The 144179-nt window shown below is 39.2% G+C and overlaps 1 protein-coding gene and 1 pseudogene across 1 annotated transcript; one reads left to right on the top strand and one right to left on the bottom strand.

Moving 5' to 3' along the window:
- Window positions 1-5945: 5945 nt before the first annotated feature.
- LOC130026225 (uncharacterized) lies at window positions 5946-6020 on the bottom strand (annotated as a pseudogene).
- Window positions 6021-7828: 1808 nt separating this feature from the next.
- Window positions 7829-106417, top strand: TINAG (tubulointerstitial nephritis antigen). The gene is made up of 11 exons (XM_056116886.1): window positions 7829-8183; window positions 15883-15946; window positions 17210-17299; window positions 26572-26686; window positions 46690-46813; window positions 51914-52064; window positions 55202-55382; window positions 56358-56403; window positions 59772-59895; window positions 96668-96713; window positions 106283-106417. Exons 1-11 carry the CDS (start codon window positions 7829-7831, stop codon window positions 106415-106417), a joined length of 1431 nt encoding a protein of 476 aa, XP_055972861.1.
- Window positions 106418-144179: the final 37762 nt, after the last annotated feature.

Below are 144179 nucleotides of genomic sequence, written 5' to 3' on the forward strand. Positions count from 1 at the left end.
TAAGGTTGTAAAAGCAAGTGCTTTTAAGCAGGAGGAATGTCCAGGTGATGTAAATTTGGGATGATTGCCTCAAGCTGGTAAATGATTCCACAGGCTTAAAATGCCTTCGAATTTGCATAGTAAAAGCAGTTCGGAGGAGATGTCCCAGTTTAAATCCGTGGAGTAGAAAGATCCTGAACTCATCTCCTGGGACACATGGAATGTATAGTCATGCAGGGAACAAGAGCCTTTGAAAAGAACCTATACTAGAGGGAATTACTTTCTCATATCCAGGTAATCAGGCAAAATGAAAACAAAATAAAAACTGGGAAGAAGTAGGTAAGTCTTAGACACAACCTTGTAACTCCCATGCTCCAGCTCAGGGATCCAGAATTGGGAGATCACTAAAACCAGAGCTCTTTCCTGAGGAGGAAAGGGGTCAGAGTCTACCGGATGTACCCCACTGTTGGAAGGTAATTGAGCCCCCCTTAGGACTTACTCCTGTCCTTGTGCTCAGGGAGCCATAAGCAGTCCTGGGGATCAAACTGACTTGGGCGATGTACAAGGGAAGCCTTTTAACCATCTCTTCTGCCCTTAAGACCTGCATCTTAGAGCAGAGTCTCTAAAATACTTAACTTTGAAGACTTAACTGGGACTCCTGCCTGCCATTCTCCTGGTTATGTGGCAAATTGAGAAAAGGCTCTTAAAGACTGCTTCTGGGAATTAGTGGTTCAAGCTCTGGGTTCTGAAACAGTTTTTCAAAAACCATGTTTGTGGGGCTGGAAAGATAGTACAGCAGGTAGACTGCCAACCTGGGTTTGATTCCAAGCACCAACCCAAAGGGTCCCCCTGAATCCTCCAGGAGTGCTCCTTGGGCACAGAGACAGGATAAGCCCTGGGCACCACTAGGTGTGTCCCCCAAATTAAACAAAACAGAACAAAACAAAAAAAACAGGTCTGAAAAGCCCTCAGACTTTAAAGAGTGCTAATTTTATTTGTTTTAATTTCATTTTATTACAATAGCACAGCAGGTAGGGCATTTGCCTTGCACATGGCCGACCAAGTTTCCACTCCTCTGCCCCGCTCAGAGAGCCCACCTCTCAGAAAGCCCGGCAAACTTTGGAGAGTATCTCGCCCACACAGCAGAGCCTGGCAAGCTCCCTGTGGTGTATTCGATATGCCAAAAACAGTAACAAGAAGTCCCACAATGGAGACATTACTGGTGCCCGCTCGAGCAAATCAATGAACAACAGGAGGACAGTGCTACAGTGGTACAGTGCTACTTTTATTCTTGTTTGGGGGCCACACCTGATGGTGCTCAGAGCTTACTCCTTTATCTGCACAGGCTCACTCTGGGTAGTGCTTGTGGGAAAAACTGGGGTGCCAGGAATCGAACCCAGGTCAACTTTGTGCAAGGCAAGCAAATCTATCTTCTGTTACTATCACTCAGGCCTGCTAATTATTTTTCCAGTACTTTCCACACTTTCTGTCTGTGTCTTATTAAAGTTTCTTCCATTTCCTCTCTCTTTTGTAAAGATTTAATATTGTCACACTCTCCTCAGAGCCTTTCCACAGCACCCATATACCTCCCGAAGGTGAGCACTGTACACCTGAATTGCTAATTTTGGAGTTGTTTCCTAGAGAACACCCAGGATTGCCCAACTCTGGAGACCTCAGGGGCTTGTGGAGGTGTCCTGAGGGCGCAGCTGACTGAGTCCTACCACCATTATCTACTTCCAGGTAGAGCGGAGGCACACACCAGGAAACTCAATATTTTTTGAAAGGAGCCTATTTGCTGGTCTTCCTAGCTGTGGCAGAATTCTAATTAAGCCCTCTAAGAGCTCACTTTCTAGAGACTTTGGGGAGCCAGTGCTCTTTGAGTGATCACTGCAGCGCCAGGACTCATCTCTGAAGGGGAGCCCTTAGGGACACTGGGGATCCTGCATTGCGCTCTCTCTCTCTCCCTCTCCCTCACTGTCTCTGTCTCTCCCACTCTCTCTCTCTCTTCCTCTCCTCTTCACCCCCTCCCCCTCTCTCTCCCAACCCCTTACTCCTCTCTCTGCCTCCTTACAGATCACTGCTCTCTCCAGGAATGAAGAGCTGAGTTTTGTGACCACTGCCTTTGGATCATCTGGTTGGAGTGGTCAGCAGAACTTATGCTTGGAGTACCATATTATTAAATGCATGAGCACATTTTCAAAGCTGAAGTCCTGGTAGAAAGAAAGGAAGGAAGGAAGGAAGGAAGGAAGGGAGGGAGGGAGGGAGGGAGGGAGGGAGGGAGGGAGGGAGGGAGAGAGGAAGAAAGAAAAAGGAAGAGAAAGAGAAAGCAAGAAAGAAAGAAAGAGAAAGAAAGAAAAAGAGAGAAATAGAAAGAAAGAGAAAAAGAGAAAGAAAGAGAGAAAGAAAGAAAAATGAGAAGGAAAAGGAAAAGAAAGAAAAAGAAAAAGAAAGGGAAATTTGCCAAGTTGCAGAGTATGAAGTCAGTAAAAAAAATTTGTGACTTTTCTATAGGCTAATAACATCATAAAGAGCACTGCAGCACTGTCCTCCCATTGTTCATCGATTTGCTCCAGCGGGCACCAGTAATGTCTCCATTGTGAGACTTGTTACTGTGTTTGGCATATGGAATAGGTCACGGGTAGCTTGCCTGGCTTTGCCTTGTGGGAGGGATGCTTTTGGTAGCTAGCCGGGTTCTCCAAGAGGGGCGGAGGAATCAGACCTGGGTCTGCCCACAAGCAAGGCAAATGCCCTCCCCACTGTGCTATCACTCCAGCCCATCATAAAGAGAAATTAGGAAAATCGTCCCATTAAATAGTAACCATTCAATGTACCCAAATCTGTCCACTACCATTGCCATTTTCAAAACTGTTGTGTGCTGTATTCTTGTTTCTCACTTCACATGTTCTGCGCACTTTACATGGGAAGTGTTCTCCTTCTAAGCCTGAACTGAAAACTTGTTTTGTTAGTAGAGTCTTTCCCAATATCATTAGGAGATATTAAGTAATACCTCCTTTGCACTCTCATAAATCCCTCTACATGGCCCTGTAACAATAATTATTCAGTCTTAACATGATTTCTTTACAAGTGGGCTTCCCTGACTATACCAGGATTTTTTTTTCCGGGATTAGGATTTATTAATCTGTGCGTTACCAGAATATAGTCATTCCTGGGATTTATTTGGAATCGAATCTGTGGTTGCACAAATTTGATGGGCTAGTAGATTATTTCCAGCAGTGCTTGGTAGATAAGGCAAATGGAAAGAAAATGGAAATTGTAGAATTCATTTGTCACATAAATATTTATTGAGTGTGTCATATGTGCCAGGCATTTGTCTGAGCACTGGAGATAGTTAACACACTACAAACAGGTCCGATTGGCAATCTGGTAGCCTCCTATCCCTAAGACATCAACATCGATGCTGTTGCAAATAGCATCGATGATACCTCAATGTGGAAAAAAAACAAATAAACAAAGTTCATTTTGGGCAGTGAGCTGAGGGCCTGATGAACAGGGTTTGGGATACAATCCGTGGAGTTCACACTTCCTTCCGGCTGTGTGCTGGTGTGGTGCTGGGCCTGGACTATGGTTGGCTGAATGGGAGTAGGTGCTTTTCCTGCTTTACTGTCTCTCCAACCCTAGAGACAGTTCTATATTTTATAAAAATTATAATTTGAAGATGTGGAGGTGTCCTGAGGGCAACATCTTATTATCTCATTCCCACTTTGGACAAACTGGCAGGCTACAGAATGTAACCTGCCCACACGCAGAGTCTGGCAAACTCCCCGTGGCGTACCCAATATGCCCAATACCAGTAACAATGATGGGTCTCACTCTCCTAACCCTGAAAGAGCCTTGAATATGGCACTTTTTAAAAAATCTCAGGGCTAGGACGAAGGAGACGTTACTGGTGCCTGCTCGAGGCAATCGACGAACAACAGGATGGTCGTGACTGTGATCATGATAATTTGAAGAGAAGATGCAGAAGCAAAATAACAAAGTTGCAGAATATCAGAAAACAGAGCTAGGGCTGGACAGGAGTTGCCATTTTATTTTCATTTATTTTTCACTTTGAGGTCAACCCTGTGGTGCTCAGTGGTTAATCCTGTCTCAGTGCTCAGGGGACATATTGAAATATGTTCAGTGGGCCATGTGGAATTGGTGCTATAACCTGGAGTTCCCGCATGCAAAGCACATTCCTTTTGACTCATCTCCTTGACCTAGGGACTGCGATTTTCAAAATGGGGAGATGTAGGCAGTGTTTTCCTGAGAAGCATTTAATAATCTGAAAAAGTTGGAAAATTATACTGTGTGGCTATCTGAGGGTGTATGTTTCAGGCTGAGGGGATAGTAACTGCAAAGATCCCCAAACTCCAGTGTACCTGGCGTGTCTGCGGAATTGTCTGTTCATTGCAGCACTGTTTACAATAGCCAGAATCTGGAAAAAACCTGAGTGCCCAAGAAAAGATGACTGGTTAAAGAAGCTTTGGTACATCTACACAATGGAATACTATGTAGCAGTCAGAAAGGATGAAGTCATGAAATTTACATACAAGGGGTACTACATGGAAAGTATCATGCTAAGTGAAATGAGTCAGAAAGAGAGGGATAGACATAGAAAGATTGCATTCGTCTGGGGAACATAAAGTAACAAAATAGGAGACTAACACCCACGAATAGCCGAGATAAATACCAGGAGGATTACTCCATGGCCCTGAGGACAGCTGCACACACTAGGGGAAAAGGCAGCTCAGGTAGAGAAGGGAGAACCAAATAAAGGGTGTTGGGAGGTTCCTCTCAGGATGGGAAATGCGTGATGAGAGTAGACTATAGACTGAACAAGATTGCCACTCAGTGCCTCTTTTGCAAACCACAGCACCCAAAAGGACAGAGAGAACAAAAGGGAATGCCCTGCCATAGTGGTAAGGTGGGATGGGGGGATGGGGGTGGGAGGGATACTGGGACTAGTGGTGGTGGAGAATGGGCACTGGTGGAGGGATGGGTACTCGATCATTGTATAACTGAAACCCAAGCACAAAAATTTGTAAGTCTACAACTGTACCTCATGGTGTTTCACCAATAAAAATTAAAAAAAAAAGAAGCCGGGGAGGGGATGGCTGATCAGAGTGGGGAGAGTAACAGCTGATGCACAGAGGCGATAAGTTTCACTTTATGTAAGTCTCAAAGTTTTAGATTGGTTCCGAGCTGAAAGTTTAGAGGGAAAAGGAGGTGAGAAGGTGAGGGAAGTGAAAGGATGAAAATATTGGTGGAAAAAAGCATTTTAAATGACTGCTGAGAAAGCAAGTGGATCTAAGTGTAAGCAGATACTTTTATTTTTTTAAAGAATTAGGAGAGAAGTGGAAGAGAAGAAAATACAGAAATCAGAGCAAGAATTTCTAGGTGGAGAGGATGCCTGCTAATGGTATCTAACACAGATTTAGCCTATTCGATGGGTGATTACTTTGAGTATTATTCCCTTTAAATTTCCTCCACTCTTGATGTGGTAATAGATGTTCTAATGGGATAATTGAGGTTATTATCCAAATTATGAGCATGAGGAAATGGAGGCATAAGTGGGTCTCTTTCCCAATGTCCTGCTCTCTGGCAGCGATGAGACTAGGATTTGAACTCCATTAGATTTTAGATTAGACTTAGATTCCTGTTTCTAACCAGTTTGCCATACAGCTAAATGCTTCAGAAAATTGTACCAAGATGGCCACTAGTCTATGAGACTTGAACGCTTGGAAGTTTTGACAGAGTAGATAGGACAAAAGAACCGTATCTTGTTGTTTGTGTTGGGGCCACACAAGCGATGCTCAGAGCTTACTCCTGGCCCTGCATGCAGGGATCATTACTTGTCGGGTTTGAGGGACCAGATGGGATGCTGGAGATGGAATCCACTTTCCTATCTCTTTGGTATATACTTAGTGGCAGCAGAAAATTTTTGGACTAGAGAGAAAGATGATTATGGAGAATGGCAGCAAGATGATGTAATATTAAGCATGATACTACACTTGATCTTAGCCAAAAGGCCGAGAAGCGAAAACTTAAAAAGACTTTTTAAATTAATTTTTTTAATATAAAAAAAAGCTGCGGGGCTGGAGAGATAGCACAGCGGGTAGGGCGTTTGCCTTGCACGCGGCCAACCCGGGTTCAATTCCCAGCATCCCGTATGGTCCCCTGAACACCGCCAGGAGTAACTCCTGAGTGCAGAGCCAGGAGTAACCCCTGTGCATCGCTGGGTGTGACCCAAAAAAGCAAAAAAAAAAAAATCAGTGCTTTGACAGGCAGTAGGCGCTCATTCCACGCTAGGCACGATTGTAATATTATACTTAATATCATTTCCCGGTTCCAGGATCTGGATTTTATAGTCTCTGAGTCGCGGCCGCGCGACATCTTATCAGAACTTTTTTTTATGACATCTTATTGTCTCATTCCTACTTTGGACAAACTTGCAGGCTATCGAATGTAGCCTGCCCACAGGGCAGAGTCTGGCAAACTCCCCGTGGCGTACCAAATATGCCAAATACCAGTAACAATGATGGGTCTCATTCTCCTAAATAGCCTTGAATATAATCTCAGGGCTAGGATGAAAGAGACGTTACTGGGGCCTGCTCGAGGCAATCGACGAATAACAGGATGATGAAATGAAAATGAAATGAAAGCATGATAGACTTCACGCTGGTTTATAGACTGAGCAAAAGATGCCACAGAAGTAAAAAAGATACTGAATATAAAAGCCCATCATAAATACAGAGCAAAGTCCAGAAAAAAATGTAAAGGGTTGAATTATAAAGTATTCCTAGAGAGAATGACCTTCTTTTTCAAAGAAAAGAGCTGATGACTAAAGAAGGAATTGTGAGCTCAGGTCATCAAGGGGACTGAGCAGTCACTGAGGAACCAGAGTCCAGGTTTTCAGGTTGTTAAGAAGAGCCTTTACGACCAGGTACCTCAGCCACTTTTGCTGAATCACCGTCTGCTGGTTATTCATTTCAAGCCAAAGGGAGTTATTGTAGTTAATGAATAAATGTGGTGCAAGAAAATCCAATGTAAACACACAGCTCTACAGACACAGGGAAGACGTCTTGACCTTTGAGTTTCCTTCACAATTCCACTCACCTCCCTCCCATTCCCCTCCTAAGCACAGAGCTATGACTTCAGCTGCCTTTCTGATGAGGCAGTTCGCACACCGAGGCCAAACAGGGACCCAGATAAAAAGAACTAAGGTCCCCCTCAGGGAATTTCTAGCCAAACTAAGTCCCACTAAGCCTTGAAATCAAAATGCTTCTGGAAGGTAAATGGGGTACAGATGGAAAATCAAGCCAGAGTGTGACCGGGCATGATTTAAAGCAAGTGTCATAGATGTAACATACAAGCAGACAGTTTCACAAGAGCTTGGATTTCAGCTGCAGAGATGTACGTGAATAACTGTGACTTTGACTTTTGAATTGCCTATACCTGCCAATGCCTACTGAAGCCATAATTTGGGCTATGTGTATTAAAGTGAGATTTTTTTAATTTAAGAATATGGATTTTGTAAAGGCAAGCAATATTCAATATGCTTTCTTTGCATAATATTTTCTGAGTTTATGGTGATGACATTTTTATATGACATTGAAATATACATTTTTAACTTTGGTGGAATGATAATGGTGTATTTCTAGCACTTATCTTGGGCAAACATTGAAATTCTTGATTAATGTTTAACTGCTTGAAGTATACTCTGTTCAGGTAAAGAATCATGATTCAGGCTTGCTTGTCTTCTGATTAGAATTCAGTCTCAAAGAGAAGCCCTTGAGGCCAAGCATACTGCATATAACAGCAAGTGGAAGCCACACTAGATCTTTAGAAAATGTGGTCTGGATATAAGATCGTAATCTTTTATTACCTGACCATGGGGATTTGTACAGAGAAGCGCCATTTATCTGGAAGAGCCGCAGACCTAGGAGCTGATTTCACTAGGAATGGCACCGTTTCGGAAGGTACACGATTCAAAAGAGCCATTTTCAGAGGTCAATACTGTAGAAGTTTTGGTTGTTGTGAAGACAGAGATGATGGCTGTGCCACTCAGTTCTATGAGATGAATGCAGTGTGTTACTGTGATAAATTCTGTGAGAGGGAAAATTCTGATTGCTGTCCTGATTACAAGTCCTTTTGTCATGAAGAGAAAGAATGGCCTCCTCATACAAATCCTGGGTACCCAGAAGGTACGATTTGGGGATATGTTCAGCTTATCCTTGTTCATAACAAGGTCTTTTTTTCCTACTGTTCCTTCCTGCCTCCCTTCCTTCCTTCCTTTTCCTCTTTCTATCCCTCTCTCTCTCTCTCTCTCTCTCACACTTTCTCTCTCTCTCTCAAGAGATGAATATTATAATTGCAGATTGATTTCTTTGGATTGCTAAAGTGTTGGTTTAGATGCATTATATGAAAACCATCAAGAAATTTCTTATCTGATAACCATGGATATTAGGCTGTAGATACTGTTCGAAACAATCACATAAGAAATATTTTAAGTTATTCTCTATTTCCTTTGCAAAAGTGCAAGAATATCAGGAGGTTCAAGCTGGTTTTATTTTTATTTATTTATTTATTTGCTTTTTGGGTCACACCTGGCGATGCACAGGGGTTACTCCTGGCTCTGCACTCAGGAGTTACTCTGGCAGTGCTCAGGAGACCATATGGGATGCTGGGAATCAAACCCGGGTCGGCCGCGTGCCAAGGCAAACACCCTACCTGCTGTGCTATCTCTCCAGCCCCTCAAGCTGGTTTTAAATGGAACCTCCCTGATCAGTGGATTTCAACCTTCCTACATCTGTGCAGTGGCAGGAGTCCATGACCAAGGCAGCTGAAACAACTGTCTTTAAGAATCTGATGACAGTCCTTTTTGTGATAATATTTAAATTCATGTGACATTTTATTTATTTCATGGGCTGAAGTGCATTTTAGAATCTGTGGCATAGAAATAACTACAAAGATACAACAGAAACAAAATTAAGTCAGTCTCCTTTATTGTTCATTATTAAAAGAATTATTGTTTTTTTGCTTTATTTTGTCAATTTGTTTTTTTTAATAGTAAGTGTTGAAGAAAGGATTATATATAGTAATTTTTAAAGTCTAAGCTAGTAGATGCATACAAATTAAAACAATTTTGGTGCTGGGGATCAATCCCAGGGCCTCACATGTGCAAGATGAATAGAGTTTTCACTCTATTATCAGAACTGATCTAGAGAAGTTGGAATAGAGTTGACATTATGGTGTTGAGTTATCCTTTTATAAAATCTGCTCTGCTTTGATGTGCTAAAATGTAATTGGACTTTTCTTTTGAGATAGTCCATTAAGGAAAGTACTGTTTCTTCAATGTCCATTTTTGCTTGAAAAATAGAATTTTTTGAAGTCTTTAATGTAGGGTCATCTTTTAGGTAGAACTTATGTTCCAGGTATAATTTTTATTATATTAATTATGGGGGCATGCAAGTCACCATTTTATTTAATAGTCAAAGTCACATTAGACTACAAGTACTCTAAATAAATATTTTTACCTGCTTATGATAGTAACTAGTTTAAAAAATTGTTTTTATTATTTTAAAGATTTACAAAATTGAGTAACAAAAGATTATCATGAGGATGTGAAGAGAAATAAATAGCGATTTATACTATTTCTTTGCGTGCATTAGACAGCATTCCTCTGAGATGCTGTACTATTCATTCATTGGCCTGTTAAATATTTTAAGATATCTAGTTCCATGGTAATTTGTACTTCCTTTTAACTGCATCTACCAAGGAGCTATTTTAAGCCATTGCCTCTGTGTATTATATTTATTTTTTAAGCCCTAATGGTCTTGTATAAACTGAAGTAGAACATTGGCAAATCTCTGCCTTTTATCTTCCTTCCATCCCGATTTAACTTCTGGTGATTAAAGAATGTCCAGAGTCATATGTATAGGACAGAGTCTGAAACAGAATTAGCGTGGATTTTCTAGACAGAATCTTTTGGCTTAGCAGATCTTAGTGTAGAGTATAGTACACCATCTGTTGTCAACAAACCTAAGCTAATTTGATTATTCTTATGTTTGCGTTGATTAAAAAATGTCTGTAAATGACTGACATAATTGAATTGGATGGGGCTTATTCCTTTAGAACCTCCTTAACTCCATTATAATGAAGATACATCACCATCCAAATTCTGCCGTACATACTGATAGTTACAAAAATAGGTATTTCAGTAAGGTGATTCAAACCAATTCATCCAACCTCTAGATTCTTGAAGTCTCAAGTCCCTGTTCTTTTAGATGTATCAAAATCCCCCTTGTATAAAAGATTCATTGGAAGTTCTACAAAGCTAGAATTATGTTACCCTTCCAATAGATCACAGAGAATGAGAAACTCTAGCTAGTCTCTGTACATGGGCCTGTTTGTTCATTAACTTATTTATGTTTTGCTATATTTAAGGACCGCATCCAGTGGTTCTCAGAGTTGACTCCTGGATCCACACTCAGGGATCACTCCTGGTGGCCTTGCGGAAACCATAGATTGTGCCTGGGATTAAACCTGGGTCAGCCTCATGCCAGACAAACCGCCTACTTTCTGTACTAGTGCTCTGAATATGGTCCCTGTTAGAAAAGGCAAATTCTGGTACACAGGTCTAAGAGTAAAGACTTTTGCCTTGAAGAGAACATACAGTTATGGGGTTTAATAATGGGGATGTAACATTAAAATTTGTAGCCAATAACATTGAATACACAGTAATTAGATACACTATTTTATTTCGTTAGGAGTTTTTTTTTTTTTTTGAGGGGGCACACCTGGTCATGCTCAGGGCTTACTCTTGCTCTGTGGTAAGGGTTTTACCATGGTGATGCTCAGGGACCCTAGTGATCCTAGGATCATTTCAGAACTGCCTATATGAGAGACCTGAACCTGTGTACTATATCTATTATCCCATAAATAGACTATTTGAAGTTTTAATGCGAAGTGCACAGACTATTAATTTAACTAATAAGAATCGATCACATATTTATCCTGCTGATTATAAACCTACTAATTTTGCTGATTCCTTTTCATTTCTGACATTCGTTATACTGATATTGTAGTGGTTTTCAAAAGACAAATATCGTAAGCTCTGATAGCAGACAGCCTGGAGTCTGACCTTCGAAAGGGACTAGAACCAAACAGCTCTAGAAAGTACATTCCTGATGAGAGCAACCAGCTGCTTTCCCTAAAGTGAAGTTCAGACTAGCACAAGTATTTTTAACACATTAGGGCCAGAGAAAGAGGACAGAAAACATCCTTGCATGCAACTGATGGGCTTGAATTGCCACCACCATATATGTTTCCTTGAGCCCTTCCAGAAGAGATCCCTTAGCACAGAGCCAGAAGCAATGTCTGGAGCACTACCCAGGGAACCTGCAAACCAAAAATGAACAGAAGCAGCACATAGGTCAAGTTTTAGAGCACATGCCTTGCATGTATGAGGTCCCGGGCTTGATCCCGGAGCAGTGTGGCCCCCATGGCCCCAAGCTGAGCACCTCCAGCAGTGTCCCCACAGCAATGAACATAAATTAAAGACATATTTTCATTTTTGTAAACTAATCAGCCTACTAGCTTACTCTCTATCATTACCTTTATTTTCAGTCAAGATGATATATGTGTAACTTGACTGATTGCTCTGAGATTCTTCAGACATCACTAAGAAAATATTAAGCCACTAGGAATTCTGTATTCTCTTCACCATATGAGTTAATTCATCCACTTCATTCCATTTTCCTCCTCTTCTCCCTCCGCTCTTTGTCTCCTCATCTCTCTTCTTCACCTTATCTGTTTCTGTCTCACACTGTGTTTTGTAGTCCCCTTACTCTCAAAAAGTTCTCCATTGACTCCAAGTCTGTATCCATCGACTATATCATTTGCTTTTGCCTCCAAGGATAAAAGTCAGAAAAACACATTTTTGCTTTCTGTCTTACTATTCCTATAGGAAATATTTCTTAGCTGGATATTTGGTTTGGGGCACCAATTGCCATATTTATATGACCTTCTTTTCTTGATCTCTCAGTAGTGCTTTACAGTTGACCATTCCTAGTCTTCTGAAATATTCCTCTCTTGCCTTCCAAGACCCATCATTCCTGAATGCCCTTTCTCTTCAGAGCAGAGAGCACGCTTTCTCCATTCACCTTCTATATGAGCTCAGTTTTGAATGACTATGTCCTACCTAGGTATGCTCGCTCAAAAGGAATCAAGTCTCAAGGCTTGAAAATAAAAAAGTGTTTGCTACCTTCTCTCAAATTCATACGCCAGTCTTGACTTTGGAATTTTGCAAACTTAATTTGACATTCTTTTAAAGATGGTCTAATTTAGATTTAATCAAAAGTAGGTAAAGCAGAACTAATTCGAATTATTGCTACATGCTATTATTTAAAGAACAGCTTCTCCACCTATTTATTGTGCAAACCAAAATCCTTGTGAGACAACTTTGATTCTTCTTTTTCCTTACTCCCCAAATTCAGTCCCATCCCAATTCAGTCCATGGATGAAATAAAGGTGATTGGCTCTACTTACATATTTTCTCCTTTTACTTTGCTTTATCCTCAACACTATTATGCAGGTCTTCATTTTTCTGGGAACCCTGACAATCCCAATAACTGAATTTATACTGAAAGATTAGAGGAGTCCAACAAATTAACAGTGTGATAGCGAAAGGCCTTACAGTTGTGATAGGGCCTTAAAATAAATGTGCTTTTATTCTAAATTTTATGGGGATCAGTTTTTGAGGATTTGAAGCAGAAGACATGCAACATAGAGCTTAGACCTCTAAGAGCTGGTGGGGGTGAGGGAAGGTCTTTTGGGAGGGTCTGCAGGAGAGGGGTGGGTTCTGTTTTGTGAAGAAGCCCACAGACTGTGAGTCCTTTACCATGTGAGTATGGCTTTTGTTTCAGAGGTTAACTCTCAAGGGAGATTACAGAGACATGGTTTCTCATAGGGAACTTTGACCTGATATTATGGAAGGAAGTCCAATACATAAAACTGCTCTAAAAAGCATTTAACACTAGTGATAGGCTAGGTCTGATGATGGAATTCTCTTGACCAAAATTATTAACAGAAGGTTCTGTGGGAGAAGGTAGTCCTTCTTCCGTAGGGTCTACTAGATTGGTGTATTGGACAAATAAGATTCATTGTTTTGACTACAGTGGCTTTGATTACTGTCCCTCACTTTACCTTTAAAAATAGTCAGAGGAGGGGCTGAAGTGATAGCACAGCAGGTAGGGCATTTGCCTTGCATGCAGCTGACCCAGGTTTGATTCCCAGCATCCCATATGGTCCTCTGAGCACCGCCAGGAGTGATTCCTGAGTGCAGAGCCAGAAGTAACCCCTGTGCATCGCCGGGTATGACCCAAAAAGAAAAAAATATAAAGTCAGAGGAGTTCTTCCCTGGACTCCAAGTTGAATGAAAACTTAAATTTCATAAATTTTGTAGTGCTCTTAGGTAACAAAATTTTTAGATCTCTTTAAGTTACACATAAAGTGTAGATTCAGTTATTAAAGTTGTACAACTCTGGATAGTAAGTTTAACTCTGAGTTTGTTGAAAATTTAAGTCCTGAAACTGAGAGAGAGTACCATGCTCAGGTTCCATTCCAGCAACACCCAATTATCGGAGCATCACCTTATACTTGGCAGCACAGTGCCTGAGTAGCAGATTCCAGTCTCGTGTATTCAATAACTAGTGACCAGATTATCCAAGAATTACCAGTAGGGACTCTGTGCCTTCTGTTCACAACTTGGGCGCTCCCACCCCAAGCACACAACATAAATTCATTTCTCCCCTTGAATTTGCTCCATCAAAAACCTGTGACCTAGGACAAACTGTTTTTATTTTCTTTTCCATAATTGTGGAATGTCAAAAATACGTGGGAAAGAGGTGGATACATGCAGTCGAACAGATTTTAGATTTCATTCATCAGACTCCTAAACTGCAAAAATATAATTGTTTGCATCACGATCACGATCACGACCATCCTGTAGTTCGTTGATTGCCTCGAGCAGGCCCCAGTAATGTCTCCTTCGTCCTAGCCCTGAGAATTTTTTAAAAAGTGCCATATTCAAGGCTCTTTCAGGGTTAGGAGAATGAGACCCATCATTGTTACTGGTATTTGGCATATTGGGTACACCACGGGGGAGTTTGCCAGACTCTGCTGTGTGGGCAGGATACATTCAGTAGCCTCCCAGTTTGTCCAAAGTAAGAATGAGATAATAAGATGTCGCTTCCGGGAGCTGGGTTTTATAGTCTCTGAGTCTTGGTTGTTGATGGGATTACACGGCACCAGAGGGCCAGTTGGTGGGTGTGACCCCTGCCTACTGGAAGATGGAGGATCTGGGTGGAGGATGCTCAGCCCCGATCCGAGCAGGCTTGGAGATCTCAGCCCCAGGACCTGCATGCCTTTGTTCCTCTGCCGGTATCTTCATGCTGGAAGAGAGTGGTCTCAGCATGGTGGTGGCTGGTTCTGGAGGTCTTCGGCTGCTGGAGCCCTGGTCGGGGTGGGGAGGAAAACTCAACCTGCTCCCCTCCAAGGGGCCCCGGCAAGGACATGGTATTTTTTGCATGGAATTTTTAATATATTTTCTATGAGACCATTTATTTGGGGTGGGGTCTCCCTAAGAACTTCTCAGGCCTTTCCCAGGGATGCTTGGCCAATGGGTCAAGGTGCTTCAATGCTTGGCCCCTGGCAGGGGTCAGCAGCTCTATACCTGACAGTGCTGATTTCCAGTAGAGAGAGGGCCCTGTAGTTCTGGGTGTCAAATTTAAGTTCTTTTGCATGTGGACATATGCTCCTATGCTCCTAACCCCTGGATTTTGGCTCCTGTCCTTATTTAACAATCTTGTAAAAAATAAAAGATAGTGAATATCTTAAGTTGTTTTTTGACATTGTGGCTGGTAGTTAAACAGATATCTTGCAATATATCTTCTTGTATATATTTCCTCTTAGAATTTTGTGAGTAAAAGTTAGAATTCATTAGGCTTTATTGTGATATATGAACTATGTGTTTCTGTCGATAAAAGATTTTAACCTGATAAAGTAATAAAATTTTCCATTTTACTAATTCAGTATGAATTTCAAATTTGCATAAATGATATTCTGAAAGGGAGTTACATAGGATCTTACTAATGATTTTCATAATGATTCATTATTGAGTTCTAGAATAGTTAAATAGCCTGTTAGTTAGCAATTGGTTTATTAGTAGTTGAAAAACAGTTGATTGCAACACAAAGGTCTTATGAATTTTTCTCCTGATCCATTCTGAAGAAAAATTATAGCTTTCTAACGTGAATTCAATGAAAATGCTTAATGTTTTATTTCAAAACTTGAGCTATTTGTCCTAGTCAAATGTATTTATTTTTATTATTGGACTAGTTACTATAAAACATTTTTGAATGAGAAATGGCTTAAGTGGATGTATCATTTAATTGTTTATTTACATAAGGACTTTTTTCTATGTATTTTTGGGCCATACCTGGTGATTCTCAGGGTTTACTTATAGCTTTATGCTTAGGAAACACTCGTGGCAGTGCTTTGAGATCAGATGTGATTCTAGGGAGTAAACGAAGTTGGTTGTATTATCTCTCCAGCCCCTAAACACACTTTTAAGAGTCGTTAGTAATTAATTTCTTATTATTCTAATCTTAATGTGTTACTAATCCCCTGTGTTGGAATTTAATAAGGTATTTAAAAGCAAAAGTTCATGGAAAACACACAGAAGTATTTAACATATAAATTTTGAAACAAATGAGATTTTTAGTTGGATCAGAACCAATATTTATGCATAGTTGAAAAACTAAACACAGTTTTAGATTACTTGTTATGTAAATAGGTTATCTTAATTAAATGTTTTTATTTGTTTACTTTTTGTATTGACAGGTTGCCTTAGAAATGAACAACATTATAAAGAAGGATCGGTTATTAAAGAAAACTGCAATTCCTGGTAATGAATTTAAGTGACACCAAACTGAATTTTACTATGTTTTTTTCCAATAAAAAAGACTGTAAAACAAAGCTTGTATTTCAATATACAGATATAATCAGCAATCATATGATAGCATAAATCTGTAACTCTTTAACTGTTCATTGCAACTTCATTTTAGTAAATGTTGAAAAATACGATCATGGCTATCCATATCTTTAGTGACTGAGTTTAATGTTCACCACAGTGAAATTCATCACATAGCAGACATACATTACAGTTATCTCTAAATTCGGAACATTCTGTTCTACAGGCAAATTGTGTTTCTTCTTCTAAGAAGAATGTACATATATATATAAAAGTGGGTTATGAAGGAATTATCTTGCTGAAAATTTACAAAAATAAATAATCTAAATGATACTATGTTTTCAAACCTCAATAAATCTGGAGTCATTTTATTTGTCAATTGCTTGGATTAGAAAATAAGAGAATATAAAATGGTAGCTAGTATGATCACGATCACGACCGTCTTGTTCATCGATTGCCTCGAGCAGGCCCCAGTAACGTCTCCTTCATCCTAGCCCTGAAATTTTTAAAAAAGTGCCATATTCAAGGCTCTTTCAGTGTTAGGAGAATGAGACCCATCATTGTTACTGGTATTTGGCATATTGGGTACACCACGGGGAGTTTGCCAGACTCTGCCGTGTGGACAGGTTACATTCAGTAGCCTGCCAGTTTGTCCAAAGTAGGAATGAGATAGTAGGATGTTGCTTCAGGGAGCCGGGTTTTATAGTCTCTGAGTCTTGGTCGTTGATGGGATTACACAGCGCCAGGGGACCAGTTGGTGGGTGTGACCCCTGCCTACTGGAAGATGGAGGGTCTGGGTGGAGGATGCTCAGCCCTTATCCGAGCAGGCTTGGAGATCTCAGCCCTGGGACCCACATGCCTTTGTTCCTCTGCTGGAGTACTTCATGCTTGAGGAGAGTGGTGTCAGCATGGTGGTGGTTGGTTCTGGAGGTCTTCGGCTGCCAGAGCCCTGGTCAGGGCAGGGAGGGAAACTCAACCTGCTCCCCTCCAAGGGGCCCCGGCGAGGACAGCCAGGACCCCCCACGCCTGGTAGCTAGTACATGTCTCACAATTTACTTTGGTCAAAAATCAAATAGTTATATGGTAAATATCAATCAAAATATGTTTTATACCTTAATGGTGTGAAACTCTGGATAATAATTTTGGGAATGTGCTTCGTAAAAGCTGAATGTTTTTCTTACTTGTATATCTTTACAGCACGTGCTCAGGACAACAGTGGAGATGTTCCCAGAATGTATGCCTTGTTCGACCAGAATTAATTGAACATATCAATAAAGGAGACTATGGGTGAGAGAAATCTTGCTTTGTAGACTTCTTGTCATGCCCAGGTTTTAAATAACATATTTCCTACAGTTGCTTCTTAACATGGTCATAATATCAGAAGCGTGGGCAAGAAGTTAAGAGAGAAAAGGGCTGCAAAGGTGGGATACACAAAGATTCACAGTAAGTAACACATATTAAAATTCAAAAATCAGAAAGAAGAGATGTGGATTGTCTAGGAAGGATTTTGTCATAGTGGGAATGAATTGAGTAAAGGGAGCTTTTCTTCAGATAAGCATTCATGCAAAATTAGGAAGCATGCAAATTCATGGATTTGGTTTAACCAGGTTCCTTTTGCTGTTGCCCTGACCCAGTCAATCACAGGGTTTGCTATTCTGAGTAGAACCTGACCTTAAAAGGGTTATATTGATAATTTTTTTACTAACCAGTCCATCTAGGCAGTTTTCTTAAATTTACTGATTCCTACTCAATTTTATTTACAATTGAGTCAAAAGACAGGCTGAGTCACTTAATTTTCTAGTAAATTAAATATAGCAATGATTGACACTTAAATGCTGGAAATAACTCATGATCTTCAAGAGATTAAAGCATTGTGTAGTGCATTAATCACTATTCCAATTATGTAGAGGGGAATAGTGCTGTAGGTATATAGGGACATTGGCTTTCTTAACTAAGAAGAAGAGAGTTAGGTTGACTGGTATCTGTTCCAGAGTTTTTCTCTGCCCTTAATCAGATCGTCTTATCTTTTGGCGAACAGTTTGTGTGTTCTAGGAAACCTTTGTATGAGATGATCTGCTGCCAGCACTATAAAATTGAGGTAATCATGGGGCTGAAGCTATAGCACAGCAGGTAGGGCGATTGCCTTGCATGCGGTCAACCCGGGTTCAATTCTCAGCATCCCATATTGTCCCCTCAGTACTGCCAGGAGTAATTCCTGAGTGCAGAGCCAGGAGTGATCCCTGAGCATTGCTTGCTGTGACCCAAAAAGAAAAAAAAAACAAAAATAAAAGTGAGGTTATCATGAATGCATGTTTTTAAAAATTAGAAATATCATTTCTTCCTATACATGAGATGTATTTTTACTAGAACAATGAGGGCATCAAATGTTAATGAACCCATGGATTTTCTTAGATCAAATAAAATCTAGAAGTTACACTTGACAACAATATTTTAAAACTATTCTTAATTTTTGTATGATATTTAACCAGTATTTTAGATAACATGATAATAGTTTTAGCATTTCTTGGGAAAGCTATTTATAGTTTTCTGTGGGTAAGTGATATATAAATCACTAAAAGAAGATAAAAGTATGCATCATCATGAGAAATGATCTGAAACAGATTCCTAAAAGCATTCAAATGCTTGACCTAAAAAGCATACACTTTCAAAAAACCCTAATCAAGCTGTCTTTTGTATCATAAAATCTATAAGACACTGTAGTCTAAAAAAGTGTGGGAAGAATGAAAATCATATGAGTACAGAAGTTCTCAGAAATACTGGTTTACTTGAAAGAAAGAATTTTATTTTCAGAGAGGCGATACAACAGGTAGCGGACTTAATTTGTGCAACCAACCCAATACTGGCACCCCACATGGTCCTTTAGTCTCCACCGGAAGTGCTCTCTGAGCACAGATTCCGAGGAAGCCCTGAGCACAACCAGGTGTGGCCTAAAATCCAAACCGAAACAAAACAAAGTTTTCTTCTCAATGTTCATTTCCTTAGAGAGAACTCTGGGAGTACTTAAGAGGCAAAGGTTTTGCCCCAACAATCAAGCATTAGGTGGTAAAAACTAAAGTAGCAAACATTCAATGACTGAAATAAAAAGTGAAGTATACTTAGACAAAGGAAGCATCTACAGGCAAAAGAAATATTGAAGAAACAAACTATAAAAAAACATTTGCCTGAGGTGAGGTAAGACGACAGGGAATGTTCTCCAATGCAATTAGAATTCTGATTCTTACTTTCTGTTCCTAAGGTAAAATTGTGTGAAAACAGAATAATTAATACAATTATTATTAAAGCACTTTTCAAAATAACCTATCTATAAATATATATAACCTTTGCTTTATTTTTTTTCTCATATCTTGCTCCTATTTTAGATCCAAATTCCCATTCATTGTATGAAACCTACTCAGTACTCATTTATTCTCTGCATTATTTTGATGTGGGGCTGGAGAGATAGCACAGCAGTAGGGCGTTTGCCTTGCACACAGTCAACATGGCCGACCCGAGTTTGAGTACTCCACCCCTCTCGGAGAGCCTGGCAAGCTACTGAGAGTATCTCACCCACACGGCAGAGCCTGGCAAGCTACCCGTGGTGTATTCGATATGCCAAACACAGTAACAACAAAGTCTCCAATGGAGACGTTACTGGGCCCGCTCGAGCAAATCGATGAACAACGGGAGGACTGTGACCGTGATCAAATGCTAACAAAACATTCTTTCACTGTGGACTTGCTGACAACACAAATAATTAATTTCTGTCTTAAAATAGTCTACCATTTACCTATGTAGTGACCATCTGATCCTTGTAAAAATCCTTGTGAAAGATTTTTTAATAATATGAATATTTATACATGCACAAATATATATGGGCTAAATGATTATATATGCACGTATATATATGCATATGTATATATAAATCAACACATTAGAGGAACAAATAGATATATGTTTCTGTTATCTGCTATAGGTTCAGAATTCATCACCACGAGATTTTCATTTATTCACATCGACAGTTTGGGATGAGTTCGGCTGAAAGTACTCTAGAGTTGTTATACATCTGTAGACCTACGGAGCCACAGGCAGAGCTGACATGAGCTTCTTCTCATGTCTGGAGTTGGGTTGGGTTCTGGTAGGCTTACCTGCCTCTAGAAGGCTAGCCTAAGTTACTTTATGCAGTGAAAGGATACTAATGGGATTGGATGAAGTTCACAAAGCCTTTCTTGAGATTCCTGGTGGAAAGTGACATTTGCTCTCAACTGAGCAAAAGCAAGCTCTGAGGTCATTCAGAAAATTTATAAAACTGAACTCTTTTTGGTGGAACTTCTTCGGGGAGTGGGGCATATTTGATAGTGATCAGGGCTTACTCATGTCTTTTTGCTCCGAGATAATGCCTGGCGGGGTTTAATGGGCAATAATGAGCGCTGGAGAGTGAACCTGGACCACTTGTGCAGGTCAAACTTCCTATCTGCTCTAACACAAACTGACCTCATACAAATGATTCTTGATCATTTTTAATCCATCACATTTCTGAACTTTGTATCGCTTATGAATTCAAGGTATAGTTTACTATATCTGTTGCTCTTAATTTCTCATATTCTTCTCAAAATCAGCAATCCTCCCCATATAAAAAATTATATCTTTAATCCATTTTAGATTATTATTCTCCCCCTTCTACTTGTTATTCAAACTAGAAAATAAGATGTTAGCATAATCTTCTGTTCTCTATCATTAGGCTTTTAAAATGTTAAGACTCAAAGTTTCAAATATTTATTTATAATTGTTTTTAAGCTACATTCACTTTAATTTCTTTATCAGGTCGAGTTTGAAATAGCACGTTTTACTTTCTTTTTTCAATTTCACCCAGCTTCAGTTTTATCAGTTTTATCTTATGATTATTTTTCTAAAACAAAGCTGTGATTCTGCCACTCATGTTAAAATCCTTAATGATACTCTATTGTCTTGGCATATCCAACTATAGAATTTTATTTCTTACCATAAATAACCTCTACTACCCAGCTGCCACCACACTCCAGGCTGCTTTCCGGACGCTTGGGCCCAGCCTTACGCATGAGTGAAGCCCCACAGAACCAGGTAAAGTGGAACTTTGTGACTTTGGACTCCAGACTCAACAGGACCCAGAAACAGAGACCCTCTGATTGCTTCCACCGATCCCCGGTGACCCAGGGACCACGCCCAGAAGACCCACCCTGCTGGTACAAGATAAATAACTCATCGGCCGACCTCCACTACCTCCACTACCCAGCCGCCGCCATGTTCCAGGCCACTTTCTGGACCATATGGCTGCTTTGTGATCACACAACACTTAATACCTATTCTCCACATCATGGGGAATTTGATGGGGCTCAAATATGGTGTGAACCATGGGAACATCTGTAAAGGCGATTAGAGGCCACTCTAAAAGCCTCCATCCCTCTCGGAGAGCCTGGCAAGCTATCGAGAGTATCCCGCCCACACAGTAGAGTCTGGCAAGCCACCCATGGCATATTTGATATGCCAAAAACAGTAAGAACAATGAGCCTTATTCCCCCTGACCCTGAAAGAGTCCCCAATACAGCAACATTAAGAAGGATGAGCAAGGAGAGGCTGATAATATTTCAGGGCCGAAACGAAGGACTTAAATGACTGTCTCGACTTTCAATGTATGTACACTGGCATCGGAAGCATCCACTGAGGACCTTATGGTATAAGCGCAAAAGATCAAGTAAGACATCATTGGTCTGAGCGAGATGAGAAGGCATCGATCACATCATGCCATTTTTGACAGTGGAGAACTGTTCCTTGGAACATGAGACAATAGAGGCATCAGTAGTGTTGGTGTCCTTGTCAACACAAACTTGGCCATGAGCATTATTCATTCGAATGTCTAACAATGCAAATTGGAAGATTACACTTGAACAGATGTGGCTCACTGCCAGCAGTTTCTATGTTCGTCATCTATGCACCAACATGCATCTATGATGAAGAAGAAATTGAGAAATTCTACGTGGAGCTGGAGAAGTTCTATAAAGAAGACCACACCTTCTACAAGATGATTGTCAATGATTTTAATGCCAAGATAGGACCAAGAAGGTCGCCTGAAGAACTCCACATCGGGACTCATGGCCTTGAATGGAACTAACAAGGTGAGAGGCTGTCTGAGTTCATCATGTTAACCAAGACTGATTTTAATGTCAAGATAGGACCGAGAAGGTTGCCCTAAGAACTCCACATTGGGACCCATGGCCTAGAATGGAACTAACAGGGTGAGAGACTCTCTGAGTTCATCATGTTAAACAAGTTCATCATATTCAATCATTGGTTTTGCCTGATTGATGTTGCTATTGTCCCAAAATTCCAAACAGGATCAGATGACCATCTTCTTCATGGAAAATTCTACTTCATGGAGCAGGAAGAAAGGACTGCAAAGTTTACGAAGAGAACTCTCAGAATGACCACCAACTGGGAACTCTTTGGAACTCTTGTGGCAATGTGGGAAGATGCCATCGTTGACAACAGTGATGAGGAATAAGATAGACTGGTTCAGTACCTCCATTACTGTGCGAGAAATGCCGAGAATGGGAAAGCCACAAAAAGACATCTGTCTTTGGAAACTCTCGAGTTCATTTGCCAACGTGGTTTGACATGAGCCTCAGGCAATGACAAGATAACATTCGAGCTCAAATAACTGTGCATATAAGTGATAAAGGAAGACCTCAAAGAGAGAAGAGCAGCAGTGTTGGCTGATGTGGCAGAAGCTGGGAAAAGTATTCCTCTTTACTGATGAAATGGCATGTCAGATTTCAGAAGGGAGAACGTTTGTCTGTCCTTCACCAATATAAGACAAAGATGACTGCCCTTCCATGTCCTGATGGATCTGTCACATCTTTCAGAAGGCAGTGGAGAAGATTATCCAAGACTTCTACTCAGATATCTTCAATAGCCATGTCCAACTGCCCACATGCCAAATTCTGCAATATGGATATGTCATTCTCAATGTTCTCCTTTCTGAAATCCAACACGCCCTTTCGTCAGTAAAGAAGAATACAGAATCCAGTCCAGACAAGGTCAGACCTGAACACCTGAAGAATTTGCTGCCAGTACTCGTCAATATACTGGCTCAGTCTTCACATGCTACCTATCTGAATGCAAGGATTCGTCCCAATGGAAAACCAGCAGGACCGTTCCGCTGTACAAGAAGGGAGACATCTACAACATCAGCAACCTTTGCCCCTTCTGCCTGTCATCTGTTTTCTATAAGTTGTTCACTCAAGTATCCTGAATAGAATAGGCAGAACTCTAGAAGAAGGACAACCATGTGAGCAAAAGGTTCTCAAAAGGATTCAGCACGGTCGACCATATCCACATGGTGACCGAACTCACTGAGGTTTCGCGAGAGTTCAAGATGCCGCTCTGTCTAACATTCATCAATTTCAAGAAGACCTTTGATTCTGTTGAGACTGAAGCGGTTAACAAAGCCCCAGTAAAACAGGGCATTCAAACTCAGCACATCAGAATCCTCTGTTGAGCTGTATTACAGATTCACCACCAGGATCTCACCATCCTACAAGGAAGTGATCATTGATGCGAAAAGAGGGATTCAGCAGGGTGATACCATTTCACCGAAACTCTTCAGTGCCTCGCTTGAGAATGTCATGCAACAAGTGGAATGGGAAGAAATGGGAGTGATAATAGATGGTTGGCAACTACACTACCTTCGATTCACTGATGATATCATTCCAATAACACCAAACATTAGCCAAGTTGCACAAATACTGGATGACTTCAACTATGAGTGTGGAAAGGTCGAACTACAGCTGAATCTCACCAAGACAATGTTTATGAAAAATGAACTAGTCTATGACATTCCATTCTCTATCAACAGAATGAACATCTTTGAATGTAGCAGTGATGTGTACCTGAGTCAAGAACTCAACATGAGGAACGACTTGGCACCAGAACTGTGCAGGAGGAAGAGAGCAGCGTGGAATGCCTTTAAGAGAGTTGAAGAAGTGGTTAAGAGGACTAAGAACTTTAGCTCTGGGCACATCTTTTTGGCTCCATCATTCATCCTGCACTAACATATGCCTCAGAGACCTGGGCCCTATGAAAACAGGATGAGAATGCTATTCGGGTCTCCCAAAGAGGAATCGAAAGAGCTATGATTGGAACATCACATTTCACTCAAGTGAGGGAAGGAATCTAGAGTTCTGCCCTCCGTCGATGATCAAGAATCAGGGTCGCTGTCTTGTTTGCCAAGGTGTTGAAAATTAGATGGGCTGGATAAGTAATGCTATTTAGAGATGACCACTCGACGAGAGCTGTTACCAACTGGATTCAAAAGGACGCGTGGCCACCCACCTACAAGATGGTCAAACTTCTTCATCAAAACCCTGAACAAACGGTTGAGGCTCTTCACGTTCCTGGAGTGAGCAGATGCCACTGGGCTACACTAGCATGCTGCTGGGATGAACGGAGATGTCACTAGTGCCCGCTCGAGCAAATCAATGAATAACGTGATGACAAGTGATACAAGTGATACCATAAATAATGATCTAGTTTAAATGCTTCATTACTTGCTCATCTTTTACATTTTTTTAAATTCTATTGCCCACTTGTTCTTGTAGTAGAAACATATAACTTATATGCCCCTCTCAGAGAGCTCGGCAAGCTACACTTGATGTATTCAATATGCCAAACACAGTAACAACAAGTCTCAAAATGGAGACTTGCTCCAGCAAGTCGATGAACAATAGGAGGACGGTACTACCATGCTTCTTTCTAAATACGCTATCCTATTTCAAACCTGTAGGCTTTGCTCTAGAATTAGACTTATGTGAAATAAATGCTCTCTTTTTTCTATATCTGTCCATCAAACTCATTCTCAATCTTCTGGTCTGAGCACAAAAATCACTTTTTTTTTCACAAAACATATCAATTTCTTCTGGTAGGCTTATGTTTGATTTTTTTTCTACTCTTATTTACCATTAATGAAATTATACAAAATGAGGTCATTTCTATCATTCAGTCTTTTTAGTGTATATGTCTATAAATACAGAGGGATTTAATTTTTATGATCTTAGTGATGACATAAATAATACTTTAATATATATGTTTAAAGCTTTCCTAATTGAAATTCTTTAGGTTTTGGAGATTACACTTTCAGATTGTAGTTGAGAGCTGCCTAAGTTTTTATAAAAGAACAAATCTGTAGAAGATCATTGGCTTGCTAGACATATTATAGAAAATCATGCTATATAGTAAATAATTCATGTCTATAACATAAATAAACTTGGTAATAAATACAGCAGGAAAAACTTTATATTTAAGCACTGAAAGTATATGGGCTGGAGCGATAGCACAGAGGGTAGGGCATTTGCCTGCATTCAGCCCTCTGCCCCTCTCAGAGAGCCTGGCAAGCTACCGAGAGTATCTCAGTTGCACGGCAAAGCCTGGCAAGCTACCCGTGATGTATTCAATATGCCAAAAACAATAACAAGAGTCTCACAATTTGTTGTGAGATGTTACTGGTACCCACTGGAGCAAATTGATAAACAAGGGGAGTACAGTACAGTGCTACTGAAAGTATATTGCCCTTAAATTTTAGATAAATCTATTTATTATATTAAGATTAAGTAATATTAAGGTTATATTACTTTTATCTTTCTCATTTTTTTACCTCCCATCATCCCTAAGGAATTTTGTTTTATTTCTAATATGGAAATGTAATTTCTAATATGGAAAGACAAAAATTGTGCACTGTTTATTATCTAATTTCTATATATGTTTAGGGTGGTTGAGGCCAAATTTATTTGTGCTCAGGGTTTACTCCTGGCTTTGGACTTAGGGATCACTCCTGGCAGTGCTCAGGGGGCCATATGGGATGCCTAGGATCAAACCCTGTTGAACTTCATTCAAGGCAAATGCCCTGCCTGCTGTAGCATATCTCTCACCCCTATTTTGTAATATTATTCAGAAGAGATTATTGAGCATTAGCATAAATTACATCATTTAATATGATATAGTATTTCAGTATTTTAATAAAACACTTTAATAATATTGAATAAAATAAATTAGCACTGGTGTAATCTATTTTTTCATGAAGTCATCTTTTAACAAGGCTAACTTTTTTCAGATCAGATTTAAATGATAAATAAAACATTACCGACAATCTGAAAGCACATTTTTGTGCATTTAAACTTCCAAAATATATTTAATGACATTTTAAAGAAAGTGCATATAGTGACCTTATTACTACTAATTCCTTTATGTAGATTATGCTCTTAAATTTAGTCTATTTTGATATACTTTCAGATCTCTGCTGTGAGTCATTAACATAATTGAAATGGACCTAATTTAAGAAGAGTGTCTCATATTCTTCTCTATTAGAGTAATCCATAATGAATAAGATATTAAGGAATATCTGGTTCCCAGTCATGGTTTCCATTTTTGTGAAGAATGTATCTGCATAATTTCAGAAGTTAAAATGACCACATTTTTATAAAAGTGGTATTACATAGTCTATACATATTTTTTCTCTTTCATTTGTAAGGCAGATGGACAGCTCAAAACTACAGCCAATTCTGGGGAATGACTTTAGAAGAAGGTCTCAAAAATCGTCTTGGTACCTTCCCACCTAGTCCCAAGCTTCTAAGTATGAATGAAGTTACAGTAAGTGATTCTTTGACTTTATGTGTGTGTGTGTGTGTGTGTGTGTGTACGAGTGTTCATATATGCAAAAAACAATCATTTATCTTTTTCCATTATTTTGTGAATTCATTAGAATGAATATTTCTATCTTGTTGATTCATTATCGCACGGAATAAGTCACTGTCACTGTCACTCCCATTGTTCATCGATTTGCTGGAGCAGGTCCAGTAATGTCTCCATTGTGAGACTTGTTACTGTGTTTGGTATATAGAATATGTCAAGGATAGCTTGCCAGGCTTTGCCGTGCGGGTTAGATACTCTCAGTAGCTTGCTGGATTCTCCGAGAGGGGCAGAGGAATTGAACCCGAGTTGATCGGGTCTGCCACGTGCAAGGCAAATACCCTACCACTGTGCTCTTGCTCCAATTTCAGACTTATCTATAATGATCAGTGAAGTTTATCCTCCCATATTGTCAGAATTTCCATTAAAAGAATGTCTTCAAATTACCTAACAAATTCCTTGTCAAATTTTCCATTTTTCTTAATGTTCTTATGCCTTGTAATATTGTATTGATTTTTTTCCAAATAAATAAGAAGGGTTATATTGTGATGGCTGTGGCTGGTTCTGGAGGTCTTTGGCTGCCGGGGCTCTGCTCGGGGCAGGGAGGAAAACTCAACCCGTCCCCCTCCAAGGAGCTCCGGTGAGGACAGCCAGTCACAGGGGCAGGAGACTCTGCACTGTTCTCTTCTAGGAACAGGGTTTTATAGTCTCTGGGTCTTGGCCATTGATGGGATTACATGGAGCCAGGGGCAGTTGGTGGGTGAAACTGTCTAGCTACTGGAAGATGGGGGATCTGGGTGGAGGAGACCCAGTCCTGATCTGAGCAGGCTTGGAGATCTTAGTCCCTGGTCCCACACACCTGGGTTCCTCTGTCCGTTCCTTCATGCGTGAGGCTCGTCTGAACGTGTGGAGAGTGGTCTCAGCATGGCTGTGGTTAGTTCCAGAGGTCTTCAGCTACTGGGGCTCTGCTCAGGGCAGGAGGGAACCTCAACCCACCCCCCTTGAAGGGGTTCCCGTGAGGATAGCCAGGCGCAGGGTCAGGAGGCGCTGTGCTGTTCTCTTCCAGGATCTGGGTTTTAAAGTCTCTGGGTCTTGTTTGGATGAGCCTCATGCATGAAGGAACCAGCAGAGTAACCCAGGCATGTTGGAACCGGGGCTGAGATCTCCATGCCTGCTCAGATCGGGACTGGGCCTCCTCCACCCAGATCCTCCATCTCCCAGTAGGTAGGCGTTACACCCATCAACTGCCCCAGAGCCATGTAATCCCATCAATGGCCAAGACCCAGAGACTATAAAACCCAGATCCTGGAAGCAGAGCTTATTATCTAGCTCTTACTCTGGAGAACCCAGCAGACTACCGAGAGTATCCTGCCCTCACAGCAGAGTCTGACAAACTCCACGTGGGGTATTTGATCATGATCACTATCATCCTGTTGTTCATTGATTGCCTCAAGCAGGCCCCAGTAACGTCTTCTTCGTTTTAGCCTAGAGATTTTAAAAAGTGCCATAGTCAAGGCTCTTTCAGTGTTAGGAGAATGAGACCCATCATTGTTACTGGTATTTGGCATCTTGGGTTTGCCACGGGGAGTTTGCCAGACTCTGCCGTGTGGACAGGTTACATTTGGTAGCCTGCCAGGTTATCCAAAGTAAGAATGAGATAATAAGATGTCGCTTCTGGGAGCTGGGTTTTATAGTCTCTGGGTATTGGCCGTTGATGGGATTACACGGCACCAGGGGGCCAGTTGGTGAGTGTGGCCCCTGCCTACTGGAATTTGGAGGATCTGAGTGGAGGATACTCAGCCCCGATCTGAGCAGGCTTGGAGATCTCAGCCCCGGGACCCGCATGCCTTTGTTCCTCTGCCAGTACCTTCATGCATGTGGAGAGTGGTCTCAGCATGTTTGTGGCTGGTTCTGGACGTCTTTGGCTGCCAGAGCTCCGCTCAGGGTGGGGAAGAAAACTCAACCCATCCCCCTCCAAGGGGCCCTGACGAGGAGAGCCAGGCATGGGGGCAGGAGACTCTGCGCTGTTCTCTTCAGGAGCTTGGTTTTATATGGGTATTCAGTGTGCCAAAAACCAGTAACAATATTGGGTCTCATTTCCCTGACTCTGAAGGAGCGTCGAATGTGGCACTTTCTAAAATCTCAGGGCTAGGATAAAGGAGATGTTACTGGTGCCTGTTTGAGGAAATCGATGAACAACAGGATGACAGTGATACAGTGATACCTTGTGATAATAGAAATCTTGTTTAAAAAGACTTCTGACACTCTAGTCTTCTCAACAGCTGGCGGGGCACTTTTACCACCTGCCCCTCTGTTACCTTAAGCACTTAAATTTTCCAGTTGAGATGTAGATTGGATTCAACTGCCTGTTCTCAAAGGAGAGGCAGAGGAGCCTCACCAGGAATGGAGTGCTCCACCACAATGAAGACATCAGCCCACTGCCTGTGCTCTCAGCCTCAGGAGCAAGCAGGGCTGTTTGCTGGCGGATGAGTTAGAAACCCACAGGTTTGATGTTTAACGTTCTTTGCTTTAGAGAAATATAATTCCCACATTTATCATTCTAATTCAAAGTCCAGTAATAGAAACAGTCTAAATTTTAACTGGTCTGAAAAAGGATAATAATAGCGATCTACTGGTAGATGTGAGCTAAGTAAGTACTCTTCAAAGCATTTTCATGCTCATCTACCTCAGAGTGCTTGCCATTACTGCTCACTTTTTAAACACAAGCACACAAAGTTGAGACGGAGAGAAGTCACACTCTTTTGAGATCAAGAAATCTGAAAAACCACCACAGAATTCCTAAAATTGTGAAATCTGGACAATTCAAATGAACTGCCTTCCAAATGGTCCCTGATTTTCTGGAAGTCAGTTTTGACTGATCCAAGTTCAAAGGAAGAAAAGGCTCTCTCATTTTGTATGAGCATAAATTTTTGGAAAATCTAAACTTGACTATGGTTTTGAATCTTTCCTACAGTTAATAGAGCATAAAATCTTTAGAGGTATGGTTCAGATAAATGGTTGTTAGTGGCCCCACTCTAGACTCAACTAGCCAAAAAAGTAGTTATTGGTTTTTTTTTTTTTATCCCATCCTGTTTTCTTTTTCATTCTGTGTTCACCTGAGGGGAAAAAGGAGACAGGATCACTCAAGTAAAGAGAAATCAATTCTTCATAAGAATTGTGTTTCTCTTTGCTTCTATTGGAGTCTCAGTCGACCAAATTCTCTTTTGGGTGGAGAACATTAAATACATTATGTTAACATCTCAGTTTAAATTTCAATATTTTGCAATTTGTAATTTTATACATCTTTAGAAAATAACAAAGTCTATTTTTTTCCTTGAATTTGTATTTGCCATCACACAGAAAAGGAAATCTAGTTTTGAATCATTTACTGACTGATGAGGGTTTGTTTATTTATTTATTTTTGCATAAAATTTGCTGTGGTGGTATTTGTGCTGATGTCTGAATGAAGAATCATAATGATTAGTGTTTGGAGGTAATTGGATTACCTAGTGCTATGGATTAATGTAATATAACTGCCAAGTACTCCTGGGAAAATAATAAGGATTTTTCAACTAGCCTGTTAGGGTTCCAATTACCTGCTTATAACGCAAGGCCAGGAAATAGTTTATTTCCAGGGAATAGCAGCTTGGGAAATGGAGGGCCTTTCAAAACACTTCCGAGTTTTGTCTTGTTCTAAAATGAGAAAGTATGAGAAAATCAGAAATACCAGTACTTCTAGGAAGAAGATAAAGTCAACATGAACTGAGTTGAACTAGTAAATACAAAAAAGCTAAAATTAAGTTTCATCTTAGTCTGGTGACTACATAGAAAGGACCCCAATGTATCAAATTACTTCTGAGGACAGTGAAATGAATGTTCTTTTGTGGATAAGTTTCTGAATAGCATTTTTTCGCTATTTTTCTCCAATTTAAAAAACAATTTTAACACAGGATGGACTCCGTGTATAGTCAGGGCTGCTAGTGCCCAGTGTCCACAATGGTTTGCTGAGAGACATGACCGCCTCTCTCCTCCAAGACATCTCCCTTTCCTTCAGCACACACATGCAAATTAGAGTTGATTTTTTTTTATTGTGAATGGAAAGATGAGCCATGAGTCATTCTTGCTTTCTGGGAAAGCTCATCTCTTTCCTAGCTGGGTTCCTGGATTCATGCTTCAGCTGAAAGCACTCTTCCTAGAAGCGTCTGCTAAGCAGAAGTTAGAGAAATATTAGTTACTCCACAGTTTCATGATCGTATAAATATGAAAATATGTTTACTCAATGCAAATTAGGTCAATTCAAACAATTTTTCTTTTAAATAATGTGTGATCAGTAACAATGAAGAACAGGAATAATGATAGTGGGACATTGGGACAAAGCAGCTTAAGGGTTTTGGGGGCCTTTTCTGGTGGACAGTCCTAGTGAGAACAGAGAGAACAGAAAAGAGAAAGTGAGAATTTATTTTCTCTTTTCGTATTCAAGCAGAGTGGATGAAAGGAAAATTGAGGGTAAATTGCAGAATAGGGGTTGCCAGAGATCCCTAGACCATAGAGCTTCTTTTGTATGAAGACTCACTTCACCCACATCAGAATTATGTCATGTGCTGCCCAATCACTCAGTCCTAACTTTTGCCTGAAGCTGTTATTGTTCAAAGCTATGTTTTGGTTAGACAGTTTTGTTTCAAATTGTTCTATACTAAAATATTTTAGAGTGCTTAAATGAGTGAACCACTTCTGTTAGTCAACTAAAACTTTATGTTGTATGGACTTAGTTAAAAGCTGGCTTTTAAAAGGGTAATAATTCTACTCACAAACATAAATGCTGAAAACTGTGGTTTTGCCTCCTTATGGTCCAAAATAGGTCATTGCATCTTCTAAGACTTAATATATCAAATGTTTGTTCCATGAACCAGAAATTCTTTTTTTAAATCAGGTTTTTGGATCACCCCAGGGATGTTTAGGGGTTATCCTGGCTCTGTATTCAGAACTCAGTCCTGGGAAAGCTCTGGGGACCATATGGGATGCAAGGGATGGAACCCGGGTCAGTTATATGCAAGGCAAACTCCCTACTCTCTGTACTATCTCTCTGGTCTCCATGGATTAGAATCCTTATACTTGCAATAAAGATGTTCTAATGCTTTGTTCAGACCGGCACACTATAACTTTGGTCTTGTCATACCAATATTTGTAACAAAACAGCTCAGATACAGAATGGAAGCAGGACAGAAGCTTATTTTTTCATGATGTGCCCTAGTGACATGTCATGGAGCTCTAAACCATTTGACAGATGCTTCCAAAATTGAGTACACTGCAAGGGGTCAATTAAAATCCTGCAAGTTTAAAGTTTAACTACAATTTTTACTTATGTGTTTTTTTTTATCAAAATCAAAGTGATTTCCCCACATCCTAATGAGACATAAGGAAAATAAGGTGAAATCACATCCATACATCAAAAGAGAGAACAAGATGAATTACACATGGGAATAAATGATCCTCTACTCACTAAGGATCAGAACACACTTTCTTCCGATCTTTATCAGCACAGATGTTTATTGTCAATCTTACAGTCAGCACAGAAGGCTGCATTCAATTCATAGTTTGCTACTATTTCTCCTACTTACCAATGCAAATTTTTATGCGTTTTAATTGGAATTGTAAGTAATAAGTGAATATGCTATTTTCCCTATGATTAAAGAACATTTTATCTATTGAATGATAAATTTAAAAATCACCCATTATTGAGATGAGAAATAAAATGTATTTAGTTATCTAGATATTTGATCACCAGACATATGTAACTTAACTTTATATTACATGATATGTATAAATGTTATATAATATTTATGATATCAAATATGTATTTTGCATTTTATGATGATTCACAGTATGTGATTGGATTTTTCTGAGTTGTTATAAGTTGCATGTCTCATTACAAAAGTTTCTCAAAAGAGTGTTTCCTCTTTCAATATATTTCGGTAGCTTTTAATCTAAATAATGTTAATTATTGTGCAGCATAGATAGTTCAGAGGTCTAAGAGTATGTACTTTATATGCAGGACCCCTGGGTGCCATCTTGGCTCTACATGTCAACTGAATATTTCTAGAAACAAACCCAGTCCCAGTCTGGAAATAGTTCCTGAGCACCACCAGATAGGCCAACCCACTGCCTACCTCCATCATTCAAAATAAAACAAAAATGAAGTACCTTTGGTTAAAGGAAAAAAGGTTTAAATTTTTTAATTTGATTAGAAAAATGCCTTCTACTTGAATATGATAAACTATATTACCTTTGTAAATGGAAGTTTCTGTGGAAACAAGAGTAATAATTATAAAAGTGCACAAAAGGCTTACATAGTTATGTTTTTTAATAATGAACAAAAATAGCTTTATCTTTATAAAATTAATGTTTTACTTTCACACACATGAACTGGGATGAATGGCATTAGTCTCCCCAAATGATAGATTCTGGTGATGCAATGGCACAGAGACATAGTCAGTATGATGGAGTTTGCTTACGGATAGTTTTCCATCAGCTCATCTCGATCCTTCTCATCTGGAGGGGTTAAAAGCCCTCAGTATTCTTGCTATCTCTGAATCAAGAGTCTCAAAATTCAAAGACCATCAAAGCATTGCCATGTATGTCCTGAGGCCCTTGCAAACCCTTCAGTAGATTTGAGAAAATCTATACCCGGTTGCTTTCAGTGTTCAGCTATAAGACATTATAACAAAATGTCTTATCTCTCAAATTACTATTGGCACTTTTAGCTTTGTTTTCCTGAACTAGTCATAGTTGGATGCTCAGACTGTGACATAATTGAACATGACTTGAACAGCATGGTGGAACCTAACTGTTCACCTCAGGGAAAATCTCTAAAAATAAATGTGGTGTTTCTGACTTCTCAAAACCCAGTTCTGTCCATTCCAGATGGTTCTTCCAAAAGTATGTTCCAGGACATAGCAGTCCTTTGATGCCTCAGATAAAAATGATATGAAAAAAATGCTTTGCATTGAATCATCAATATTTAAAATTATGAACTTTATTTACATGTCTTAAGAGTCTTACAACACAGTTTATAAAATACATTTCAGTGAGTGAGGATAAAATCTATTGAATTTTCAAAACCAGTGTTTCTCACAACTACTTGATTAATCAACTCCTCTTGTAATTATCTATTATTATGCTGTAGAACTAGAATTCTGAGGAACTCATTTTAGAAAATTTCATGATTCATCAATTTCCAGATGCAAAATTTTTTATGTGTTACACCTCTGAAATTGCAGTGTTTCTTTTATTTGATGCTATGCTGTTCTTCAGTGAAATATTGTTTTGACTGAGTAGATTTAAAGGCAGTATTTTAATAGTAAGGATTTGGCTCAACTGAGAGTGATAACAATCAAAATATTATATGCTTAAATAGCATAAATTTTTGCCCTCTGCTAAATTAGGATTGGTTGGTTCTATAATCTAGGACTCATAGAAAGTATTAATGAAAAAAGTATGACGAAAGCTAGAGAGATAGTATAGTGCCTTGAACAAGACTGACCCAGGTTCGATCCCTGGCATCACATATGGTACCCTGACCCCACCAGGAGTGATCCCTGAGTGTTGAGTCAAGAGTAAGCCCTAAATACAATGGAGTTTGACCCAAAAGTGCAAAAATAAAGTATGGGTGTCTTTATTGGTGAAGAGGCAACTTCTCTGAATTGAGAGCATGAACCTGACATGGCTTAGAGGCAACCCGTTCCAAAAGAGGAAGAGGGGGTTGGTTCTATGTCAAGTAGAGCTAGATTGATATATGTCTATAACAATTTAGGAGCTTTTATGAAAGTCATGTCTGGTTATTAGGGGAAAGGTGCTCATGCATAGTTGGGCATACAGAGTCGTATACTGTATGTACAGAACATGGCAGCAAAATAGCTGTCTGTTTAGGATGACGATACGAAGAACGGGGACTGTAGGTCCATGACGGCTCCATTTCATAGTCTCTATGGACCAGCCCTATCCTTCTCAGTTTCAAGGTATGAATTTGTAAGGCTCTAATTTGATTCCGTTAAAACTGGAACTATCGTCAAATATTTTCCAGTGTAATTCTCCATTACATTTAGTTTTTTCATTTGCTCACAGTATCTTTTTGGTTTGTAGGCCACACCTGATGGTGCTCAAATTTTCTCCTTTCTTTGCACTCAGAAATCAATCCTGGCAGTGCTCAAGAGGACCCCTTGTTGTTTGGGGTGAAATCTGGGTTGGCTACGTGCAATACCTTCCCTCTTATATTCTCTCCAATCCTGCTCACAATATTTTTAAACACCACTTTTTTTTTAATGTAGGAGTACTGCTATTTATTCAGCCACTAATTAGCTGATTGAATCGGGCATGAACTCCACCTTACTTTTTTTTTTCATAATTTAATTAATTTATTTTTTTAAAATCAAATTAGCATAATGAAAACTATCTCAGTTTAAAAACACACTAATAAACTTGAATACATTATTCTGATCTAGAAGTTCATAGGTACACAATAACCACTTTTATTTTGACAAAAGATGTACCATTATTGTTTAGAATTCTCCCTCCAGCAATCAGAATTGCTGAAAAGGCATTGTGAAATACTTTTGTTTTCTATAGCTGGTTATGAGAATCATATAATGTCTTGTGGCCGCTATCGTGGCCACGCGATTTTGGATTTCTGCAAAGAGCCAGATAATTACGAGATTGGTTTCTGTGCATCTGTTGTTATGGCCATGGCGGAGAGCTGCTCAGAGAGGGCAAATCGTGACCTTGGTAGGGCGTGAAGGACAAGCTGGTACTGCCCCCCTTCCCATGAGACTGCAGTTGCCCCATCACCGCCAGCTCATACCTGGCTTTCCTATAAGCTCTGAGGTGGCGGCCACCTTGCTGCCAGGGGGAAAAAGGCGGAAGGGAGCAACACCCTTTCCTTCCCTGGAAGGCATGGTGCCATAGTTCAATGCATCGTCCATTCACTTTTCTGCTGCAAGCTGCCTTTTGCCTCTGGAGCCATGGCCATGCCAGAGACCCGCTGACCTCAGTAGGGCGTGAAGGACGAGCTGGTACTACCCCCCTTCTCATGAGACTGCATTTGTCCCATCACTGCCAGCTCATACCTGGCTTTCCAATAAACTCTGAGGTGGCGGCAACCTTGTATGCGGTTCAGATGCATTTCTGCCAAAAGCCGCTGGGTTTTGAGAATTTTTTCTGAGTCTCTGGGATCATGGCTGTTAATCAGCTTGATCAGGAGGCAGAGAGGCCATTTGTAGGTGGGGACTCAGGGTCTCGTTAGGTTGGGGATGAAAGGGCTGGATCCACCCCCACCTGGTGAGGCCCTGCGTGTCTCGTCACAGCAGTCCCAAACCTGACTGTCCAGTGGCCTCTGGAGGATGGCGGTCACCGGGCTGCCAGGGGCAACAGGCCAAGGCAAAAAACCTATTCCCACCTGGAGTGGCCCAGCGCCAGTAATCTACTGCAGGAACAGGATGCATTTCTGCCAATAGCCGTTGGATTCTGAGATTCATTTCTGAGTCTCTGGGATCATGGCTGTTAAGCAGTTCGATCAGGAACCAGAGAGGCCATGCCTCCAATTATATAGCTGAGCCGGAGGTGGTTTGTGGGTGTGTCTCCCACATACCTAACTTTTGGCTGTTTACTTTTTTGGTAAACTTTGTCCCAAGGTTTTGGGGTCTGGCCAAAGGCACAGCAGCAATTTTGGGGTATCTGAAAGTCTGACATTGCCATCAGGCTGCTGATACACTCACCTTAAAGGTACAGAATGACCTGCTGGTGGCACCATACCCCAATAATCACCACTTTTTAAATTAAAATATTTTAAAAGGAGACTCAAAAAATGTCCATAAATTTGACTTATGATAATTTAGAAATATTGAATCATAACTAAAATATTTTTTTTCTTTTTATTAGTGAAACACCATGAAGTACAGTTGTAGATTTACAATTTTTTGTGTTTGGGTTTCGATTATACAATGATCAAATACACATCCCTCGATCAGTGCCCACTTTCCACCACCATGGATAATATCCCTTCCACCCTCCCCCCCCCCATCCCACCCTGCCTCTGTGGCAGGGCATTCCCTTTTGTTTTCTCTCTCCTTTTGGGTGTTGTGGTCTGCAAAAGAGGCTTTGAGTGGCAAACATGATCAGTCCATAGTCTACTTTCGACATGCATCTCCCCTCCTGGGAGGATCCTCCAAACACCCTTTATTTGGTGCTCCCTTATCTAATCTGAGCTGTCCTTTCCCCTAGAATGCCCGGCTGGCCTCTAAGCTATGGAGTAATCGTCCTGGTGCTGATCTCAGCTATTCTTGGGTATTAATCTCATATTTTGTTACTTTATATCCCCCAGATGAATGCAATTTTTCTATGTCTATCCCTCTCTTTCTGACTCATTTCATTTAGCATGATACTTTCCATGTTGTACCACTTGTATGTAAATTTTATGATTTCATCTTTTCTAACAGCTACATAGTACTCCATTGTGTAGATGTACCAAAGTTTCTTTAACCAGTCATCTGTTCTTGGGCATTCAGGTTTCTTCCAGTTTCTGGCTATTGTAAAGAGTGCTGCAATGAACAAACAAGTGCAGATGTCACTTCAACTATACATTTTTGCCTCTCTGGGATATATTCCCAGGAGTGCTATTGCTGGGTCAAATGGGAGCTCAGTTTCTAATTTTTTGAGAATCATCCATACTGTTTTCCAGAAGGGCTGAACCGGTCGACATTCCCACAACAATGAAGGAGTGTCCCCTTCTCACCACATCCACGCCAGCATCGGTTGCTTTTGTTCTTTTGAATGTGGGCCAGTCTCTGAGGTGTGAGATGGTATCTCTTTGTGGTTTTGATCTGCATCTCCTTGATGATTAATGATGTAGAGCATTTTCTCATGTGCTTTTTTGCCATTCAGATTTCTTCTTTGAGAAAGTTTCTGTTAATTTCGTTGCCCCATTACTTGTTGGGGTTGGATGTTTTTTTCTTGTGGAGTTTAACCAGTGTTTTGTATATCCTTATTATCAACCCCTTATCAGATCAGTATTGGGTGAATATCCTTTCCCATTCTGTAGACTGTCTTTGTATTTTGGTCACTGTTTCTTTTGAGGTGCAGAAGCTTCTTAGTTTAACATAGTCCCATTTTTCTATCTCTGTTTTCACTTGCTCGGCCAGTGGCGTGACACCTTTGAAGATACCATTAGCTTCAATGTCATGGAGGGTTTTGCCAACTTTATCTTCAATGTACCTTATGGTTTCTGGTCTGATGTTGAGGTCTTTAATCCATTTTGATCATACTTTTGTACACGGTGTTAGGCAGAGTTCTGAGCCCATTTTTTTTTGCATGTAGCTGTTCAGTGATGCCAGCACAATTTGTTAAAGAGGCTTTCCTTACTCCACTTCACATTACTTGCAGCTTTATCAAAGATTAGATTATCATATGATTGAGGGGATATGTCAGTGTATTCAACCCTGTTCCATTGGTCTGCAGTTCTGCCTTTGTTCCAGTACCATGCTGTTTTAATTATTGCTGCTTTGTAGTAGAGTTTGAAGTTAGGGAGGTTGATTCCTACAATTTTCTTTTTCCCAAGAATTGCTTTAGCTATTCGTGGGGGCTTATTATCCATATAAATTTCAGGGGTGTTTGCTACATTTCTTTGAAGAATGTCATGGGTATCCTTATAGGGATTGCATTGAATTTATATAATGCTTTCGGTAGTGTTGCCATTTTGACAATGTTATGTCTCCCGACCCATGAGCAGGGGATATCTTTCCATTTCCTCATGTCCTCTTTTATTTCCTGAAGTAGCGTTTTGTTGTTTTCTTTGTACAGGTCCTTTAATTCCCTAGTTAAGCTGATTCCTAGGTACTTGATTTTCTGGGTCAAAATTGTGAACAGGATTGTTTTTTTCATGTCACTTTCTTCTCTCTCTCTGTTTGCGTATAGGAAAGCCATGGACTTTTGGGTATTGATTTTATAGCCTGTAACTTTACTATACAAGTCTATTGTTTCTAGGAGTTTTTTGGTGGAGGTTATTGGGTTCTCTAAGTAGAGTATCATATCATCTGCGAATAGTGAGAGCTTGATTTCTTCCTTTCCTACCTGAATGCCCTTAATATCTTTTTCTTGCCTAATCGCTATTGCAAGTACTTCCAGTACTATATTGAACAGCAATGGAGATAGTGGGCATCCTTGTCTCGTCCCTGATCTTAGAGGGAAGGCTCTCAGTTTTTCCCCATTGAGGATGATGCTTGCTGTAGGCTTGTGGTAGATGGCTTTAACTATGTTGAGGAAAGCCCCCTCTATACCGATTTTGGCTAGGGTTTTCATCATAAAGGGGTGCTGGATCTTGTCAAATGCTTTCTCTGCATCTATTGATATAATCATATGCTTTTTATCTTTTCTTTTCTTGATATGATGGATTATGTTGATTGATTTTCGAATGTTAAACCATCCTTGCATCCCTGGGATGAATCCTACTTGGTCATGGTGTATGATCTTTTTGATGAGTAGTTGGATTCTATTTGCTAGTAGTTTGTTGAGGATCTTTGCATCTGTGTTCATCAGGGATATCGGCCTGTAATTCTCTTTCTTTGTGGTATCTCTGTCTGCTTTTGGTATCAGTGTGATACTTGCTTCGTAGAAACTGTTCAGAAGTGTTTTTGATATTTCAATTTCGTGGAAAAGCTTAAAGATCATCGGGAGTAAGTCCTCTTTAAAGATTTGGAAGAATTCACTAGTGAATCCATCTGGGCCAGGACTTTTGTGCTTGGGGAGACTTTTCATTACCATTTCAATTTCCTTGATGGTGATAGGTCTGTTCAGGTATTCCAGGTCTTCTTGGTTCAGCCTTGGGAGTCTGTAGGAGTCTAGGAATTTATCCATTTCCTCGAGGTTTTAGATGTTCCGTGGCATAAAGCTTCTCAAAGTACTCCCTGAGGATCCTTTGAATTTCTGTAGTTTCTGTTGTAATGACCCCCTTTTCATTTCTGATTCGGTTTATTAGGGTTTTCTCTCTCCCTTTCTTTGTCAGTTTTGCTAGAGGCTTATCGATCTTGTTAATTTTCTCAAAGAACCAGCTCTTGGTTTCATTGATCTTTCGGATTGTTTTTTGGGTTTCCATCTCGTTAATCTCTGCTCAGTTTTATTATTTCCTTTCTCCTGTTCGGGTTGTGCTCCTTTTTTTGGTCCTTCTCCAAGCTCTTAAGCTGTGAGGTTAGGTTATTTATGTGTGCTCGCTCCTCCTTCCTGAGGAATGCTTGTAGAGCTATAAACTTTCCTCTTAACACAGCCTTTGCTGTGTCCCATAAGTTTTGGTAACTCGTGTCCTCATTTTCATTCATTTCTAGGAATCTTTGGATTTCCTCTTTGATTTCCTTTCTAAGGCACTCGTTGTTCAATAGCGCATTGTTTAATTTCCAGGTGTTTGATTTAGTTTTCTGTTTTTGTGTGTGATTTACTTCTAATTTCAGCGCATTGTGTTCTGAGAAGATTGTTGATACAATCTCTCTATCTTCTTAATTTTATGGAGGTATGTTTTGTTGCTCAGCATGTGGTCTATCTTGGAGAATGTTCCATGTACGCTTGAGAAGAATGTGTATTCTTCTTTTTGTGGATGAAGTGTCCTGTATATATCTACTAAGTCCCTTTCTTCCATTGTTTCCCTCAGGTGAAATATGTCCTTGCTAAGCTTGAGTCTGGTTGATCTATCAAGAGGTGACAAAGCGGTGTTGAAGTCTCCCACTAGTATTGTGTTGCTATTGATGTCTTTTTCCAAATCTATGAGTAGTTGTTTTAAGTACTTTGCTGGTCTCTCATTAGGTGCATATACATTTATTGTTGTAAGTTCTTCCTGTTGTACAGATACTCTGATCAATAAGAAATGGCCTTCACTGTCTCTTATGACCTTCTTCACTCTGAAATCGATGTGGCCTGATATTAGGATGGCTACCCCAGCTTTTTTATGGGAGCTGTTCGCCTGTAGGATTGTTTTCCAGCCTTTGACTCTGAGTCTGTGTTTGCTTTGACTATTGAGATGCGTTTTTTGCAGGCAGCAGAATGTTGGGTTCAATTTTCTAATCCATCCTGCCACTCTATGTCTTTTAATTGGTGCGTTTTGCCCATTGACATTGAGAGAGATTATTGTTATGGGATTTTGTCCCATTGTTCTGTTGAAATTTGGTGTATTTGAGGGGCCTCTCTTGCCTTAAAGTAGCCCATTTAGTTGTTCTTGTAACCAGGATTTTGAGTCTATGAAGTTCCTGAGCTGTTGTTTGTCTGTGAAACTGTGTGTTGTTCCTTCTATTATGAATTAGAGTCTCGGGCTGGTTAAAGTATTTTTGGAGAGGCATTTATTTCATTGAGATTTTTCACTATGTCCCACCACTGTTTTCAGGCCATGAGGGTTTCATCAGAAAAATCAGCTGTGAATTTTAAGGATGCTCCTTTGCAAGAGATTTCTGTCTTCGATCTTGCTGCTTTCAGAATTTTGTCTCTGTCTAAGGTTTTGGTCATTTTGATCAAAATGTGTCTTGGGGTATTTTTATTCGGATTTCCTCTAGCTGGTACCCTTCGGGCCTCCTGAATGTGGCCACAGGTTTTCTTCAGCTCTGGAAACTTTGTAGCAATGATGTCTTTGACAGTTTCTTCTTCATCAAGGTTTTCTTCCCATCCCTCTGGGACTCCAATAATTCTTATGTTACCCCTCTTGGCTTCATCACGGTCTTCTCTTGCTATCTGTTCCCGAATTGTGAGTCTCTTTTCCATTTTCTGCTCTTTTCTGGAGAGTCTCTGAACTTCATCTTCGAGCTCACTGATTCTGTTCTCAGCAGCTCTTACTCTGCTGCTGAGGCCTTCCACTGAGTTTTTCAATTCACCTCCCAGGTTTTTCAGGTCTGACATTTCCGATTGCATTTTCCTCATTTCTGCCTTCAAATCCTCTTGTCTTTTATTGGCATTGCTTTCCATTTTTTCTTTTAGTTCCCTAAGCATCCTAAGTAGCTCCCATCTGAATTCCTTGTCAGAAAGGTTGTCTAACACTACAGTACTGTTGGTGTCTTCTGGGCTAGACTCTTCAGTAAGAAAGTTTGGTGGGCTTTTTGGTTGCTTTACCATTGTGACCAGTGTGGTTTAGTATGTCACGTTCACTGTTACTACTCTGCTTGATATGCAGTGTGATTTGAGATAGGCTTACGAGTTATTGGCTACTGTGTTTCTAGTAGCTTCGCTAACCTAGAGAAGGTTCCATCTAAGAGGGTAGTTTATGGTTCCTATGCCATATGTAGTGGGAGAGTATTTCGCGGCTGCGTTAGTGGCTGCGGCTCCTGAAAAGGGCACAGATCAAGGGAGCAAAAACCCGGCTGTTCTAGGGGATCGAGCTAGCTGCGCATGCCCAGAGAGACTCCCAAGCCCTGGGCACCGGGCTGTACCTGGTTGAATAGGAGAGAGACCCGGAGACGTTCAACTAAAATATTTTTAAAATCACAATTAAATATCTCAGCAAATATATTTTACAATGAGTTTGTATGATCAAACCACTGTCATTTAGGATTTCTGTAATATAGATGAGAAGATACACTTTTGGTACTTTTTCTCTTGATTTTGGACCAGGCAGTATTCAGGAGCTTCTCCTGGTTCAGTGCTTGGGGATTTCTCCTGTGACATTTGTGGGGAGTACAGGAACACTGGGGATAGAACCAGGGCCTCCATGTGTCAGAATGTACTCTAGATCTTTGAACTGGCTCCTCAACCACATTTTGATTGTTTTGCTTTATTCAAGTCCTCTTGTTTTTAAAGAGCATACATATATATATAATACACATACATGTGTATATTTTATTATATATATATAATATATTCTTTACAGCACAGCGGATAGGGTGTTTGTCTTGCACACAGCCAACCCGGGTTTGATTCCTCTGTCCCTCTTGGAGTGCCTGGCGAGCAAGCCCGCACAGCAGAGCCTGGCAAGCTACTGTGGTGTATTTGATATGCCAAAAACAGTAACAAAAAGTCTAACAATGGAGAAGTTACTGGTGCTCGCTCGAGCAAATTAATGAACAATGGAAGGACAGTGCTGCAGTGCTTTATTCTTTATTTGACAACAAGGACAATGTATCATGGAAAACTGATGTCCGTCAGCAATTACAAAGAGATTATCATATGATACTCATTTTTACTTATATGCTATTTAAAATGCCCTAACTACAGACAGATATAATAATTATAGGATAATAGGGCATAGATTTACTCATCATTATTTCATACTGTATATTATCATAAAAAATAAAATTGCCTGGTAATATGTGCCTATTTGAATTCACATCTATGAGCCTAATTTTAGAAAAACAGATATTAAGTAAGTGGTAAAAAATTCAGAAGATCCAATAGATGAGCTTCAAGAATTGATCTGGTTTAATGGGTTAGTGAATATGTTTTCAATAAAAATGTAATTTGCTTGTAGTTTCTCTATTGTATTACTGAAAAAGATTAGTCATTTATTTATATTCTTTAAAAAACTAGTCTTTAAAGCTACAAATGCACACTGGTATTATAATTTGGTTTAATGTACCTCAAAGATAAACTTATTTTTTCGCAAGCGATGAAATGTACTGATAGATATATATCTCTTCATTCTAATGAGATTTATTGAATAGCTCCCCTGTGAAAAATATTCTGATAGACTTTGGAATGTGGAGAACAAATTCTAAATAACTTGAGCCTGCAGAAATGTGTTTGAAGTAATAGCTATGTATTTGTTGCTTCAACAGAGCAGAAGAGAAATATCCTGACTATGTCATTACATTAGAATTATAAAGTGATCCAAAGTCACATTTTTTGAAAGTTTGCATTATGTCACTTTGCTCCTATAAGATACCTACGGTTTATGTGTATTTCTGTTAATTGAAAGAAATCTGAAAGAATTTTCACTTTTTGAGGTGGTGGGGCACACCCAGTGACGCTAAGGGGTTACTCCTGGCTCTGCACTCAGGAATCATTCCTGGCGGTGCTCCGGTGACCATATAGGATGCTGGGGATAGAACCCAGGTCAGTCACATACAAAGAAAGTGCTTTATGTGCTATGTCCCCAAGGATTTTCACATTTACAAGAAAAGGTGAAAAGTGAAAAAGCATGAGTCTTTTTTTTAAAAAAAATTTTTTTATTAGTGAAACACCATGAGGTACAGTTATAGATTTACAAATTTTTGTGCTTGGGTTTCAGTTATACAATGATCAAGTACCCATCCATCCACCAGTGCCCATCCTCCACCACCACGGGTCCCAGCATCCCTCCCACCCCCCATCCTCCCCCATCCCACCCTGCCTCTGTGTACTACATGGAAAGTATCATGTTAAGCGAAATGAGTCAGAAAGAGCGAAATAGACACAGAAAGATTGCATTCATCTGGGAAACATAAAGCAAAAAAACGGGAGACTAACACCCAGGAATGGCTGAGATTAGTACCAGAAATTTTTTTCTTTTTAACTTTTGTTTTGAATCTCATTCTCTTGTTCTTGGGAACATTCTTCAGTGTCAGGGACTGAACTGGGTTCGGCTCCTTGCAAGGCAAATACCTTCACCTCTTTCTGGCCCATGTGTTGTTGATTTTGCAGCCACAATTACTAGGACTGTTGGCACCCAGTAGTGACTCCAAACTCACCCATGCGTGACTCCAAGCTCTCTGCAGCAACTATACAGAATATTTACTATACAGACTGTTTGCTATGCAGAACTATCAAGACTGTTTACTCATAATATTCAACTTGCTTTTACTCTTTATTAGTGTAGTCTTAGTTTATATATTGCTTGATATGATTTTGGTATGTTGTTTTTGAGATCAAGAACGACTCAGAATTGTGCGCAGATAAATGAATAGTAACTCCTTTAGTGTTATGCCCTTATAAGAGCTCTCCTGGAAGTGCTCTGCTTTTGAATATCAAAGGTAACTTGCAAGTTAAAAGAACAATTGACACTCCATCTGTTTTTTGCACGCTTGAAGGCATGTAACATTTAAAGCATTCTCTTATCCCAATATAATAACACTGGGAACTATGGATAATGTACATATACATTCTTGTTAGAGAGAATCCGTGGTGAGTTTATAGGTCTCTGACTACCTACTCAGAGCAGCTATTTATTCTATTCCATTCTTAATTTTCTGCAGTTTGATCACTTTAAGGGCATAGGAGTTTAAAATCGCAGCTCTCCACATGATCATACAGGCACTCACTGGTGATCTGCTTGATGCTTGGAGTACGGGTCTTTCTTCATTTAAATAGTAGTAGTTTTAGAAATGGAAAGGGTTTAATAACGTTCTTGTCAAGTTATATATTTTAAAATCAAAAGTGAACTCTTCCATAACTTTGAAATTTCAAATGCTTTGGAATTTTGAAAATTCCTTTTCAAGTAGCACGGTAGCACTGTCCTCCCATTGTTCATCGTCAAGTAGACATGTAAATTCTAAGTCTTTCCTTTTGTTTTAAACCCCTGTTATATGTCACAAGTAATTATCTTTTGCAAGCTACTCAGTAGCCTAATGTTTAGGCTAAATGTAGCACAGTAGCACTGTCTTCCCTTTGTCTATCCATTTGCTGGAGAGGGCACCAGTAACGTCTCCATTGTGAGACTTGTTGTTACTGTTTTTGGCAGATCGAATGCACCACAGACAGTTTGCCAGGCTCTGCCATGCAGGCGGGATACTCTTAGTAGCTTGCTGGGCTCTCTGAGAGGGACGGAGGAATTGAACCCGGGTTGTCGAAGGCAAGGCAAATGCCCTACCTGCTGTGATATCACTCCAGCCCCTAAATGTAAGACTTTGACATAGGTAAAATGCTAGATTTTGCAGATATCTATTTTCTTGAAAACTATCCAAGCTATTTTTTTTGATACAATATAGAAATGACAAAAGGAGGATAGTGTTAAGAAATCTAAAACCTGGATCTATTTTTCAGGGCCACCTCATGTAACCAAGAGACTTGGCATATTGTTAAACTGGTAGAAGTTTCTTTCCTCATTCATAAAATAGGGTGTTCTTATTTCATCATACTATAGAACTATTAAAAAGATACAGCACAGAAAACTTCAAAGCACTCAAAAACGTTGTTTCAAAAATGATATTAGTGTGTAGAAGCATAAATCATAAAGGAAGGAAAGAACGGTGCAAGGAAGGAAGAAAAATTTTTTGAAACCTATTATTTATGAAAGTGAAATTATTGAACTTTCAAAAACTTGGGAAGCTAAAAAAACATAGGGTGTTATGTTTTAGATCTTTATTGAGTGTCATCGACAGAGCAAAGTCCATAACATTTAATTTGCCTTCTTAGAAAGATGACAGCTGAAAAGGATTTAGAATTCTAACATGTTTTTTAAGACCTCATGCTATTGTATATTTGGCATATTTCCTGAAGTTCTTTTTTTGTCTTCAAGGGTTTTAAAAATATTGAACAATTCTTCCCAATTTTATTTCCCAGTAGTTTTTTGAAAGTTGGTGTGCCTTAGAGTTCCAAGTATGTTACTATAGATGGGTCACAGTAAAATTAATTCATATTAGAATCAAATATGACATTAAAGTAGGCATTATTTGTGGATGTAAATTTAAATAATATCATGTGATCTTTCACAAATGAGCCAATCTCTGATCCAAGATGACAGAAATGTTGCCTAAAATTGTTACACTGTAGAGAAATTCAGAAAAAGCACCCAAATGTATTCTTATTACTTAGCACGATATTAAAGATTTTTCATATTGAACTGTCATTTTTACATATAGTGAAATTAAAATCTTCTATGGCTCATGATTTTTTCGAGGAATGTCATTCAGATCATTTGAATATACAGAGTAATTCAATAATAATGTGAATGTTATAAAATTCACACGATATTTTATTCTAATAGTTATTGGGACACATTTGAATGTATCTGACACATTTACTTTTTCTTTCTTATTTAGGCTTCTCTACCTGCAACAACTGTTCTTCCAGAGTTTTTTGTTGCTTCTTATAAGTGGCCTGGATGGACACACGGCCCACTAGATCAGAGAGACTGTGCTGCATCATGGGCATTTTCTACTGCAAGTAATAAAGTCATTAAAATTATTTTCTTATTCCATCTTCATTTTACTCTAGTGTCTGGTACAGTAAGTAAAAGATTTTTATGTCTTAGAACATTTAAATATTTAATAATTTTATAATTAAACTTTGTATTCTGACTACAGAGAGCAATCTGAAAAAAATTGAAAATATTTGAAGTTATTTTCAAATATTTCAAATATTTTAAATTATTTGAAAATGTTTATTGGAAAATAATCTTTATTTTTGGGTCTCATTTTAAATATAGAGTGAATAAATAGAGCAACAAAGAAAAAAAAGGTGCCAAATTTGTTCTGTGACTAATACCAAATATTATAAAGAGTGAAAGATTTATCTTCATAAATATTCTCTACAAAATTGCTATATATAGAATATACACATATAATTCTTCAACTACTTTTCTAAGATTTTTACAAGTAAGTCTAATAAACTAAAATAAAGTAATACTGAAGCTCCAAATAATAATGGGTTTATTGGGTTTTGTCTCTTTTATGTAAAAGTTCAGTATATAGATTCTGACTTAAAATCAAAAATCACTCTTACCTTTTAGTAGGATGTTTCCAATTTGTGTGGCCATTACATCAAAATTATGAAACCTCTGATAACTGATTTTATTTAACTTCATAAGACCAATAAATAAGTGTTCATGGTAAGGTCAGTTTAACCTCTAAATTCTCAACCTCTAATTCTCAAAAATCATGTCTAAATATTCCAAAGTCCATAAATTAAATAAAACCTTAACATAATGTTGGTTGGTTGATACGAAAGAATTTTTGGAAAACACACTCTAGACTTGAGGGTAATTAAAAAGTATCCTCAAACTTTTTCGATCCCTCAGTCCCTCTCGGAGTGCCTGGCAAGGTACTGAGAGTATCCTGCCTGCACAGCAGAGCCTGGCAAGTTCCTTGTAGGGTATTCGATATGCCAAAAACAGTAACAACGTGTCTCACAATGGAGATGTTACTGGTGCCCGCTCACGCAAATCAATGAACAGCAGGACAACAATCCTGTAGCTACAGAGCTACATCGTCAAACTATTGAAACATAAAATAAGTACAGAGGATCTTAGAGATGCCAACCATGACGAGGCCTATTTTGGAGAGAAAAATGCTTCTATCTCCATCCAAATAATCATCATATCAGACCCAGCGAGGTACAGTGGGTAGGGTGTGTGCCTGGCTCCATCCCCAGTACTCGGATGGTCCAGAGTACCACCAGGAGTGGTCCCTAAGCACAGAGCCAAGAGAAAACCCTGAGTACCACAGGGGATGGTCCCCAAATCAAACTAAACAAAATAATAAATATCAGTTCATAAGATAGCTAGTTTGTTCTTGGAAGGAGATGCCTTTGATAGGACAATAATGGTGGCCAAATTCACTTCTGTTGGGGATTCCTTCCTCGTCTCTCCCTTGGTCCCTCCCCCAGTGTCAGTGCTCTTTGACTGGTATTTGTTTTGACAGTGTTAGAGCTTGGCATGCAAACTTCTTTCAGCCTTGCTCAGATGTATGGGAAAATATATAGTAAGATACAACATTTATTATCTGGTGTTCTAGTCATTAGTGAGTTACACCTTGTTGGTGGGATTTTAAATTTTCGCTTTCAGGCTGGGGAGGTCACTCGCAGGTCTGGAGTCCAGGCACTGCAGGCTGGATCTCTGTGTTTGATCTTTGGCGCCCCAGGACTTCCTGATCACCACCAGGAGAAAACTCCCAACTACACCATTGTGGCCTCAAAACCAAAATGGGAGAAGTGGAGAAACAGTGAAGTTTGTTTTAAATTCAAGTTTAACCAATATTTCTGAAATTGTCTTAGGAAAAACAGTGAAATGTTGAGAACTTGCTAGCCTGATTTTAGTGGCATAGTATTTTTGTTTGTTTTGTTTTGGGGCCACATCTGGCTGTTCTCAAGGCTCCCTCTTGACTCTGTGTTCAGGAAGAATTCCTGGCAGTGCTCAGTGGACCATATCGGGTGCCGGGTCTTGAACCTAGGTCAGCTGTGTTAAAGGCAAGCACTCTAGAGGCTGGACTCTCACCCTGGGTCTCTCCTGGGGATCCTCAATTGTGCACTGGCCTCAGCGTGGGACTAAGCCTGGCTTTCTTCCCTTCCCTAATTCATCAAAAGACTAGATAGAGCTTTCAACACTTTCTCCATTTTAGAAAACTCAGTTTTTTTACCTTGTATATTCAACACTGCAACTAAGCTTTATGATTCACATTTTAAGTTTGTTATGCAAATAAAAGAGAATATAGATTTTCTGAAAAATTACGTTAGGAAATGATCGGTAAAATAGGAAAATATGTTTCAGAAAGAAGCTAAACTCTATAAAATGACATTTGTAAATCCTTAAAGAACACAAAACAAATAGTTGGGCAGCCAAATCAATTTAAGCAAGATGTCAGAAGCTGAAAGGTGCCAAAGGTTGGAATGGTGGGGGTGTGATAAACTCATTTGAAATAGACCAGAACAAGCAGGGAAAATAATAGAGTATATCTCAGAGGTAAAGCCCAGTAAATGTTTTCAAGGAGAAACTGGAAAACTGAACTAAATTATTCTTAACTCTTTGACCTTTTCTTAGTATTTCAAGTGAATTGGATTAAACCTTCGCTGAGATTCAGAACTGTCTTTACAAGAACAAAATATTTCCAACTATTCAAATCTGAAACACCAAGTCATAGTTAAAGTCTGCAGACTCACAGGGATGGAAGGAACATAGAGGTCAAGGGTTTGCTTTTACTGAAGAGGCATAGCTAGTTGTCGTGACTTACCCCATACCAAAATTTGAGCTACTTTAGAAATAATTCTGAAAGACAGGCTTCAGGCTTCTTAACTACTCCTGTTTCTACATTGCAAAAATATTTTAAAACCAAAGCACAGCAACCCTAACAATTACAAATTTCATACTAATAAAAGAATAAAAAGAATTATTTTTATATTTTCTTTTTTAAACAGGAAAATCTTATCTTGACAATAGTCAACATAGTGGTTTAATGTTGAATATAGCAATATAATGTAATTTCCTAAAGCAAAGCATAGTAACAGTAACATTAAAAAATTTACATGTAATTTTTAACACTCATCCTTTTGGTCCATATAAAAGGACCAAAGAATTTGTATTTTCTATTGTCACTTGTCACTTGTCATCCCACCATTGCTCATCGATTTGCTCAAATGGACTCCAGTAATGTCTCCATTCATTCCTGTCACATGTTAGTGTAGCCCAATGACTTCCTCCAGGAACACAAAGAGCATCGAACCATTTGTTCAGGGTCTTGACAAAGTCTGACCATCTCGTCGGTGGGTGGCCGGGTGTTCTTTAGATGTCTCGTGGAATCTAGTAGATAAAGGCTAGTCCAGCGGTCATCTCCAAATCGTAATATAGGAAATCATTTTCTTGAGTATATTTGAGGCAGAGGTATAATGTAATATTTTCCTGTGAACTATATCGTGACACAATAACAAAAGGATATAGAGAATAAAGTGGAAGTGATAGATTCAACAAATATTGAGCTTCTAAAATGAGGCAGCAGAAATTACACTATGAAATTCTGTATATGTCGTAGTTACAAAATAGCCATTAATATATCGATGCACTTGCAAATGAGTTATTCAGAATGATACTAAATGAACATCATGAAGTGTTCTAGTAGGCAATTTTGGTGATCAAGAAGTATAAATTCTGATAAAATTGGATAAATAGAAGAAAGCATAAATAGAAGAAAAGATTTTGTTTTCTTTAAATACAAATAGAAAATTATATGTTAAAAATGAGACAATCCCATATACATATAACAGCGATAAGATATCTGTGTCAAATGTTCACCCACCTCAATTTTTATTACTCATATTAGCTTATTTTGATATAATGATAAATTGATTGCATGTAATTTTTCACTAGTAACTTAGTTTCTCTATTCTATAGTTCTATGAAGGCAGAATTAAGACTCTTGCCTTTGTCCATAATTATAATTTTCATAGTATGTCAGCTGGGGAAGGAATAAACTAATTAATAACCATGGTATATAATGATCTAAATAGAAGAATATAAGGCTCAGTAATAAGAAGTTAGATGATAGATATTAAGGACATAAGGAGAATTCTTATTTTTAGTCTGAACTTCTTAGTTTAGGATTATTGTGAGTGTTTCTGGGGGTAAGACTAAGGAAAAATATATTTTCAGATTATACAAAATTAATATTAAATTTATTAAATTATCAATAATTCTATATCAAGAGATATTTGACTACTGAAATACCATAATAATTTAAAAATGTTTTGAGTACCAAACACATTATATAGTAGATATTTTATAAGATAGATTTCTATTAGCCTGGATAAGTTTATAAATACTCTCATGAGTAGATTATATAATAGTTTAAAAATTACAGATTTGAATTATTTTAGTATATCAGATGAATATGCATGAGTTACCAAGTAATGTATCTATTATTTTTTCCCTTTGATTTGGGGCCACATCTGACAGTGCTCAAGGCTTAGTTATGGCTCTGCTCTTAAGAATCTCTCCTCAAGACTTGGGGGACCATACGGGATACTAAGAATCAAACCTGGCTTGGCTGTGTGCAAGGCAAGAACCGTAGCTGGAGTCCTGTCTCTCTGGTCCTGTATCTATGATTTGTTTGTGTGTGTGAATTCTTCAGTTTAGTGACATTGGTTTTACACACACACACACACACACACACACATATGCATACATATATATGTATAAAACCATCATAATTTATAAAATACAATTCTAGGTATAATAAGAAAGTGAGAAGATGTATATTTTTCTAAAGGAGTTTTACTTATATATTTTTTAATTAAGTCAGAAATATATAAGACATAAAGTCAAGGAGCTAGGACAGTCATTGAAACTGAGACAATGGAACCATACCAACATTTAACAAAAATGATGACTACAATTAAGACATAGCTAAAGGTGGAATGTACAGTTAGTAATAGCATGAGGTCTTAATTTTGAATTATATAATATTTTGTTGACTGACTTAGGGTTCAGACCCAAAAATGTATGTAAATTATTAGGAACACGGCCCACTTCCAAGTTAATCAGTTTTCTGTTTGAAACAGGTGTGGCAGCTGATCGGATAGCAATTCAGTCCCAGGGTCGATACACAGCCAATTTATCCCCTCAGAATTTGATCTCTTGTTGTCCCAAGAATCGTCATGGATGCAACAGCGGAAGCATTGATAGAGCTTGGTGGTACCTGAGAAAACGTGGGTAAATAGCTGCCCAACATGTGTTCTGAGAATCCTATTAAGTGTATCACAAATCACAATCACAAATCATCCTGTTATTCGTCGATTGCCTCGAGCAGGCCCCAGTAACGTCTCCTTCATCCTAGCCCTGAGATTATATTCAAGGCTCTTTAGGAGAATGAGACCCATCATTGCTACTGGTCTTTGGCATATTGGGTACGCCACAGGGAGTTTGCCAGACTCTGCCGTGTGGGCAGGCTACATTCAGTAGCCTGCCAGTTTGTCCAAAGTAGGAATGAGATAATAAGATGTCATAATAAGATGTCCGGGAGCTGGTATTTATAGTCTCTGAGTCTTGGCCGCTGATGGGATTACACGGCGCCAGGGGGCCAGTTGGTGGGTGTGACCCCCGCCTACTGGAATTTGGAGGATCTGGGTGGAAGATGCTCGGCCCAAATCCGAGTAGGCTTGGAGATCTCAGCCCCGGGACCCGTGTGCCTTTGTCCCTCTGCCAGTACCTTCATGTGTGCGGAGAGTGGTCTCAGCATGGTGGTGGCTGGAGGTCTTTGGCTGCCAGAGCCCTGGTCGGGGCAGGGAGGATAGCTCAACCCGCTCCCCTCCAAGGGGCTCCGGCGGCGAGGACAGTCAGGTGCGGGAGTAGGAGACTGAACTGTTCTTCTTCCAGGAGCTGGTTTTTATAGTGTATTATGGAATGAAATATGGATGAAATATGAAAAAATACATTTAAAATTTTTTTTTTACAAAACTGATACTCAAATTCCTTCTTAGAGAGCCCAGCAAGCTACCTAGAGTATCTTGCCCACACGGCAAAGCCTAGCAAGCTACCCATGATGTATTCCATATGCCAAACACAGAAACAAGAAGTCTTAGAATGGAGACTTTACTGGGCCTGGTCAAGCAAATCGATGAACAGTGGGAGGACAGTGCTACACTGCTACTGATATTCAAATATAAGTTCTGTATTTAAAGAATTTGTGTCTCTGATAGAATGAACAATTGGAGATGCTGAGTATAAGCTCTTGAAATATGTGTACATTCTTAACTAAATAAGTAAGAAGACTCAAGAAAGTATTGTCTGGCTGTTCTAAGTCAAATTATTCTGCTGAGCCTCACTGGGGGGGAGCAGAGTAATTGATATTGCTGATACTCTTGAGTCTTTTAATCAGGTGGTCTGATGAATAGGTATAAGTAAAACTTAGAATAAGAATAGGATTTAAATAAAGAAGAGGTAAATAATTGAATCCACTCATCAATAATGTTGTCACCATTCCGCTTAAAGAAAAAGTCAGGTTGCATTTCTTTATTCTCGTGTGATCTGATACCTACATATCCTGTGTCTACGGTAAGAGCTAACTTCTTAACCAATTGAGTAATTCACCTGAAGACGGCTCACATGTTCCTTCCTTGTTTACTGAGTTCTCAGGGTCTACTATGGAAGAGTTAAGTACTGTGTAAGAGGGGCATGTCTGAAATTTATGGATGATAATGCAGTTATTAATTTTTTCCCAAGAATTTTGCCAAGTTACTTAGAATGGAGTTACTTAGAATGGAGTTACTTAGAATGAAGTTGCAAAAAAAAGTGTTTGATTGGTTTCTGTTTCATACTATGAGAAAAACACAAAGCCTAGGTGCTTAAAAATACGATTTATTAATAAGATTCAAGTGCACATCATTGTGAGTCTTATCAAGCTAACAAATTACCATATACTGAGTACTACAACAGGAGTTTGTTTCTCGTAATTCTGAAGGCTGAAAAACCCAAGATCGAGATGTGATCAAAATGTTAAATGTTTTATTTCCTAATGAAAGGCCCTCTTTGAGGTGGGTGGGGGGAGTTGTTATTCTCACATAGTAAATATTGGGCATCTTTTCCTCTTCTAATAAGGGCTCTAATGAAGGTCCCAGTCTTGAGCTCACTTAAAGTTAATTATCTTTAAATGGTTTCATCTCCAAATAATATAACCTAACTTTGGTGTTTAGGGCTTCAACATATGAATTGGAGTGCAGATGAGAGATGTGGATCACAGTTCAATTTATAGCATGTATTATCCCAAAGTAATAACAGTTTTTTTAAAATCATATTTTTGGAATGACTCTTTTACTCTTGAGAGATGCTATTCATTTTCTTGAAGCAATCGTTTTGGCTTTATCTATAAAAAGATCAGATATATATGTTAAACATCTATAAAACCAACTACATTGCTTAATCCTCTTAACTATCTGCTTGTATTTTTAATAATCATATAATATTTAGAGTTAAATAATATTTATTTTTCTATTTTCAGTTTTAAATTCAGAAATCAAAATTTTATTTTGTTTTTTTGTGTAATGTATGTATCCAAAACTTTTAAAATTATATTGACATATAATTTCTTTCAAAGAATCATGATTGCAGACACATGATAATTGAAACTTAAAATATTACATTTATAACTTAATAAAAGTATGAAAACAAACTTAACTTTAAAACTCACACTATTTATTAGAGTATCCCATCTGTCACTGCCCTGTCACTGTCCTCCTGTTGTTCATCGATTTGCTCGAGTGGGCCCAGTAACGTCTCCATTGGAGATTTTGTTATTACTGTGTCTGGCATATCGAGTACGTCACGGGGAGCTTGCCAGGCTCTGCCGTACGGGCGAGATACTCTCGGTAGCCTGCCGGGCTCTCCGAGAGGGGCGGAGGACTCAAACTTGGGTCGGCCATGTTGGCTGCGTGCAAGGCAAACGACTACCGCTGAGCTATAAAATTCATTACCTTATCCATATTAACCTTGGACCTTCTGTAGAGGAAAATTGTAGATGTTTATTCAGTGAAGGAACTTTCCCTCTATTGATGTCATAGGTTTTTTATTAAAGGGAATTCAATATTATTGGTGGAATTATTGATTAAAAGGGACTGAAGCAAGATTATTTTTTAACTAAAAGGAATAGGGAACAGGGAGTAGAGAAATACCATATGATTATTGTGTTGGGTTCATTCAACATTTGAAAGTTACATTTAAATAGCCAAATAATCTGTGAGTGTTTAATACAGTAAATTGCATGTAAGCAGGATACAATGACATTAGTTTCATATTACTAAATATTGCATACCATTACTAAATATTACTTTTAACTTTTTCATTTTCCCTCATAGACTGGTATCCCATGCCTGTTATCCACTTTTCAAGAACCAAAGTGCTACAAATAACATTTGTGCCATGGCAAGTAGATCTGATGGGCGTGGGAAAAGACATGCCACAAAGCCATGTCCCAACAACTTCGAGAAGTCCAATCGGATCTACCAATGTTCTCCTCCGTACAGAATCTCTTCCAACGTAAGTCAACAGGGCAGAGCTCATGATGACTGCTTTTTTCAGTCCCTTCCAAATTGATGACAAAAATCAATGTAACAAATTGGGTACATCTTGTCTTAAAAAACTTCATCAAATCATATGTGGTGTTTAACATGTCATTTTATTTTTATTTATTTATTTATTATTAGTGAAACACCATGAGGTACAGTTGTAGACTTACAAACTTTCGTGCTTGGGTTTCAGTTATACAATGATCAAGTACCCATCCCTCCATCAGTGCACATTCTCCAACACCAATGAACCCAGGAGCCCTCCCACCCCCCACCCCATCCCCCCACCCCACCCTACCTCTGTGGCAGGGCATTCCCTTTTGCTCTCTCTTTCCTTTAGGGTGTTATGGTTTGCAATAGAGGTATTGAGTGGTCATCTGTCCGGTCTATAGTCTACTTTCAGCACACATCTCGCATCTTGAGTGAGTCCTCAAAACACCCTTTACTTGGTGCTCCCTTCTCTGTCTGAGCTGCCTTTTCCCCCAGCATGTGCTGCTGGCTTCCAAGCCATGGAGCAGACCTCCTAGTACTTATCTCAACTATTCTTGGATGTTCGTCTCCCATTCTTTTATTTTATATTCCCAAAATGAGTTCAGTCTTTCTATGTCCGTCCTTCTCTTTCTGGCTCATTTCACTTAGCATACTTGCCATGTAGAACCACTTGTTTGCAAATTTCATGACTTCATCATTTCTAACAGCTGCATTGTACTCCACTGTGTAGATGTACCAAAGTTTCTTTAACCAGTCATCTGTTCTCGGGCACTTGGGTTTTTTCCAGGTTTTGGTTATTGTGAACAGTGACATGTCATTTTAAAGCATGATTAAATTACAAATAAGAAAGTCACTTCGATATCAATCAAATTGTTTATTTTATACCTAATATTATTTACCAAACAATAGCATGTTTGATAAAAAGTACTATACTCACTAAAAGTTTTCCTTCTAGGAAACTGAAATAATGAAAGAAATATTGCAAAATGGACCTGTTCAAGGTAATCTTGGGTGAAATATATATTGTTTATTCCTTTAAGAAATAAGTCAAGGAACTTAATATTTTCTTTTCCTTTAAAGTACTTGTTAGGGTCTAACTGTCCTAAGATCAGCACAACTGTGGGAGAAATGCCTATCTAATAACTTTATAAACTGTCACTTTAATAAAATACTAATTAACAATATAATTCTCAAATTTAATATTATATTTTGGTGTACTATTACTAAGATTTTCCAAAGTGATCATGAATCCAATTGTCAAACATAAAATGCCAAATAATGCAACTTGTTTTACTAGTTGATTCATATTTATGAGAATTATATGTAATATCTGAAACATTCCTTTAGTTTAAATAGATTAGTAATAATTGACAACAAACCAGGATTAATAGAGAAAGGTTACAAATGCTATCTTTTACTACAGCTCAGTGGGGTGGTTTTTGTGTTTTATAAAAATACTTATGTTTTCACAAATTTATGAATTGTGTTATGCATAATAATGAAATAGTACATAACATATTAGTAATTTACTATATTTTCGTTTTAAGATCATCTCATAATTTTTTGTTCACCTATTGTACCAATGGCATAGACAAGGGCTACATTCACAGTGTATAATCCCTTTTCTATTGCCTTAACATGCATAGGAAAGTAAATACAGTAGGCCTAAAATAAACAAATAATAAAAGAAAAAATGTATATTATCAATTTGGTGAAATATAAAGTCAAACAAGAGTAAATGTTAAAAATTTAATATGTGTATGTAAGAAACTATTGACTTTTTTTTTGAACATTGAGTTAATATTGGATGTAGGTCTGTCAGGAAAAGTAGGTTTTTAAATTGTGTTTAAAGAATTTTTATTGACATTTATCAGCATGTAATTGAGAAACCAAAGCTCACACCTATACAAGTTTGACATTTAATTTTAAAAGTTAGGACATCTTTAAAAAAAACTAGAACAAATCAAAACTAGTTTCCTTTTCATAGTTGTGTGGTTTTTGTTGTCTGTTAAGAGTAAGGAATTTGAAGTGACAGAACAGCAAGAATCCACTTGACTTGAATGTGGCCTATACTGGCTTAATCCCTGGCCTCCCCCGCCCCCCCCCCCACCATATAGTCACCCAGGTCCACCAAGAGTAATCCCTGGACACAGAGCCAAAAGTGAGCCCCAAGCAGAAGCAGAGTGATCCCAAAACCCAAACCAAACCAACAAACAAAAAACCAAAAATCAAAAATCCAGAAAACTCAAAACAAACTAAAACGCAAATCACAAATCAATAGTAATGGTATTTGTGTTTGTATTCAGCATTTGCTTCATTGAAGAAACTTGTGTGATAATGGTGAAGGGTCAGAGGTATTTGAAATCAAGGCACAATTTAAAATGGTAACTCTGACATTTGCAACTTAAAAACTTATTCTTCAACTATTTTACAGCTGAAAACTGTTATTTGTCCTGCTTGCTGGTCCATAGACTGGCTGTTAGAACCCAAGTGGTAGAGCAGTGGTTTCTACCCTTCTACATCTTGGGAGCAGGTGGTTGAAGAACACTAATTTAAACAACTGGGCAGTTATTCAGCCACTCTGAATCTTGAAATTGTGTTACTCTCAAGTTTATTCTCTTTTTTAATCAGTCAAAAGACATTTGGGTCAGTATTATATAAAACAGAAGACCTGGGGCAGAAGCGATAGTACAGAGAATAGGGCTCTGACCTTGCACACATCTGACCCAGTTTTGAACCCCCAAATCTCATAAGAGTCCCCTAAGCACTGCCAGGCATGATCTCTGAGCATGGAGTCAGGAGTCAGTCCTGAGACAAAAATTAGGTCACAGAAAACGTTCACTACTTTCACACAGAGAATTAGAAACAGATACAATTTCAAAATAATAAAGTTGCAAATCAGATTACTCAACATTGACGTCACAAAGTTTTGTTGAAAATCTACCTACCTGAGTCAGGAGCAAGTTTCATACATGCCGTGATTCTGTATAATAAGTTTGTTCCAGTTTCCAAAAGTAAAAACAGCATAACAGTAGTTTCTGTTTGTGGGTTCACTGAGTCTGTTCTGGTGTCAAACTCCTATAGGAAGGATTTGTTGTCAGGTACTGAAGATAGCCTCTCTTCCATTTTCCCCTAGATTTTTAGCAGTTAAAAACTTTGACTTATGGTACTTTGAAAGATTTGAGAATACCTTAAGAAGTAAGCTCTGTGGATAGAAAAAAATTTTTTTGTAATATCTTAACTTTTTATATATGCTGGCATACTCATCCTGCTGTAGATGCAATGTGTTGCCTGGGAGAACGCGGCATTTCTCATACCTCAGAACAAAGGAAAGTAAAAGGCGATGGAATGTTGACTATATAACACTGTGTACATTCTTTCAAAATCCCAAATTAAAAATAAGTCTAGCTCATGGAAAGAGAACAAAAACATCTGCATAGAATCCAACCATAGGAATTCTTAAAATTTTATGGAAATGTCTTTTAAAGCAGATAAAGAAAAGTTAATCTCTCTCCAGAGCAGCTAAACAGCATTAGAAAAGACGCAGAATGTTGAACAATACAAGCAAAACATACAAAAGGTCACATTTGACTTTGGAGGACAAGCTTCCTTTAACCAGCTCTCAAACACTGATCACCTTAGTTCCTGTGTTATTTAAAATGTACAACTAATACAGGCAAGCACTGTACACAGTTATCCAGGTCAAATAGTTTGAATTCATGTCTTTTAGAAAGGATGAGTTTAAAGTCTCAGCCTTGAGTTTCCTAAGTCTTTCCACAAAGAAGCACAGAATACAGTAAGAAAGTGATGTAGGTGAGGGGTTGAAAAAGAGCTTTTATTGAGAATAAGCTCTCACTCTCTAAATAATTCAACCTGGCTTAGCTTTGGAGGGATGAAATCTTGTCAGCATATCCTTGTGCCAGGGGTTTTCTTTTTATTCAAAATCGCCCAGAAGGCTTCGTATTTGCTCCCAAAGATTAAGGAACAGGAATTCCTCCAGCTTGATAGGCTCACCCTTTCCTTCAGGCCTCATTCAAAGGTTCCTGGTGAAGCAGGAGTTTAATAAGGATCATCAGCCAAGTGTTTGGGGTCCCAGGGAGTGGCATTCCTGTCAACAGTAAATGGATGGCTTTTCAGAGGGATAATGGATAGTTACGCTGCTAAGTATCTAAATACTGCATAAGTGTTGTAAGTGTAGATAATGTTGCAACAAGTTAAATTAAGGAGGACTGTAAATTGGGATTGAATGGCAAAATCCTCCTTATATTGTAGAGACAATTTGGTCTTGATTGTTTTGTAAGACTTTCTGGAGGCTTTTAAGAAGAGTTTTTCAAAACCATGTCATTTATCTCATTGGGTTTTATTTTAGCCATAATGCAAGTCCACGAAGATTTCTTCCATTATAAAACAGGGATATACAGACATGTTCCCAACACAAATGGAGGCGTAGGAAAATACCAAAAGCTGCGGACACATGCAGTCAAACTCACCGGGTAAGGTGATTTCTTAAAATTTTGACGGACTGTTGGGGAAATGAATGTGAACATAAGTATATTCAGTGCATTTAGCTGCCAGAATTCTCTACTGTGTCTAAGATGCTGATACCTATGAAACATTTCCTAAACTTTGGCACAATTTAATCAATTATCTTAAACTGCAGCCAAAGGGCTACGAAATATCTATGTGAGATCATTGTATCTCTCTCATTTGTTTCTGCATCCTAAGAATTTCCAAGAAGAAAATGTACTATGTGTGCGATACCAAGATACCAGGACTGGTAAGAGATGTCAGTCCTGATCTAAACCCTGCTTCAGGCTCTTGTCTTTAGGTCATATAAAATCAGTTTATTTAGGAAATATGAGAGAGGAGAGAGAAAGTAGAGAAGCCCCAGAAGTAAAGGAAAGTAATCCCCTAAAGGAGGGCACAGCTCTTTCAGAGTGGGAAAATGACACTCTAAGGAATGGGTTGAAGGTAACTCTGGGAACTTGTGCTCGATCAGCTTTGGGAAGCTTTGGGAACAATATGTTTTTTTTTATGTTGTTGTTGTTTTGGTTTTAGGGGCTGGAGCGATAGCACAGCGGGTAGGGCATTCGCCTTACAAGCGGCCAACATGGCCGACCCGAGTTCGATTCCTCCGCCCCTCTCGGAGAGCCCGGCAAGCTACCGAGAGTATTCGATATGCCAGACACAGTAACAATAAAGTCTCCAATGGAGACGTTACTGGGCCCGCTCGAGCTAATCGACGATCAACGGGAGGGCCTTTTACTTTACTGTTGTTTTGGTTTTAGGGGTTTCTCTGTTCCCCTCAGTCTTGTCAAAGCATTGTTCTAACCATCAGTGGTCCCAAACAGGGTCTAATTTTGTCCTGTACTAGCAGAAGGTTCTTACTCCTCTTTAGAATTTATGTTGTTTCTCTATACATTTCTTAGATTTTTGGTGGTTTTTTGTCTTTTCAGTGATTGGCTACCAATATTGACTGCCTATTACCTCAATTAAAATATCGTATTCTGGATGTGACATAACATAAATGCCTGTTTATGATCTATGTTTTGGGACTAGATCATAAACCATCTATCAATCCGCATAGAGTAGGGATCACAGGCACTAGGCTCAGGTCTGACTCTTGGCTGTTAGTGATCACTCCTGACTCTGCTCAGGGAATCATTATGTGGTGCTTGAGACCCAACAATGGTGAGCTGCATACAAGGCAAACACCTTACCCACTGTAATATGACTCCAGTCTATACAGTTTAAATGGAGAAATTATTTGTTTTTAAAACGGAGTAAAGAAAAGTGAAAGGGAAGACTGGAGGCATTCTTTCCCTTTGATTGGAATTGTAATTCTTGCACCCACAGTTCCCAAATCAACTCTACCTTTGGTTCATGGCACAGTAGTTTGGTGAGGCTCAATAAATTGCTTGCAAATATTTTCAATATTGTGTGCTATTCATTGTCTCCCTTTTAAAATAAAACTTGCTCCTTCTTTCAGCTTTTGTCCCTGGAGGTTGCCCAGGATTATGGAACCCCAATGGACATCACTGTTGTTTTTTATTCAGTTGCCCTTACTGAGGTGATGGGAAAGCATGGCAGTTGGGTGACTGCCTCACAGTCATGGACCTCATCACAGAGATCCTGAGGGGTGTTTCTATGGTGTCTTACATTACTTCTTTCCAGGTTTTATTTTTTCAGAATTTTACTCTAGTAAGGCACTCTGAATTACAAAGTTATTCATAGCACTGTCTTTATTTACTTATGTTTTTATATTAAGTGGAAGTCCTGCTATTTATTCAGCCATTGATTAAGCTGACTGAATTGGGCATTAACTCCACTACTGTCTTACTTTAAAAGGGAATATTTTCCTATTCAGTTAAGGGCATGTAGCAGGGAGAATTGGAGAGAATTTTTCAACTGGCAGTCTTACTTGGGTACAGAACAATATTTTCCATTGTTCAAGTTGTTATTTGGCATTATAGCAATTTACATGCCTCGGCTGGAGCAATAGCACAGTGTTAGGGCATTTGCCTTGCATGCAGCAAAAATGGCTGACCCGAGTTCGATTCCTCTGCCCCTCTAGGAGAGCCCGGCAAGCTACCGAGAGTATCTTGCCTGCATGGCAGAGCCTGGCAAGCTACCTGTGACGTATTGGATATGCCAAACACAATAACAAGAAAGTCTCACAATGGAGACGTTACTGGGCCCGCTCGAGAAAATTGATGAACAACAGGAGGACAGTGACAGGACAGTGACAGTGACTACAGATAAAAATAAGGCACAGGAGTTTTAAAATGAGCTTTGTTTCATTCTTGTCTAGTGAACTTTGAGAGGTTTCCTCAGGAGAGCTGAGAACCCCATGCCTACTCCTTGGGATACTCTGCTGGGACTTAAGTGTGTGGTGCTCTGGGGTTTGTGGAGCATATGATGTCCAGGAGAGAACTTCTCAGGATCACAAGTCCATATTTCTACTTCTTTATTAGTTCAGGTTCATAAATTTCAAGAATGAAAACAAAATAACAATCACTACATACTGTAACTGGGAATTTGTTTCTATTTTAGTTGCTGTTTCTTAAAATTCCATTTGGAAGCTTTCTGTCTTCTAGACATTTCTTTCCTGTGTGGTTTTCTTTATCTATTTTTATTTTCTCCAGTGATGTTTTGTTTCTAAACTAATGTTTCCACTATGTATTCAGAAACCAAAAATTTTTTTTCCGTCATTTGGAAAGCTCTGTAAATGCCAAAATCATAGTGCAACTGTCTTTGGTTCATCAGAACTCATCATTTTGCAACCTCTCCCACCCATTTAGCCGCAATTCAATTTAAATGGACTCTGCACTTAAATATGTTCATGCTAGATTTGAGCATGAGTAAATATGATTCAATTACAATTTTATTTTTTATTTTGGGGCCACACCTGGTGGTACTCAGGGGCTACTCCCAGCTCATTGACTGGGGATTTCTTCCAGTGATGCTCAAGGATCCACACAGTACTGAAAATCATAACTGGTCTCCTGCGTGCAGAGGTTGCACTCAGCCCTTTGAGTTCTCTCTCAGGCCCCACGTTGAGTCATTCTGCTACTCTTTGTGTGTTTTTTAATGTTTCATGTGTTGTTTGTGGTAGTGTGTTCATTTTGGTAAAGTCCTAGAAAATTGAGACCTTTAGAAATTTGCCTCACGTGTGTGACAATTAATAGCACTAATTCTGCTAATAGCCACAATTACTTTTGGAGGAGATGTTTATTTTTCAGAAATATTTTAGGTCACCCGGGGCATTATTCGGTGCCTTGGAGCAACAGATTTTAATTCATTCCTCCATTAGTAATTCTTGATTTGGTAATTGCTGCAGTCAGAAATTAATGCATCAGTGAGAGTAATCAAATAGTCCCAGTTAATGTTCCTTATCAGAGAGTTCAATATACTTCTCTAAAGGACCATACACACTTACTGCAGCAAGTTTTATCTGTTGCCCTTTCTCTAGGAGACAAAGCTATTAGATTCAACTTACTTCTATTCAAACTGCTATCAAGTCATTAGCCCTGGGGAATATTGTGAACCCCTCCCAAGGAAGCTGTGAAATCCCCTTCCACGCAGAACTGTGTAAACTCCTTCACTTGCAGATTACACATTAAAGGGTGTTCGCGGGCTCTCTGGGCAGTTCTCTCTCACTGCCCACTATCGGTGGCTCTCGAGCCACTTTTCAATCACGGCCAGCTGTTGCCTTTGACGACGAAGGAAGAAATGAGGGCCGAGCTGGTTGCTGATTAATTGCCGTTTATTCCATTTATTCTCTCTCTCCTGTCTCCCACCTCTCTCCAACCCTCTCTCTAACTCGCTCTCTGTGACTCCTCTCCAATCTTCCAATCACTCTCACTCTCAGCTCTCAAACTAATGCGCATCCTTCTCGAACTGTCTCTTCTCTCTGTCTCTGTCTTTCCCTCAATCTTCCTTGAACTCTCTGTCTCACTCAATCTACTCCTCCTTCTCTCTCTCTCTCTCTCTCTCTCTCTCTCTCTCTCATTCTATCTCTGTATCTTCTGTCTCTGTGTCTCCTTAAACGTCTGTCTCTCTAACCCTGCAATTCCTTTCCCCACTGTGTCGTCTCCTCTTTCTCTCCTGTCCTCTCCTACCCCTGAAGCCTCCTTCCCCCGCCTTCCCACGGCCACTCTGTTTTATCCTCTCCCCACACCTTCCCAGCCATGCCTCCCCACGGGAAGCGTGAGCAAAGAGGTTTTTCCAGTCTTCCTGACCACCTGCAGTCTGTGAGGGCAAAACAGCCCTGAAGGTGTGTTTCTCCGCTCCTTAGACCTGAAACTTGATTAACATCTTTAATTCTCCTTCCTAATATTTACCATTCTGTGTGGATACAGTAATAGACATTTTAGGCTTGTAGGGAACATCTCACCACAGACTCAGACTCCAGTGCTCAGGCTGGATCAATCATTCCTAACCCCAGCTGGGTCCAAATCTAGTTATTAATTTTTGGATCATGACAGAATTTGTCCATGACCAAGCTCTTAGCTTATAGTTAAGCATTAGGGCACTTTGGCCTGGCCCATTTCGATGCCAGGGTATCTCATATCTCGCTACTTACCCTGGGTCTATCCAGTTCCTCATCGGGACGCTGCTTTTGGGGATCTAGGAAGTAAGGGCAACTGAGGCGTAAATCAAGAGAGCAGATGTCCAGTAGGAAATATTATCTGGAGTCAATCAACTCCCAAGCCGCAGGCTTGTCTTTTTAATTGTCTTTCTGTCTCCATACAAAAAGCAGTTGCTCTGAAATAACTAGCCATGCGAAGGACATTAAGGAGAAGAGAAAGATAATGTTTACAAGTATTAGTCCGATCAGGTGACAAAGGTAATTGATAGGTTGGGGGACAATCAACAAACACAAGCTCCCAAGGGCCAGGGAGGAAGGGTAAACCAACATTATCCTACAGAATATAAAGTTAGATTAATGCATAGTCCTTCTCTTAAGGAGTTTAGGGAATGAGAATTACATTCACAGATTATTCTAGCAGAAAGTGACAAAACTATGTATATTCCCATGTGAAACACAAGAGTTTACTAAGTAGTTGAAACCAGCCAGGTCTTTCTTTCCTCCTAATATCTTATTTTACTGCCTTGATTTTCTTTACAATGTGTTCGGGGATCACTCCTGGCGAGGCATGGGGGATGCCAGACAGGATGCCAGGGGTTTAACCCGGGTTGGCTACATGCAAGGCAAACACCTGCCTGCTTTACTATCTTCAAGTCCTCTACCCACATCACCTATTTTTATATTACTACTAGTTAGAAAACACTGCCAATTAAAATAATAATCCTTACTGAATCTACGACAATATTCCATTTTAGAGTTGTTGAAATATCTCCGACAATAGCTTTACAGCTGAAAAAGTATGACATTTGATATTTCCATCCTAGCCAAATTTCTCTATATTATATATCTCTATATTCCATGTTTGCACACCTGTCTCAGTCTATCTGCATTGCTGTCTGCCAAAGGTTCTGAGTTTTCTTAATTCTTAGAATCAAAGTTGTGCGATAGCATTCGTTGACTTTTGCATTTGATACTTAGGAATTCTATTTAGAATGAAAATCTTAAAAACTAGGGCAATAGAAACATTAGAAAACTAAGAGAGATATTTGGTATTTTCATTTTAAGGAAAATATTAATTCTTTAAATCCGTTATTATTATTAATGGGACAGAATTTATTGAGGCTATATAAATGGTCTTTATATCACCAAAAGGCATATTTTAGGATTTGATTTTGCAATTATTTGATTATTCTTATTTGTTTTTGTTTGTGGGCCATGCCTAGTTTATTTCTGCCTTTGCATCTGGGAATCACCCCTGGCTGTGCTACAGCACCATATGCAGGAAGGCAATTAAACCAAAGTCAGCCAGTACAAGGCAAGTGCCTCAAGCCTAATCCTATCTCTCAGGTCTAATAATTCTTTTTATAATTAATTTTATAATTGAACTAACATTGCATTATTACATTACATGTTTCAGGTTTGTGTCAATGAAAATCAGCACGTGTTTCTCTGTCCTAATTTAACCTCTTTCCAATCTCTTACCTCTCTTCCATCTTGTTCTCCTTCCCCTTCAATCACATACTGTATCGCACTGTCATCCTGTGGTTCATCGATTGCCTCGAGCAGGCACCAGTAACGTCTCCTTCGTCCTGGCCCTGAGATTTTAGAAAGTGCCACATTCAAGGCTCTTTCAGGGTCAGGAGAATGAGACCCATCATTGTTACTGGTTTTTGGCATATTGAATACGCCACGGGGAGTTTGCCAGACTCTGCCATGTGGGCAGGATACTTTTGGTAGCCTGCCAGGCTCTCCGGAGTGAGAAATAGATAACAAGATGTCATGAGGCGGCACGCTTCCGGGAGCTGAGTTTTATAGTCTCTGGGTCTTGGCTGTTGATGGGTTTACACAGCGCCTGGGGCAGTTGGTGGGTGTAATGCCTACATACTGGAAGATGGGGGATCTGGGTGAAGGAGGCCCAGTCCCAATCTGAGCAGGCTTGGAGATCTACGCCCTGGGTCCCGCACACCTTCCCCTTCAAGTAACAACAAATTAGTCTTCTATTAAACATTTTATTTTTAGGTCATCAGAGTTTTTGAATATATCTCATATAAATAAAAATCAGTGACATTTATTTTTATCTTTCTGCCTTTTTCGTTTAGCATAGTATTCCCTGTGTTTATCTTTATCTTCTACAGGATTTTATCTTTGTGTATAGTTGAAATATTTTATTATTTACATATATAATGTCATTATCCACTTGTCGATTGATAGGGACTCAAATTGTTTACAGTTCTTGGCTGTTGTAAATATAGCCCCAGTTAGCAAGTGTGTGTATTATTAAATATGAATTACTATTTCATAGTTCTTGTAAATACCTGGGAGTATGTTATGTGGTTCCTGTGGAATTCATAATTTTACTCTTTTGAAGAATCTCATTGATGTGTTCCATAATGGTGGCATCATTTCCATTCTCCCCCCCCTACCCCCGCCACACACACACACACACACACACACACACACACACACACACACACACAGCCTGAAGGTTACCTTCCCTCTGCATTCTCACCAGCACTTGTTTCCTGTCTTGGCTCACAGGCATTCTTACAGGTGTGAGACGGTACCTCACTGGGAAGCAGGTGAGGTGAAGTGGAGCCGGCTGCTCTCTATTTGTTGATGATTCCCAGGTTCTTCAGTATTGAGTAATAAAGATGCTCAGAGTCAGAGTTGAAAAGTAGAAAAGTTCATTGGAAAGTAGAAGAGAAAAGAGGAAGCTCCCTGAGTGGGGAGGGTTTAGTATAGGACTAAGTTAAAAGACTTCCGAGGGGGCTTTGTTAAAGGCTCCTTGGCATTCCTTCTCTGTGACAAAGATTTACAAAAGGTGCCCAAACATCGCAATGATGTAGTTGGTCTAAATCTCTCTGGGCATTTCTGCCCCTTATCTAAGTCTCCCTGTCGTCGAGGCTCCAGCAGAATTTTATGGTCCTGGAAATCTCTGACCACTGGGACAGGACTTTTGAGGTGAAATGTATCAGGTCCATTAATGGGGGAAGGGTGACAAGGGGACACTGTGGCTTCCTTCCTCACAGGCAAGGGGAAGCAAACTTCTAGTCCTAACTGCCAGTTATCTCAGGTTTCCCATCAGCCTAGGCTCCAGGGCAGAGTTTATGTTCCTGGGAATCCCCGAGATGCTGACATGATCGTTGGTGGTAGAATATGTGTCTGGTTGATGGGCGAGAGATGGAAGACATGGAGAGAAGAAACAGGCTTTCTTTCTCACTGGCAAAGGGAAATTTGAGGCTTTCTCTTTCAGCTGTCGTTTTCATTGGTAATTTTTTAGTAATAAAAGAGCATTTCCAACGTTTTACCTGCATGACTTCTTTGGGGAGATATTTACTCAGAAATTCTATTTATTTTTGGTTGAGTTTTTCATGTCATTGTTGAGTTTTAGGAATGCCTGTATATTTTTTCATGTCATTGTTGAGTTTTAGGAATGCCTGTATATTTTGGATGTTAACCCCCTGTGAACTAATAATAGGATGATCTTACCTTTTGATGCATTCTTAGAGTAGGATACCTTTAATTTTGTGCAGAAACTTTTCAGTTTGGTGTGTCTCACTTAATTTTACTTCTGCTTTTTTTTTTTTGCTTTTGGATAGAGTGTTCAAGGTATAAGTCGTAAGTGTATGCTTATGTTTTCTTCCATATACTTTATGGTTTCAGGTTTTCCATCATTAAAACCTTTGTGAATTTTATGTGCGGTTGTTGTTAGGTGAGGACATAGTCTTGCTTTATTCTCTTACATGTGGCTATCTAGTTTCTTCAATACTGCTTAGAAAACTGCTGTACAAATCATCTCAGATCAATTGCATATCAGTTTTCTAAAGAATTTTCTTTAGTATTGGCTTTATACTCTTTTGTCATAGATTAATTTTATTTAGTTTTAAGCTTTTATTTTTGAACTATTAGCACTTTGATCTTTATGGCTTTTTAAAATTCTATTACTATTCAAATGTATATTTAGCTATAATTTCTCTTCCTTCCTTCCTTCCTTCCTTCCTTCCTTCCTTCCTTCCTCCCTTCTTTTCTTTCTTTTCTCTTCTTTTGGAGCCATACCCAGTAGTACTCAAATCTTACTCCTGGTCCTAAGCTCAGGGTTCATTGCTGGAGATTGAGGGACCATATATGGTGCCAGGGATGGACCATGGGCTGGCCATATGCAAGGCGGTTGTTCTGTCTTCTGTGCTATCTCTCCAGCTCCCTCAGCTGTAATTTATAATGCTTTGTGATGTGTTTCTTAAAGTTAAGGAAGATGATAAAATCATTTTTGTTCTGAGGAATTTTTGGTCAGTCCTTGAAGTTCCAAATAAATTTAATGAATTTTTTGTTCATTTTGTTTCTATGAATAATACCACTGAAGATTTTTCTTTTTTGTATTTTCGGACCATTTGCTGCTTAGAACTTAATTGTGGCTCTGCTCTCAGGGATCAGTCCTGGTGGGATTTGAGTAGATCACATGTAGTGCCAGGGATCAAACCTAGTTTGGCCTCATGTAAGACATATCGCTTACCTTCTGTCCCTATCTGATTTTGTTTTTTGGAGCTCAGGAATCACTTCTAGTTGGCTTGGGAGACCATGTTGGGTATTGGAATTTAACCTGAGCCAGCCATATAAAAAGCCAGCACCCTACCCACTGTTCTATCATTTTAGAACCATACCACTGGGATTTATAATAACGTTTGCCTTGAATCTATAAATTGCCTTTAGTCATGCAGCCTTTTAAATGATAATTCTTCAAATTCTGGAGCACAGAGCATCCTTTCATCTCTTTGAGTTCCTTTCTATTTCTTTCAATGCTTGAAGTTTTTAGTCTTTAGGTATTTAACTTCTTTGGTTAAGGTTAGTACAATGATTGAAATTAATTACTTTGATACATTTATAAACTTGATTAACTATTGCTTTCTCTTTCCCCTCCCACAACCTTTAAAAATTATTGGTTAGCTATACTATACAATTTTGTGCTGGAGCGATAGCACAGCAGGTAGGGCGTTTGCCTTGCACGCAGCCAACATGGCCGACCCGAGTTCGATTCCTCCGCCCCTCTCGGAGAGCCTGGCAAGCTACCGAGAGTATTGGATATGCCAGACACAGTAACAACAAGTCTCCAATGGAGACGTTACTGGGCCCGCTTGAGCAAATCGACGATCAATGGGAGGGCCTTTACCTTTACTTTTATACTATACAATTTTAGTAATATAGTTTTATATGTCTGTACTACCCACCATACCCACTATCAAAACTCAAGTTATTTATACTTCTCCTGATTTATGTCTTGCATATAAAAGTACAACAGATACTTACATATTTATTTTGTATCCAGGAACTTTAAAGTGCATTATTCCTAATTATAACTTTTTGCTACAGTCTGAAATTTTCTGTGTATATTATTACATCATCATAATAATGGAATTAAATTTTAAGAATTTTTTTCTTTTCCAAATTGGGTTCCTTTCATAAACTTTTCTTTCTAGATGTTCTTGTTAGGACTTTCAGTATTATATTGAAAAGTACTAATGGGGCCAGAGAAATAGTAAAGTTAGTAGGGCTCTTGCCTTGCATGCAGGAAACCTGGGTTTAATTATAGACACCCTATATGGTCCTCCAAACCCCACCAGGAGTTGTCCCTCACTTGTGTGACATGAGCACTTGTGAGAGCTGCTTGTTTTGGCCCCCAAATCAAAAGAAAAAAAAAACTGAATGATACTGGTTATATTGGACCTACTTATTTTATTCCAGATATTAAGGGAAATGCATAGGAAATTTGTCATTAAATATGATACTTCCTATAGATTTGTCACATATAGCATTTATCATCCATTTCACCCCTTTTTGATGGATTTTTAAAATAAAAGGATGCTGAATCTTGCCAAATATTTTTTTTATCTATTGAGATGATTTTTCCCCTTTTTTTGTGGTGTGATGTATTATATGGTATATTAATTTTTATTTCCTGGGGCATGTTTGTATCCATTTAATAAGTTCCACTTGATTGTGGTATATTATATTCATGTACTGTTGAAGTCATTTTGACAGTATCTTTATTGGTGAATTTACACATCAATTTAGTAGATATTTTTCTATAGTTATTTTTTAATTGCCATGAGTTTATCTGGTTATGAATTCTGAGTAATGTTGGCCTCACTTGTGTGCCGTGAGCATAATGGTATTTGGGTGATTTGGGGTGGGATATTTTGTATTTATTGAATCTGTCACTAACTTTTCATTTAAGGACTCTTTATTCATAATGTTTTTCTATCTGGGTGATTAACCCACTTATTTCTTTTAGATCTTCACATCCTGAAGCTTTTTTATTTTCTTAGCTTCAATTTTCTAACTTCTGTTGATTTTAATTCTGAGGTCAATATTTTTTTTAACTTTTGTTTTATCTCTGTGAACTTTTCTCAGTTCCATTGTATCATTTGACTGATGTTTCTGAATTTTCATCTACCTCACTGAACTTACTATGAGTTCTGAACTTCATATCTAATACAGACCTATACTCTGCTATTTCTGAGGTTGGATACTGGAGAGTTTTTTTTCTATGATGATGTCATATTATAACCTGAATTTTCAGGTCTCCATGTATTATATATTTTTGGTCTACCTGTTTTCACTATTTTGTTTTTCTATTCATTCATTTTCTAATCTACTAATGTATTAATAGTTAATAAGTGAACATACTTTTATTTTCCAGCAAATAGCACTGAATTTGATTAGATTTTGTTGTATTTTCTGCGTGTGCTGGATCCTATGCAAGCGAAGGGTTTTTTTGTTTTCACTATTACCATATCAGTAGGGCTGGAGCGATAGCACAGCGGTAGGGCATTTGCCTTGCACACAGCCAACATGGCCAACTCGAGTTCGATTCCTCCGCCCCTCTCGGAGACCCCGGCAAGCTACCGAGAGTATCCTGCAGAGATTGGCAAGCTACCCGTGATGTATTCGATATGCCAAACACAGCAACAACAAAGTCTCCAATGGAGACGTTACTGGGCCCACTTGAGCAAATCGATGAACAACGGGAGGACAGTGACCATATCAGCAGGTCGCAGGAGAGATCTAGAAGGACTCAATCACTGCCAAGAGCATCCTCACGGAGTCGGTTTTTGTTTGTGGTAGTACACCTCTTTGGGAAACCAGAGCTGTTCCAAGGCAGTTTGTTTGCAGTAGGTGTACTTCAGTAAGCTTCTCTCGAAGGGTCAGAAAGTAAAATGTCACCTAGAGTATTTTTCTGTATGGTTCTCGTATGTGTGAAGTACGTTACCTCCTTTTTATGGGCTTCCCCTGGACCTGCGTGGATGCCGCACAAAGCTTCACTTACTGTTGTTTCAAGGCTAACCCCCACAGACCAAGCTTCCACAGGCCTCTCCCTCACTCCAGTCCAATGAAGTATGTCCTCTTCAGTTTGTGCCAGGCTTTGTGGAGAACGGGGAGCCGTAATATCATTCTGAGCTGGGGGCTCTCACTGTGAGGGGTTCTCTGGTTTTTTAGGTGATCCTCTTGAAAGCAAATCAAGGCACAGCCTGTATCCCACCTTTGTTCAGAAAGAGTCTTCCAAGTAATATTAATGTTTCATGTGGAACTTTATTTAACAATTTATTATTGAGTATCTGTAGGTGCCCATGTTGTAAAATGAAGATGTATCTGTGAACATACTTAACAATGAAGCTTGTTTTATCAAACTTAAATTGATCACCCTCTTAGGAAAACAAATGAAACATTAGTTAATATATATTGGGCAAATACAATTTTTAGAAGAGTATTAATTTTGGCACTAACTTTTCATGTATGTGTCTAGGGTCAAGAGTATGAACTCTTTTAATTTATTAATATTTAATAAGAACAGAGAGAAACATGGCTGTGAACTGGATGTTTGCTAAAATTAAAGCAAACATCAAGAGTCTATGGACATATGAAGAATAACACATTTTCAAATCAGTTATGAATAATGCCCTACCCGCTGTGCTATTGCACCATTTTGCATTCATTTTATTTTTAATTATTTATTTATTATTTTATTAAATCACCATGAGATAGAGCATTACAAAATTGAGTGAAATGGGTCAAAAGAAAATGGACAGATATAGAATGACTGTAACTATTTGTGGATATTGAAAAAAAAACAGTATGAAACTAATATCCTAGGCCAGGGATAAAGGGCCAGGAGAACTGGTCATTGGTTGGTCATTGGTGTAGGAGATGAAGGGTAGTTAAGATAGAAAAGGATCCATTATGACAATATTAGTAGGAAATGATCACTTGATTTTTTTCTTTTTTGTTTTATTTTTATTCGTTTGGGTGTCAGACATGATAGCTAAGAGCTTACTTCTGGCTGCATTCAGGAATCACTCCTGGTTGGCTCAATGGACCATTTGGGTGGCCAGGAATTGAATCCAGGTCAGCAGTGTGCAAGGGAAGCACAACCTGTGCTATCATTCTGCCTCCTCTTGCTATATTTATAATTAGCTTTTAATCTACTTTCCACCCATCCACTGATTATATTTAACAACACGTGCACTCTAAAGACAGTATATAAATAATGATTTAGAGTTAAAATTCTCAAATACATGATCTTATATTTCCTCTATGTAACATAAATAACAAGAATCTAGTAGTCATTACAAACTACCTTTACAGATTACTTAAATAACTTTAAAAAGACTATCAATGGGGCTGGAGTGATAGCACAGCAGGTAGGGCGTTTGCCTTGCACACAGCCAACATGGCTGACACAGGTTCGATTCCCAGAATTCCATATGGTCCCCTGCACACCGCCAGGAGGAATTCCTGAGTGCATGAGCCCGGAGTAACCCCTGAGCATCGCCTGGTGTGACCCAAAAAGCAATAAATAAATAAACAAAATAAAATAAAAGTGAAAAAATAAATAAATAAAAAGACTATCACTTGTTTATAGCAGCCTAGTTAGTATTTTTAACTCTTTTGAATAACATCTAAGTATTAAGCTTTGATTTTTGTGCTATGTTTTGTTTAATTCTTGGAAAATTTGTAATTTCTGAATAGATGTTTTAATTAGAGATTTTAATGCATGACAAAGTCTAAGACAGTTGAAGAAAGGTGTTTTATACTTATTTAGAAAACACAGACAAATGTGTAATAATTAGTACAGACAAAACATGAGATTTAATTTGGGTGGTAGGATAACTTTCAATGACTGAATGTTTAATGTTTTGGTGGAAAGAGGTCAGCTTACTTTAAAAATAGATGCAGCAGCAAAGGGACTCAAAGTAGTTATTCATTTAAAATAGTAACAGAAAAGTGTTACTTATTAACATAACAGCTCAAGGTGGGTGATTTTAATTTTGGGTATATCCAAGATTTTTCTTTGCTATTCTGACATAACTTAGAGTCACAAGACATGATCTAATTTAGATTATGAAGAATGAATATGAGTATAGGAAGATTTCTTAAATCAGTTTCTTTGGAATTATATATAGAAGTGACTGATACCATTTTATTAATATATCCATTGGTCTAAATATTGTATATTTCACCCCCAAAAACTGCCAAGATGGTTGAAAATGTAAAAATCTGGCAGTAACACTTCCATATCTGAACAATTAAATCTTCATTTTAGAGTTTAATTCTAAATTTTTATATATAATTAAGGGAAAACACACATACATTTTGAGTTTCTAGGAAGCTGTGCATATATCACCTCACTCCCCTGTGCTTATAAAGAGTCTTTATTTAAAAAGTTAAAGAATCATAGCCTACAAAACTGAAAAAACTATAAACATGTATATGGTAATAATTATATTTTGAATAATATAATATTGCCACATAATCCTTATTCCATTTTCCCGACATTCATATCATCAGTGATTGTGTTTGTCCTTTTTTGTTTTATGCCAATATCACTAGTATGAAGTGATATCTCATTGTTTCAATTTAGATTTCTTTGATGGTAGGTGAGGTAGAGAGATTTTTCAAATACCTGTTGGCCATCTATGTTTTCTTAAGGGCATGTCTGTTCATCTCTTCTCCTCTCATTATTATTATTATTCTTTTGCCACTTTTACAAGTTGTTTAAGATCTCTTGAATGTTAAACTTTTTTTAGATAAGCGAAGGAAAATATTTTCTACCTTTCTGCTTGGGTGTCTTTTTATTCTCCTCATTGTTCCTTCTTTTGTAGTACAAAAGCTTCCTTATTTTATGCAGCACACTTGTTTATATTTCATTCTCTTTGCTTGACCAATGGCATTGAGTCATTAAAGATGCCACTAGATTTAATATTAGGAATAATCTTGTCAATTTTATTTATTGATTGAGGTATAATAACAAACTATTAATTCACTTTGAATTGACCTTTTTGTAGGTGTTAAATAAGGGAATGTGTTCATGTTTTTACATACGGCTGACTAGTGTAGTCCAATATCAATTGTTGAAGAGAATTTCCTAATGCCACTTCAAAATGTTAGCTTCTTTGTTGAAAATTTGCTGGTCGTCTACCTGAGGTTCTGTCTGGATTCTCAATCCAATTACTTCACCTAATAATGTGTCTTTATTCAGTAACATATTCTTTCTGATGACCATGGCTTTATAGTATAATTTAAAATTGGGGAAGAGAAGCTTCCTATCTTATTTTTCCCCAGGATTATTTTGGATATTTGGGATTCTTACTGCTTTGTATCAATTTTACTAGCATTTGGTTTGTATCTCTAAAACCTGTCATGATTTTTTTTATGGTAAGAGTGTTGAGTCGGTGCTTTGGCAGTATGAACATTTTGAGAACATTAGTCCTTTCAATCTATAAACAAGGAATGTGTTTCCATTATTTGTGTATTCTTCTGTTTCATTTATGGTGGCGTTGTTTTAAGTTTTTTACCTATAATCATTTTGATGGAAATTCGAATCTTCAAAGACTTGGTGTATAACTAACTTCTTAACAAAATTTCAATTGTTTGTAATTTTAAAAATTATTTTAATGGTTTTACATGGACATAACTTTAACTTTTTCCTGCATTTATAAAAATGTCTATATTTGGGCCTGGAATTATAGTACAGCAGAGAGGGTGCTTGTGTTGCATATTACCAACCTGAGCTCAACCCCTGACACCACATATGGTCCCCTAAGCCTGAGCTATCCCAGTGCACAAAGCAAGGAGTAGGCCCTTAGAAACACTGGGTATGTCCCCAACCCAAAATAAACCAATAATTTTTTAAATATATTTAAAGCAATTTTTAAAAATCTGAGAAACATTTAGATGAATAAAATTTGTGGTGAAGACCTATTTTTTCCTCTTTCAAATAGAGCAAAATTACCAAGATAACTACTGAGTAATCTATACATTCCTCCCTCTTTTAATGCACTTCAATGTTTATCGATTTCTCATGTACATCTTTTATGATTTGATTCTGAGGTATCTTGTTCACATAAAGAATCACCTTTTGTTTTGTTTTGTTTTGGTTTGGTTTGGGGACCACATCTGTCAATACTCGGGGGTTGGTCCTGGCTCTGCACTCAGAAATCACTCCTGGCGATGGTCTGGAAACCAAGTGCTATGCCAGGAACTGAACCAGGGTTGACTGCGAGGAGAGCAAGTCCCCTACCCACTGTACTGTTGCTTGACCCTTAAACATTACTTATTATTTAACTCCTGCTTTTAGCTTTAATTCCTGGTAATGTTTAGATATTTTTGCTGTTGTTTCCTCTGGACACACCTGGAGATGCTTAGTGATCACTTTTGGCTCCGTGCTCAAGGACCAATCTAGCAGAACTCAAGGCACCACATGTAGTGCTGGGAATCTACCTCTGGTCAGCTACGTGCAAGACAAGCACCTGACCAGCTCTACTGATATTTACATTTTTTTTTCATTGCTCTCATTATTTCCAACATTTTTTTCCAGTGATCCCCGCCCAAAGGACTTTAAAACCAAGAACCAAGAAGATTAGATCATGCATTAAAAATATCCCCCTTGTCTTTTCTTTGCTGTTGCTATGATGATTGGAGGTCACACACTTTAGTTGTGGGGTGCTTGGAGCCCACACACTCTTTGCTTGATGCTCCCACATCCTTGGCTGTGTGTGCTGGAGAATGCACTCTCTATTGTGATCTCAACGTTCCCAGTGCTGCCTGGGACACACTTAGCATGTTAGCATGTGGGGTTCTGCAGGAGTCACACCTGGTAGTCACTTTATCTCTGTCCCCCAGGTTTTACTTTATGAAAAATACTCAGTAATGTTTTTTTTATAGAGAAATGATTTTTTTCAAGGATTGTGTTTCTTCTCTATTCTGTAATGCATTTTCTTTTCTCTGTGAGATCCATATGAAAGAAAGAACTGTCTTTAGCTGTGTTTTTATTTTGCATATGTTAGCAGGGAGCAGTATTTCAATAGTAAACAATATTACAAATTAACCAAGTGTTAAAGTGATAATTTGATTCCATTGGTTAAATACTTTGTTTCAAAATATTTTTCAATATAGGATAGCTTTTAACTTGTTTTATTTTTTAATGAATCACCGTGAAATACAGTTACAGACTTACAAACTTTCCTGCTTACATTTCAGCCGTACAATGATAGAGTACCCATCCTTCCACCAGTGCCCATTCTCCACCACCATGTTCCCAGTATCCCTCCCACCACCCCGGCCCTGCCTCTATGGCTGGCAGATTCTCTTTGACTCTCTCTCTCCTTTAGGGTGTTGTGGTCTGCAATGCAGGTATTAAATGGCCATTATGTTCGGTCTATAGTCTACTTTTGGTACATATCTCTCATCCTGAGCGGGTCCTCTAAGCATCCTTTACTTGGTGTTCCCTTCTCTATCTGAGCTGCCTTCTCCCAGTATGTGCGGCCGGCTTCCAAGCTGTGGAACAAACCTCCTGGTACTTATTTTAATTATTCTTGGGTATTAGTCTCCCATTCTGTTACTTTATATTCCACAGATAAGTGCAATCTTTCTATGTCTGTCCCTCTCTTTCTTGCTCATTTCACTCAGCATGATACTCTCCATATTAATCCACTTATATGCAAATTTAATGACTTCATCTTTTCTAACAGCTGCATAGGATTCCATTGGGTAGATGTACCAAAGTTTCTTTAGCCAGTCATCTGTTCTCGGGCACTTAGGTTATTTCCAGATTCTGGCTATTGTAAATAGTGCTGTAATGGACATACAAGTGCAGGCATCATTTCTACTATACTTTTTCTGCATCTTCGGACTATATTCCCAGAAATGGTATTGCTGGATCAGATGAGAGCTGAATTTCTAATTTTCTTAGAAGAGTTCATACTGTTTTCAAAAGGGACAAACCATTTGGCGTTTCCACCAGCAGTGAAGTAGAGTCCCTTTCTCCCCACATCTATGCCAGCACTGGTTGCTTTTGTTCTGTTGGATGTGGGCCAGTCTTTGTGGTGTGAGATGATATCTCATTGTTGTTTTGATATGGATCTTCCTGATTATTCATGTAGAGAATTTTCTCATATGTACTTTCAATAGTGGTTAGGCAAGAAAAAGACATTAAGGGCATCCAGGTAGGAAAGGAAGAAATCTAGCTTTCACTATTTGCAGATGATATGATACTGTATCTAGAGAACCCCAAAGCCTCTAGCAAGAAACTCTTAGAAACAATAGACTTGTATAGTAAATTCACAGGCTATAAAATCAATATCCCAAAGTCCATGGCTTTCCTATATGCAAATAATGAGTGAGAAGAAAGTGATATGAAAAAAGCAATCCTATTCGCAATCATGCCTCAGAAAATCAAATACATTAGAATCAGCTTAACTAACTAGGTAAAGGACAAAGAAAACTATAATATGTTACATGGTGCTCAGTGCACAAAGGTCACTCTGGAAATGTTCAGGGCCCACGAGTGGCTGGGACAGCCTGCAGGCAGGCCCTCTGCTGGCCAAGCCCATGGTCCAACCTATTGAACTCTCCAGCCCAAGATACAGATTTTTTTTTAAATTTTATTGAATCACTGTGAGAAAGTTACAAGCTTTCATGTTTGGGTTACAATAACACAATGATCAAACACCCATCCCTCCACCAGTGCACATTCCCTACCGCCAATCTCCCCAGTATACCCCCCTTTCCCACCCTCCCACTGCCTCCATGGCAGACAATATTCCCCATACTCTCTCTCTACTTTTGGTCCCCATGGTTTGCAATACAGACACTGAGAGGTCATCTGAAGTTTTAAGTGCCCAATAAAGAGATTCTTAAGAGAATGTAGTGCTTGTGATTTGTCATATTTTAGGTGACAGTTACAGAACTATTACTCAGCCCAAGCCCTGTCAGTGCTAATCATGTTGGTCAAGTCATTAAGATGCAAGACAGTGCTGAATACTGAGTTGGGTAAGACACACCCACTCCCTATCCAACACCTGTTGCTGCCGCATACTCAACCAAGTTTAGTCTTTTGTAATCTGGGAAAAAGGATATTTTTGTTAAATAAATAGAACCATGTAGAAATAGCACTTGTGTTCTTGCTGTAAGAATTAAATAAGTTGGGGCTGGATCAATAGGACAGTGGTAAGGCACTTGTCTTGTGCACAGCCTACCCAGGTTCTATGCCTGACACTACATGTGGGCCCCTGAGCCCCACCAGGTGTGATTCCAGAGTGCAGAGGCAGGAGTCAGCTCTGAGCACCACCAGGTGTGACCCTAAGATAATAGCAACAGCAAAATAACTCAATGGATTATTATTATTATTTATAAATGTTAATATTATATTATAATAACAAAGCAGGAATCTGTAGGATTATACCTATTGTCAATAATATGGTACTGTGAAATAAAATCTGTTAAGAGGATGGAGACCTCCCCTACACCCACATACACATATATAAAACAGTAACAAAAGGACCTTGATGACCTTGACTGTAGTGATGGTTTCACCAATGTAAATATGCCCAAATATGTAAAATTATTTATGTTAAATAAGTGTCGATCATACATCCACAAAGCTGTTACAAATAAGTAGGTACTTGGGAAATGGCCCAAAGGCTGGAATGAATGCTTTGCATATGGGTGTTCTAGAGTTTATCTTCAGTGATGTCCTAAAGCAGTGACACAATGCCAAAAGTGACACAAAAAATACAAAAGAAAATTTAGTAAAGCAAATAAAGATATCTTTATACAAACACAAAATAGATATAAATTTGTTGAAATTTGTACATTTTCATTATGATTTGAAGTGCATTTAAAATAAACAAACAAACAAACTCAAACAAACTAACAAACACTGTCCTCCCATTGTTCATCGATTTGCTCGAGAGGGCCCAGTAACATCTCCATTTTGAGACTTGTTACTGTGTTTGGCATATCGAATACAACACGGGTAGCTTGCCAGGCTTTGCCACATAGGTGAAATACTCTCGGTAGCTTGCTGGGCTCTACTACAAAAACATAAAATAATTTATTTTGTGTGTCATATTTACATGTAAATATACATTTCATCGTGGCATCTTAGCAATGTTTGGGACCTGGTAATCATCCTAGGCGATACTCAGCTGAGCAGTGCTCAGCCTGGTGGTGCTGGGAACCATCCAGGTCAGACGTGGCTATTTTGGTGGCCAGCACGACCACATCCAGTGTGTGTTTCCTGAGGGTCAGTGCACTATTCTTGGTAGGGCTTAGGTCATGCAGTGTTGGGGATTGAACGCTGAACCTCACTGAATGCAAGTCATGCGCCCCATCCCTTTTGGTATCTTTTTACTCAAAGATACAGTAACACATACCTATCTTTTTAGCTTGAAGCTACATCTGGAATGCTCAGGACTTACTCCTGGCTCTGTACTACAGGATTATTCTTCGTGGTGTTCAGGGAAACATAAGTGCTGCCAGGGGTCAACTGCCATTAGCAAAGCAAGGACATTAACCCATACACTATTTCTCTCTTTTTGTGGGAGACTCCTTGGGGCAGACACATCCATTGATGCTCAGTGCTTACTTCTGGCTCTGTGCTCAGGGATCACTCCTGGCAGGCTTGAGGGACCCTATGGGGCACCAGGAATTGAACACATGTTGGCCACATGCAAGGCAAATGCCTTGTACTATGATCACTCTGGCCCATCTCTCACCCTACTTTAAAGTGACAATATATTGTGTTTATAATATGTTTATAATACATAGTGATTATAATAGGTAGCGCTTCTAGAACTTAAATGTAAATTATGAGCTGTGGGAGCTGATGTTTGCAAGGTCACTACAAAATTTCTCCCCATGAATATTGCTAACTTTATTTCTCTCAGGCATTTAACAACCCATGATTTTTTTATTTTGTGAAAGCTGACATTACATACTTGTGTAAGTGAAAATTAAAAATAAAATTAACCTTGATGTATTGAAATCACAGGAGATCTGTTATACACATTAGAACAGCTCTAGGGCAATACAAAGGCTTATTCACGCCTGTTGCTTTACAGAGAACTTTCTGTAGAATCTCGAGTCCAAGTACCCCCTCCTTCTCTTGTCATTGCTGCTGCTATTGTGATGATTGCTGCTCACACACACATGCTTTCTGGTTGTGCTGAAAAAACTTGGACGCTTTAAACTGTGGTGCTGAAATGGAGTACAACTGCAAATGAGGTTCCAGTGCTCACACACTGAGCTTGGTGTTCACTGAGTCCTGTACTGCGTGTCCGTGAGTATATGGGAATTGTGCTCTTCATTGAGACTCATGAACCATGGGAGTAGTGCTCACCCAGGGTCTCAGCTGTGCTCTCACGCCTGCTGGCTAGGGTTGTACTTTCTGGCAATTATGGTTACATCTTCTCAGTTGTGAGAGGCAACTGGGGGAGGCACATCCATTGCCAACCCAATGAGGGTATGGCACTGATGGTACTTCTATCTTCCTGGTGGTGTGTTTGGAGATGTAGCCTCCAGAAGTGAAGAAAGAATAGCTGCCATCTTCAAATAGCAGAACTGGCATAATCTCCCTTGGGTTCCTGGTGAGACTGGGCATCTCAACTCACGGACACGTGCTTCCAAGGTCGGCCTGCCCAATCATAGACTACTGTTCTGGGCCCTGGGTAAAACTTCTAGAGAGTTCTAATTGAAATAGAGTCTCTATTTTTTGGTCCATAAGCTGAATGTCTATAAAGTTTACTTTTAACTCTGCAGTCATTCTTAAGTCAAGGTAGATTGTCTTTATAATGATCTTCCTAATTCTGATCTTCTAACAAGTTCTGATCAAGTGAGGTTTTTTTTCTTTTTTTTTTTTTCTTTTTCAGTCACACCCGGCAATGCACAGGGGGGTTACTCCTGGCTCTGCACTCAGGAATCACTCCTGGTGGTTCTCAGAGGACCATATGGGATTCTGGGAATCGAACCCGGGTCGACCATGTGCAAAGCAGACACCCTACCCCCTGTGCTATTGCTCCAGCCCCTCAAGTGAGGTTTTTAAAAGTTTACTTGAAAATTGTAATGTTTTGAAATAAACATTTTTTTTTGCTTTTTGGGTCACACCCAGCAATGCACAGGGGTTATTCCTGGATCATGCACTCAGGAATTACTCCTGGTGGTGCTTGGGGGACCATATGGGATGCTGGGAATCTAACCCAGGTCAGCCACATGCAAGGCAAACACGCTACCCTCTATGCTATCACTCCAGTCCTGAAATAAGCATATTTTAATAGGTTTCCTAATGTTCCATTCTAAGGAGATTATAGAGAGGGAAGTGGGTTTGCTGTCACAAAACATGCCCATGTTGTGAGGAATGATTCCCAGTGAACTAACTATATTGCACAGAATGAATACTGGGAAATGTCCTTTGAGCCTTAGAATAGCAGCTAAAAAAAAAAAAAAGAAAGACAGTTGAATCTCCTTGCTAAGATTTTGCATTTGTATCCATTGTTAAAATTATACGTGCTAATTACATTTTAATTCCATTTTAATTTTTTTAATTTTAGGGCCTGTCAAAAATAATTTCTCTTATGTGAATTTACTTGACATTCATACATTTCATATGTGTGTAAGTTGGAATTAATGAGAAGAACCTAATTAGTGTAGATTATGGAAAGGCGAAGGGAATCCTTTGACTTTTGTGGTAAATGACTTTCAGAAATACATGAACTGTGTAGGAAAGTGATAAAAACATGTAGGTAACCCCCAAAAATTATTCTCAAAATTTCTAACAAATTTGATGCAGTGACAGTGATGCACTGCATGCAGGGAATAGTAAGGTGAAAAACCCAACAATCTTAATAAATATTAATTAATATTAAGATCCATGGATTTGAGGCAACTATGAAAAGCAATTCATCAATAATTTAATGAAGCCACTGGAAGCCCCGTTTGTGCCATGGTTTGAACCTCCTGATGAAGGTGTGAAGGTGAGAGGCTTCTGAGAGGGTGACACTGATCACCAGTGCTACTTTTTTTCTCAGTGCAGATGGAACCACAGGGCCTTGTCTGTTGGAACTGAACGAAATTGACAGGAGACTCTGATCCTTGGTTTCTCTTGTTTGAAGCTGGCTCATCTTTGATTTGTCCTCTCAGATACCGGTCAGGTCCACTGTAGTCTATGATTGCTAGTTGTTACTGTAAATCAATCTTGGCAAAACAAAACATTTGAAAAAAGAAAAACTTTATTTTTTGGATAAAGTTTTGATTTTTAAATAATTCTTTGAAAAATGCCTTCACGTCCATTGTGGAAAAAATGGGTCATAATACACATCCAATCACATGCACACGGAAGCATCTTATGTGCATGTACAAAAGAACTCTAAGATTTTGTTGTTGATTGTTGTTTTTTTGTTTGGGGCCACACCCAGCAAGGCTCAGAGCTTACTCCGACTCTGCTCAGAGATCACTCCTGGCAATGCCTGGGGATCCGTTGCAGTGTCAGGGACTGATGAAGTCTAAGATCTTTTTCATTTCAGTACAATGCAGTACTAATCTGGATGATAGAAATACAGCTTTAAGGCACAAATAGAACGCATTTTGGAGTCAAGTTTAGGTCTAAATGTTAGTTTTGTCTTTCTCCTTGAATGATCTCAGGAAGAATAATCTCTATCCTCATTGCCTCATCTGTCTTGAGTCAAATAATAATAGATTCTTCACTGTCTTATAAGGATTTAGTGAGACTATCACCTACTATGTGATTTATGTTTAAGTAAAATAAAGTAAAGACCCTCCCGTTGATCATCGATTTGCTCGAGCGGGCCCAGTAACATCTCCATTGGAGACTTTGTTGTTACTGTGTCTGGCATATCGAATACATCACGGGTGGCTTGCCAGGCTCTGCCGTGCAGGCGAGATACTCTGGGTAGCTTGCCGGGGGATGTTTAATTTCATTTAAAATATCACACTTCCTTTAACTTTTTCTGTATTTTCTGAACCTGTTTTCAGAATTATTTGTTAAGGGTTTTATTTGGATTTCACTCTAAACACCTTCATGGATTCTTATCTCTAATTTGATAGATGTTTGCACTTGTTATTTTGATTATTTATTTAGATTTAACTTTTCCTGTGATTTATTCTGAGGAGACAAACATAGATAAGGATGAGAAGGAAAAGATGTATTTAAGTCTAAGATGAAGCAATTAATTTCTTTGGTAAATGCATTAAATTGTCATGATATTAGATAGTGTGATTCTGTTTGCACCGAGAAAGCAAAATACATAGGTAATCACATATATTTTCACCCTAGTGGTCTGTATAGATAAATGCTGCTAGAAATGGTTTCCTAGATGGAAGCATTGAGATACGGAAATGGAAAAAAAGGTCAAATTTAGAAAAATACTGTGGACAATTTTTTGGATTTAAAGAGAAGTGAGGGCAAAGGGTAGTGCCAATACCAGAATGGTTTTAATTAATGCAAAGTACCTTTACCTTTGCTATGTATTTTCAGTTCATATAGGATTGCTAATGTTAAATGTATGTCATCTGTATAGCATTATAATTTGACATATGCAGTCTGATCTATATTACCCATATATGCACAGCATATATTTGCCATATCTTTATATATTACATTGTTATGACTAAGTACACTTTACTTTCTTGCTGAAAGTTTTAATGTTTGTGATTGCTTCAGATTTGGGGTGCCTGCATGACTGAATATTTATAACCCTTGACAGTAGTACTCTCTTCCAAATTTAGCTAGAATTTTTTTTTGCAATTTCATTTTATAATATATGCTTGGCAATGTTGCTCTAAAACTTCTAAATATGATAGAATTAATATAAAGATTAGGCCAAAATATATGTTTTTAAAATCCTAGGGATGTGTGGTGCGGAGAGAGACATTTGAAAAATGAAGTTCTGTTAACCTGACTTTGGGTGGATAGCCCTTAAAAAAGAAAGAATTTCCACGGTAATCATTCTACATCTTCAGAAATGTGCAATGTTGCAAACAATGTTGCAAATAATGCTAGTAAATCATATCAGAATCCAGAATTATGATTGTTCTGTGCTCTAGGAATATGATATATGACAGTTATCATTAGTGAGTGAAGTAGGAGATTTGGTTAAAATTTGCTTGTTGCTATGGCAATTTACAATAACTTCTCTGATCAGAATCATGTAGGATACTACTATTACCAAATTTTACATAGCCTGAGTTTGAATTGTGCAGGTCCATTTATTAATGTATTTAAATAAATATTAGTTCATGAATTGTTTTTTATCTGAAATGAATATGGCTACTTTACACATTATGTTTTCATTTTTAATACTGGTATTTTTAATATATGTTTCATGTCTAATATTTATATCATTCATATAAAGTCAAAGTGATGTAGGTACCGATGATTCATATTTAAAAACAGATGATGTAAACTTAAAGTATTAGTAAACACAGTACAGTTATGGACTTCTTTCCTTACAATATTCTAAACAATAGTTTACTTTCTCTAGCTTACTTTATTATAACAACGCAGTATGTAATCACGATCATGATCACGACCATCCTGTTATTCGTCAATTGCCTCGAGCAGGCCCCAGTAACATCTCCTTCATCCTAGCCCTGAGATAAATTTTAAGAAAGTGCCATATTCAAGGCTCTTTAGGAAAATGAGACCCATCATTGTACTGGTATTTGGCAATTGGGTACACCACGGGGAGTTTGTCAGACTCTGCCATGTGGGCAGGTTACATTCGGTAGCCTGCCAGTTTGTCCAAAGTAGGAATGCGATAATGTAATATATGTAATGAATATGTAATATATGTAATATATAAAATATGAGTTAATAAAATATTTGTGCTAGCATCAAGGTTGAAAAGTGGACTATCAGTAATTTATTTACATATTTGATATGAAAGAAAGAAAGAAAGAAAGAAAGAAAGGAGGGAGGGAGGGAGGGAGGGAGGGAGGGAAGGAAGGAAGGAAGGAAGGAAGGAAGGAAGGAAGGAAGGAAGGAAGGAAGGACAAAAATACTATAGTTAGATAAAAGAGAGGTCAGGCAAAGTTAAAAAAATTCTTCAGAAAATGAATCTTGCAGATGAATGAGTATTACTTGCGATATTGAGAATTAGGATTTATTTTTCTTCTCAAAATAGATGCATACATTATTCTTTTTCATACCCATGATTATAATAACTATATTTCATTTTATTTCTGTATATCATTGAATGGTTAGGTATGATTGATTGGGATATTACTTGATTAGAATATTTTTATAATAGCTAAACTATGCTTTCCTGTTTCCAATCTCATGCTTTTCCATTTTAATAAACTTTCTTTATCAACACTAGCTTTAGAGTTCTGTGACTATCTATTAAACGTTTTATTATTTCTTTTGTATACATAAAGTTATATCCTGATATAAAGTTATCTCCTGACATTTTTTGTTTCACGTTGTCAGTCATGCCCACATTTTGACTTGGATTTGTCTCTGCTTATTGAAAACCATGTTATACCTTCTCTCATACAGCTGAAAATGATTTCACTTAACTGCCTTTTTATAAAACTACCTTTTATTGTTTCTTGACACTGTTATCACTTTAACCACTGACCATATCATTTTGAAATATAACAACACCTTTGGGTCTTAGCTTCCTAATCTAGGAAGCAAAGAAATGTTATTAGAGTCAGGTTAATTTAGGGGACTATAGGTCTTCACAACTCATCTCTGCCATTGGTAGGTAATACAGAAATGAATGGATTTGTCTATTTTTCAAAGCCTTATTTGCATAGACAGTGGACCAAATTCTGCCCAGAAGCCAAAGTTGGATATTTCTTACAGGCTGGAGTGATAGCAGGGCTGGAGCAATAGCACAGTGGTAGGGCATTTGCCTTGCATGCAGCCAACATGGCCGACCCGAGTTCGATTCCTCCGCCCCTCTCGGAGAGCCCGGCAAGCTACCCAGAGTATCTCGCCTGCATGGCAGAGCCTGGCAAGCCACCCGTGATGTATTCGATATGCCAGACACAGTAACAACAAAGTCTCCAATGGAGACGTTACTGGGCCCGCTCGAGCAAATCGATGATCAACGGGAGGGTCTTTACTTTTTACTTTACTTACTTATGCTATAGTCTCTGATTCAGTTTCTATTATTTTATGGAAAGAAAAACTATTTCTATTTCCATTTTAGAAGTCTGAAGTTTTCCCTCAAGCAATATCTTATTTAAAGACTATCCTAGTAGTTATTGATGATGATGAATAACTTCTTACACTCACTACCCACTACATTTCACATGGCTATAGACATCTTAGCATGTATTATGCTAATGAAATAAATGAAAAACTATAGTTCTTTCACTTCTACAGAAAATAATTCAAGTGAAAACTTAAATTGGATACAGCCTTGTCATCTATTTTCTTTATTCTTTATTTATTAAAGGCAAAATCTTCATGATATTTTAATTAGAATATTTTTGACTTTTTGAAATATTAAAATGGGATAGTACAAGTTACGTGCTACAGAGCTAACAGTATAAGGTTAAAAATTAATTTATATTCACTGTCACTGTCATCCCGCCAATCATCGACTACCCAAGGGGCACCAGTAATGTCTCCACCTGCCCCAGCCTGGAGAGTTCAGCATCACAAACCCTATGCTCTCTCCACGGATGCAGCACAACAGCTGGACGTCCCTGGGCATAATGGTGACATGCCTGGCGGGGAATGCGCAGAGGTTGGTGTCCTCCAAGAGCCCACCAGGTAGGCCTCGCAGGCCTCCTGCAGTGCCATGATGGCTGAGCTCTGGGAGCACAGGTCAGTCTTGAAGTCCTGCGTGATCTTGCGCACCAGCTGCTGGAACAGCAGCTGTGGGACCTCAAGCAACGCCAAGTGTCTGACCAGTAGCAGTGCGGCTTCTTCACGCCACCCATGGCTGGCACGCTCTTGCGGGACATCTTGGAGGCCAGCTGCTGAGGGGCGCCTTCCTGCCCATTGACTTATGTGTGGTCTGCTTAGTCCGAGCCCTCTCCTTCTTCCCAACTCAGCTGGAGACTCCTTCAGGGTTAGGGAAATGAGACCCATTTTAGCTACTGTTGTTGGCATATTTGGTACATCACAGGTGGCTTGCCAGGCTCCTAATTTATATTAGGAGCACATGTTTATCTGTGACTTATTACAGAGATATATTCATTACAAAATCTTCATTTGCTTCTCTATCAGTGATAAAAATTTATTACTCTTTTCTAAAACATTGTCAATAAAAGTACTAAATCTTAGATTTGGTGGCCAAGTGTGATTTGCAATTTTTGCTTAAGCAGAAAAGGAAGAATAGTTAGGAATGACCTCTGATCTTACTTTCCTGAAGAATCTGTTGTTACTTGCTTTTGATCTGCCATTAATTACCACTGTCTGATAGCACTCTTTCATAATCAACATGACCACAATGACTAGGTATGAGTATCATTTTTCACTTAAGTTATTGAACATCTCTGGTAGCACATTTGCAAGCCCACAAAAGATTGCATATCTTTTTCTCATTTTTACTGCAATAATCTTTCAAATCTTTGTGAAAGGGGAACACAGAGTCTGTCAGCAGTCTCACCTTTGAAAGAAAAGTCCTATATCCGAAGTAGCCCTATCATTCTTATTGACTTGAGGCTCAGCTTGATGCTTCTTTAGACTTGCATGCTATCTGATTTTCATTTCCTTACAAACAAGAGTTGGGGTTCCATATCAGTCTTTCTTATATGTTTGTTTCCTGTTTTCTTCCAAAATTTCCTGTTTAGGTAGGATGTTCTACATAAGATTCCTTTGCATGTTCTCTTTAGAAACTTAGTTTTATCTGTCTGGATCTATATTTACTAAACCACGTTCTGTCTGTCCAGAAAACTTGAGTTTGCATCCCTGAATCCCTGTTGTTAGTATATTAGATACATGCTGGAACCCTAGAAATAAAAATAATTGAAAGGTTATAGCATGTTGGTTCAGATGATTCTGCTACAGTGTAGTATATCTGTCACTGTCATTGTCCTTCCATTGTTCACCAATTTGCTCGAGCGGGCCCAGTAACATTGTGAGACTTGTTACTGTGTTTGGCATATCGAATATGTCACAGGTAGCTTGCCAGGCTTTACCATGCAGGCGAGATACTCTCGGTAGCTTGCCATGGCTCTCTGAGAGGGACAGAGGAATCGAACTAGGGTCGGCCATATCAGCCGCATGCAAGACAAACGCCCACCCGCTGTGCTATCACTCTGGCATGTAGTATATCTATCAATATAAAATCAATTTTTTTCTTCTTCTAATTCCATAGTGTAGCACTGTACTGTCCTTCTAAGATGGATCTGAGACACTTTTTTAGAGCTTGAATTTTAAGCAAATGTGTCTTGACATAAATTAGAAAATAATTATTCTTGTCTCAGAAGAATATCTCACCCTGTAGAAAGATTCTTCACATTTTTCTTTTAATGATCAACTTTCTTTAACTTAGAGTGTTTACCTGTCAAAAACCTCGAAAAGGCATGAATTTGAAGTTAATCTGCAGAACTACTATTCTCAGAAAGATCTAAAAAAAAAAAAGAATGAAGCAAGTCTGTAATTACAATCTTTGGCAATGATAAATAGGAACACATCTCTGTGTATTGTCAAATGCACCCGAAGTAAAGGCACGTTTGATGTATTACTCATTCAACCTTGAAATACCGCAGTTAACCTTCACTCTCTTCTTCCACCCTGTCAGAATAAACTGGTCAACAAATCCCATCACTTTCTTTTTCTTCAAATAGTTCTCCAATCAGTGTGCCTTCCTATGCATCGTCACTGCTCCTGTACTTCGAGTTACTCGAGGGGTTGGGAGGATAGCTATTAAGTGAACTCTATTTGACTCACAGTCTAAATTCATAATAAGAGTCTTATTATTTCTTTCTCGAACTACAACATATATCTCATACCTCTTACCTATAGAGCTTCCATTTCTCTCTTCTGTTCCCCACAGTGAGTTGTGTGAAAGACTATCTGGGTTAAGTTATATCTTGCAATCTTGGATGTGACTGTCAATTCCCAACTTTGTAAAATGCTAGCTTTGACTCTCTTTCTGGTCTTTCCTGATACTTGTGTCCATGTTCTTCAGTAATCCCACACAGAGTGTGGCTCTTAACCTTGGCTACAAATAGAATTTCCAAGTTCTCATGTGATTTTATTCCTATTTATTGTACCTTATGCTCCACATTGTATCTCTCCTGGAAGAATTATTACTTGACTCTGTGAAGGGAGTTAGTTTTGTCCTCTGCAGAGAGTTAATTTCTCCAAGAGTAACACAGAGACAATTTTAAACATACTTTTAATAAAAATAGTAATTAAAGAGCTCAAATTATCTTTGCTCCTGTTTCTCATTTCACAACACTGTTCCCATTAGATTGTTACCTTGAAGGAAAAAACATGTATTTTTGTGCTAAACAGTAATATGTCTCAATAAAGGAAGAATTAGGGATGAATTAAAGATTATTCTTTGAGGGGAAGGAATCTCCTAAAGAGTTCTTAGGAAACCCAGAGCGTGCTCCCCCCGCCCCCCCCCCCCCCCCAGTAATTCTGGGCAAACTGGACCCACAGAACGATATGAAGGTCCAATGGATGCAGTATATGAGGGGCTAGTCCAGCAATACCAGGGCCTCTGTGGATATATCAAAGAATAAGAATGTAGTGATTTATTTTAAAAGTAATATTTATGAGAATATAAACATTAAGAAAGCTTTATCTGCATCTCTCTTATTTACCTTATTTAAATTGCCACCACTGAGTTATATGGCAATTTAGTGACAAAAACCTAATGAAACCTAGAAAAGAGAAACAGTCTAATGTTCAAAAATGGAATCCCTTGAGGAAACAAAAGTCACAATTAAAAGCCTCCAAATTAGTTTTAGCAAGATTAAAGAAAGAATCTCAACAGGGTAAGGTTAAAGTTATATTTTTCTAAATAAATACTTGTAAATAGTCTTTAAAAGCAAAAAATTTGTGAGGAATGAATAGAAATATTTATTTTGAGTTAATATGAATATCTGGCATATCGATATGTCAGACACAGTAACAACAAAAGTCTCCAATGGAGACGTTACTGGGCCCGCTCGAGCAAATCGATGATCAACGGGAGGGCCTTTACCTTTACCTCGAGCAATATGAATATAATTAATATCCTCATGACCTTAGAGATATCTCTCATTCCCAGCTGATAGAATGGCAAGCAAACTCTGGAACCAAAATTCTTGAATATATATAGAACAAATTGTTCTTCATAGTTTCAGAAGAGAACTCTCATCCAAAGATGAATGTGAAGACTCTTTTAGCTTTCTTATTTTTTCCTAGATAATTTAAATTATTTTCATAAAGGCATTGATGCATAAATTAACTACATCAATTAAATAAATGACATCAGTTTGCTATAAAATCAGTGGGAAATCATCTGGGGGAAAGTGGTTTTCCAACCAATCTTTCAAAACATGCAATGTCTGTAACACAGAGCTGGAGTGATAGCACAGAGGGGTGAGTACTTGCCCTGCATGTGGCCGACCCGGGTTCAATTCCTCCATCCCTCTTGGAGAGTCTGACAAGCTACCGAGAGTATCTGTTCACACAGCAGACCCTGGCAAGCTTGCCATGATGTATTCTATGTGCCAAAAACAGTAACAATAAGTCTCAAAATGGAGACATTACTGGTGCCCGCTCGAGCAAATTGATGAACAATGGGAGAACTGTGATACAGTGCTTTCAAAACACAGATATTTAGAAAAGAAGCCACAGGTCTACTTCTCCACAGCACCTCAAATGGCATGAAGGATGTGCCAGTTCTGCCCCCTGTCCAATGGGATATTTGATTACCATCAGGAATTGTCTATAAAAGACAGAGAGAAAATAGCTGAAGGTCACATAGCAAACATTATAGCCTGTGATGGATGCATTGTGCTTGTTATTTTTTTTAAGCTTATTTATTCAATCACTGTGAGAAAAGTTACAAAGCTTTCAGGTTTAAGTCTCAGTCATACAATGATCAAACACCCATCCCTTCACCAGTGCGTATTTTTCACCACCAAGAACCCCAATATACCCCCCTTCCCACTCCTCCCGATGCCTGTGAGGCAGATGATTTCTACTTAACTCTCTCTCTACTTTGATTACATTCATTACTTCGACAAAAGATGCACCATTATTATTTGGAATTTTCCGCCCAACAATCAGAACTGCTGAAAAGGCATTGTGAAATAATTTGTTTTCTATTCCTGGTTATGAAGATCATACGATTTTGGATTTCTTATATTTTACTAATTAAGTCTGGAGGGATTTCTGCAAAAAGCCAGATAATTACAATATTGGTTTGTGTGCCTCTGGGACCATGGCCGTGCTGGAGAGCCACTCGTGGGGGGCAACTCGTGGCCTCGGTAGGGCATGAAGGACGTGCCAGTTCTGGCCCCCCGTCCCATGAGGCTGCAGTTATCCCGTCACTGCCGGCTCATACCTAGCTGTTCAATAAGCTCTGAGGTGGTGAATACGGTGCTGTGGGTGGCGGGGGAGGCAGAAGAGAGAAGAGACAGACACCCTTTCCCTCTCATTGGGGCACGGCACCTTAGTTTAAGGCATAGTCCATTCACATTTCTGCCACAAGCTGCTGGGTTCTGAATTAGGTCCGTGTGCCTCTGGGGCCATGGTCGTGCCGGAGAGCCACTCGTGTGGGGGCCTGTGCTTGTTTTTTGACTCAACAAGTGCCACATAAGGCAACTTCACACTAACTCCTTGGTGAGGTGTGATATCGTCTTTCTATCTGAATTTTGCGTAAAGGTTAGCATTCTTTATTTATACCTTCCTTTCACAGAATTGTTAGACCAAAACTATCCAATTGAGTGGCTTTTTTATTTTTCTCTCTTACCTCTAAGAGTTGATTAATTTATTTCTTTCCATTTTGATAATATTTAATTAATGTGAAGCCTAGCCTTCTCCCCAGGTTAAAATTAACTGGCATTTTACAAAATCCATCTTAAAATGATAATAAACAATAATGCTGCCTGAAAAGAAATGTATAGTAATTTCATCGATTTGATAGATTTTTCAAGGTAAGAGTTATAGCTATTATATTACTAAAATTTAGGGTATGGTAGAAATATACATAGGAATACATGAAAAGCATAAGCAATTGTACAAAAGAGTTTGATTTTATTTCTAAACTAGTTTACTTCATATTTAATTAATTTGATAATACTAACTTAACAAAACATGCAGCTGTGTTCTGAAATGACTCTTTCCCCATGTGAGGGTAGATTTTATTTTCTCAGAATTACCTTCTCCTGTTAGTGATGAGCTTATCAATACCCATTGTTTGGCTAAAGACTAACTTCCTTCGGCTCTGTTGGCTTTTGTGCTGCCATAGGCTTCCTCAGAATTTCTGAGAATCTCTAGGTGTATCTAATGTATGATCAGTAAGTGAAGTGTTAGTCATTATTTCATTGGATATCATACTTGTATGTTTTAGAATCTCTTCTGTTCTCTGCTTATCTGTCTCCCCATGTACCGGCCTAAGCATATTGGAGCCACAAAGTTAGATTTTGCTATGTGGGAAAGGAACCTTTATTCATTTAATTAGTATTGTGATTTCTTTGAGTACATTTATGTTTTTATAGAATATGCACATCTTGGAGTGTAGATATCATCGTAGGTCTCCAGTTATCAGAAATGAAGTTCGGGGTGCTTGTGATTCTGGAGATTAAACTCAGAACCTCACAAACTCCCCCACCCCCACCCCAGACATGTCTGCCACTATTTGAGCTATCTTACTGACACCGAGCAAATGCAGAGTTCTGAGAGCACTAGTTTCACTTTTAAAAATATGCATGTATAACCCCTTTTCCAACTTCAAATTTAGTTGAGCCTAATGTGAAAACTGAGCTTTGACAGATATGAATGACAATGAGAAAATTATGCTTTTAATCACTCATCCTTTTTTCATCAAGGCTTCACTTTTGGATCAACTTTGTCATATTGGATACTTTTTAAAAATTTATCTTTTTATTGAATCACCATGAGATACACAGTTACAAGGTTACTCATGACTGGGTTTCAGTCATACAATGTTCTAATACCCATCCTTCCACTATTCTACGATCCCACCACCATGTCCCTAGTTTCTTTCCTCAATGGCAGGCATTTTTCTTCCTTCTCTCTCTCCCACTCTCCCTCTTTTCTTCTGAGCATTAAGGTTTGCAAAGTAGGTAGTGAGAAGTTATTATGCATATCCCTTTACCTATTTTCACCACTCAGTTCTTTTCCAGAGTGGTCATTTCCGACCATTGCCGTCTTATTGGTCCCTTCTCTATCCTAACTGCCTGCTTCTTTCTTGATTAAGAGTTTTTTTCTTCTATGTCTGAAGCATAATCACATAATCACCTTTTTCACCATAAAGTATAATCACCTACATTTTTTCCATCATTTCTTCTGGAATCTAAGTTATGAGACTTCTCTGCTTTAATTTTGGAGAAAGGATGATTTCGTGGATTCTTCTTATTTTTTTGTATTTTATGTATGGATGTAAGTAACCAGTAGCCAGTCCAACCAAAAGGAAATTTGACTGGGTGGCAAAGAATTTTAAAAATTGTTATGCAGTCATGATAAAAGTGAGTGACATAAAGTTTCAGTTATGATTTTCTATTGGAAGTATACATTACATTTTAATATTTTGGTCCCCTGTTATATGGTTGGAGCAATAGCACAGCGGGTAGGATGTTTGCCTTGCATGCAGCCGACCTAGCCGACCCAGGTTTGATTCTTCTGCCCCTCTCGGAGAGCCTGGCAAGCTACCAAGAGTATCTCACCAGCATGGCAAAGCCTGGCAAGCTACCTGCGACCTATTCAATGCGCCAAACACAGTAACACGTGTCACAATGGAGTCGTTACTGGGCCTGCTCGAGCAAATCGATGAACAATGGGAAGACAGTGACAGTCCCATGTTATGATTAATACATTTTTTCAAAGATGATTTTTTTTTAAACAAAAGTGACATGGATGTAAAAGCAATTATAAAGTCACAAAAGTATTTGAAAAATCATACCATCTTAAACTCAAACATTAGTCTTCTTGGAATATTCAGAATCTTAAAAGTATTTCATAATGCCCTAGTATGCAGCAAAACAGAAGTAGATATTGTTAGGGTCGAGACGCTCACTGCCCATGAAGGAAGACTCCAAGAGACTTTCTCATGCAACACACACAGGGTTTATTGCCCAAGCATGCTGGGGCTCATTACATGTCCCAAAAATAGGACAGAGGCAGAGAGCCCCGAGCCAAAGTACAGTGGGTTTTTATAACCAAGAATAAACAAAGGAATCTTACAGTACAGCAATCTGCAGCTTTACCAAGAACAGCACGACACTTGCACAAGATGAACTTCTTCGGAACATCTGAGCACATGTCCCCATATCTGGCCCACCACAAGGTCATAGCAGGGTGTAGGTGGGAGCTACATTATGACTCTTTTGAGCCAGCTTTTGCAGCTCTAGTTTCACAGCTTTTACAGTTTTCTGGTTAACTCTTTCCTACCACTTAGCTCTTTCATGGCTATTAGCCCGGGCAGCCCTCACATTTCTATCTCCGGCCTTACAATATCAGCAAAATTATTATTCTTAACCTCTATCAGGCACCAGAGAAAGAAAATGTACTAATTGGTGTTTTCCATCTTCCAAACAACTTTTCCTTTCTCCTTCCATTTTTAAAGATTCTAATGTATTAATGCATTTTCATGAATGCCCAAGACCCCTGGCTTAGACAAAGGCCATCTCTACACAATACCTTCATACTCTGATGCTATCGTTATATTCTGTATCCTATTTGATGACAACATTCTATAAATAGACACATTAAACATATTGAAACAACAAATTTGTATTTCTTTGAAGAAATGTTCGTTATATAATAGCAGGTCATGATTTAATTTGAAGAAACTCTGACACTGGGATTTAAAATGACAGGGATGGTTTGATGGAAAAAATAAGCATAGCTATTTTCTTATAAATTGTGTAAAAGTTGCAGTTATGCTTTCTAGAATGTAAAACTAATGTTCAGGATATACTACCTTTGTGAATTGTGCTTTTATGTGAGAGAAGCAATATAATATATTAAGAAGAGAGTAGAATTGAATTTAGCTCAATATCTCACCTTCTATGATCTTAAAGATACCTTAATCTTCATAGGTAAATAGAATAAAATATCATATTTTCCTCACTGGGTATATTCAATAGAAAAAATAAAGTTAAAATAAGTTAAAAAAGTAAAAAAGCAAAAAATAAGTTATTAATAAAATCTATGTGCTACATTAGAAAGTACAAAAGTGATTTCCATGTATATATGTGCATAGAAATTCCATGTTAGGCATGTAGTCACTTTATAAAATAATGTGTACATATATTTTTATATAACCCACCACCTTCAGCAACTATCTGTATTTGCTTCCTAGTTTTGATCATTAGTCTTGGAGATTTTTATTTTATGTTATTTAAAGCAGTTTAAGAGAGCTATCATATAAAAAAGAAGAGGCAACTTTAAGAAACCTTGTACCACAGTTGCCCTCAAAACCTACTGTCTTTGAATAATGATTTCAAGTCATATGGATATAGATGACTATATTTTGTACAAATAAGTAACTCTATGGTCAAAATGAAAATACATATACAATCACATTTCTGTTCAGCAATAATGAGAGTTACATCATAAAATAGTGTGGTACAAAGGAAATTAGAAATGAAACATAATACTGAAAGAATTTGCATCTTCTCAAAGTGCAATTCAAATGTTAACGATATCAATATTTATTGTCTTTTTTATTTTTTAGGTGGGGAACACTGAGAGGAGCTCAAGGGCAGAAAGAAAAGTTTTGGGTATGTAATTTTATCAACAATTTTTTGGTCATTTCCACTCACACATGTATGTGCTTCTTTACTAATAAAGAGCCAATGTTCAGTATACAATATGCTAAATGTATATAAAAAATAACCTAAAGAAGATTTGAACAGACAATCTCCAGCAGTCAGTTGCTTACTTTTTTGTTTTGTATAATTTAGTATTTTTTTTTTACTGTGTCTGGCATATTGAATACGTCACAGGGAGCTTGCCAGGCTTTGCCGTGTGGGCGAGATACTCTTGGTAACTTGCCAGGCTCTCTGAGAAGGGTGGAGGAATCGAACCTGGCTCGGCTTGGCCTGGCAGCGTGCAAGGCAAATGCCCTACTGCTGTGCTATCACTCCATCCCATAATTTAGCATATTATTTATTTTTACTTTTAGAATTTTATTTTTAAATTTTTGGCCCAAACTAGTAGTGCTAGGATCTTATTACTCCTGGCTCAGTGCTCACGAGGCATTGTTGCTGGTGTTTGGGGGAAGTAGATGATGCCAGGAATCAAAAAATGTTTCAACGCGCATACCTTCACCAGTGCACATTTCCCTCCATCAATGTCCTCAGTTCTACCCCCACCGTGCCTTAATGGTAGATGCCTCTCTCTTTCTCTTTCTCTCTCTCTCTCTCTCTCTCTCTCTCTCTCTCTCTCTCTCTCCCTCTCCCTCCCTCCCATTTTTTAATTTGCAAAATAAATCCTACTCATTTTCCGTTGTTTACAATGCTGCAATGTTTGGGGAGGACAGCCTCTCCCCTCTATAACTGTGTACTCCTCGTTACATTTACCCAGTGTCCTATTGTCATTGCACTACCAAAATGATACTTTAGACGTATTTCTCTCTCCCCAGCCCCTACCCACATTTCCTCTCCCTCTGATAATCAGTTTATTTTTTCCACAGAAGGAAGTTAGTTTTATTGTGTTTTAGCAATGTATTTGCTTTGATTATGTACGTTCCAGGTTTGAAACTGTCAGGCAATTGTTTTTCACTCCCCAACTTTTTTCACTTAGCATAATAACCTCAAGCTCATTTTGTTAAAAGGGTGCAATTTCATTTCTTAATAGCTGAGTTGTATTTCATTTAGTGTATATTTACCCACCCCTGAGTCTAGTTACTCATCAGTGAGTAATAAGGTTAATTCCACGTCTGTGGATTTTTTTCTTGATTGCTTGAAAAAGAGATACAAAATCCTACAGAATCAGTTTTTTTTTTTCTGTATTTTGTGGAAATGCCTTGGTCTAGTATTGCTAGTTCATATACTTTCATTTTCAGTTTGCTAACGACTCTTCATACTGTTTTCTATAGAAGATCACAATTGCACATTGCCTTAAGTGTTTCACTTTGTCAGGCTTGTGGTTCTATGTGTTATCTGGGCCTCCCTGGAGACGTTCAGGTAGCCACCAACTGGAGTTTAGGGACCCTAGGTGCTGGAATCAGGTGTGCAGGCCTTATCTCTCTCTGCCAACCCATTTAAAAAATAAATAAATAAATTAGATATCAGAAAGTTTTTTTTTGTTTTGTTTTTCTTTGTTTTTGTCTTGGGAGTTTTTACTAGGTCTTTGCAAAAGCAAAGTGTGGGATTTGCGTTAGGCAGAGAAACATACCTAGGAAAAAGAGAATCTGGTCAGCTTTTCCTTTAGAGGAATCTTCGACACATAGCCAGTCTCTTTTCTTTGTATGTGTGGACTAATATGAATAGTGTGGATCACTGGGGTAGTGAATAACTTAGGAGGTGAAATCAAGAAGGAATTAAATTGAACAAAAACTCCAGTCTGATTCAACTCAGTTGCTGAAGGAAAACCAAGGTGATTAATCTTTCATGGTATCTCTTTAAAGAAAAATGAAAGGTTAACCATCTTTGAAACATAGCCTCAAAGTCAGCCTCTACAAGTATTATGACAAAATATCAAGCATAAATTTGAAAATTATAAGGCATCAAGAGCAAGAAAATGTGACCAATAACAAGGAAAAACAGCTCCTACAGAACCAATAGCTTGTACTTAAATTTAGACTGAAATAATCATTTAAAAATATTGATAAAAGGATACAATTTTATAAAGGATTTCAACATACTATAAATCAATTCTTTTCCCTTTTTTTTTTTTCGCCACTGCTGCCTCAGGGTCTACTCCGAGTTCTGTGCTCAGGTGTCATTCTTTGTGGGTTTTAGAAGAGCCTATGTGGTGCTGGGAATCAAAGCCAGTTTAGCAACAAGGGAATCACACAACACATGCACTAACCCTCTAACTTCACAAATGAATTCTTGAAGGCAGCATTGCAACTAAGAACTCATTGTATTAGTCAAATAATAGAATTAGCAATCTCAAGACTCATTAAAATATATTAACATTAGAGTACACATAAAATATAAAATAATGATAAACAGCTGAAACAATGGTGACAGATGGAACAATAAAATGTTTTGATCTACATAAAATTGTATCATCACAATTATGACAAAAGGCATGATAGGAAAGATACTTCCTAAACTAAGAGACATTAACTCAGCGATTTAGAAAGCTTTGTAAACTCCCAGAAGAAAAAATAAAAAATTCATAACTCGGTACTTTATAGTGATAGAGTTGAAAAGATAAAATTAAATCATAAATTAAATAGTAAAATATTTTATATGTAAATACATTTTGCTCTTGGTTTAAATATAACTTTTATTTTGAAAAGTGTAAATGTAAAACCTGAACTAAAACCATCTAGAAGAAAGCAGAAGAAAAATTCTCCTTGATATTGAACTTTGCATTGATTTTTTTTTTACATAAAACTAAACACATGAAAAACAAAAAGAGAAGCAACTGTGATTACATAACGCTAAAAAGCCTCTGCAGGGAAAAAAAACTCATAAAAATTAACCCATGCAATGGAGAAAATACAGAAGATATGGAAATATAAAGTATGTATATATATAATCTAGAAATATAAGAACATACAAATAATAATATTTTATTTGTGAAGAATATAAACACCAAAGTGAGAAAACATCACACTAAAAATAAAAGATCTAATTGTTTTTGGCAAATTGTCAATCAGTATGTAAAAAGATATTTACCTGAATAGTTTGCCTATTGTCAGAAGGTCGTTTAAACAATTATCAGAGAAATGCAAAGAAAAAGAATATCTGTATACTGTTGTTGAAAATGTGAATTTTTATAACTGTTACTGGTGCCCGCTTGAGCAAATCGATGAACAATGGGAGGACAGTGTTACAGTGCTACTATGTTCACTGGGATTAAGAGTCCACAAAAAGTAATATCACGGTCACACAGTCACTGTCCTCCCGTTGTTCATCGATTTGCTCGAGCGGGCCCAGTAACGTCTCCATCATGAGACTTGTTGTTACTGTTTGGCATATCAAATACACCACAGGGAGCTTGCCAGGCTCTGCTGTGTGGGCGGGATAGTCTCTATAGCTTGATGGGCTCTCCGAGTGGGACGGAGGAATCAAACCTGGGTTGGCCACATGCAAGGCAAAGGCCCTACTTGCTGTACTATTGCTCCAACCCATATGTGGATTAAACAAAATGATTAATTTAAGATTACTGCATTTCTATATGCATTTAAAGTAGTATTAATTACTGCCAAGAATTGGAAATGAGACCTTCAACAGAAAATTGAATAAAGTTTTATATATTGTCATAGTTGCTTAAATGTTTTTTTCAAATTTTATATATTTTATTTTCATAAAAGTACTCTACAGTAGTTCATTATAGATAATATTCAAACACCAATTCCACCACCAAGCACCTTCTCACCACAATAAGAAGGAAGTGTGTAAATGTTGTTGTTAAATATGTTTTTCTTAATGATGGGCCACATAGAAGACAGTGGTCTTAATAGTCTGTACGTATTGCCTAGTGTATTGGGCTATACCACCTGGACTTTTGTAATTAGACTACAACGATTACACAATGGTGAAATTGACCAACAATACATTTCTTAAAATATATTACCATCACAAAATGATATAGGAATATATATATGCCACGGCAGAGCCTGGCAAGCTCCCCTTGGCGTATTTGATATGCCAAAAACAGTAACAATAACGTGGACAGGTCTCATTCCCCTGACCCTGAAAGAGCCTCCAATATGGCACCAATATGGGAAGGATGAGTAAGAAGAGGCTGTTAAATCTCAGGGCTGGGGCGAATGCAGACGTTATTGGCACCCACTCGAGCAAGTGGATGAACAACGGAATGACAGTGATACAGTGATACAGTGATATATATATGCATATATCACATGCAAATAATATATATGCATATGCATAATGGAAATTTTTTCATTCATTTTATGAAAAGAAAAAGTTTTTTGCTTATAGATAAAAGGAAGACAAAAATGCCAAATGAAAAATTCAGATAAGTACTGTATAATCTCAATATATGTGGAATCTCAAAGAGTTAAACTCACAGAATAGATTAGTTTCCAGGGGCTGGGGGTGGTATTGGGGGAAATGTGGGTAAATTTAGACAAAGCATGCAAACTTCTAGTATAAGATAAAAGTATTTTGGGAATTTCATAGATGAAATTGAAATTACAGTTTAATAATACTAAATACCTAGAAGTTGCTGAAAGTTTCTCAATACATGTAAAAATGTTGTTATGTGAGATGATGAATGTGCTATTTTGGTAATTGTATTACTATATAACTATGTTAATTAATAATTTTGTATGAGTGAAACTAATAGGATATTTCATATCAATTTGCTCTGTATTAAGCTGGAGAGAAAAAGGATTATTGACTAACTTCACCAGAGCAAGTAAAAAAGAAAGTCAGAGATGGCTTGAGCGATAGCATAGCGTGTAGGGCATTTGCCTTGCAAGTGGTCAACTTGGCTGACCTGAGTTCGATTCCTTTGCCCCTCTCGGAGAGCCCGGCAAGCTACCGAGAGTATCTCGCCTGCATAGCAAAGCCTGGCAAGCTACCCATGATGTATTTGATCTGCCAAACACAGTAACAAGTCTCACAATGTTACTGGGCCCACTCGAGAAAATCGATGAACAATGGGAGGACATTGACAGTGACAGCTAAAATTGTAATTTAATGATAACACAATGATGTGATTGCATGTCAAACTTGATTTCATATATGGTTATACTTTTAATCAAACAAAGCAAAGTAACGTGATTTAAATATTAGATTCAAAATATAAAAAAGGCAAAAGTTACAGAAACAAACAGACATGAAATTGTCTTAGTATTATGGTAACTCTTACTTATTTAATGGGGACAAAATTAACTAAAGTATAAATATATGAATATAGAAAATATTTTTAAGAATAGTAATTTTAATGTACAGTTATTAATAGGTATCTATTCTTTTTACTTCATGCAAAATATTTGCCAAGTTTATTATATTCTGGGACATAGACAAGTTTAACACAATGGAATAATTTAAGTTACGTAAAGTATGACTTAAAGGAAAAGAACAGATATAACTAAAACTAAGATAGAGTACACACACACACACACACACACACACACAGAGGCACGTACACACATAACGTGCACACACACGATCAAGTGTTGTTTCTTATGCTAAGAAAAGTTGGTAAATGGGAACACAGTGATAGCACAGGGCTTAAGGCACTTGCCTTGCATATGGCTGACCCAGTTGTACCCTGGGCACCAAATCTGGTCCCTAATGCCCTGCCAGGAGTGATCGCTGGTCCCCAAGCCAGCAGTAGTAAGTCCTGAGCACCACGGATATGGCCCAACACATAGCCCTTAAAAGACTAGCACTTGCTAATAAATTTATTACTTGACAAAAACTGTGAATTTAATAGCAAATATGTGTACTAGAAAAACTGTCACTGTCTTCTCATTGTTCATCGATTTGCTTGAGCAGGCCCAATAATGTCTCCATGGCGAGACTTGTTGTTACTGTGTTTGGCATATCCAATATGTTAGGGTAGCTTGCCAGGCTTTGCTGTGCAGGCGAGATACTCTCGTAGCTTGCCGGGCCCTCCAAGAGGGGTGGAGGAATTGAACCCGGCTCCGTGGGGTCAGCCGCGCACAAGGCAAATGCCCTACCACTCAGCTGTCACTCCTTAATTTAAATATATTTCCATGTATTGTTTTAATTAAAAGGTTGAAAGCAATAATCATTAAAATATATGGGAGTTGTTTCCCCTTCTTTATACATGCAAAGAGGAAGACGATGGCAAAGAGTAGAAAATAATTATAAACAAAGAAGAGACATAACAGATGATAGTATAGAACAAAGTTCATTCTTTAAATAGGAAGTTTTGTTTTTAAAAGTAGAGTAGAAAAAAAGCATTGAAATTTTATAAAAGAACTTTGGTAGAATTTCAATAGACATAAAGTAGGTAATACAACTTTATAAAATACTTCATGGCAATATATGAGAAATTATAGGTATGTCTGAAATTTTTAGGAAAAAGGCTTATTTAAAATTCACACAATAAGATAAAGAGTTGGGACAGTGTGTGAGGCACTTGCCTTGCCTACGAGTCATGCAGTTCAATCCCCAGAGCTACATAGCATCCCCGAGTCTCTCCAGGAGCGTCCCTGAGCACAGCTAGCTGAAAGGAAGCTCTGAGCACCTCTGGTTCTGAACAAAACCAATCTAATAAACACTAAATTCACACAAGATGAAAATAGAAAATCTTATGCTATGATGCTCTTTGAAAAATTGTTGATTTTGTATTAAAAAATATTTCACAGAAACACCAGTTTCAAATAGTGTAATCGGTAAATTCATCTATTTTTTTTTAATTTCTAAGGGAGTACCTGGTGATGGTTAGGGCTTACTCCTAGTTCTATGCTCAGGCTCAAGGACCATTTTTGGGGGTGCTGAGGGGACCATATGTGGTGTTTAGGGGCCGTGTAGTACCAGGGGTTGAACCTGGGTTGTCACAATGCCTTACCTACTGTACTCTCTCACTGACCCTTGAATCATCTAAATATTTAAGGAACAAGTGAAATCAATTTTGTATAAAATCCAGATGGGGATCAGAGAAGTCAGAAACTTTTCTCAACTCATTTTATAAACTGGCAAAAACATCATTACAAACACTTGATCACTTGATCCCCTGTTATTCATCGATTTACTCGAGTGGGTGCCAGTAACGTCTCCATTCATCCCTGTTGAGTGCTAGCGTAGCCCAGTGGCATCTGTTCGTTCTAGGAACATGCAGAGCCTCAAACCGATCATTCAGGGTCTTGATGAAGAAGTCTGACCATCTTGTAGGTGGGCGTCCACATGATCTTTTGATGTCCCGTGGAATCCAATCAGTAATGGCTCTAGTCCAGCGGTTGTCTGTAAACCTCATTACGTGTCCAGCCCATCTGATTTTTGATGCCTTGGCAAGTGAGACAGCGTCCCTGATAAAGAAACAACTTGATAAAGAAAATTAAATTACAGGCTACTCGTTCTCATAAAATAGAATTCTAAATCAAAGAATAAAGTTAAGAAACTTATTAACAAAATAATCCATCATGATCAAGTGAAATTTTATCCTTAAACCATGCAATTGGTTTTAAATATTAAAATAAATCAAAACAGTTCATCACGATAACAAAGGAAGAAAAATATCGCATGATGATCTAAATTAATGCAAAAGTACATTTGTATATCTTAATGCCTGAATTCGTTTTTCATTGCTGCCCAGCAACTTTGCAGGTGAATTTATTATTTCAAAGTTTCATTGGATCAAGAGCCCGCCCAGCAATTTATCTGGTTCTTCTCTCTGCTCGTCATGCAGAGAGAAGTTCAGAAGGTTGCAATCAAATAATTGGAAAAGTCATCCTAGCATTCTCCAAAATCTTGTCACAAGCAACATATCTTTAAGCATATCTTTACTAGGATTGGGAAGTACAGTTTCTAACTTCCAACACAAATTTTAGAAGACTCACCTATTTAGTCTTGGCATTATCATCTTCCTTTTGATTAATTCGCAGTCTTGTTAGTCTTGTTATTTAATCACATATTCAAAATCATTAATTTCATCCTATTAACGTAACCACTGATAAACACTTCATTATATTCTTGTATTTTGCACAACCTCAAGTGGAAGAGATTACATAGAATGGATTTGCCTCCCTGATGTTCTTGACAAACTGTTAATGTTTTTGTTTCCCCAAATACTTTAGTTTACTAGTCTGTGTACCCTTTGTATCCATCTTTGTCATTCTTCTCCTTTCACACAGAATTAGACAATCAAATCTATTTTTTTCTTTTCTCATGCTGGTAGCAACTCAATAATTTTCCATTATTTCCTCAGTATTGGAGTCCTTACTTCTATTCTAGCCTTACAACCCACCGACCTGCTTCAGTTATATGACCTAATTACAATTTAATTGCTTCGTTTCATTGCAACATGCTGCAGTATGCTTTAGTGTTTATGCTTTTATAAGTTTCCTTTACCTGAACTTCCTCTCTTCTTTTTTAAAATCTCTGATTCATTCATGCTCAGACGACAAGTACTGCAACGTTCATTAATCATCCAAATGAAGGAGATGCCTCTCTATTAATTTCAACTGTATTCTGTGCATAGTTCTACCCTTTATTTGCCTAGTAGCTGTCGTCTTCATAAAATCCAAGATTGTAGGGTTGTATGTTATGTATCTTTTATTGCCTTTCATAGAGGGAGTCTCAAGAGTACACCCTTGATAGCTATAGTTTCCTTTGATGTGGTATGCGAAAGTCTCATACGTTAATTAATTTTGCTTTGGGTGTTTGGAGGGACTCTGTATTATTCTACTTCTGGTGGTTACCAACATGATAGTCACAGTGATAGTCACAGTCCTCCCATTGTTCATGGATTTGCTTGAGCGGGCCCAGTAACATCTCCATCATGAAACTTGTTGTTACTGTGTTTGGCATATCGAATACGTCACGGGGAGCTTGCCAGGCTCTGCTATGCGGGCGAGATACTCTCGGTAGCTTGCTCTCCAAGAGGGGTGGAGGAATTGAACTCCAGTCGGCCATGTTGGCTGCGTGCAAGGCAAACGCCCTACCGCTGTGCTATCGCTCTAGCCCAGGTTACCAACATGAGCATACATGAATGTTAAATTAACTGATGAATGATGTAACTTTTGTTCCTATGTAGGAAATATTTATTTATTGTGCCGGAGGCTTAGTAGAGTGGGCAAGGAGCTTGTACTGCATGCTGCCTACCTAGGTTAGATCTCTGACTTAAGTCAGTTCCTCTAAGTACTTCCAGAGGTGATCCCTGAACAGCACTGAGTATGGCCTCCAAACAAACAAACAAACAAACAAACAAACAAATTAGGTCTTAAGAATTCCAAATTCCAACAAATCAAAGGCATATATGGGGGGTTGGAGGGATATTGGGATCAGTGGTGGTGGAGAATGGGCACTGGTGGAGGGATGGGTACTCGATCATTGTATAACTGAAACCCAAGCACAAAAAATCGTAAGTCTACAACTGTACCTCATGGTGTTTCACTAATAAAAATTAAAAAAAATAAAGATAAACATGAGTTCCTTGTGGTTTAATGGGAAAAAATTAAGATATCCAAGTATAATATTCAGAATTCTTTTATTTCTTTTTCCTGCAGATTGCTGCCAATTCCTGGGGAAATTCATGGGGAGAGAATGGCTATTTCAGGATTCTTCGAGGAGTAAATGAATCTGACATTGAAAAGTTGATTATTGCAGCTTGGGGCCAACTGACAAGTTCAGATGAACCATAACATAGCGTTAAATTTCTACAAGGCCATGCATTGAAGTTGTCCCTTAAACTGAAATGAGACATATTGAGGTTCTCTGTGGCAGTGAACCTTGTTACTATTGTGATGCACTTGTTTTCTTGTTGCACCCGGGGTCATTACTTCTGCTTTATATTATGACTAGATAAAAAAAAAAAAACAGACAATAGAAGGCAGCAGATCAGCTAAATGAATTTAAAGTTCCCTGATTGTTTTTTTTTTATTTCTCTTTTGACAACATCTTTTTATTTTGCTTGGTAACTAGCAGTGTGATAAGATTGGTATTAGATGTTCTTGATATTAGGGTGTAGAAATGACATGGTTTTTCCCTTTAATAAGGAGGACTTTAAATAAGAAAAAGCAAGAGCAACTTGCCAATTTACCCTTTGTATGATTTCTTTCAACCAATTAATGCTTTTTTAACTTAGAGTTTGCTTATGTCTTGCCAAGAGAACAATGAAAATAGACGATTAAATTTTTTTCTCAAAATGTTAACATCTTCTTTTTATATACCTAAATTTAACTTGTAATTTGCAAACAAAAGAGAGTAACTCTCCACAGAAAAAAAACTTGTTAGGTACTGTGTAATGATCTGGGATGTAGGGATATTATGCAAGGAGAAAACCTTAGCGGCTAACAAGACCTATACAGTCTTGAAATGTGCACACCCCCATTTCTGAAAGGCAATACCTTGTGTGAAAAATCTATTAAAATCAGTTGCATACTGTATTTGAAAAGACAACACATGTACCCCATCTTTTTGATGCCCTGATTCAGAAAGAATAAATATACTTTTTTCACAACCATTTTACAGTTCACTGCTTGCGAGTCTAAAAAAAAAAACTAATTTGTTATTAATTTGCATCTAATTTTTATTTTAGTTCTCTGACATCAGAGAAATAAAAATAGTGTCACAATGAAGTTTGTATATACTGTTTTCATAATTTACTAGCATCTTAAATAGAAACAAATGAAGAAGCAAAGCTGAGTAGTTATTTGAATCTGACCTGTTCTAAATTCAATGGGGGATGTAGCCATGCCTTAATTTCTGGGTACTCTGTTATCTTACTTTTCCAAATTTAGCCTTTTCTATGTTGCTGTGACCATAGGTGCTCTTATTAAAATAACCTGGAAAATCTAATGCTTAGGATTTGAGAAAACAGGTTACAAAGGGTGAAGAGTTGCTGCCCTTCTTTTCCACTTGAATCACTGCTGCTCCATCAGAAGAAGCTACATACTTGGACCTGTTGCAGAAAAACACAAATAAGGATTCACTTTACTGGGATTAGGACCTCCAGAAGCTTATCTTATCATTTTATCATTTTTTTTAGGTCTCCGTTTGGGTTCTTAGAGGTAGCTTCCAAGACAAGAGTTTGAGGGCAAATATGTAGGAATTGAAAGCCACACAGAGAAGGGAGTGGGGCAATGACACAGAGGAGTGACTTAGCAAGCACTCAGTGGAATATTTGTCTCAGATATACTGGCTGCTCTTGGGGTCTGTGGAATTCCTTAATTGTTCTGGTCTGGCTTGGGGAAGAAAATCAATTTCCAGTGTCAAGAAATAAGCAAAGGCAGATAACAACACACAGTTTCTGCAAGTTAGATCTCAAGATAATATCCTCGGAAACGGTATAGGTGAGGTAATGTGGGTATATCATCCATAATATAGCAAAACTTGTAAAAATATTTGTGAAATTAAGTTGATTCAGTCTTCTTGTTGCTATGCTAATCGATTAAATTTGGGGGATTAATTTTCAGATTTTGGTTTACACGTCCAGGTTGTGGTTGTAGAATCTGTTCTTTTATAGTTTCCTATTCTTTTACAAAGATCCTAATTTCATGACAAACTGATCCCGGAGATGAACAAAAAAGAATCACAACTTGCATGGGCAAGAATGCTTTTGTCCTCCAAACATAGATTAAGATATAAAGTAGCTTTTGTTTGTTTGTTTGTTTTTGTGCACAGCTGGCGATGCACAGGGGTTACTCCTGGCTCTGCACTCAGGAATTACTCCTGGTGGTGCTCAGGGGACCATATGGAATGCTGGAAATCGAACCTGGGTCAGTCTCATGCAAAGCAAACGCCCTACCCGCTGTGCTATCACTCCAGCCCCTAAAGTAGCATTTCTTAACTGGGGTCATATGTCCTTCTGTGGGTCCCCTCAGTATTCCAAGGGACTGTAGGTGATAATCGCATAATTGAGAAGCCGCCAAACTAGAGTAGGGCGCCAATTAGTAGGAAAGGGGCATAGGAAGAAAAAAACCCAAATTGGCCAAGGTTAGGAAAAAAATGAGAAGCACTGATTTAAAGGACAAGAAGAACAAGTTAGGACAGAAATATGCCAATAGAATAAGAAATATATTCCTGACATTTATAGAGTTGGCGGTTCCTTTTGAATGATGTTCTTTTTCATTTTTATGACTTTACGGAACTTTTGTAATACTTATCCAGTATTTGAATCAGACTTCAGAATCAGACTTCAGAAAGTTTATTAGCATCTAGGGAACAAATGACTACTTAAAGAATTGGTTTAATTGATGAATACAGAATTTTCTATAACACAGCTTCCCTGGAGGAGGCCAGGCCGTTCTTGCCTCTGTAGGGATTGAACAACGAAAAGGCCATGTATTTGGGACATTGGTAGTCAGTACTTTTTGTCTGCATATAGGGAAGATTATTATTTTGTACCATTAAACTAGGGCGTCTGCCTTGCACGCAGCCAACATGGCCAACCCGAGTTCGATTCTTCCGCCCCTCTCGGAGAGCCCGGCAAGCTGCCGAGAGTATCTCGCCGGCACGGCAGAGCCTGGCAAGCTCCCTGTGACGTATTCGATATGCCAGACACAGTAACAACAAAGTCTCCAATGGAGACGTTACTGGGCCCACTCGAGCAAATCGATGATCAATGGGAGGGCCTTTACTTACTTTTTACTTTACCATTAAACTAATTACTATGTTTTCCTGGAAAAAGACAAAATAGCAATCCTGATATAGGATATTTGGTAAAATGAGGTCACTTAATTCAGTTGAAAAATGCTCTCTCTCTATGTGATTAGGAAATGTATATAAGGAGGAAGTAGAAAAGACTTGGATTCTTTCTATTTCAGAATGTTTGTCTTTTTTTTTTCAGAATGTTTATGTCTTAATCTCACTTTGCTCTAAACAATGAAAGTACTTCCCTAAGTTTCTAAAATATATAGTCACATATTTTTTTTAAATTTATAAAATACAAGATGTATAGTCACATTTTTTTTTTTAATTTATAAAATACAAGATGGGCTGGAGCGATAGCACAGCGGGTAGGGCGTTTGCCTTACAAGCAGCCAACATGGCCGACCCGAGTTCGATTCCTCCTCCCCTCTCGGAGAGCCCGGCAAGCTACCGAGAGTATTCGATATGCCAGACACAGTAACAACAAAGTCTCCAATGGAGACGTTACTGGGCCCGCTCGAGCAAATCAACGATCAACGGGAGGGCCTTTACCTTTACCTTTACCTTACAAGATGAGAAATATAGTTCAGTGGTAGAACACTCACCTTGCTTGTCTGAGATACATCCTAGGTTCAGTTCCTAGAGCTAAAAGAATTTACATGAAGTGGAATGAAGGCATATAGTATGGCTGAGTTGGTTATGTATGTGATGGAGATATGCTTACATGCCTGGTAAAATTTCTTATACCTTTCATATTTTTTGGATAAGACCTTGTGATACACAGGGGTCACTTCTGGCATGCTTGGGAAACCATATGGGTTGCCATGGGTAGAACTTGGGTCAGCCCCATGAAACGCAAATACACTACCCACCATATTATTGCTCTACCCCCCGAGTAGATTTTCTTGAAGTTTTTTGTCAAAAACATGTATGCAACTTAACTAACTGGTCATAAGGCAATTTTAGGTAAAGGATAAAATGATTGTCTAATGGAGGAGTTTGAAAGTTTGATTTTGAATTTGGTCTACCCAATGATGAATAGATGTGGGAGTCTTAAAACAATGAACAGGAACAACTTCATTTGCTGGATAGGCAGAAAAGGAAGTGATAAAACTTACTGAAAGTGAAGATAGCATAGTTTAAAGCCAGATGGCATGCTATATTAGAAAATGATAACATATCAGTTTGAAAATGTTCCTGTGAACATACTTCCCCTCCTACCCATCAAAATCCAGTTTACCACACTGTTGCAAATAATGGAGATGATGAGAAACTCACAGTGGTTTTAAGAGTACAGTTATTAATTATTTAGTTAATTTAGATGTATCTACTTGTTATATAACTCTGTCTTTAGCAAATTTATTTTCAAATATTAGAATTTGGAGGCAAAAGGAGAATCAAGCTCCTCCTAGTGCCCCAAAGAAATGGTTATATGATTGCAGATAAGTTTCTTAATGATGGTGACATTTTTGACCTATGGGTAGCCCCAGATTTTTCATATTTAGCACAGCATCTTACCTAGATGACCATTTAAAGGCAGTTCCAGATATATACTTACAGTTCAGTACTTTGCAATGACAGTAGGAGCATCTGTCAGATCCATCTGTCAAAAGCATAGAAGGAGAGTGTTCACAGTGCAAACACGCAGCCCAGTTGCAAATATTCACCCTTAATTTGGACGTAATGAAGGAATGAACCTTGAAAAAATTGATGAACCTTTTTAATGAAGACCCATAATTTCACTATCTCCTTTAAGTTGATGTCCCTCTTATTTTTCACAGGTCTTTTTTAATGGTGGAATTGCTTTACAGTCAATTGGTTATATGGTTAATGTGAGAAAATGCTTGCTGCAGAGAGCTTGTATTGAATCTGTGTTGAGCTAGTAGATCTGCTGAAAAGGCATTAGGGAGAAACAATCTGTCATCATCTTTTGACTGATAGGACAAAGGGAAGAGGTGGGTGACTGTTGTGTCAGGTTTGCTGTTTTCCTTGCAGCAGCCTGAAGCCTGGTGGAAGTTGATATTGTGAAAATAAGGTGCTTCCCAATTTGCCTACGGAGATAGGAGGCAATGGACATTTTCTCCTCAAACTCTCATTGGTGGTTCTCAGGGGTTGACTCTGCTGGCCTACTTACTGTAGAACAAAATTAGGCTGCTGGATAACTTTATTAGATACATAGGGAAATAGGAGATGGATGAGGAATAAAAGTACAAACAAAAAGAAAGAAATTTTTTGCTATGTTCCACATAAATATTCAAAATTATAATTACATAAAGGAAAACCTTCTCAGTGATTGATTAGAAAAAGGACTTAGTGCCTTCTGTACTCCAGATACCCAGAGGACCATTACCTGGTATTGTCTGATTTATAAGTTATTTAGGCCTAATATACATATTGAAAATGTATCACAATCGACAAAGGTTAATTTTTGTTCTCACCTTTTTTCACAGAAAGGCTTCAATGTACTTTGTATAATGTTTTACCAGCATTTCCTATCAGAAGGATCGCGATAGTCCACTCTCAGAACATTTCATTTCCTTTGTGTTAAAGAAGTTTGTATCTTCAAAAGAATCAAACAATGAGTAGAGGGCCAGAGAGATAGTACAGTAGGTAAGGGCACAGCATGCCAGGGCTGACATGGGTTAAATCCCAGCGCCAGCCCACCAGGAGTGACCCCTGAGTGTGGAGACTCAGGAGGATACCTGGATCATAGGCAGGTGTGGCCCCCAACCAAAAACAGAAAAAAAAAGAGTAGTATCTCACAAACCATGGTTTTTATCAAATGTTTCAAGAGAGAAAAACATCAGTAAATGCCACTGGATAACAAAACAAGACAAAGCAAAACAAAGATGAGTTCTAAGAAACCCAGACATCTATCTCTTGAGAAGGTAATATGACAAGGGGAGAAACTGGGCACTGTGCTATATGAGGCAATTGAATGAAAGTCAAAAGGTCCTTCATCCTCAGCCAGGAGCTCTTCAATACATAATTTTACTTTCATAATCTGGTAGGGATACTTAGAAATCACAGGAAAATTCAATGATATGGAATTTCTCCTTTGAGACTAGAGCAAGAGCCTCATGACCCAGAGAATAGCACCGAGTCTCTCTGCATCAAAAATTCTCACTTCTTCCTTCTCTAATATGAGCTGCGTAATTCTGTGTCTTATGAAGATTATAAATTGTAAGGCATCTGGCTGTTTAGAATTTAAGAAATACCATGAATTATGATCATAATGGTTAAGATTCAACATTCAGGTGACTAGAAATCCTAAAGTAAAAATAGCAGAATATGATTTTCAGCCCTCACTTTGACTAGTTAATTTTGTAATCAACATGCTAAATAATATGCAATGGTTACATGTAGGGAACCCTTTCCTCCCAAGACTGTCACCAAATTGCATTATCCAGCTGTCCATCTTCACTGTATGCCTGCTATGTGCAAGCTACTGTACTGGATACTGGGTGGCACAAGACCCAACAAGACACTCTGGCTAGTCCTCACTCCTTTATTTCCCAAGTAACTCTATAAAAAAACTTACTTTAGAGTATACTGCTCACGACACAACTTTGAATAAGCCTCATAATCATCTTACAGGGAGAAGTTGACACAGAGTGGGGATCATTTATCTATCCATCCCTTTGGTGCCATTAGGAGAGTGCATTTTTAATTTAGATTAAACTCAGTTAAGCTTACATCAGTGTGGCATGCCTTATGAAGTACCCTGATGCACAGGGTCAATTACTGTGGTGTATTATTTTCACTAAAGTTAAATCTGTGTTTCAGTGAACAGTGATTTAAGGAGCCTAAGATTACAGTAATCTTTATTCCAAAGGTCATCTGAATTAATTTAGCAAATGACAAAAACCAATATTACCTGTAAATGACACATCTAAAAACTTTTGTGAGTGCCCACTGATAATACTAATCCTGGGTCTCCACACTCAGGGGTCACTCCTGGTGGGCTGGTGCTGGGATTTAACCCATGTCATCTCTGGCACGCTGTGCCTTACCCACTGTGCTATCTCTCTGGCCCGCTACTCATTGTTTTATTCTTTTGAAAATGCAACCTTCTTTAACACAAAGGAGGAGAGCTCTGAGTTGAAGTAGCTTAAGCTCAAAGAAAGGGAATAGCACTGAGCTGTAAGATAGAGATGACAGAGAGGAGATACAGCATCAGGCATAATTTATTCTAGGAGTTTGAGTGCTGCTGTCATTAATTTCTCATTATCTGGAGGTCTCGGTAGTTTGATTCCAAATAACCTTTTGCCAGAGCCAGAGAGATAGTACAGTGTGTAAGGCATTTGGTTTGCATGTAGCAGACCCAGGTTACAACATCCACACCTCACATGGTCCTCTGTACTAGCCAAGAGTGATCTATGAGCACAGAGAAAGTTTAGTAAACCTTCAACACAGCTGGGCATGATCAGAAATAAGGAAAAGGAAAATGGCTCTCCACCCCCATCCCAAGGAAACAGCCTCTTTTCAGGTGGGTGTTATTAATGTGGCAGCAAGATTGTTGCTGGAAGTCTTAAGTCCAACAAATTATAGTCATGGAGACATAGCTTCTGAATTTTAAGTGTTTAAGCTTGTTATCGATTTGCTCTAGCGGGCCCAGTAACATTGTGAGACTTGTTACTTTGTTTGGCATATCAAATACCTCACATGTAGCTTGCCAGGCTTTGCCAAGCGGGCGAGACACTCTTGGTAGCTTGCTGGGCTCTCCAAGAGGGTCGGAGGGATTGAACTCCAGTATGCCATGTCAACCATGTTGGCCACATCCAAGGCAAATGCCCTGCCTGCTGTGCTATCGCTCCAGCCCTGGAGTGATAGGGGCTGGAGCGATAGCACAGCGGTAGGGCGTTTGTCTTGCGCGCAGCCAGCCCCGCTGAACTGGGTTCAATTCCTCCGAATCCTGGCAAGCTACCCGTGACATATTCAATATGCCAAACACAGTCACAACAAGTCTCAAAATGGAGACATTATTGGGCCTGCTCGAGCAAAATTGATGAACATCGGGAGGACAGTGTGTGTTTACTTCTACATGTTATAAATTCTCATAGCTCCTGCTCTTCTGAGTAGTATTTGAGTGGGCATATGTATCTGTTTTGTATGGTTCCTGCCACAGTGTAGACTGTACGTATCACCAGCACAAATGTCAGCAATGCCTTCGTGATCATCAAGGTGGAACCAGGGGCTAGGCAAGCGTCTAAGGCACCAATAATTCCAGTCCTCTGCTGTGTCAGTTACAGACCATTTTCATTTAATGATTAAGCTATTATCTTTCTAGACCACTCACTTTTTTCCTTCAGTTCAGTGACTAGCATTAATAGGTGGCTTTCTTTCAGTATAATAACTGTCTGCTCTGACACTGACCATACTTGGCAGTATTCAAATCACTGCGTCAAGAATATTAAAATTGTACAAGCCATTGACCTATAACTCCCATTTGAATATCAAACTCTCATATGTTAATTCTTCTCATTTCAAGGGCATAGTCCCTGTTGATAATCGTTAGGGCTGATAAAGATAATAGTAAAGTGTGAAGTGTTGTGCCTTGTATTTTTATTGTAATATGTTTTGTATTTCTCATGAAGCACCTTATCCATTATACTTTCAACCCCCTCTTCTTTCTCAGTTACAACACTCCTACATTTTTCTATATTTGTTATGGCAAAATCTGCCTGGGATGCTACAACAAACCACCAATGGCTAAATAGCACAAATAAGAACCCCGAACTTCTCTCACCTATGATGGCCCAGGGGTCTGACTGCAGGGTATCAGGACTTGGGCAGCGTCTGTTCTTCCATTCTTTAATGATGGCTCAGTCTTCCTTCCTTCCTTCTTTCCTTCCTTCCTTCCTTCCTTCCTTCCTTCCTTCCTTCCTTCCTTCCTTCATACACCCAATAGAGCTCAGGGCTCACGCATGGCAGTGCTCAAGGGACCCTATGAGGGTACCAGGGATTGAACTCCAGTCTCCTGTGTGCCTAGTGAGTACCTTGCCCATTGTACTAACTCTCTTACTGGCTTTCCTTTTTGCTTTTTCTGCTTGCAGGGTTAGGACAGGAGCAGTAAAAATGATCACTTGATATTCCATTACTCATCGATTTGCTCAAGCGGGTACCAGTAATGTCTCCATTCATCCCTGTTGTGTGCTAGTGTAGCCCAATGGCATCTGATCGTTCTAGGAACATGAAGAGCCTCAAACCGATCATTTCAGGTCTTGACGAAGAAGTCTGACCATCCCGTAGGTGGGCAGCCATGTGATTTTTTGACGTCCCGTGGAATCCAGTCAGTAATGACTAGAGTCCAGGGGTCGTCTCTAAATCTCATTATGTGTCCAGCCTATCTGATTTTTAATGCCTTGGTGAACAAAAAGGTGTCCCTGATTCTTGAACATTGATGAAGGTCAGAACTCTGGATTCTTTCTCTCATTTGAGTGAAGCATAATACTCCAAGCACAGCTCTTTTGATTCCTCTTTGAGAGACCCAAATAGCGTTCTCACCCGGTTTTTGTAGGGCCTAGGTCTCTGAGGCATCTGTTAATGCAGGAAGAACAGTGGAATCAAAGAGATGTGCTTAGAGCTGAAGGTTCTTCGTCCTCTTGGTTATTTTTTAATGCTCTTGAAGGCATTCCAAGCCGCTCTATTCCTCCTGTGCAACTCAGGTGCCAGGTCATTCATCATGTTGACTTCTCGACCTAGGTACAAATAACTGTTGCATTCAGAGATGGTCGTTCCGTTGAGAGTGAATGGAATATCAGGAACAAGACTGTTTCTCATGAACATTATCTTTGTGAGATTCAGCTGTAATTCGACCCTTCCACACTAATGGTCGAAGTTGGTCAGCATTTGTGCTGCTTGGCTGATAATTGGTGCTATTAGAACGATGCCATCAGCAAAGCAGAGGTGGTGTAGTTGCCGACCATCTATCTTCACTCCCATTCCTTCCCATTCCATTTGCCGCATGACATTCTCGAGGGTGGCACTGAAGAGTTTCAGTGAAATAGTATCACCCTGCTGAACCCCTCTCTTGACATCAACGATCACTTCTTTGTAGAATGTGAGATTCTGGTAGTGAATCCATAATACAGCTCACAGAGAATCCTGATGTATTGAGTTTGAATGCCCTTATTGGCTAGGGTTTCAATGACTGCTTCCATCTCAACAGAATCAAAAGCCTTCTTTAAATCAATGAACGTTAAACAGACCAGCATCTTGAACTCCCGAGAAACCTCAATGAGCTTGGTTATCATGTGGATATGGTCGATGGTGCTGAATCCTTTGCAGAACCCGGCTTGCTCGCATGGTTGTCCTTCATCTAGTGTTCTGCCAATCCTATTTAGGATGACTCGAGTGAACAGCTTGTAGATGACAGACAATAGGCAGATTGGGAAATAGTTGCCAATGTCATGAATGTCTCCCTTCTTGTATAGTAGTATAGTCCTGCTGGTTTTCCATTGGGACAGAACCTTGCATTCAGACAGATAGCATGTGAAGAGCCGAGCCAGTGTAATGAAGAGTACTGATGGTAGGTTCTTCAGGTGTTCAGGTCTGACCTTGTCTGAGCCAGGTGCTCTTTGTTTCTTTACTGATAAACAAAGATGAGATGGTGTGTCAGATTTTGGAAGGGAGAACATTGGGAATGACATATCCATCCTGCAGAATTTGTATGTGGGCAAGTGTACGTGGCTATTAAAGAGATCTGACTAGAAGTAATAAATAATCTTCTCCAATGGCCTTCTGGAAGATGTGATAGATCCATCAGGAGACGTCGGAGGGCAGTCATCTTGGTCTTATAGTTGGTGAAGGACAGGCAGGCCTTATGAATGCTTTTCCCAGTGTCTGTCGCATCTACCAGCACTGTGGCTCTTCTCTCTTTGAGGTCTTCCTTGATCACTTCTCTGCACTGCTTTGTGAGCTCGAATGTTTGCTTGCAGTTGCTTAAGGCATGTGCCAAGCTATGTTGGTGAATAAGCTCAAGAGTTTTCAAAGACAGGGTTTTTTGTGTGTGTGTGTGTGTGTGTGTGTGTGTGTGTGTGTGGTTCTCTCTCTCTTGGCGTTCCTCGCACAATCATGGAGGTGCTGAACCAGTCGGTTGTATTCCCTGTCAATGTTGTCAATGACAGCATCTTCCCATGTTGCCCCAACAGAGCCAAAGAGTTCCCAATTGTGGTAGTTCTGGGAGTTCTCTTCTTAAACTTTTCGTTCCTTTCTCCCCACTCTGTGAAGTAGAATTTTGCATGAAGAAAACAGTGATCTGATCCCATTTGGAATTTTGGGATAACAGCAACATCAGTCAGGCAATACCGCCGATTGAATATGTTGTGGTCAATTTCATTGTGGAACCATCCACCGGGAGACTCCCATGTTCAACGTTTAGATTCGGCCTTCTGGAACTGTGAGTTATCATGGAATGTCTTGGTTGACATGATGAACTCAGTCTGTTACCCTGTTTGTTCCGTTCTAGGCCATGGGTACCGATGTGAAGTTCTTTGGCTGGTCTTCTCGGTCCTATCTTGTCATTAAAATCACCCACAATGATCTTGTAGAAGGTGTGGTCTTCTTTATAGAACTTCTCCAGCTCCATGTAGAACTTCTCAATTTCTCCTTCACCATAATTAGATGTTGGTGCATAGACAACAGAGATAGAAACTGCCAGCAGTGAGCCACATCTATTCAAGTGTAATCATACGATTCGGGTTGTTAGGCATTCGAATGAATCAATGCTCATGGCTAAGTTCGTGTTGACAAGGACACTGACACCACCGACACCTCTTTTGTCGCATGTTCCAAGGAACATTTCTTCTCCAGTGTCAAAAATGGTGTGATGTTATGTTATTTATGTCTTCTCGTCTTGGTCAGACCAATGATGTTTGGCTGGGTCCCAGAGGTCTTCGGCTGTCGGGCCCTGTGGTGAACAGCGACTGAAATCACTTCTTCTAGAGCCAAGTTGTTTCCGTAAAATGGAAAAGAATAAATGTAGGGACAAAAATTAAAGAAAATGACTATTATTTTATAATTTTAGCTGTTTTGTTTTCTCTTAATTGGCTCAGCCAGTGCCCACTGATAGCAGAAATCTGAGTGCTGGCTAGTGCATGGGACACTGAAATACTACTTTTTAGTGATTTTATGAGAACCTGTCTTCAGTAGTTTATTGATATATATATTTATATTTATATAGCACTATAGCTATTCTGTCCTCCCATTCGTTGTTCATCGATTTACTAGAGTGGACCCAGTAATGACTCCATTGTGAGACTTGTTGTTACTGTTTTTGACATATCAAATACACCATGGTAGCCTGCCAGGCTCTGCTGTGTGGGCGGGATACTCTTGGTATCTTGTCGGGTTCGCTGAGAGGGGTTGAGGAATTGAACCTGGGTCACCTGGGTTGACTGTGTGCAAGGCAAACGCCCTACCCGCTGTGCTATTGCTCGAGCCCAATATTGGAGCAATAGCACAGCGGGTAGGGCGTTTGCCTTGCACACAGCCAACATGGCCGACCCGAGTTTGATTCCTCTTCCCCTCTTGAAGAGCCCAGCAAGCTATTGAGAGTATCTCATCCGCAAAGCCTGCCTGGCAAGCTACCCATGACATATTTGATATGACAAACACAGTAACAAGTCTCACAATGTTACTGAGCCCACTTGAGTAAAATTTATGAACAACGGGAGGACAGTGACAGTGACACTATATATTAGTCTCCCTCTGTCTTATTTCTTGCAACTCCCCACTCACCTCCTGTCCACACCAATCTACCCTGTAGCCTCTTATCTCAGTGTCTCCTTAGACCTAGCAATCTGTTTACTTAGGCGGTGAGCCAACCTCAGGCAGGCTTTGGAATTATTAGACTCAAGAGAAACTGTTAGAAGTAGTAAGATCTTCTTTGACCTAAGATAAATTCATCCCTATAAATTCATCATATGTTGGCACTATCATAGATCAAAACTCCATTTAATATGAGTAACATACTGAACAGTGTAATGTGGCTTAAACTTATATTATCATTTATATTATATAAATTAGATTTATATAATATAAATATTTATATAAATATTTAACATTTATTTAATATTAATATTTAACTATTATTATAGTTAAATAAGACTTCTTATTCTCTAATTCTCACTTTCAGAGAACAAGGCAGGCTACTGAGAGTATCATACCAGCACACATGCCTGAATAGGAACACCTGTAAAGTTTGTGTTTTCAGGCTACTGAGAATATCCCACTCACAGGGCAGAGCCTGACAAGCTATCCGTGGTATATTCAATATGCCAAATTCAGTAAATACAATGGGTCTCATTCCCCTGACCCTGAATACGGCAGCATTGAGAAGAATGTGGAAGGAGAGGCTGATAAAAATCTCAAGTTCCAAGTTCCTCCAGTGTATATATATATATATATATATATATATATATATACATATATATATATAAAATATATATTGGGGCTGGATTGATTTATCTTAATTATGCTGAGAGAATTATATTAGCTTATAGCTGCACAAAGTAATCTAGCACAGAAGCTATTTTATAAGAAAGTATTGAGTGTTTGGTATAATTTAGTGAATGCTGTACTGATGGAAACAGTTTGTAGCTTATCAGCTGTTCACCCTCCTGGTCATATGATGGGAGCTCACAGTTGCTCTCCAGCACCTGGGAAGCATATCTGTGATGTATGAAAGAGCAAATTCTCTAACTAGGTTTCCACTGAAACTATATGTGTCTCTTTTTTGCACTATTCTGAAATAAAAATTAATGTATGTTGAACCATTTCATTTTAACTTGTGTAATATCCCGGGTGTGTATGTGTGTGGGGGAGGTCAATCTTGTTTTTCTTGATATGCATTCATTTTACCATCTGTCAGAGCTGCTCCAAGAAACTTTTCTAACACTTTCAGAAATGTATGTGGAGAAGATTTTGGTATCTGAAGTCATAATCTTACACAAAGACCTAAACCTAGGAACATACATAAACTTTTCTAGATTGTTGTCAATCTGGAGGGTACCAGGATAAATTTAGAGGCTTAGAACTTTTGCAAGCATTTATCCAGGTAGTGAGATAATGAATGGTATCTCTAGTAGACATCCCAAATCTCAGAGAAAGCTAATTCTCACTTCCATGTGGGTTTCTGATAAATCCAAGACATTCTCTGCCTAGTCCCCGGACTCGCTTATATAAATATCTTACCTGAAGAACTGAATCTTGCTTTGATATAGGCTTAATATTGTGATTCTAGTTTTTAGTGAGGCACATGAATGGTTTGTCAAATGAAGTTTCAAGTATTTTTCCATTGGTTCCAATTCTCCTGCACATTAAATATGATTCATTTTCACAGTAAAGACATATCTCTTGTAGTGTTCTTGAGAAGTTTTTACACTGGCCAATATTAAGTGTAATTTACAGTATCTTTTGAAGTATCCTTCAAAACTTTTTATGACATGTAGTGTATATAAATTATAATATAAATCTAATGTTATATTATGTATTATAAATACATAATAACCAACACTCAATGAATAAAAATAGCAAATACCTTAAATCAATAAAATGTAAAACCATGTAAATTTACATTTTGAAGTAAATTTGATCAAATTTTTTAGCCCTTATTTTGTTTTACTTATTTTGTCTTTTTTATTGAATTACCATAAGACAGACAAATTACAAAACTTTCATGATCGGGTTTTAGTCATACAATGTTACAAATTGGAGGTTGGTGCATAGACAGCAAAGATAGGACCTGCCAGCAGTAAGCCACATCTATTCAAGTGTAATCATCCGATTCGGGTTGTTATGCATTCGAATGAATCAGTGCTCATGGCCAAGTTTGTGTTGACAAAGACACCGAAAACACCGATGCCTCTTTTGTTGCATGTTTGACGAACAGTTTTCCAGTGTCAAAAATGGTGTGAGTGGTAGATGCCTTCTTGTCTCGGTCAGACCAATGATATAGTACTTGATTTTTTACGCTTGCACCATCAGGTCCTGGATGGATGCATCTGATGCCAGCATACATGCATTAAAAGTACAGACAGTCATTTTAGTCCTTCTTTGTTTTGGCAGCCTAGTTCAGTCTTGAGAATTTATCAGCCTCTCCTTGCTCATCCTTCTTAACGCTGTCATACTGGTGGCTCTTAAAGGGTCAGGGGAATGAGACCCATCGTATTTACTCTTTTTGGCATATCAAACATGCCACATATCGCTTGAAAAGTTCTACGTGGAGCTTGACAAATTCTATATAGAAGACCACACCTTTATACAAGATGTTGTCAGTGATTTTAGTGCCAAGATAGGCCTGAGAAGATCAAAGAACTCCACATAGGAACTCATGGCCTAGAATGGAACGAGCTGGGTGAGAGACTGTCTGAGTTCATCATGTCGACTAAGAGCATCCATGGTAACTACAGTTCCAGAAGGCTGAATCTAATCATTGGACATGGGAGTCTCCCCGAGGACGGTTCCACAATGAAATTGAACATATCATATTCAATCGAAGGTTTTGCCTGACCGATGTCGCTGTTGTCCCAAAATTCCAAACGGGATCCGACCACCGTCTCCTTCATGCAAAATTCTACTTCACAGAGCGGGGAGAAAGAGCTGCAAAGTTTAAATAGAGAACTCCCATAATGACCACCAACTGGGAGCTCTTTGGCACTATTGTGGCAACAAGGGAAGATGCTATCATTGAGGATATTGATGAAGAATACAATCGACTGGTTAATCACCTCCATGATTATGAGAGTAATGCCGAGAGAGTGAGATAGCCACAAAGAATCACCTGTCTTTGAAAACTCTCAAGCTCATTCACCAACGTGGCTTGGTGCGAGCCTCAGACAACCGCATGCGAACATCTGTGCTCGCAAAGCAGCTCAGAGAAGCAATAAAGGAAGACCTCAAAGAGAGAAGAGCAGCAGTGCTGGCCGATAAGACAGAAGCTGAAAAAGCATTCACAATGCCTGTTTGTTCTTCACCAACTACAAGACGAAAATGACTGCATTCTGATGTTCTGATGGATCTACCACATCTTCCAGAAGGGAAATGAAGAAGATTATCCTTGACTTCTACTCAGATCTCTTCGATAGTCACGTCCACCTGCCCACATACCAAATTCCACAGGTGTGGATATGTCATTCCCAATGTTCTCCCTTCCAAAATCCAGTACACCATGTTGTTGATAAAGAAGCAAATAGCACCCGGCCCAGACAAGGCCAGACCTGAACACTTGAAGAATCTGCTGTCAGTACTCAATACACTGGCTCGGCTCTACATATGCTACCTGTCTGAATGCAAGGTTCCGTTCCAGTGAAAAACCAGCAGGACTGTTCTACTATACGAGAAGGGAGACATCCAGGACATTGGCAACTATTGCCTGATTTGTCTGTTGTTTGCCATCTACAAGCTGTTCACTGGAGTCATCCTGAATAGGATTGGCAGAACACTAGATGAAGGACAACCATATGAGTAAGTCGGGGTCTGAAAAAGATTCAACACAATTGACCATATCCATATGGTATTCAAGCTCATTGTGGTTTCTTGGCAGTTCAAGATGTTGCACTGTCTAATGTTCATAGATTTAAAGAAGGCCTTTGATTCTGTTGAGACTGAAGTGGTCATCGAGGCCCTAGCCAAACAGGACGTTTGAACTCAATATATCAGGATCTTCCGTCAGTAGCATTACAAATTCACTATCAGGATTCCACCATTCTACAAGAAAGCAATCATTGATGTCAAGAGAGATATCATTCACCAATACTCTTCATTGCCACCCATGAGAACATCATGCGATGACTGGAATGGGAAGGAATGGGAGTGAAGATAGACGGTTGGCAACTACACCATCTCCTCTTCTCTGAAGACATTGCTCTAATAACACCAACCATTAACCAAGCGGCACAAATGCTGGCCAATTTCGACCTTGAGTGGGAAAAGGTCAGACTACAGCTGAATCTCACGAAGACAATGTTTATGAGAAACAGACTCATTCCTGACATTCCATTTGTTCTCAATGGAACAAATGTCTCCAAATGCAAGTTATGTTACCTAGGTCAAGAAGTCAACATCTCAAGTGACCGGGCACCTGAGTTGTGCGGGAGGAAGAGAGCAGCTTGGAATGCCTTCAAGAGCATTGGAGTAATAGCTAAGAGGATGAAGAACCTCTGACTTTGGGCATATCTCTTGATTCCGCTGTTCTTCCTGCACTACCTTATGCCTCAGAGACCTGGGCCCTATGAAAACAGAATGAGAATGCTATTTGGGTTTCCCAAAGAGGAATCAAAAAAGCTATGCTTGGAGTATCATGCTTCACTAAAGTGAGAGAAAGAATCTGGAGTTCCAACCTCCGTCGACGATCAAGAATCAGGGATGCACAGCATAAGAGAAAAAAACACATGGAGGGTGCGGGATCCCGGAGGAAAAAAAAAAAGAAAAAACAGGTTCCAAAAAGATCACCCGCAAGTTCCAGATGGAGTAGGTGCCGCATCCCACCTCCCCCAGATGGAACCCCGGTGACCAGAAGCCTCTACAAACACAGCTCGAGTATGCGGGAACGAGGACTTTTTCTCAAACCTGCCGGACTACACCTCCCAGGTAACCTCTGATTCCGGAAGTCATGCCCACAGCCCGCCCCCCAGCGCCATCTTTGAAGCGTTCAGCATAAGAGAAAAAAACACATGGAGGGTGCGGGATCCCGGAGGAAAAAAAAAAAGAAAAAACAGGTTCCAAAAAGATCACCCGCAAGTTCCAGATGGAGTAGGTGCCGCATCCCACCTCCCCCAGATGGAACCCCGGTGACCAGAAGCCTCTACAAACACAGCTCGAGTATGCGGGAACGAGGACTTTTTCTCAAAACCGCGCGGCCGCTTATGCGGCCGCGCGACATCTATATACAAAGTGATCAATAAGAAGTAAACCACCCAATCTTTCTCCCTGAAAGTCAGAGTTAAGTTTGGAGCACGGCCATAGCCCCAGAAACACAAGGACTTAATGCAGAACCCAGCAGCTTAGAGCAGAAGGGTGAAAGGACTATGCGTTAATCCAGGCCATCAAGTCTGCCGGAGGGGAAAGGGTGTTGCCCCATTCGCCCTCTCTTCTCTGGAAAGAAGGATGGCGGCCGCATGGGAGCCTTGTGGACAGCAGGTATGAGCCGGGGGTGTGGGGGCGACTAAAACCTCTTGGGAAGGGGGACGTTCCGGTCCGTCCTTCACGCCCTACCGAGGTCACCAGCTGCCCCCCACGAGCGGCTCTCCAGCACGGCCACAGCCCCAGAAGCACAAGGGCTTAATGCAGAACCCAGCAGCTTGGAGCAGAAAAGTGAAAGGACTATGCGTTAATCTAGGCCATCAAGTCTGCCCAGAGGGGAAAGGGTGTTGCTCCCTTCCGCCCTCCTCCCTCTGGAAAGAAAGATGGCGGCCACATGGGAGCCTTGCGGATAGCAGGTATGAGCCGGGGATGTGGGGGCGACTAAAACCTCATGGGAAGGGGGGCGTTCCGGTCCGTCCTTCACGCCCTACCGAGGTCACCAGTCACCCCCCACAAGCGGCTCTCCAGCACAGCCATGGCCCCAGAAGCACAAGGACTTAATGCAGAACCCAGCAGCTTGGAGCAGAAAAGTGAACGGACTATGTGTTGACCCAGGCCATCAAGTCTGCCGGAGGGGAAAGGGTGTTGCCCCATTCGCCCTCTCCTCTCTGGAAAGAAAGATGGCGGCCACATGGGAGCCTTGTGGACAGCAGGTATGAGCCGGGAGTGTGGGGGCGACTAAAACCTCATGGGAAGGGGGGCGTTCCGGTCCGTCCTTCACGCCCTACCGAGGTCACCAGTCGCCCCCCACGAGCGGCTCTCCAGCACAGCCACGGCCCCAGAAGCACAAGGACTTAATGCAGAACCCAGCAGCTTGGAGCAGAAAAGTGAACGGACTATGCGTTGACCCAGGCCATCAAGTCTGCCGGAGGGGAAAGGGTGTTGCCCCATTCGCCCTCTCCTCTATGGAAAGAAAGATGGCGGCCACATGGGAGCCTTGTGGACAGCAGGTATGAGCCGGGAGTGTGGGGGCGACTAAAACCTCATGGGAAGGGGGCCGTTCCGGTCCGTCCTTCACGCCCTACCGAGGTCACCAGTTGCCCCCCACGAGCAGCTCTCCAGCACGGCCACAGCCCCAGAAGCACAAGGGCTTAATGCAGAACCCAGCAGCTTGGAGCAGAAAAGTGAAAGGACTATGCGTTAATCCAGGCAATCATTTCTGCCCAGAGGGGAAAGGGTGTTGCTCCCTTCCGCCCTCCTCCCTCTGGAAAGAAAGATGGCGGCCACATGGGAGCCTTGTGGACAGCAGGTATGAGCCGGGGGTGTGGGGGCGACTAAAACCTCATGGGAAGGGGGGCGTTCCGGTCCGTCCTTCACGCCCTACCGAGGTCACCAATCACCCCCCACGAGCGGCTCTCCAGCACAGCCACGGCCCCAGAAGCACAAGGACTTAATGCGGAACCCAGCAGCTTGGAGCAGAAAAGTGAACGGACTATGCGTTGACCCAGGCCATCAAGTCTGCCGGAGGGGAAAGGGTGTTGCCCCATTCGCCCTCTCCTCTCTGGAAAGAAGGATGGCGGCCACATGGGTGCCTTGTGGACAGCAGGTATGAGCCGGGAGTGTGGGGGCGACTAAAACCTCATGGGAAGGGGGGCGTTTCGCTCGCCCTTCACGCCCTACCGAGGCCACCGGTTGCCCCCCACGAGCGGCTCTCCAGCACGGCCACGACTCCAGAACACAGAAACCAGTTTCTTAACTATCTGACTTTCAGTAGAAATACTTCCAGGGTCAATATGTAAAATAGCAGAAATCCAAAACCAACATTTAATTCTTTAACCTAGCTGTAGAAAGCAAATCACTTCACAATGCTTTTTCAGCATGTCTGATTTGGGGGGGAGGGGTAAACTCTAAATAATAGTGGTGAATCTTTTATTGAAACAATGAATCTAATCAAAGCAGATAGAGTGTTAACTAGAATTCATCTGCCTCACAGGGACGGGGAGGGATGGGGGGTGGGGTTTTATTGGGGTTCTTCATGGTTAAAAATAAGTATTGGTAAAGGGAAATTTGTTTGATATTTGCATTACTGAGACATAAACCTGAAAGCTTTGTAACCTTTCCCACAGTGATTCAATAAATAAAATAAAAAAAAAAAAAGAAAAAAAAAAGAATCAGGGATGCTGTCTCGTTTGGCAAGGCATTGAAAATCAGATGGGCTAGACACATAATGAGATTTACAGATGACTGTTGGACTAGAGCAGTTATGACTGAATTCCATGGCACGTCAAAGATCAGGTGGCCGCCCACTTAAGAGATGGTCAGATTTCTTTGTCAAGACCCTGAATGATCAGTTTGAATCTCTTCGTGTTCCTGGAGCAAGCAGACACCATTGGGCTACACTAACATGTGACAGGGATGAATGGAGAAGTTACTGGCGCCCACTCGAGCAAATTGATGAAATTAGGGGTGTCAAGTGATCAAGTGAATATTCCAAACCCCATCCCTCCTTCCAGTGTAAATTTCCCACCACCAATGTTCCCAATATCGTCCCTCCCACCCACTCTTGCCCCGCCTCAGCCTGCCTGTATGGCCGGCGCTCTCCTCCCTTGCTCAACCCCCCCCACTCTGATCTCCTTTTGGGGACTATGGTTTGAAGTACAGACACTTAGAAACCATTATGTTGGTCTTTTATCCACTTTCAGTCCACACCTCCCATCCTGAGCGCCCCTTTCACCATCATTTTCACTCTCTACTTACTTTAATTACCTTGGCCTAATTAAAATAAGTAGAAAGTGAAAATAAATACAAATATATACAAAATTAATGCAAGATTAATACAAATATAAGTAGAGAGTGAAAATAAATGCATCTTTCCTGTTCCAGAAAGAAGTATTATACTCCATTTTATGTTTATTATTTTCATAGTTTTTTTAGCACTGTAGCACTGTTCTCCCATTGCTCATCAATTTGCTCAAGCGGACACCAGTAATGTCTCCATTGTGAGACTTTTTGTTACTATTTTTGGCATATTGGATATGCCATGGAGAGCTTGCCAGGCTCTGCCATGTGGGCGTGATACTCTCGATAGTTTGCCGGGCTCTTGGAGACAGACAGAGGAATCAAACCTGTGTTGGCCATGTGCAAGGAAACGCCTTAGAAGACTAACACCCAAGGACAGTAGAGACAAGGGTCAGGAGGATTGCTCCATGGTTGGTAGCGTGCTTCATGTGCTGGGGTAAAACGCAGTTGCGATAGAGAAGGCACCACTAAATCAATGATGTTGGAGGGATTGCTTGGGATTGGATATGTGCACTGAAAGTAGACTAAGAACCGAAAATAATGGCTTCTCAGTACCTGTATTGCAAACCATGCACAAAAGTACATAGAAAATAAGAAGTAAGGTGCCTGCCACAGAGGCAGGGGGTGGGATGGGGTGGAGGTGGCGGGAGGGATATTGTGGACATTAGTGGCAGAAAATGTGCACTGGTGGAGGGATGGGTGTTTGATCATTGTATGACTGAAACTCAACTATGAAAGCTTTGTAACTTTGTAACTGTGTCTCACGATGATTCAATGAAAACTAAATTAAAAAAATAAAATGAGATTCCACCTGAACACCCTCACACTTTCTCAAAAGCCATCTTTCTCTTAGCCTGTGGTGGTCACCTACTTCTAACATTCAAACAGGCGAGGGGCTGTATTTCTATCAGCATCTTCTCCCTGGTGTGTGGAGGGAGGGAGGGAGTCGGTGGGGGGGGATGCTCTCACTGTTTTATTCACTAATATGTCCAAGCACAGAGAAAGATGCACACGGAAGATGCTTTCCAGCCCTCTATTTTCTTATTTTGTTGTCACAGTCATACAGTGTACGTGTCTCCATATCTCCATTGTTAAATTTGCTGTAAAATTACCATAGTGGACGATGGAGTTCACTCTTGTCTTTTTAAAGAGAAAGAGGGGCAGAATGATCTTAGTCCTACTGTTCGGAGCATGTTTATTGTCAAGGATTAAAGCAAACCATGAATTCTGTGCCCTGAAGGCAGCAGAGAGGCTCAGAGTTGGGAACTGTGACGGGAGACTGACCCTGGTGTGAGGTGATATCTCATTGAAGTATTAATTTTGATTTCCCTTATAATGAGTGACGAGGAACACTTTTTAAAAGCTCTTAGGCCATTTGTCTGTCTTCTTCAGAGGAGTGTCAGTTCATTGGGTACTTAGCTCATTACTTTTGAGCTCTTATGTTCCAATATTAGCGTTTTCTTCTAGTGCGTATCATTCTTAGTGTAATTGTTAGTTTCATATATTAGCCATGAATGATTATAGTTACTCAGCCAAACGTCACATTTTCTAGATAGCCACAACTAGACTAGCTTTGTCAATTTCAGTTTTAGTATATGCTTAGATCATTACTACTCAATAAGTTTACAAATTCGATGTAAAATGATTTAATATCTTACTACGCACACTATGTAATTTAGTAGCGGTCTAAACATGTGGAATTTTGCTGGGGGTGTAAAAAGATAGCTTTTATAGAAATTTATTTAGAAAGATGTGAGGAGAGAGAAAGAGAGAATTAGCTGTTCAGAAGAGAATACGGGCTTCAACAGAGAAGATATAAGTAAGAAAATAAAGACAGACAAGTGAGATGCATATGCAAGGGAGAATGTGGCCTCTAGAACAGTCAGAAATGAATATTTCACTTTGTTTGATTTGGTTTAGAGTCACACCCAGCGATGCACAGAGGTTATTCTTGGCTCTGTGCCTAGAAATAACTCCTAGCAATGGTCTAGGGGCCATATATGATGCCGGGATTGAACCAGACTCAGACACATACAAGACCAATGCCCTACCTGCTATACTATTTCTGGACCAACAGGATTTAATTAATTAATTATGTGTTTCAAGAAAAGTGTGAATGCGCATGGGCACGTGGGACTTGAGCATTAGTGGCTGAGAGCTGTTCCCCTGGCTGGCGCATGGAGATGAGGGATGAAGGGCGAGGAACAGAGAAACAGGGCCCCAGGCTGGTTGGTTGTCAGTTTATTTCTCTCTCCTCCCCTGCGTTGTCTGATCTCTCCCTTACAGCACAATTATAGTGGTAGTTTTAGTCATCATAGTTCCATCATACTCATCCTTGTAGTCCTCCTCTTCCTCATCTAATCCTTATCTTCCAGTCAAGGGCAGGATTCCATCCAAGGTGTATTGTTTTATCTTCCTCAGCTAGTAATCCATTTAAAAAATCTTAGTAAATTTACTTCTTATAATATTTCTAGTCATTTTGTACAGACACACTCAGAGATATGTTAAGCTTAAATGGTGGCTCTTCCTGGTGACATCTTGCTATATATTCCAGACCCCAGTCCTCAGGTCAGGCTAGTCTTTCTTAACCCCAGCAGGACCCTTATTCAGTTACCTCTATTTGGGTTATGACAGAATTTGTCCCATGACCATGCTCTTAAGTTATTATATTTATGGTGCTTAGCTTGTTCCTTTTCAATGCCAGATAGCTTACAGCTTGCCCTGGGTCCACCTAGTCCCTTTGTCGGGACCCTGCTCTTGGAGTGTTAGGAACTAAGGGTAACTGAGGCTTAAGTCAAGTAAATATGGATGACCAGGAGTGAATATTATTTGGAATCAATTAACTCCCATGTTACAAAGTATAGCAGAGGCTGTCTTCCTGTGTCTATACAAAAAGGACATTGCTAAACAAGCCATGCAAATGACATGAAGGAAAGAGAAAAGCAACATTGGATTATTAGTGCCTAATGGAATTGGGTGTGCCTCACGGGCAGTGTTATGAGAGTAACTCGATAAAACTAAGCTCCCTGCGGGAGGAGCAAGGCCAACCCAATGTTACCCAACAACTGATCTTCTAACTTATTTGAAACTTTAAATTTTGCAGTAGGTTACTGTGCTGATTCGCTTTCTCATGGAAGCCCTATTTCAAGGAATAGCCACGCCTGGTCACCTCGTAATTAAGTGCTTAAGAATTTCAGATGATAACATTCTCTTTACTGACAATTTCATACTATAGATCTTATTTTTTTCCCTTTGCTCTCTGACAGCCTACAGAAACAAAGAAATTAAAGTAGCAAAAGACTAAGACAAAATTTAAGTCACTTTGGCATTTAAAAATCTGTTCCAGGGGCTGGAGAGATGGCACAGCGGGTAGGGCGTTTGCCTTGCACACGGCCAACCAGGGTTTGATTCCCAGCATCCCATATGGTCCCCTGAACACCGCCAGGAGTAAATACTAAGTGCAGAGCCAGGAGTAACCCCTGTGCATCGCCAGATTTTTCAGTATGTAACACTTTTCTTTAAGGTTTTCTACTATTAGATATATTAAATTCAAAGCTACATTTGTAGCATTTCTATAAAGGAGGGAGTCTTTTGCTCAAAGGAACTACACTTTTTCTTATCATTGCAATTACTATTCATAACAGTCATTTGGAATTTCATTACAATTTAACCATTTTTCGTTTATACCTTTGATAAATGAATTAATGTTATGAGAAATCTTTCTTCAGAAATAAAAATCTATTTAAAATTGAAATAACCCCATGGTAGAAAAAACATTTTTAATTATTTTTAAGAATATTTTATTGCTGTGGATGGGAATATTACTTCAACTGGGTTGCAAATTACTCTGGATGCTGGTACAATTGAAACTGTAAGTGTAGCATTTCCCTTAAGTCAGTTTAGAAAAGAGCTTCAGAATATTATAGTATAGTAAAAACAAGCCTCCTTCTGAATATTAGTTATTGGTAAAGTATCTTTCAGATACTTTGGCTCCGGCAGCCGAAGAGCTCCAGGACCAGCCACCACCATGCTGAGACCACTCCGCACACATGAAGGTACCGGCAGAGGAACAAAGGCACCCGGGTCCCGGGGCTGAGATCTCCAAGCCTACTCAGATCGGGGCTGAGCATCCTCCACCCAGATCCTCCAAATTCCAGTAGGTGGGGCTCACACCCACCAACTGGCCCCCTGGCGCTGTGTAATACCATCAACGGCCAAGACTCAGAGACTATAAAACCCAGCTTCTGGAAGAGAACAGCGCAGAGTCGAATAACAGCATGGTTGTGATTGTGATTGAAGATAAGAAGGAAAACACTTATAAACACAATCAACCCTTAAATAAAGATGGCACAAAAACCCATGACAATAATCTCTTTCAATGTCAATGGTCTAAATGGACCAATCAAGAGACACAGAGTGGCAAAATGGATCCAGACACTGAAACCAACATTCTGCGGCCTACAAGAAACTCATCTGAGCAATCAGAGCAAACACAGACTTAAAGTTAAAGGATGGAAAACAAATCTACAAGCAAACAGCTCCCTCAAAAAAGCTGGGGTGGCCATACTAGTATCCGACAGCATAAATTTCAGGTTGAAAAAGATTAGAAGGGACAGCGAACACCATTTGGGATATGTACAACAGGAAGAAATCACACTCTTAAATCTGTACATACCTAATGAGGAACCACATAAATACTTAAAACAACTGCTAACAGATTTCAAGGAGGACATTGCTAGCAAAACAATAGTAGTTCGAGACTTCAACATTGCCTTATCACCTCTGGATAGATCAACAAGAACAAAACTCAACAAGGAAACATTGGCTTTTGAAGGAAGAAATAGAATGGAGAGGGCTAATAAACCTATGCAGGGCTTTACACCCCAAAAAGAAAGAATACACGTTCTTCTCTAGTGCACACAAAACATTTTCCAAAGTAGACCACTTAACAGAGAACAAAACATACCTCAATTGAATCAGGAAGATAGAAGTAGTAACAATCTTTTCAGACCACGATGCACTGAAGATAGAACCATATCACACAAAGACATTGAGAAACGAATCAAACACCTGGAAACCAAACAACTCAATATTGAACAATGAGTGAGTCAGGAAGGAAGGCAAAGACAAAATCAAAAGAAACAAATAGAAATAAATGAGAATGTAGACATGAGCTACCAAAACCTATAGGATGCAGCTAAAGCCATGCTAAGAGAAAAATTTATAGCATAGCAAGGATTCCTAAGGAAAGAAAAAGGGTCTACATAGATAACCTAACCACACAACTCAAGATCTTAGAAAAAGACCAACAAAAAGAACCCAAAATTGGCCGAAGGAAAGAAATAATAAAACTTAGAGCAGAAATTAAGACATAAAACCCCCAAAAAATAATTCAATAGGTCAATGAAACCAAGAGCTGGTTCTCTGAGAAAATAAATAAGATTGATAAACCCCAACAAGACTCGCAGAGAAAGAGAGAAACTCTAATAAACCAAATCAGAAATGAAAAAGGGGACTTCACAACAGAAACCAATGTAATCCAAAAGATCATCAAGACTACTTTGAGAGTCTGTTTGCCATGAAACAAGAGAACCTATAAGAAATGGAAAAATCCATGGATGCCTATAATCTCCCAAGATTGAACCAGGAAGACTTGGGATACTTGAATAGACCCATTCATATCAAGGTAATTGAAGTGGTAATCCCAAAAACAAAAGCCCAGGCCCAGACGGATTCACTAGTGAATTCTTCCAAACATTTAAACAAGAACTTTTGCCAGTTCTCCTCAAGCTTTTCCAGGAAATTTAAAAATCAGAAACTTCCCCAAACAGCCTCTATGAGGCACATATTTCCCTACTTCCAAAAGCAAACAAAGACACCACCAACAAAGAAAACTATAGGCCAATATCCCTGATGAACACAGATGCGAAGATCCCCAACAAAATATTAGCAAATAGAATTCAACAACTCATCAAAAAAATCATATACCACAACCAAGTGGGATTCCTCCCAGGGATGCAAGGATGGTTAAACATTTGGAAATCAATCAACATAATCCATCATATCAAAAAAAGTAAAGATAAAAACTATATGATCATATCAATAGACTCAGGGAAAGCTTTTGACAAGATCCAGCACCTGTTTATTATGAAAACTCTCACCAAAATGGGTTTTCAAGGAACTTTCCTCAAGATAGTCAAAGCCATCTAAGCCAAACCCATGGCAAGCATTTTCCTCAATGCTTAGTTTGTTGTTCCATATGAATTTCAGGATTGTTTGATCTATTTCTTTGAAGAATTTCATGGGTATCCTTATAGGGATCACATTGGAACTGTATAATGCTTTCAGGAGTATTGCCATTTTGACGATGTTAATTCTTCTTAAGGGCCTTTTCTCTAAGATCAGGGACAAGACAAGGATGAGGATGCCCACTATCACCACTTGTGTTTAACACAGTATTGAAAATACTTGCAATAGCGATTAGGCACAAAATAAAGACATTAAAGGCATCAAGATAGGACAGGAAGAAATAAAGTTATCACTATTTGCAGATGATATGATACTATATCTTGAGAATCCTAGATTCTCTACCAGAAAATTTTAGAAACAATAGACTTGTGAAGTAAAGTCGCAGGCTATAAAAAGCAATGCCTAAAAATCCATGGCCTTTCTATTTGCAAATAATGAGAGAGAAGACAGTGACATGAAAAAAATAATCCCCTTCACAATTTTGCCCCAGAAAATGTAATACCTCAGAATCAGCCTAATTAAAGAGGTAAAGAACCTCTACAATGAAAACTACAAACTGCTACTCGATGAAATAGGAGAGGACAAGAGAAAATAGAAACATACCCCCTGCTCATGAATAGGAAGAATTAACATCGTCAAAATGGCAATACTCCTGAAAGCATTATACAGATTCAATGCGATCCCTATAAGGATACCCATGAAATTCTTCAAAGAAATAGATCAAACAATCCGGAATTTCATATGGAACAACAAACGCCCACAAATAGCTAAAGAAATTTTTGGGAAAAAGACGTGGGGAGGCATTACCCTCCCCAACCTCAAACTCTACTACAAAGTGGTAATAATTAAAACAGTATGGTACTGGAACAAAGCCATGGCCGCAGACCAATGGAACAGGTGGAACACACAACCCCAAATGTATGAACATCTAGTTTTTGATATGGGAGCAACAAATGTGAAGTGGAGCAAGGAAAGCCTCTTCAGCAAATGGTGCTGGCATAACTGGACAACCACATTGAAAAAAATGGGCTTAGATCTCAACCTAACACTATGAACAAAAGTCAGATCAAGATCTAAACATCAGGCCAAAATCCATAAAGTACATTGAAGACAAGGTTGGCAAAACCCTCCACGATACTGATGTTAATGGTATCTTCAAAGACAACACTCCACTGACCAACCAATTGGAAACAGAGATAAACAACAGGGACTATCTTAAATTAAGAAGCTTCTGCACCTCGAAAGATACAGTGACCAGAATGCAAAGACAATCTACAGAGTGGGAAAGGATATTGACCCAATACCCATCTGATAAGGGGTTGATATCAAGGATATACAAAGCACTGGTTGAACTCTATAAGAAGAAACCATCTAACCCCATCAAAAAATGGGGTGATTAAATGAACAGAAACTTTCCCAAAGAAGAAATCCGAATGACTAAAAGGCACAGGAGAAAATGCTCTACATCATTAATCATCAGGGAGATGCATATCAAAACTGCACTGTCTGCACTGTACTCCCATTGTTCATCGATTTGCTCAAGCGGGCCCAGTAACATCTCCATCGTGAGACTTGTTACTATGTTTGGCTATTGAGTATGTCACAGGTAGCTTACCAGGCTTTGCTGTGTGGGCGAGATACTCTCATTAGCATACTGCGCTCTTCGAGAGGGAAGGAGAAATCTAACCCAGCTCAACCAGGCCAGCTCACGCAGGACAAACGCCCCCACCACTGTGCTATTGCTCCAGGCCAATGAAATATTATCTCACAACAGAGAGACTGGCCCACATCCAAAAGAAAAAAAGCAATGGTGTTGGCGTGGATGTTGGGAGAAAGGGACTCTCTTTCACTGCTAGTAGGAATGCTGACTGGTTCAGCCCTTTTGGAAAACAGTATGAACAATTCTCAAAAAATTAGAAATTGAGCTCCCATTTGACCCAGCAATACCACTCCTGGGATTATATCCCGGAGAGGCAAAAAAGTACAGTCGAAATGACATTTGCATGCCTATGTTCTTTGCTGTTTTATTCACAACAGCCAATATCTGGAAAAAACCCGAGTGCCCAAGAACAGATGACTGGTTAAAGAAACTTTGGTACATCTACACAAAGGAGTACTATGCAGCTGTTAGAAAAGATGAAGTCATGAAATTTACATACAAGTGGTACTACATGGAAAGTGTCATTTAAGTGATATGAGTCAGAAAGAGAGGAAAAGACATAGAAAGATTGCATTCATCTGTGGAATATAAAGTAACAAAATAGGAGACTAACACCCAAGAATAGCCAAGATAAGTACCAGGATATTCACTCCATAGCTTGGAAACCAGTCGCACACACTAGGGGAAAAGGCAGCTCAGATAGAGAAGGGAGCACCAAGTAAAGGGTGTTGGGAGGATCCTCCCAGGATGGGAGATGCATGCTGAAAGTAGACTATAGACTGAACATGGTTGCCACTCAATGCCTTTTTTACAAACCACAGCATTTAAAAGGAGAGAAAGAACAAAAGGGAATGCCCTGCCACTGGGCTGGGTTTGGTGGAGGGGGGGGATGCGGGGTTGTAGGGATATTGGGATCATTGGAGATGGACAATGAGCATTGGTGGAGGGATGGGTACTCAATCATTGTATAACTGAAACCCAAGCACAAAAATTTGTAAGTCTACAACTGTACCACATGGTGTTTCACTAATTAAAATTCACTGTTACTTTCTTTCCATTGTTCATCAATTTTGCTCTAATGGGCCCAGTTAACATTGTGAGAGGTGTTACTGTATTTGGCATATCAAATATTTCACGGGTGGAGTAATAGCACAGTGGGTAGGGCGTTTTCCTTGCATGCAGCCAATATGGCGACCCCGAGTTCAATTCCTCCACTCCTCAGAGAGCCAGGCAAGCTACCGAGAGTATCTCACCCTCATGGCAGAGCCTGGCAAGCTACCTGTGACGTATTCGATATGCCAAACACAGTAATAAAAAAAAATTAAGAAGCAGGAAGATTAAGAAAAAAAGAACTATGTGACTTTATTATTATAATGCTTCTGTTAACGATGCTAATGTTTTTGAACTTCGGTAGGTAAATTCATTTAGTAAGCTCTGCTTATGCAGACTTTCACTTCACTTAGGAGGGGACCACACAGATAAAGGAGGTATCAGTTAAAATCAAGTATATCTTCCATAATAACTGAACACCTTTACCTATTCCTTATGGGGTACATGCTGAAGAGAATGCAGAGGGATCAAAACTTGATCTTCTCAATAAGTTTTAGAAACTATTTCTCAGCCCACAATGCAGGTGTTTAAGAGAAAGTCATTTGATCTCACAGCACTTCTGTATAAAGACAGTGTTCATATTTTCTAAACTAAAGATGTCTGGGTGGCTTTCTACAAGTGTAATTACACAATGAAATACTCTCCTTGACATCACAGCGGTAGGGTGTTCGCCTTACAAGCGGCCAACATGGCCGACCTGAGTTCGATTCCTCCGCCCCTCTCGGAGAGCCCAGCAAGCTACCGAGAGTATCTCGCCCGCACGGCAGAGCCTGGCAAGCTCCCCGTGACGTATTCAATATGCCAGACACAGTAACAACAAAGTCTCCAGTGGAGACGTTACTGGGCCCGCTCGAGCAAATCGATGATCAACGGGAGGGCCTTTACTTTACTTATAAAGACTTCTAAGACAGAATAGACTCTCTAGTTTTCATATTAAATTCCATAATGTGTGGCTAAGAAATAGCTCAACTGGCTGATCATGTCTTTTGCATAGTCACCCAAGTTTGATCCTTGGCACCACATATGATTCCCCAAGGGCCATCAGGAGCAACTCTGGAGCACTAAGCCAAGACAACTCCCTGCGCACTGCTATCTCTCCTCCTATGAAAGTTTCAGGAAGTGCTACTAGCAAGAAAAGATATTAAAAAAAGAAAGAAAGAAAAGGAGCATTCTATGTTGCCAGGTAAACTCTGAAAGCAAAATTTCTAAAGATCATTTTCTATTAAAATTTTAGAAAGAATTTCTAGTATACCTTGAAGTTGACATTCAAATAAATATTGGAAGAGGAAAGTCAGTTTGTTGAGGGCTCTTCTCTACCTGTATATTTGTTATCTAATTTAATAGGTTTCTTTGAGCTGCAGGGCTAGAGCAATAGCACAGCGGTAGGGCATTTGCCTTGCATGCAGCCAACATGGCCAACTCGAGTTCCATTCCTCTGCCCCTCTCGAAGACTCCGGCAAACTACCAAGAGTATCTCACCCGCACGGCAGAGCCTGGCAAGCTACCCGTGACATACTCAATATGCCAAACACAGTAACGACAAGTCTCATGCTGGAGACGTTACTGGGCCCACTCGAGCAAATGGATGAACAATGGGAGGACTGTGAACGCGACCTTTGAGCTGCATTCCCTATTGAAGGTGATTGAGAATAGTTAATAGGCATCGAGGAATGAAAACAAATGACACAATTTCTATCATCAGTCTAGTGAAAAGAACAAAGAAACTGACATAAAATGAACTTTTAAAAATCATTAAAATAATCAGGCTAGACTGAAAGAGTGAGTGAGCAAAGAATAGTGAGGAATTAGGTCCCATCTGGAATGCATGGGAATTCTTGAAAGATTTGGGGCAAAATATATGAAATCAGACAGGCAAATAAAGAAAGAAAGAAAATTTTACCAAAAGGAAAAATGGAATATTCTATTTTGTTTTTTAACTTGTTTTTTTTTGGGGGGGGGGCACACCCAGGCAATGCTCAGGGTTTGCTCCTGGCTCTGCATTCAGGAATCACTCCTGGCAGTGCTCAGAGGATCAGGCAGGATACTAGGAATTGAACGAGGTCAGCATGAAGGCAGGTACTCTACCCACTGTAATATCTCTCTGTCCCAGGAATATTTTTGACGTTGTAAAAAGTAGCTGAAAAGGGGATAAATTGGTTAGAGCAAAATGTATTTGAATAGAATTTGATGGGGGAACTGTATCAAGGTGATTTTGAAGAAGTAGTAGAGAACCAAATATCAGAGTCCCTGTGGATTATGGAGGCCTTAGTAAAGAACATGGATTTTTCTCTTAATTTGACAGTTGAACAACTATTATCACTGAAATGTTATTTGAAAAATAGTTTGGAGAGACCTAAACGAAAGAGAATCAATATACAAGCTATTACAGCATCCCTGGGGGAGATTTAACGGGATCTAAGATTAGGGTGATAATGGGAGTGGGAGATTTTTAAAAAATGAGAAGACATGAAATGTTCATGCATATTTGTAATTATGCTCTATTTTCCCCTTGATCAGCTGGGTTTACAGTAGTATCATTTATTCTCTGAAACATGAAAGAATGAAGAGTAGTAGATGAAGAGATGAAATCATGAGTTCATGTTTGTACATAAACTTACTGTTCTCATTTATATTATAAATATATAATGCTTGAAGAACCTGTTTTTCTATATTTACTCTTCTCAGAGTCATTGGTATATATTGTGTGTAGTAGAAAACCAACTGGGGAAAATGATATTAGGACCTCATGACTGCACCTGTCTGAACTGGACCATGCTATTGTGGTGTACTGTGATATGACACTGTCTTTAATAGACTAGAGTCACAGTCACAAATGAAAGGTTTTAATTTACCAAGCAGAGACAGAGAAATAGCAAAATTGAATTTTGTAATGAGTCAAACAAAAATAGGAAAGAACTGGAGATTGATAGTTTCTGGGCTATCTCAGTGAATAGAGGGATAATAATGCCTAGATCCAGACAGTACAGCACAATAGCATGGTCCAGTTCAGACAGATGCAGTGATGAGGTCCTAATATCATTTTCCCCAGTTGGTTTTCTACTACACACAATATATACCAATGACTCTGAGAAGAGTACACATAGAAAAATAGGTTCTTATGTTTGCCACTCAATGCCTCTTTTGCAGACCACAACACCCAAAAGGAGAGAGAGAACACAGGGGATTGCCCTGCCACAGAGACGGGGGGATGGGGGGATGGGGGTGGGAGGGATATTATCCATGGTGGTGGAAAATGGGCACTGGTGGAGGGATGGGTATCTGATCATTGTATAATTGAAACCAAAGCACAAAAAATTGTAAATCTACAACTTTAAAAAAAATAAAATAAAATAAAGGGGAAAAAAAAAAATAGGTTCTTGAAGCATTGCATATTTATGATGTAAAGGAGAAAAATAAAGACTCCCCAAGGATCCAAGAACATGACATAAATTTGATTCTTATTAATCAAGATCTCAAGAAACCAATGAAACTTTGTCATTTCTATAGTACCAGGGAGATGAGTTCAGTAGGACCTCATGTGATACAAATAGGAATGTTCTCTTTTTTTTTTTTAGATTTTTGTTAGTGAAGCATCATGAGGTACAGTTAAAGAAACTTTGGTACAAAGTCTACACAATGGAGTACTATGTAGCTGTTAGAAAAGATGAAGTCATGAAATTTATATACAAGTGGTACTACATGGAAAGTATCATGCTAAGAGAAATGAGTCAGAAAGAGAGGGACAGACATAGAAAGATTGCATTCATCTGGGGAACATAAAGTAACAAAATAGGAGACTAACACCCAAGAAGAGCAGAGATAAGTACCAGGAGGTTTACTCCATGGCTTGGAGGCCAGCCGCACACACTAGGGGAAAAGGCAGCTTAGGATAGAGAAGGGAGGACATTAGACAGAACAGGAATGTTCTCTATTGAATGAAACTGCCTCCTCTTGAAATCTGGGCAAGGATTAGAATAATCCCAGTAAGTGATGGAGATAATCAAAATTTCTATTTTTGGTTCAACAGATATGAGGTCAGCTACATATTTTTAGTTTTAAAAGGAAAAATGAAAGGAAGAAAAATCAAAATTCAAAACTCCATGCTTTTTCGTTCATATAAACACCAAGCAAAATAGCAGAGCAGCGTGAGCGCTGCCTTTTGACTTTGTAATGCTCAGTATGAAATCTAATTTAGACTTTGGGAAAATTATATCATCACCAGAACTAGCTTTGCACTTAAAGTATTAATGAGAAATGAAGGACTTTTCAGTGAATTATAAAGAAAAGACCTTTTAAGATGGGGATAAATAAAAGATAAAAAGACATTGATTTGTCTCGGTGGGGGAATTGAGAGCTCATGCAAAGAAAGCATTACTTATTGTGTTAATTACCTAGCAAGATTACTCTGATTCTTCTCCTTCCCTGATCTACTCTCTTAAACCCTTCCACTCTCGCTTCTGGAAAGGAATTTAAGCATGTGAACAGGTAATTGAATTACTCAAGAACTAATAAAACAGTGTTACATACTAAAACAGTAAGTTGTTTCCTTATTGAGAGTATTTTCTAAGCTGGAGTGCTGAAATATGTTTGTAAGTAAAATATTATGATGTTCCTGTATGTTATCCATAATTTAAACTTTGTTGACAAACACAAAATTCAGTGGAGTGAGATAGCTAGAAAAAAATTGGGGCTCAAATTAAATATCATATTTAGTTATATTTGAAATAACGATGTGATTCTCTTAAGAAAGTCACCAAATTAGTTATTATCCATGCTATCTAATATATTTCAGATTGTAACACATGACAATGGTTAGAGCTATTTTATAAACTACTTTGATACAAAATGTTACCATATATAAATATTTTTGGCACCTTCTTATCAAACAAAATATGGCATTGTCCATGGCATTTAGCTGAAATTATTGCATGATGCTATCAAATTAAATTTCTCTTATTTTTGTAAGCAAATTGAAATAGAAAGCCCTTTCAAATTGTAATAAGCTTGATAGAACTTTTTTTAGTTTATATAACTGAGGGGGCAATAGATGAAGCCAGACAGAGGCAGCTATGCGCAGAGTTTATATGGCGGCATCATCATCTTTTATCTCATGTCTGCATCACTTCTCTCCCTGTCCATCTCTTTGAGTTTTGGTTTCATTCCATGACATTTATTAACTGAGCCTATTTTGTGCGCATAGAAAGGGAGTCAGTCACTGGAGTTTTAGGCTGGCCTCAACTTAGTTGTTGCTGTACCCACAGACAGCACCTGAAACATTGGGAAACATGTTAGAAATGCAAATTTTAGGGTCCCATCCAGAACCTTTTGACTCAGCAATTCTAGATGAGGGCAGCCCTTCTTTAATCTACGTCACCTCCAGGAGATTTTGATGTATGAGAAAATTAGAGAAACTATTTTCCTGGAGTCAGAGTCCTCTCAGCACACAGGGACAGAAAGTTACTGGCTTGCCTTTAATTTTGTCTCAAAATCTTGGAAAAGGAAAAGTAAGGAGAGTCAGAGGAGAAGTACAAAATGTAACGAGACTGGCCTTAAATATATGCTCATGGTGATTGCCGTTCTGTCTTTGGCAGTGCCTATGGATCCATACAGGTGAATCAGACAGATTTCCCTGATTACAAGGAGAACACGATTGTCTAGTTAATGGGGAAAAGACAAGAGTTAAAAGAAACTTGGGCCCGAGAGATAGCTCAATTGGCTAAGCAATGCTTTGTATAGGGTACACCTAGCTGACACCAGTACCATATGCATCCCATCACCACTACCCCCACCAATGTAGTCATTCCTAAGCTGGAAGTCGAACCCCCACCCATCCCTGCTCCTGGCACCACTGCTTGTGACCCCCAGCATTGTAATAAAAACCACAAAATAATATAGCAATTTTTCCATCTCGAAAATTAGCAAAGTTTAATATTTATGCCCTGTTTCATGAAGAAAATACAGAACATGCATCGATGCTATTAATTCCACTTTACCAATATTCTTCAGAAGCAAAAATCATATGTTACCAGTTTTACGTTATGCCATAGTAAAAAAATTATTTTATTAGTTAATGGTCCCAGAGCCCACAAAGAGTCACTTTGAGCACAGAGTCAGGAGTAAGCTCTGAGCACTGCTGGGTGTAGCTCCCATCCTCCTCCCCCTGCAAAAAAAAGAAAATCTTATTGTTTAGGTTATAAACTAATGATAAGGTAAAAGCTACACTGTGAGCATCTAATTGCTAAAAACAGAAATTAATCACTTAATCACTTAACTTCCCGTTAGTCCTCGATTTGCTCGAGCGGGCGCCAGTAACGTCTCCATTTGTCCCTGTCCCGTGCTAGTGTAGCCCAATGGCGTCTGTTCGCTCTGGGAACATGAAGGGCCTCAAACCGATCATTCATGATCTTGATGAAGAAGTCTGACCATCTGGTAGGTGGGTGGCCACGCGGTCTTTTGACATCCCGTGGAATCCAGTCGGTAACAGCTCTAGTCCAGCGGTCATCTTTAAATCTCATTACGTGACCAGCCCATCTGATTTTTGACACCTTGGCAAACGAGACAGCGTCCCTGATTCTTGATCATCGATGGATGTCGGAACTCCGGATTCTTTCTCTCATTTGAGTGAAACGTGACATTCCAAGCATAGCGCTTTGTATTCTTCTTTTTTGTCGGCCAGAGCGACAGGACGCAACAGAGGCAGGCCCGAGCCGCTGCCGTCGCCATGACCCGTGGTAAACAGAAATTAAACATTTCTTTTTGAATGGGAAAGACCATATCACAGAGCAGTATTTTGCCAGCATGATTCTTTTTATTTTATTCTTTTTAATTCTTTTTATTTCATTCTTTTTAATTTAATTTTTAGTTATTTTTTATTGAGTGGCTGGGAGATACACAATGGCAAAGCTGTACACAATTGGTTTCAATCATATGATGTTCCAATAACCATTGCTCCACCAGTGTACACTTATCACCACCAATGACCCCATTTCCCTCCTGCCACCTCCCACTCCCTCCAACTTCCCTCTATGGATCTCCCAGAGGTACTTTGCTGCGTGCTCCCACTCTCTTTCCTTCTGGGCACTGTGGGAAGCCAAGAGATGTGGGAAGCCAAGAACCCTCTCATAGACCCTAGCCATGGTTCCCATGTTAGGAACTGCTAGGGACAGAAATTGGTGACAGTCTCCCAGGGCTTCCTGACCTCAGCAGATGCCTGATCTATGCCACATAACATCAGGCTGACAGTTATCTTATCTGGCCTTATCTATAGTAACCTCCAGGATGCATCTACTGCCCTAAGACCTTTTGATATACAAATGTAAAGCTCAGGATGTACCTACTGCCTTAAGACCCTTTGATGTACAAATGTCTACCTTGAATGTTAGGTAAAGCTCTTGTTGCTGACCTTACCATGTATGGTTATACTGCTTCTGCTCCTGACTGGGCTGCCCCAACCCTATATAAACAGCCTGTAGCCCCCAATAAAGTTCTGTCCCTTTTTCTCTCTGTTTCTAAACTGTACTCTGTCTCTTGTGTCTCGTGTTCATTCGATTGGTCCCTCCTTGCACCATCGGATCAACCCTCGGGCCACCTCTGTGGGCCCGAGTGGTTGGGGGGGGGGCCCGCAGAGCACTATGGTCAGCAACAGAGGTATTGAGAGGTTATCATGTGTGTTCTTTTTCCTACTTTCTGCACACAGTTCTTATCCAGAGTGATCGTTTTCAATTATCTTTGTCGTAGTGGTTCCTTCTCTGTCTAACCTGCCTTTTCCCAAAGCACTTGAATCAGACTTCCAACCATGGACCAGTCCTCCTGGCTCTTGTTTCTACTGTCCTTGATTGTTAGTCTCATATTATGTTTATTTACATCCCATAAATGAGTGAAATCATTCTGTGCACTCTCCTTTTGACTTATTTCACTCAGCATAATACTCTCCATGTGTATCCACTTATAAACAAATTTAATGACTGAATTTT

This window comes from Sorex fumeus, unplaced genomic scaffold (genome assembly GCF_029834395.1).
Source record: "Sorex fumeus unplaced genomic scaffold, SorFum_2.1 ptg000033l, whole genome shotgun sequence".
NCBI classification, from domain to species: Eukaryota; Metazoa; Chordata; class Mammalia; order Eulipotyphla; family Soricidae; genus Sorex; species Sorex fumeus.

Coding starts and splice junctions, on each gene's coding strand:
- TINAG (XM_056116886.1), top strand. CDS start 7,829: ATGTGGTCTGGATATAAGATCGTAATCTTTTATTACCTGACCATGGGG. Junction 17,300..26,571: donor ATCAATAAAGGAGACTATGG/GTGAGAGAAATC, acceptor TTTGTAAGGCAG/ATGGACAGCTCAAAACTACA. Junction 52,065..55,201: donor TGGTACCTGAGAAAACGTGG/GTAAATAGCTGC, acceptor TTTCCCTCATAG/ACTGGTATCCCATGCCTGTT.